Genomic DNA, 120,669 nt, shown 5'->3' with positions numbered 1-120,669 from the left:
GTAAATATCAAATGGTCATTGTCAATCATATTGGGAACAAAGGGTGGTTATAGGTAACTCGTGGGATAAACATTGTGTAGGGTGTAGGGTGTGGTCGCTACGGTCCGAATTCAAAGCCGATCCGGAGGATCTATGATTGGAGGGCCCGGACTCTTGAACTAGTTGAGGGCCTAGAAGCTTGGCCTTCACTCCTTGATCGGTAATGAATCATCAAACGTATTGGTGAGACATTATTTGGACTGAATCGATTCACACGTGTATGATCTGTTTGACCCTCACATAAATTAATAATGGCAGAAAAAGTGGTTGAAAAGTGGGAGGATGGAAAGCCGAGCATGGTGGTGTTGGCATTGCTTACCATATGGCAATCATGGAAACAGGAGTTTGAAATGAAAGATGGAGAAAAGGTTAAATTATTTTGCTCTAAACTTTGAAAACTAAAAATTAAAATGTTTGTCAATGTTTATATATATTTTAAAAGTAAAATATTTATTTACAATATTTTTTACACTGTTAAAAAACAATTAACATAGTTTAAGTTATATATTTTTAAATGTAAAAGCAATTTTTTCAAGGTTAAAAACAAACAAGCTAAATGTCTTTAAATCTTTGTTTGTATTAAATATTTTTGAAGCAATGGTTTCACTGTTAAAAAACAATTAAAATATCTTTTAAGCTGTATATTTAAAAAAAAAAATCCATTTTTGCATAGTTAAAACCAACAAGTAAAATGTATTTGTGTAAATATTTTAAAAGCATTTTTAAAAAGTGCAGGAAGTAGACACAATAAATAAATCATTAACCATTGTTTCACAGATTACAAAAGACAGAAATGTCTTTTAATGAATTTGAAATATTTCAGTAAATGTTAAATGTGCAATATTCTCTAATTTAATGTAGTGTTTGCTTACTGCAGTTCTCATGTCTGCAACTCTGTCTGCAAACTCTGTTGCTAAAGCTTCTTCATTTCCAACCGAGAGTCCATCACCCACTGATGTACTGAAACAGGTCAACAACTCTGAAAACGACAGGTCGAGAGGTTTATAACATCCTAAGTGACAACTGTCTCTGTTCTCTTCCCATTTGGTGTTCTGTTACAATATCAGAGGGCTCAAACTGGGCAGGAAAAGACTCAGGACAGGGTGAAGATCTGCCAGATAATAAGGCTGCTCTTGGCTACTGGGTCAGTGGGGGGGGGGGGGGGGGGGGGGGGGGTTGGTTAATTAGAGGGCTATGGTTTTGGCTTTAGTAGCCTACAGTGTGTGTATACATGTGTGTATGTGTGTCTGTTTTGCAGTCTGGAGGATGTCTGTTCACTCTCTGTGACAATGTGTGTGTGTGTACTGTATGTGTGCCATGGCTTTCTTTTATCGTGTGGTTCTGTTAATTTGTCAAAGTAATCATTGCCAAAACTCCCTTGGAGCCATCACCTTGTAAGGACAAGAGAAGAGGCAGCAGTGCGAGCTTCATGGTGTGGTTCACAGAATGTCAGCGGGACGACACGTTTTAATCACAGCTCCAGTTTTCATGTAACAATCTACAGCCTCTTCTCATGCAAACATGAAGACCTTCTATAGCCAGGCGAAGTGGGAAATGACTTGGGTCCTAGGTGTTTCTAGTTTCCTCTGCGTCCTAAATTAGGATCTCACCTGCTCAAAGGTGATTGGTCTATAACCAAAATGCTTCCTTTCACAAAAACTATGTCCCCCAGCTTTAAATTCAGCATTCATACGCTGAGAGATTTTTTTCTCACAGATTTGTGGTACATTACAGTAATTTCTAGGAGACCAGGTTCAATTCTTCAGCCACTTACTCTTTTTAGGCCAGGTCACTGTTTTTAGCACACTCAGCCTGCCTCAGTTGGCTCAGATGTCCTACTACCCAGCAAAGTTTTCCAGCTGATTTTGAGGGAGTCTGAAACAATCCCAAACCAGACAAGATATATAATTCTGCCGGGATGTTTTTAGTCTAACTAAGGTTCTCCAAGGTCCAGATAGAAGTGTCTGGAAAACCACCAAAGAAAGGCCACCAAGAGTGTTCTGGTCTGATGCACATACCAAACCAGGGGACTTCTATGGGTAGATGCAGTAACTGAGGATGTCTGAGCGCCTTACCCTATTTTTATCGCTGACAAAAAAATGCAATTCTTAAATGGCCAGATCTAGCACCCTGCGCCCCACAGTTGTGCCCTGCAAGCCTTTCTATGAAAATAACAAACAGAATTGGTGATAAGGGATCACGGGGGTGAGGTCAACATTTACCAAGAACACGTCAACAGCTCTCACTTTGGTTATAATAGGATTAGATGACTCACTGTGATGGCCCCTGTACCCCAAACTCGCTCAGTTACCTGCACAGGACTCCGAGGAAGATACCAACACAGGCCTGCTCTAAGTAGTCAAAATGTGTGTAGACTGGATGAGCAAACTCCCATGACCCCTTTAGCAAACCCACGTGTAAAAAGTGAGTCCACTCTTCGACAACCAGTAAAGACAATGGGAATTGTTTTCTCTGTCGAACACCTTCTGGTTGTTCTTTTTAAAACCTAAAAAATCGTTTCAGCTGTATAATGCAATAGTAGCTTGGTTTTGATTAAATTGTATAAACAAGGATCAGAAAATGTTTTTTTTCTTGCTAAAATGCAAAAGCGTCGACAAAAGCATTGATTTGTTAATTAAGATACAATCTGTCTCATTAAGTCATTTAGCTTCTGGTTAAAATATCCTGACAGCTAAATTTTTCACTTCACACCCAGAACAAATCATTTACATAAAAGCATTTATCAACCACCATTGTCCCAGCTGTTAGGGAAGCCAAAAGGGAAATTCATTTTTTTAAGAGCAAGAAGAGGAACTCTCCCAAAGCGAACAAACTCTGGACTCCATCTGTATTGTTCTGCTTATTTGATTTCCTTTCTTCCTCCAAAACTGATTTGAATCAGAGCCGCGGTCTGGATTTGGACTTCCTGAATGGCCAAGCTCGTTCCCTTCGCAGAGATGGTAGAGATTGTGGGAAGTGAGCCTGAAGATTGGCGAAGTAATTAACGTTCCTGCTGGCTGGCAGATCCAATCGTCTGCTCTCGGATAGGAAAAGGAGCTGCATGCACTCAAACACACACACACACACACACACACAACAGAATCTCAAATTCAAAGTTTAATTGCATACAATGAAATGTGTCCTCATATGCACAGACAGCTGTCACGCTCAGGATGCCGCGCTGCTTTGATGATTTAGTTAACGTGATAATAGAAGTCAAAACAAGTATAGCAGCTGTCATTTACGTCACGTTTCTGCATGTATGTCGGTGAAATAGTAATGATGTTGTCTTTTGGTTTGTGTATCTCCCTTTAATAAGGCTTTCAGTCACACATAGATGTGCCGGAGCATTACAGGCACTTGTTATTTCCCAGAGATTTTCCTGGCTTTCCCGCAGTGCAAATTATAATCCTTTTTAGTACACACACAAAAATCCATCCTGCTCTTCCTACCTGTTCTCATATCTGTCCTAATATGTTCCTGCAGCTATCTCTTCTCTTTCCCTCCTCCTTCCTTCTCTTATTCTCTTTATCTCTTCTCATCTGCATTCCTCCTCCTCTCTTGTAACTAACTCTCCTCCCTTAACGATTCTCGGCCATCTCTATCTCCTCCTCAACAATTGTCCCACATATATTTCCCTCCGCCTCTTGACTTCTCCCCCATTTTTTTTTGTCTTCTTATCACCTCCTTTGCCTTCCTCCCTCCTTCCACCCTCTCTCACCTATCAGGGAGGGCAAGCGGGCCAGCCTTTTGTCTCAAGGTGACTCAGAGCATCTGGAGCCGTTGCAGCGGTATGTGAACCAATTTATTCGCAGGCGGGAGGTGTGAGGAGACTGGACTCTGGCCCTCTGGTGACTCCAGACAATGTTGCCGGTCGATGACCCTGTGAAGGTTGTTGTTTACAAAGACATGACCAGCTTCCATGTACTCACAAACCAACTGGAGCACTAGTTTAGATTTTTTGTTTTTTTAAATCTTATTAAAAGTTGAACAGGCAGATGCACACTTTGGATAAAAGGGTTGAATACCCCTGGTGGGAAATGATAAAGGGACGTGTGTCTGAGTGAATAAATGAATAATGTTTCAGCTTGGAGGGTGGTCCTCATAGACTCCTGTGTCCTCCTGACATGAATATTAAATCCCCACGCTGCTAAAGGGGACTAATTGTTCTTCATCTCATTTGCTTTCCACCTCCTTTGTCTTTGTCTGAGTTTGAGACTTTGTTCAAGTATGCGCGTTTGAAAGAGGACCATGTTAGAGACCAATTATTTCAATGCGCTCGTTTCTCTGTGTTTATCCTGTTTGCAACCTGTCGCAGGTGCTCTGCTGACGTGCGGGACTCATTTACTTGATCATTTGACGTCAACCACAGTTTTTTTTTGATGTCACAGAGACAGTGGGTTTGCATCTCATCTGGACTTCAGGTTTTGACATCAAATGGCCATCGGGTTTTGACATCTCTTGTACGTCCAGTCTTGACAGCTATGTTGGGTTCGGACGTCAAGTAGGCATTGTGTTTTGATGTCAACTACAGCTTGGCTTGTTATCTTTTAATGTCAACTATGCACAGGATCTGTACTATGTCCAGAGGCTGTAGTCCTCGTAGCATGCGGCCTAGGTTTGGCTCCTTTCCCACATTTTATTCCCCACTCTTTCTCTCCATGATTTCCAACTCTATCCTGTGTCTCAAATAAAGCTACTAGTCATGTGTTACTGTCATCAATCAGACAAAAGTTTTGATGTCAACAAGCAGGGTCCGGTCAATGTTGTAACCTTTCATCTGCCCGTATTATTAATTAAGACATTTAAAAAAAAATAAAAGTATGGTTGAACTCCAACAACAATTGAAGTACTCTCAGCTTACAGTACAAACATGCCAAATTAAAGCCTAAAAATGTTTATTTTTAAATGATCAAATGCGATGAATTGCGATCAAAAACGTTATCTTTGGCAGCCCCCGTTTAAACTGAATCTTTAAAAAAACCCCAAAACAAACAAAGTTAAATATATATGTTACTGAAAACTCTGAATTTCAGGCCCCGACGTTACGTCGGAAAATGTTTTCTTCCAAAAATAAAATGTTATGTTCGTCTCGTAACATTAAGTGTGTCATATTTATTTGTAGCTCTCTATAAATAGGTTTAAAATCAGTTTCAATTGATTTGCCGTCAGTCTTTGTTCCCTACACTTTAAAGGGAACATAAGAAATGATGACCCAGTTCACTTTCTTAAAACAGCTTTGTGATGTAGAAGGAGAAAAAGTTCTTCCTGCCATCTTGTACATATTAAAAAGTGCTTGAAACCTTTTACTGCACAAACCAGGCTCTCTGTAAGGCCAACAAGCACGTCTTAATTACATAATTACAGAGGCATGCTGAGCCCTGTTCTGCTCTTCAGGGCTGAAAAGAAGTCGCATTACCTTGACTTCCAAAAATATGTGATCTGTAGCCGCATCGAGGATTAAATCAATATTACGGTCCAATCTAAGGTGACGCTCCAGTTACAAAGCAGAGAGTAATGGAAAAATCAAAGTGTTTGGACTCTCCAACATTACTCATCTGGCCTCCTGAATGGAGTCTTATCTGGTCATGAACACAGCACAGAGAGGGAGAGAGAAAGAGAGAGTAATTGCCATGGCAACAGGTCACCTTCAGTGAGAGTAGTTTATCGCTACCTAAAGTTGTTTCAGGCAAACACAGCAGGGAATCTAAAGACGTGTCATAACTAAAAGGCCTCTCAGAAGTTTAAGACCGTGACGGCACGTTTACAGGGGGAGAATTAAATCCCTTTCACTTGACATAGTCTCTCTTCTGCAGTGTATTTGTGTCAGTCACCAGATGACATGTGACCCAGACAGCAGAAGGATATTCCTCCAGGATGCTGCAGCAGATGACTGACCTCCATATGACAAGATCAGAGAGGGAGGTTTGATCAGGAACCAAATTGTGGTCTTCATCTCCTGTCTAAGTCTATCCCCCCTATTTCCATCAATAAAAGAAAGTGAAGTTAGTCTGAAATATGGTGTTGTTGTATCTAGTGAAGAGATTAATATCACCCTCACATGCGTGCAGAATATGAAGCTACAGCCAGCAGCTGGTTAGATCAGCTAAGCATAATGAATTAACTCAAGGCGTCTGAGCTTGCCACAATAAAAATGCACCTAACAGCCTCTTTCAAGATCAATGAGTAACAAATGTAAATCTGCAGCACACCTCTCAGAGGCTGTTTCCTATACATTTCAAATCCTGAAAAACCATAACTAAATAACTGTCTAAACTTTTGGTGTTGATAGAATTAAATAAATGCAAAGAAATGCTTGAAAAAATGAAGCAAATTGAAAGCACAAACACTGCAGTTCCTTGAGTGTCCTCTTGAGGCTGGCTCCAAAAGAAAGTTGAACTTAAATGTCACTTTCCAGTCAAACTAAACACTTATTTCAGCCTGAGGTGAGTTCACTGATTACCCTTTCTCATAATTCAATGACTCTAACTGAATTGAATAAAACACAACTAGGTCATAAAATTTGATATTTTCCCATCATCATATCGGGTAACATGTTGAAGTAAAGCCAAGGCTCAATATTGTCACCTGTGGCTTAAAAAAACAACAAAACAGCACTGGTGAAAACTCAGCTTCAAAACTTCCGCCTGCACACTGTTAGGTTGACGACATGGTTGCACTATTTTCGACTCTCTGTGGTCTAAATGTGTCTCATAAAGAGATTTGGATGTGATTGTATCTCCATGTTGAGCTCAGTCAACTTACTAACCAGCTAGCAGAAGCTACATTTTCAGCATTTCAACTCGGGCTGTCCTAAAACAATATTGTCATGTGCAAATCGCTGGAGACGTTACTGAATTGAATTGAATTGCCCAATGGTGCAATTCAATTCAATTCAATTAAAAAAAAGTTGTTTGTCCCCGGCAGGCAATTCACGAAAACACCACAGCCATACTCGAGTTCTGGGATGAAAACATAAAACAGCTGAGAACGGGCCTCCGTGTCGTGACACGTAAAGCATCCAGGGGTTGGATGAAATACCCAGCTCTAATTTCAACATGAACGCAGCATCGATTGTCTTATCAAATCTCTTAGAAATAGAAGGCAAACAGAGAATTTCTCAAAACGTTTAACTTTTCTTGTTACATCAGCATTTTCCAATCAAATAACTTTCATTGTTTCAAAGACGGTTTTCATGAACATGTTTTTTTTTCTAAAAAAAAAAAGGAGACACACATGCAGGTTCATCCAAAAAGGCTCTTTAATTGATCTAAGTGATTTATTACAGGGTGAGGGAGTTGGGTAATATAGATACTAGAATAGCTTTCAATTACCTCATTTAGTTTTGATCATTGAACAGAAAGGAATGGGGAGGGAATATAAAAGAGTGGAAAAGAGAAAGTGTTGAAAACTGTATATAGGCCATCTGAATATAGGCCAATCTTTCTGAGCTAATAGCGTAATAACACATGTTTCAGTAAATCTGCAACAGCTTAACAGAAGAAAAAAAATGTGCATGAAGTGTGATTAGAAAATGTTAAGTGACTATAAATTCTTATCATATGCAGAATACATGAATATGACACTAACCAGCCTGAAATAACACATTTTCTATATCGATATAGTATTAAGATGCAGAATTGAATGAATGTGAGGCCCTGTGTGATGTTTGTGCTGTACTGTGGCCTCATACCGAGACCCAGGGAGGAACAAGAATCCATGGATTAAGACACCTTTGTGCTGGACAGTGCTGATCCAATACTTTCATCAGTTTGCAGATTGTGTTCATATGGACTCCTTTCACAAAGTCTCTGCTTCCTCTGACTCATCACTAAATTACCAAGACTTGAAGGGTTTAGCTCCAAAACGTTGTAAATCTTTAAAAGAAGATACCTGAAATTCATAAACAGATGTCTCAAAATGATTATTTCATCCTAAAAATAAACTGCAGCTCTTCAGTATCTGTAGACAAAGGGGGGTTTTTAATGTCGAATAAGTCTCATTTTGGAATTAAACTCTTCTCCTGTACGTCACAGCTGTCTATACACATCTTGCTACAGTTGCTACTAGTTTTTGGTGGTTTTATTTTGGGACACAATCCCCCATCCCTTCACTATTTCTCCCGAGCTGTAAACGTTTCACTACTCCACAACACCCAGGACGGAATTACCGACCATCCATAATTAAATATACATAAAACACACAGCATGAAAACTGGTTTTAGTTTAACCATGCACCAACACCGTGGACTGTTGTGAATCTTAGTGCACATTAAAGCACAGCAAACAGACACGTCGTCGTCGTAGGAAAGTAGCAAGTGAGTAAAACCTGCAAACTCCAGCTTTCCACATCTTAACCGAAGATGACGGCGAAGTCATTTCATACCGTCGTGTACATCAAATAAGTCAGTAAGTTGGTCGACCCAAATGTCTCATCTTCACTGCACAAAGTCACAGAAATTCCACAATTACTTCAAGTCATAAGTTATTCCCCTTACATTAATCTAACCACTAATCCCTCTCTAAAGTCTTTTTCATGTTTACTCCACAGTAGCAGTCTTAAAGGTCCCTTTGGTTTTCTGTCAGACCTCAGACTCAAGACTGGACACCCGTCGCCAGGGGCGGAGGACACAGGGGCTCCCTGTGGGCTGTACCCCTGCTCCCTGACCTGACTGGACCTCTGATCCAGTCTGGGATCCCTGATAGACCCCGTAGCCCCCATAGACACTGTCCTGGTACAACAGAGCCCGCTGACTTCCACATCCCCCTCCACCACAAGCCAGCAGCTGGCACACTGGGTTGTTAGAAGCCTGGCTGTGATGCTGCAGGTCCAAGGGACCGTGGTAGAAAGGTAGCCCAGGGTATGAGTTCAGGTAGTGGGCATACTGTCTGCTGAGCAAGCTTGTGGCTCTACGTACCATCCCCCGTCCTAACCCTGTCCCCTGTCGCACCGCTTCCCCGTATGTAGGGAGGTAGGTGGAGTGCGAGTAACGCAGCTTCTGGCCCTTCCGTCCACTGGGCCTCCTCTGGTCCTCCCTTAAGTGGAGGTAGGCCTGGTTCCGTGGGAGGCACAGGTTGTTTCGAAGGTGGGCAGGGTTATAGGGCTTGGTAGCTGTGGTTGGTGGGATGATGCACGGGAACAGGTCTGGCAGGGTTGATGGGGACTGACTGGACAAGGATGACTGGGATTCGTCGAGCTGGCGCATGTGCTCGTTGCCCCAAGTAGCTTTAAGGAAAGAGGGACGGCGGTGCCTGCGTCTCCCTCGCATCGCAAGGTCCTCTGGAGGCCAAGAGCCATAGTTCTCTACCCGAGGACACACCCCCTCTCCGGGGTAGATGTTTTCAGTGCTCTGGGCGGAGATGTGGTTTTCTTGGAGGTGGTTTGCTTTAAGCTCACTCAAAAGGACCGGACTTCTGTCACTCATGTCCTGGTCCCGGTGTGACCTCCTTTCTGAATCCCCATCATCATACTGGAAACTCTTGGACCTCCGTTTCCGCCTGGAGAAGCCGGGATGGATGTTGTGGTTCTGAGACGAGGAGGTGTAGATGTCAGGAAGCTGTAGGTCGTTGTAAGGGATGAAGGGTGAGTGAGTGTCAACATAAAGTCTCCCGGTGGTCTGGTAGTTGTGTGGGTGCTGATGAGGAAGCGGCTCACTCACAGCGAGGTGAGGGCTGCTGAGACTGGACACAGGAAGTTGCCGATCATACAGACAGGAGGACGAATGAGTCGGCAGCGTGTAGCGCAGTGGCGTCGGCCTGGTCATCCCTCGCTGCACTTTCAGAGAGTTAACAGCAGTCAGAGGAGGAGTAAGGGAGCGCTGGGGAAGAGGGCAGTGGTTTTCTGTGATGTACGCAAATCCTCCGGGTACGGTTTCCATAGCGACTTGAGGAATACGAACAGGCAAACTCCCTCCATGACGACTCAACTGCTCTATTGTCTTGGTGGCGTGGTCCAGAGAAGTCTCCACGTTGGCTGTGGAGACCAGGTCCTTGGCAGTGCGGAGCATCTTTAGCATGTTTGCTTGAGCGTAGTTTGAGGTCAGATCCGGTTTTGCCAGACCTGATTTGTGTCCAGTTTCTTCCACTCCATTGAAACAACTGTAAATACCCTGAGAAATGGAAGAGCAGGACAGAGAACGAGAAAGACAAAGGAAGAATGAACAGAGAATTAGAGATGGCAGAAGAGGAGTCAAGTATAAAGTACTTTTAATGAAATCAGTAGTTACCCATAAACTGTTTAACCTGGAATCAACCTCAATTGGTAATTAAGGGACAATTTCAGAAATGAGATTACAACCCATTTGTAAATCTCAAGGAGACGTTTTAGCTCTGTACTAATAAAAAAAACCTACAGCCAGTTAAATAAAAAACTGATTTCTTTAATATCTCATTTTATCACTGAGGCAAGACTTAGTCACAAATTCATTATGCATTCTCCCGGGACTCAAAGAAAAACTGTTTAAGCTGAGAGGATTGCCCCAATAAATGGACACACTCATGCCTCAAGTCTGCCGCAGTCGAACCGTCTCTAACTGTTTGGACAAACACGCAGCCAAATCCCATGACTGTTCTCTCCTTACAGTTGGCTGAGAGATCCTGAAAGAGCCAAATTTAATTTGGCCCTTGGGGCCGTCCCACACGGATTAATGATTAGATAGTCATTTAGCCCCTAATCTTATAAAAACCCACATCCAGGCGCCGTAATTACCCAGCAGAAGTGCACAGAGGCTGCAGTCCAGAGACATTTCACTGGCTTCAGGTTCAATAACCACATCACCACACAACAGCAGCAACAAACTGGGTATTGATTTCGCCTAACTGTAAATGAACATTAAGCAATCAAAGTGAAACGCTGAGTAAACACCAGAATTAGTTTCTCCTGTTATCTCCCCTCTCCCGCTTAAGAAGAAGAATGCACTGCCATTAAAGTTAATGATACAAGTTAATGATGTGCAAGTACGCACCCGTTTGCATGCGCGTCTCATCACATACATCAAAGCAACGTGCTTCATGTAATACAGCATACTACACTGAAGATAAGCCAACCAATCGCTTAGAAAAAATAATCAGCCAATCCTGTAATCATTCAACCAAGAGGTAACTTAATGAATCCAGTTACAGCCAGCCAATCATCTCACTTCGCAATCAATGTAACCAGTGTAAGAACCAGTGAAGCAAAACCCACTTCTGTAAAGCAAGCAAACAAACAAATGGTCTAATGAGCGTTCCAAACATGGAGACAAATCAGATGACTTATTAGATGATCTCACCCTGCTGATGGCCAACATGAAGTCGAGTTTGCGGGACTTATTGACTGAGTGTCGTAGTTTCCAATACAGCAAATGTTCCCAGGCAAAGACCAGCAGGCTGAGGCCCATCGCCACGAGGAGCATGTAGAAGACGCCCGCCATGTTGTCGATGTCCAGCTTACTGCTCATCACTTCGTTCTTCTCGTTCTGGCAGATTCCCGACAACCAAACTGTCTCCAAGCGCTGCGTGTCTCCTGGAAGAACGGAGGGGAGGAACAGGAAATGATTTGCGGATGTGCAGACCAATGACATGGTGACATACAGTGACAGTTTTACAGAGGACCGTATTCCCACCGAAGAGCAGCACATTCACAAAACACAGAGCATAAAACAACAGACCAGAGTTCAAGGATCATCTGATATCACTTGCTGTCTACATCCAGTAATTATTTATTTTTCTGATTACAAATTGGTTGGCATGTGGAGCTGTTGTTTTACAGTCAGTGTGATACTTTGTATGAAAGGCATTTGATGGAGGTGAGCCTAACAGCATTAATCTGCGTGAGAAAGTGAGTGAGCCCCTTTTTAGAGGTCGGGCTCAGACGAAGTGATTTGTAGAAAGCCAAAGACACTGACTTCCTACTTTTCAAAGGGAAGTCATTTGCATGTTAGACTGTTAACAGACAGATCAGCAAAGAGATGTGATGTCACATTTTGTCCACAGGGGGCACCAAAATCAAACTTAAAAGTTCCTCATATGAGCTTTAAAAGAAACTATAATATTTTCAGTTTCCTCATGAACCATTTCATGAAATGCAGAGGTGAGACCATCGTTGAACGCACAAACTATTTCAAACAAGCCTCGCATATCTTGGCACAAACCTTTTACTGGCTGCTTAAAACACATTAGTGATGTTTGCTTGCTATTGAAGGAGACATGATGGCAGCTTCATGCATGATGTGTAGATGACTTCATTTTGCTCCATCTCTATTCCTAACAGCCGTCGCATGCATGCAGTTAGATGCGATGTTACGTTTCGCTGTGTGCCTCGAGAGCTTCATTTGATTGAGAATGTACAGTTTCTTAAGGACCCTCCTCGGCTATCATTACCACTCGCGCTACGCCTCCACGCCTCTGAACAGGTGGCCACCTCGTGAGCTGCGTAACCTCCAGGGAGCACGGCCTGTTTTATCACTCAGTTACCGTATGTTGCCCACAAACACATTATTTATCACATCATCATGGAAAGCCCAGAGTGTGTGTGTGTGTGTGTGTGTGCGTGTGTGTGTCTGTGTGTGTGTGTGGGTGGTGGGGGTATGCTCTTAAGCTCTCAGAGGAGAGAGGATATTAACTCCACACCAGCGGCCGTCATGGTGAGTGTGTTAGTGTGTATATAGGTAGGATGGATTTGTGAGTGGGTGATGGAGATAATCATATCCTTAACACTCCCTGCTGGCCTGCAGGATATTAACTCTTCCCTGTAATCCCACTTCCCTGCTGATGCAGCACACACTGAACGGGACTGTTGCCAGTTTCTGGTCCACATGCCATGTGCCACTCACGCAGACATATAACACAGAAGACGGTTCAACAGTGTGTGTGTTCAGGTACGGTTTGTGTGTTCTGATTGAAATCGGGTTTTGGGGGTGAATGCCCACCGTCTCCGAGGAACTGCAGCAGAGCCAAGTCTATAAGTCGTTTCCAGCGGGAGTCTTTCTGCAGAGCGATGCCGTATCCTGTGGTGGCGAACACTTTCCCACTGCCGATGGTCACCAGCTTGCAGCCTTCGTCCTTCCCGGCCATGTAATTCAAAACAGCAGCATCGTAGATGAACGCGTCCAGCTTCCTAAATGCAAATAGATTCAGATATAAAACCTTGGCTTAAATACCTTTTCTTTCTTTTTTTACAGTTTATAAAGTGCAAAAAAAACAAAACCCTTTCTTTCAACCTGTTCTGATGTGTCTTAAGGCTGCATGTGTTGTGTTTTAAAGGGAGAAGACATTTAAATATAATCTTTTGGTTAGCAGGATTCATCCTCTGGTGACCACAGAAGTCATCACCAACTTTTCCTTCACTTGATCTAATATGTTGTATTTTATTTTTGTGCCATAATGACAGAGACAGAACAGTGGATAGAGTTAGAAACCCATTCTGTAGTCTCAGAACAAAGGGCGTACAAACGAACCACAAGGCTTTTACTTGATCTAATATGTGCTCATTTATTTCAGTCTGATCCAAACGTCACCTTTAGAGCCGGGCTGCTGATTTAAATGAAGGTCATAAACATTGATGGTTTACCTGCTTTAGACAAGTCTCTGAAAGTTATTTTTAATCTGCACTGACACAACTCAGATTTAAACTAAACTCAGTTTGAAGTTTAAAAATGTGCAAAAATGAACTCAGGTATTTTGAGCTTAGTTCTTTTTTTAAAGCACAGCCGTTTGACAGCCTTTTTTCTTTACAAATTGAGCTTCTCTTAGACGCGTTTTCATCTAAAAATACTGCCGTCACGTTGGCCTAAATCACAAATAGAAACTACTGCACAAAGAGCATCAAATCTCTGCTGCATCACCCAAAATATGATCATTGTTACGATGCTGTTTCATGTCTCCACTGACAGGAGGATCTGTTCAATTCAACCGGTTACATAATCGCCTAATGAAGTCTAAATGTCAGGAAAACTGTACCCGGTTTTGAGGCTTTCTAGCGCTTCTTCCACCCCCTTCTGGTTGTATTTCATCATGTGTGTGTGCATGTCCGGGTAATTGCTGCGGATGTTCCTCTCCGTGCTCCCGTTTGGGACCGTCCCGAAGCGGAAAGGCGGGTAATGCTCGTGTGGTTTCTGGAACTGTGGGGGGAGAGAGAGAGAGAGAGAGAGAGAGAGAGAGAGGAGGAGGAGAGGGAGAGAAAGCGGGGAGAAGATATGAGAGATGAGGAGAGGAAGACAAGAGAAGCAGAGATTTGGTTTAGCAGATGCGGGGAGAGAAAAAAAAGGGAGCAAAGAACAAAAGGTAAGGAGAGGAGGTGGACTGAGAGGAGTGAAAAGAGGGGAGGGAGGGAAGGGAGAGCGACGAGGAGCAGACAGAAGAGAACGTGGAACGGACAGGGGAATGTAAAGATACAAGTGGAGGGGAGGGGAATTAAATGTAGAGAGGTGGGTAAAACAAACAATGACAAATAGAAGAAAAGTTGATGGGGATGAAGAAATGGGAGTAAAGAGAAGATGGTGAAGGAAAAAGGAAATAGAGAGAGGAACAAATAGAGTAAAGAGAAAAGAAATGTACAGTAAGGGGAAGAACAAATAATGGAGGAGAGAGAAGCAGAAGAGCAGAAATAATTGAAGTAAGGAGAAAAATGGGACCATAATGGAGAAATGAGGTTGAAACGAGTAAAGAGGATCAAGAGCTTCACAATTAAAAGAAATCCAGTTTTACAATTTTATACCTAGAAAGACTTCCTCAACACTTCGGTGCGAGTCGACCAATCATTTTAAATTGAATGTGATATTTGTGAATCATTTCCCTGCCCACGGATGATCCTAATCCAGTTGAAATCTGTGCCGATCGAAGATCACATCGCACGAGCTGACGTCGTCATGCAGAACGAAGTAAAAAAAAGAAAGAAAAAAAGCGTCCGTAAGAGCTCAATTAGACTGTAAACAGGAAAGGTCCATTCATCTTGGTTACGGCGCTGACCTTCTGAGCCCAGTGAAAATGAATGAGCCAATCGGAATGAAAGCATGTGAGTGGGAGTGTGTGTGTTTGTGCGTGTGTGTGTGTGTGTAAATAAAATCAGTCTTCAGCTGCAGCTGCGATGGATTCAGTCTGAGATGCAACACGTAGTTTCTATCAACCAGCTGTTTGAAAACAAAAGTCCACATCACTGTGGAAAAACTCCAACTGAAGGTTTGTCTAATTACTGACCTCACACTGACAGTCATGTCAGCTTCTAGATATGTTTCCACTGTACATACTGTTAAACACTATTCCAAAGCATCTCATTGTAAACTGAGCTGCAGCCTTTTGGCCTTCGTTCAGTTCATTAAATCAAATTAATTCTTGTCTTTTTATGTTGGACAGAGCATAATAATCAAAACAGACCTTTTACAATATTGATGTAAAAGTGTCAGGAGCTCCTAACCAATAACAGCCATCGGGCCAAAGACCCTAATTAATGTTTTGTACTCTGGTTGGTTGAATTTTAAAGCTTATTAGCCAACCAAAGCAGTCTATGACACACACATACAGATATATACATACACACACACACACACACACATATATAAATACACTGTATACACTGTATATACTGTATATATATATATATATATACACTGTATATACAGTAGATATATACATCTACTGTATATAATATATATATATATATACTGTATATATATACATATATACACTGTATATACATACATACATATATACACTGTATAGAGTGTGTGTGTATATATATATATATATATATATGAACACACACAGACACGTGTATATATGTATATCAGTCAAGTACTGTATAAACCAGCGAGCCTCAGTAAGTCAGGGGCAGCTGAGGTTGTGCAGGCTGATTCATACTGCTGGAACATAATGCATGTGCACAAAGTTAATATAATCAGTTAATTCAAGCATAGATCACTGGTGTGGCTCTGTTGATCCCTGTCGGGGGGGGGATTGTTTTGAGTCCCTGTTTCCAGGTTGAATAAGTGTTTGTGTGAAGTGTGCGGGTGTGATGTGTGTGAGGGAAAGCGTGGGCGCTGTTTTCTTCTGCGGCTTGGTGTTTTTTAATCATTTGACATTTGGCGATCTTGTTTTGACAGTGCCAGCGAGAGGAAAGATTGAGACGGCGCAGGAGTAATATTGATGGACGGATTGAAATACTGACAGAGCAAGTCGAGAACTCAGACAGCATCTGTAACGCCGGAGCGAAGGGATCGATCAGTCACTCATGCCACAGAGCTCCCCCGCTGATAGGAAAAGGACAAAGATGTTCACCGCAAAGTCCTTTTACTTGACTTCTCTTTAAAAGCTTTCTGCGAGTCTTTTGTCTGTCTTCTCTCCGAGGTTTAATAGTCGATGAAGAGAGCGAAGACGAGATGACGTGAGCTGGATTCAAACACAAAGACGGTTTCCTCCGTATCTCACAGCACCACAAAAACAGCCTGCTCTCTTTATGCCTTCAATGACGTTTATAATCATGTTATTTTTCAAAGTGCAAAGAGATGTTTTTGTAGTCTTTTACCTTCTTGTCAGAGAGCCCAGAAACGGTGTCGATGTATTGCTCCTGGATCATGAAGGCGGCCAGGTTGGCAGTGTAAGACGCCAGGAAGATGACGGCAAAGAAAGCCCAGATCAGGACCATGATCTTACTGGTCGTTCCTTTAGGGTTCTCAATGGGGACCGAGTTATTGAAGACGATACCCCACAGCAGCCACACCGACTTGCCGATGGTGAACGTTGGGCCACCAGGAGCTGAGGACATCATAAGCCATAGATGGACAGCACGGAGGAAAATGATTAAATTGCACCAACACATTGTCAACACTGTAGATGTTGAAAGTGAATCTAATGCTTGACCATTCTTTTCTCTTTAAAATGGGCAATGGCCTCTGCAGTCTTTTAAGTGAAATAAGTTCACCCTGTTAGTGTTCATGAGCCATTTCTTGCCATTCTGCAACCTTCCAAACAACAGTTTCAAATCTTCAGTTCCGTTTCAATCGCTCTCCGCCACCGTTGCTCATGTGCAGAAATGGAGGGTGCCACCGACATCAATCACACTTCGATTGGCGCAGCGACGACTGCTAATTAAAACAGGGAATGACCTTTCGGACCTGGCGACAAGGCACGCTCTGTCAGCACGAGAATTCTGGGATTGATTAATCCTCTCCCCAAAATTCTGTTGAGGAACTTGAAAGTGCAGACTGGGGGTTGATTTAGCAGCACGCACACAGATGGGAGCTTTATATTAAATGCTAATTAAGGATCTTTCATGGATCTTTGATTTCAAACCTTCAAGCTATTTCATTCATCAAATTAAGCCAATATTTATATATTTGTGTTGCAATGTTACACCAGCAGACACTGTCAAATATTTAGGGGTGACAAAATGTGATACTACAGAAGTATGTGTAATAAATATGAAAACTGCATTTTTAACATTACAAGCTCACTTCGCTGGGAATACAACAAAAAAATGTTGTCCGTTCTGTGCAAGCAGCAACCTCCATGTCAACATGGAAGCGCAAAACTCTGCAGTTCCTGCAAATGATCAGTAGGGGCTGGCTCCAAAAGTCAATAACTACCCATCAGGTCCCATTATAGATGACAGTGTTCACAGTCTGGTTCAACAGCTCATGTGTCTGTTGGTTAAAACAGTGGACGTGAGGTGGATTTTTGGTGAAACTCATCTGTTACGTTACAATAAGGCAAAGAGCTTTGCACATTTTGGATAATAAGGCTGATGGCTGAGTGGAGTGAACGGCGAACCGGCAAATTGTTTTCAATGTGAAAAGCGTTTGAGCACTCAAGTTGAAAATATTTGCATTTTTTTTATAAAGGCGTTGTTCACATCACTCGCTCTCTTTTCAAAATGTATGATATTCTCCGTATTTTTGACACCTATGAACCCACATCCGTCTTTGCTCCACGTCAGCAGGAGAGTAAAAACCATCTAAAAAAAACAAAAAAAAAAATCAAGCAACGGAGCAGTGACAGACTTTTCTGCCGGGGAAAAAAACTCGAGGTGGACACAGCTTTAGAGCCGAAAAAGATGGACTCTGCTGGAATTTCTCCAATTTCTGAAATGATTCTTCTTTGATCATTCACTCACTAAATAATTCACTTTACTGAAGATGGATCAGCTCTCGCAGTTTAAGTGAAACAAAGAGGTTAGTGACTCACTTTTGGCGCTGACCAGACTGCGGTTGTAGCCCACAGGACTGAAGTACTCAAACACAAACACCGTCACTGCCACCACAGTCAGGCACATCACAAACATCATGACCCACACTGCCGGGCTGTAGGGCTCTGGAGAAGAAGGAGACGAGAGGGAACAAACATGAGGGATTAAAGTTAGTCTCTTTTGTGCATTCTGCCTTTAAACCTCAGCCTGTGATGAGAGTCGCCATATGTGGCGGGAGGATAGCAGCAGGACGACGAAGAAGAAGAAAAGGCGACTGATGAGAAAATGCAAAGACAGAAAATTCACTGTTTGGGATTTTGCGCTGAATTTTCTTGTTTGGGGTTTTGGAAAAGGAGATTTAGGTGTGTGTGTGTGTGTGTGTGTGTGTGTGTGTGTGTGTGTGTGTGTGTGTGCAACGAGTGAAGGGATTTTGTTGTAGGCCACGGTTATCGACGGGATGAAAGCTTAATGGGAAGTTTCCTGAAGCGTCTGCAGAGATAGAACTTGTTTAAGTAGGCCATCCTGGGGGAAAGTGGTGAGAAAGTAGATGGAAACATGGCCGAATACTGTACATCAAACTCCAGGATAATGGATTTAGTACGACCAGATATCTAACCAAAATGAATGAAGGAAAAGCTGTTTTGTTTTCTCACCAAGAAAGGCAGATGGGGAGACCGTCCCATTGCTGCGGGCGACCATGACGCTGATGCCCGTCTCTACAAACGGCACGGAGAAGTCGATGATTTCCGAGCGCTCCTCGTTGATGGTGAGAGAGCCGATGGCCATGTCAGCTCGTCTATACACAACCTGAGAGATGAAAGACAGAGGATAGAGTTAAGTACAGCACAAGCACAGTGACGCATCGACTGTGAAGAAGTCTAAACACATCCTGTCCTGCATTTCCACCCAGATATTTTTGGGTTCTGTAGAATTCTTCAAAATACACCAGAATGGGTGTCCCAAAGAAAAGACTGAGCACAAATTCTGATTTTCACACGCAAGAGTGATGCAATGTCAGAATGTAGCAAACGCTATTGTAAGGCATGACTCTACTAATGGCTGTCTGCAGAGGTGTGGAAAATATTTTGCTCATCATTAGGAGCATCCAGTGAGAGAGAATGCTGCATCTCAGGAGTGCTCATATCCAAGCATGCCTTTCTGAGAAGCAGGAATTTTGAAGAGAGGGATGTGTTTTTGTTTTTTTTAATACACACACACACACACACACACACACTGGGCTACAGACAAGGCAAAGCGCCTGCAGGCACAGAAACACAAGCTGGAAGGCCTCTCCTGAGAAACACCTGTTGGGGTCGTTTCACTTTGAGATGCAGCTGTGTTTGATGTGGCTGCGTGTGTGGGAGGAAACTGTTTATTAGCTCCATATGTATATGCATGGCCCCACACCACTGACCTAGAAAACGACCATCAAAAAAAATCAAACTGCCATGCAATGTAAGTGCCACTTCATTAAATATATACCAAACTGTTATGAGGAGGGATGTACTGAATAGCTGGCCTTCTGTTCAGCTTTGGGATACTTAGACTACTATGTCTGTCAGTTGTTGGAATGACTTTATATTTTACATTTAAAAAGGAGATAGCTTGATAAAATGGAACTGTCAATGGATTTTTTACATATGAATTGGGAAAATGGGGAAAGTTAACATTTATTTGCAGTTAAAGAACCGAATAGGAAACAGAGCAAAACATTCTTTGACTGATCCAAAAGGTATTAACAAAAACTAGTTTTCAACACTTTCTCCTCTCTTGATCTGAAACTAATTAAAAAATTTGGAAGCTGCTCTATGTAATAATAAACTGAAGGTTCTGGTGGCGTCTGTTTTGTGTTTATTGAAGTTTCTTGTTGGACTCTTTAATTCAGCAAGCATTTGCATAAACACATTTTTTCTCTTTTTTTTTAGGTTATCAGATATCTCACATTTGTTCTGGCAGATGCTTCTGGACTCAGTCACAGTAAGACTGCTTCTACATTACGCTGTATTTCAGGTTGGAAACTATGATTATCAAATAGGTCTGTTTTGATACAAGACCACAGTTGTGGTGGTGTAGATTGCGGTGTTTTCCTAGACCTATTCAAAATTAAACTGTAAGTGGCTACCTAGCTTAACAGCTAACTGCTACATTACGTTTTGTTAGTCTGATTGCTTGAAGCATTCAGAGACACGTCAATCAGCTGTTTATAACATCTCTTTGAATTGAAAAATAAACAAAGACGGACAGGAATAACTCATATTTGGGAAGTGGTTGTCATGGTTACATCCAGAGAACAATTAGCCAACCTCCTTCGTCCTCTTAGCTACATGAAGTGCGTTAGCATCTTTCAGCTCTTTGTTTTGGTTTAATTATCTTCGTCTTGGTTCACTGGACTATACCAGCCCAGCACTGCACAACATACCAACTAACTTGCTAACAGATTTGAGCATTTGAATGCTATCAGCCATATATTTCTCAGGAGTTGGTGGAGAACAAACAAAGCAAAAAGGGAAGAAATATTGTTCTGACATTCTTGAGCTGCGATATTGTGAATCAGTTCATGACCCTAGACTTTATGGCTCTAAAGACAGGTTATGTCTTAAATGTTAATGTAATCCATCTTTAAATAAGTCTTTCCTTTCCTTTTCGCTGTTCTAAATTCATTGCTACAGTAGATTACCCGTTTTTTTAATTTCCCCCTTTTTAATTAATTCCTAACCTCGACTGGATTGTTTGATATAAATAAACTGAACAGAGAATTGACGCCACTGAATGCAGCTTGAAAAAATTAACTGAACATTAATTTCAGCTGCATGATTCACAAAAATAACCATTTATATGATTAGTGGGGTTGAAAAAGCCAAAAGGTACACTCGTTTAAGTATGATCAGTGGATGAATATTTGTCAACATCTTGTGCAAAAAAAAAAGGTCTCTAGCTGGCCAACACAGCTTCACCAGCTGCTGCAGTCAGGGACTTCTCTTTCTTTGAATAACTAAACCATCAGTCTCACCTCCCCAATCATGCCGTTCCAAGTCCCTCGGACAAGCTTGCCGTGTTTCCCGTTGGTGACCAGGTAGAGGTCGTACGAGAACTTGATGGTGCGGGAAAGCTTCTTCAGGATGTCGATGCAAAAGCCCTTGCAGCAGAGTTTGGTGTAGGACTCCGAGTGTCCGATTATGCTGCGTGAAAGAAGAGAAAAAGAAGCGACTATAAAACAGTGAACCCTCTTTACTCAATCCTCGGGGACTGTTGTTATTTTTGGATTGAAGTTTTTGTTGTTTCAGAGAGTGAGCGCTAAATAGCTGTCACGCTCACAGTGACCATCGTCTACAACAGAAGAGTGAAGGGCAGGCGATGGCTGGTTCATTAGCTAAAATCAATGTGTGTTAACAAGGCGTCTGTCAGGGAGACGGAGGAGATGACTACAAAGAGCAACACACACACACTTACATAAAGAGGCTGCGTGACAGGAGATGGTTGAGCGAACTGTGATGGCCTCTAATAAAAGGCCATTAAGGTGTGTAGCGTGTGAGGGACGATCACTTCCTCTACGTGGCCTCGCTGACTAATGGGGTGTAGAAGACGGGAGGGCAGAAAACGGTGAAGAAGATGCAGCAACAGAGGACAGTGAAGGCAAAAGCAAACAGACTTCAGAAATGAAGAACTTTTTTTTTTTTTGCTATTTCAATTTTTGCAGCTGGAGGCATAAAATCTACAGGGGCTGTGTGTCTGCATGTGAGCGTGCTTGTGGGTGTGTGATTGAGATAACTGCAGCATGTCAATGAGTCAGCATATAAGCCGACACGTGATTTAAAAAAAAAAAAGAAAAGAGAGAGAGAGCGTGTGAGTGAATAAATGAGCAGGATATTGAATGGTAAGAAGTCAAGTGAGTCATTAACATTCCAGCTCATCATTTATCTAAGACTTCATTTTAGGGAAATTTTAAGCGTTTCTGAAAGCCTCGCTTCTTTCATAGGAGTCAATAGCGCCGATAAACGCAGCGTTAATTAATTGCTGCAGGAGCTGGCCACCTGTCGTCATTATACACACTCCACTGACAATACACACACACACACTTAAATTGGGCCGTCTCCCTCCGCCACACACACATACACACATAGAGTACAGTACCCTTAGAGGATAAGCAGCAGTTGTGTGGTGTGGTGTGTTTTCTTCACAAAATGCCCAGAAACTAGTGCAGCATGGAGGGAAGCACCATAAGGGATTTAGACCAGAGAGAGCGAATTAGAGAGAGAGAGAGAGAGAGAGAGAGAGGATTCTTAGGTGAACGGCAGACAGGAAACACACGGCGAACAACAAGACAAGGCCTGACAAGGCTGCCGCTTCAGATTGGAGGGAAAGGAGGGCAGGAGAAAACGCTGAACAGATGGAGGACGAGGAAGAAAAAAGCAGAAGAGGACGAGGAGGAAAAGGAGGGGGTAACATTGTGATCACCACTGTGATCAAGAGCATTGGGATGTTAGTATCAGCTACTGAGCAACATTTGCTGTCATGGACTTTTTTAAACCGATGTACTAAAAATACCAACCCCCAAAAAACGGTGTTATACTAGTATGTGATCACTCAAAGACTGACAGTATCTCACTGGTGTACGTTATTCCAAAACAGCAGCATGAATGGGCTGCTAGAAAGCCAAAGTAAAAGCAAAACATTTGGGTTCCTTTCCAGAATTGAGGAAATGATTTATTATAGAAGCTCTGTGATTGACTGGGGAACAGTCCAGGGTGGACCACGCCTCTCGCCCAATGACAGCAGGGATCAGCTCCAGCCCCCCTGCGATAATGGATGGATTGATGGAGTTGTTATAGCAAGTACCATTGAGTTGTTTAATATTTTGGTTAAAGAATTGATGTATATGAACTCCAGTTCCCATAAGCCCTTCAACTTAGCAGGGGAGAAAACATGCTATAAACAAGTCTGCATGGGGAATGGGAGAATATCTATAAGTTGGGTTTTTTTGCGTTGATTTTTTTTGGACACAGATAAATTAAACAAGGGTGATCCACAAGCTCAGCAATCTATTACAGCCTCTGATCTCGTAGTTTCAGGCTTTAGAAGCAAGTTGTAGGTATTTCCTCCTGTTCAGCAAAAGGAGCATTAGAGCTGTCTGTCACTGATGTCGGGCGATCAAGTCTGAGTCATAGTTCAATCCTAAAGTGATAAAAAGGCTGAGGTCAGGACTCTGTGGAGTACACTCAAGAAAACTCTAAAACGCTAAAGGACATGCTTAACCCACAACCATAGCCAAAGATGCAATGAGCTTTGGTTTAAATAATACTTATGCACTGTAACTTGATATTTTACCTTAATTAGTCCAAATGGACCCACACCTTTCAAAACAGCCCTGAAGCATAAAGTGCACATAAAGAGAACCTGAACAGTATCTGCTTTAATTACCCTGATACTGGATGAATCTTCAGCACATGATCTAATGGGAATTTTGCTGGAATTTGTGGACCAGGGTGGATCAGGGTGTTGAATTTCTATGTCACTGACATGCCATCACAAGTGTGGTTTCTCCAAACCCAAACTTCAGGATTTCCAAAACGAAGCTATTCACCCTATCTTAACCCCAGTAACGGTGTGTCCAATTACATCATCACATCACATTTGGATTTTAAAGAAAACTTACCAAGGGCTTTGTAAAAATCTTCCAACATCATTATTCTGCTAATACTTTCAGGATGATAATTGTGTCCACATCCATTAGTCAAACAATGTGTAAAAGGCCTAATATTATAAAAAATATGTTTCCTTTTTACCGTGTCCTTAACTTGTCAACAAACCTCTCTAATTGTGAGAAAGTCCATCCACTCATACGTCTTTTACCTGCTCCACTTTTCAGAAAATGTGTGCTCAAACAGACCATTTGGAGAATTTCCCTCTGTGACATCACAAAGGGCAGTGACCCCTCCCCCAGGTGGGTGGCACTCCCAAACCTGGGTATCTGTTCTGCCTTCTGACTGTAAACAATAGGGCATGGTGCAAGAAATCCAGAGCCACCCAAGCCCTTCCAGAGAGAGGTGTGGTCTGACACAGCTCATTTACATTTAAAGCTACAGACACAGGAACATCCTGTTTGGAGCAGAGCTGAAAAAGGGGGGTTTATAGGCATGGATGGATGGATTCTTTGCAAGAAATTTCACAGATATGTTTTGGGGAGGTAGAAAAATCTCAGCCACACGTTCAAAAATCATAACGTTGCATTATTATAACACATTCAGTGACACAAAATAACAAGTTTGAACGTAACATATAGAGATTAGGGAGGGCCACCTTCAAGTCATTTAAGATCCTCTTAAAAACATACAATGATTGCAGCTCATTACGTTTCAGGTCTTTTTGTAATTTGTTCCACCTTTTACATCATTTACCTCAGTTCAGTACATCTGGAACGGACAGCATGTGTTCAGTGTACTGTAATACTGCTAAATCGGACAGTCAACTATTTGAATTTCGGGTTTCAGTGTGGGTTTGTTCCACATTGATAGGTTCACTTAAAAGAAGTCATCATCCATCCAAAGAACGTGTTTTTAATGAGCGACACAAGTTTTAATCATGCTAAACATCTGCTCAGCAAGCAAGCTACTCTGACCACACACCAAGATTAACTGATTTATACAGCAGCAGTCTTCTCTTCACCTCCCCCCCCCCGTTGGTCAGAGTCCAAAGAATGCGACATGCCAGCCGGAGGGAGAAATTGTTAAAGAGAAACAGAGAGAGGGTAGGACAGGATAACACTGTGCCATGCTATGACAGATGTCCCCGTGTCTCAGAGATAAATCTTCTTTACTGGCAATCAATGTGCCATCGCACCCAACAACGGCTGCTACATATCACCCTAATTAATGTGCCAGCGTTGGTCATCTCTGCAATCTGCATAACAGATACATAACTACAGACACACACCCACACACACACACACACCCACACACACACACACACACACACACCCACACACACACACACACACAGTGTTAATAGAGTGAACAAGAACATGGCATTAATTGCTGTATTGTTCGCTTTCTCTTTTGCCCATTCATGATGACTAATTAATTGAAGCACAATCTGTAATTTATAGATAATAATAAACATACAAGTAACAGTGCTGCTTGTAGACTTTGTGTTGGGCCAAACACTGGATACAGTGTGATTAATGTAGTGGTTCCACATTGTTGGAGACTTGTTTATTTGCTTTTTGGCTGAGAAATAAGTTATGATAGCTAGAAGCTATACTCAACAGAAAGTTAGCCTAGCTTAGCATCAAAACTGGAAACAAGGCGAAACAGCTTTTTAACTTGTGTGTCTTTTGTTTTTGAACAGATTCAAGATTTATATTAGATTTGGAAGATTTTTGTAGGTAGATTAGTTTTCTTTCAGGCAAAGCAAGGCAAGCTGTTTACCCTTGTTTCCAGTATGCATGCTAAGCTAAAGTGGTGTTTGCAGACTGGACAGCCGCATCAATCAACTTACTGAACTCCCTTATCCTTATTTTATTGCTAAATTCTAGGCTTAAAATATGAACATAAAACATTGTATTACCATAACATGTATCATTAAATACACCTATCTCTATCATCAGTTGTTCTGCGATGAAGTCAGGAGCATCTTACTGTGGCTCTAAAGTGTTTGTTTTACTTTTGGAGAGCTGGTCGCTGCAGGTCAATGACACAGCAATATGAATATGTCAGCCACACGATCATCAACAGGCTGAGAGAGGGAATCCTCCCGAGAGAATTTTGTTAAAAAATAACAAACCTCCTGAGTGCAGAGAGGAGCAACTGCAGGTGTAGTCTGTGGTGAACGAATCTTTTTGCCAACAGCAACAACATCAAAACTCAAACGTACAGAGCAGATGTGAACCTAAAGGACTTTAAATAAGTAACAAAGTCAGCAATGAGGGGCGGTGGGTGTGGGGAAACCAAAACTAGCTACAAGTTAATGTGATCCTTTTTCTATAGCATCTATCTTTTTCAGAGCTTTGTTTGCTGTTGGTGATCAAAACAAAATAGTCTAGAAGATGCATTACAGATGCTACGGTTCTCTTGGTGGTTCTCTGGCTTCAGGTCTGACCTGTGGCCCCTTTCCCCTGTTTTGTTCCCCACTCTCTCTCTTCAACTTCTGACTCTGTCCACTGCCCTGTCTCTCAAATAAACGCATTAAAGGCTAAACAATAGACCTCTAAAAATACATTTTACGTAGTTACTCCTTTATGATTATTCTATATGAATAAAGTAAGGTAACATTTTTGTATGGGTAGATAAACTCCGCTGTGGGAAAATGTGATACGACATTCAGTCCTGTAAACAGACATCTGCCCCCTCCCTCTCTGTTTCTCTGCCCTAGTTTAGATCCGAGTAGACTCTGCAAACCTCCACACTTCATTAAACGCACAGTAATTGTGTGTGCTCAGTGTCTAAGCACTTTAAAAACACACCTCCGGTGTCAAACACAGATCGCAGCATGGCGGCAAACAGTCATTAAACAGCTATTAACTCTGTCTACCTATAACTGGTGCTAGTCAAGAATACAGAATGTCTTCTTTAAGTTCCAACAACCTCAGACAATAAGAGACCAAAGTCTTACATAAATGTACCCACCTATGAAGCCAGTATCCCCAACTCTGTTAGCTCAGCTTCATCATCTCCACACAGGAGTGTTCAACTATTTTAGGACTACTGGGAAACGTTTTATGACCGCCCTTAAAATCACTGATATCCTGATTAATAAGTAAACACAAATTTAGATGACCTAATTTATGATGTCACTTCAATTACAAAGAGTTTGTCTTTACAGTAGGTCTGACAATAATACCATGTTTAGTCAAAAAGTGCAAGTCTTTTGAAATGAAAAAAACGAAAGTCTTTTGAAGATTTATTTTTGGGCTTTAGAGACACAGAACGTGGATGGAGCTAGAGTGACATCAAATCCAATCCTTTTTTTAGATTCCTTTTTAAGATTTCCCGGTTAATTTCGACCAGTGGTAAGTTGTTGTGGTTAGCTACATATGACACCAGCAAAACAGAAACATAGCGGAAATGTGATAGGCTGAGCCATGTTTTTTACTTTATATCTGTAATGTGGTTTTCTGTGAAAATTACAACAGAAGTTGACAAGTGTGCAAATTAAGCATTGAGTTTTGTTCTTCAGCTGTCGACCTATATTGTTGTTGTTCGCTTAACATCACATTGATTTAGTTCAGACTCTTAAACGGACAATTGAAATCCTTTTGACGGTTGATATTTGTATTATCTGACAGTTCCTGCTTGCTTTGGGTCCTTGACTGTTTTAAATGGTTGATGTTACAGCTTCTTCTTCTGATGTCACAACCACTTCTATGTGTGCAGGTTAGTTAATCGTTTTTTTGTTACCTCTCTGTTTGATTGGACTGGCGCCTGCAGGGAACCGTGTTGCGGACACATGTGCCTGTGCCAGGGTCCACGTTCTCCACTATGACGAAGGGACGCTCCTCCAGCGTGGCCACAGTCAGGTGGCGGTCATCTGACACCTGTTCCAGGAAGTTGCCATAACGAGGCCAGACTGGGTAACGAACCTGAAGGATCCCTCGGGCAAAGGTTCCCACCTGAAGAGAAGGCGTAAGAAATAATGCTAAGTAAGTAACTCATTAAGTTTTTAAGTTTTATGCCACTTTAGACGTTAACTGAACAAAAGCAGAGAGAACTCCCATGATTCCCCACCAACCTTGATCTCAGCTTTTCATATTTTTGGATTGTGAGCCCCTTGTGGCTTTTTTATACTGTGCATTTAACAACTTAGTTAACTCAATAATTAGTATAAATAATTACAAATGATCTTGGGTTAAGCTACTCATGTTGGATTAAAGGTCCCATATTATGCAAAATACACTTTTGCTTATACTAATGTGTGTCCCTAGCTTGTCTAGAAAGATTTTCCCTTCATGACATCACAAAGGGCAGTAACCCCTCCCCCTGGTGTTGACACTTCCCCAGCTAGGTGTTTACTCTGCCCTCAACTCTGCCTTATCACCGTAAACAACATCGTATTGTGCAAGAAAGCCAAAGCCACATCCCCTTCCAGAGGGGGGCGTGGTCAGACACAGCTCATTTGAATTTAAAGCTACAGACACAGAAACAGCTGTTTTGACAGGATACAGGATCCGAGTGGATTTAGATCAATAAACTTCACAGAGATGTTTTGTTGAGCACTGACAATTATTTAAACTTTTTTGTAGGAGGACAAAATGTGACCTTTAAGCTATTTCAGCAGGGATACTATCAGTTACAAACAGATTAAAGCAACATTTGAACTTCTCCTACTGTGAGGTTTTTAATGCAACACTTTCCCCTCTACATTATCACTGATGTTTGCACACAGCTTTCACTTCAAGAGCAAATCTAAACATTTCCTCCACAATGGCATGGCAGTGTTAAGCTCTCAGCTTTGATATCCTCTGCATGTCAACCCTTTTCTCTCTTCACCTGTCTCGTGCGTACACTTTACAGGAAGAGGTTTTTTTTTTTTTTTTAACATGACGAAAGAATTAGCATGTGCTGACCTGGATGAAGAGGATTAGAAGATCAAAGAGGAGCAGAGTTGATTTATGCATATTCAGGAGACTGAAAAGTCTTTGAGTCCGACAAAAAAAAAAGCTATGAACTAAATGAAGAGGGAAACTGACAGCATTGATTTAATTATACATCCAAGCATGTGTTGTTGATTATTCAATTATTCATTTTCTTTTTTCAACTGATTTGACAAATTGAAATGTCACTGTTCATAAATAGAAACTGCTCGTCATAAATGCTACCATGTTTTCCTTGTGTGTGTGTATTAGAAATATATCCCGCTTTACAATGTTGGTTAGTAATTAGTGTCTTCATTTTTTTTTATGTCACAATTAGCAACTTCGGACCAGAAGTGCTGAGTAATGTCACTCCACACGAGGAGTAATCCCCTCAATGTTGCCAACGAGCTCAGGGAAACTCTGTTTGCGAGCAAGCACTGTTCGTCACGTCCCCTCACAGCTTCATGAGATCTCTTTTATCATATTGACGAGCGATTTGTTCTGCTGCTCACTTACACTAGCGCTCTGACTTTGTCATACTTGGACAATTCAGAAAACAGCATGAAGATACAGTCTGAAGTGTGAGGCGATGATTTGTTTCTGTGACAGACTGAAGGACAGGGATGCCAGTTGTGAATCATCATGTATTTCAGCCTTTAATGGGATTTTCTTTTCTCTCACAGAGCATGTTGAGCAGACACTGTCATCTACCGGATTTGTCAAACATCGTTAGCAGGTGTCAAATTGTTAAACATTTTTGAAAAATTGGTTGGAAATACAGTGTACAACTTAACGTATGGCTCTAGAAACAGGCAAAGAAGTAAAGTTGTGGTGGGCCTTAAACCTGGCAAACAGCTTCGACGCATAATTCTGTGAACAGCTCCAACACGAAGCTGCTTGTAGTCATGAAGACACCAAATCAACATCCAATCAACTCAGGAAGGGGAGGTAACCTGTTGTTTTCACATTGTTGTCTTTATTCCTGCTTGTTCTTTTCCTTCTCCTGTGAACATATCAATCCAGCTGGTCACGGCTGCTCTCCTCTGCTTACACTTCAGAAGGGGTAGGGAGCGCGGCGTCGGATGGAGCCACACCACGGCGAAGACGGAACGTGGCACGCGGGGAATCAATTGGAATCTGCCCGTAAAGAGACTGAAGACAGGTTCCGACCACTCTCGTTGGACTCTCGCTAAACTCTCAAAATAAACTGTCAAATACGTCTCCCTTAAAGATCAGAGCATGTGCATAATTAAATGTTGTAAGGTATTAGCTAAGAGTTGACAGTTCTTACAACGCAGCCAAACTCAAAATATTATGTGGAACTTCTCTCCATTATTCACGCTGGTACCTTGATGTTTCTTACATTTTCTGTGGCTGGCCTATAGGACACCATGAGTGAGCTGCCTTCTACCTCCAAGGTATAATTAAACCCTCTATACCACAGCTACCACCACTGAGTTCTTCTGCCTTCAGACATTTAGCTGTCAAATTACTCAGACGGCCCTGCGGTTGCTCCTCTCGGTCAATGCTTCTTCTCTGTTCTGGCATCAGATTGGAGAAATTGGCTCCAAGTTGAAATCATTTCAGCAAAATTATCACCACAAGCTACAGTCCAGAAACACCTGCTCAGACGACGTCTCAACGCGACGATGCAACGATGACATCATGCTCCTGCTCCTTTATGTTTCAAAGGCAGTCTCTGTCGGACACAAATGAATATAGAGTAACATGTTAAACCTCCTGATGACAAGCCAGTGGAATTGAACAATGGGAGCAGAGAATAGCAGTGATTTAAAAGACACATTATTCAGTCATTCCTCTCGATAAATGTAGCAATGATAGCAAATCAGGCGGCACTGAGACCAAGAAACAACGGCTGTCGAGCAAATAACTGAACCTGACTCAACATTTAATGTAGAGGCAGAGCGAGAGCAAACTGTTGGTGGATAACAGTGATTTGATCAAATTGGCCCTCAGTGTCTCCTTTGGGAGAAACTCGTCTTGAGTGTCGGAGAGGACGCAGTTGATGCAGCAGCACACGTAGCACAATCAAAGTCCACTTCTGGATTCTAACACAAATCAATGAAAACCAGAACAAACACAAAAAGGATACTGCAAAGAAACCTTCACAGAGATATACGACAACCTAACAATGATAGAGCCGTTTGTCTGTTTCCATAAACGAATATGAAAGATAAAATCCTGTTCATCTTATTAATGCATGGTCCTATCACAGTTCGGTTTGTGGAATCACATTTATTTGTGACAACGTAAAATACATTTACAGTGATTTTTGTGTCCACAAGAAGATTTTAAATCGGACCCTCTTTTAGCTCCGCCTTTGGTCTCCACCAAATCAGCAGGTAAATACCTGGCTCTCCAGCTCTTAAATGCTCCACCGTGTTCACAGACAAGTCGTTCATTTTGTCTGTCTGCTGTTGAGTGCTGGGAAATCAGCATGCAGACACTCTTTCAGAGTCTGTTTTTTTTTTTTTTTGCTTGGAAAACTGCTGTGAGCTCCGGCTGGAAATGAGGTTAATCAGAGTAGTGAAAGCTACACGTAAACACCAAAGCAGCAGAAAACCAAAACAACCAAATACTTGATCATTGGTTGCTTTGATGCTCTGGCAGAAGAGTTTTAAAGAAGTCTCCTGCAAATGATGCCGTCGAACTGAACTCAATTAAGAAGGACAGAGAGGCAGAGACAGGTGGTGCATCTTTGTGGCTTTCTCATGACAGGCACGTAGTACACCATCATCTGATTCAAAGATGCTCTCAACATACTTGATTGCATGTTTAAAGCACTCACCTTCACATTCACACTCTGATGGCTGAGGTTGCAATGTAAAGTGTCCATCAGGAACTGAGCAGCGGGAGCACCTTGGGGTGAAGTGTCTCGCCCAAGGACACATTGGACATGTAGCTGGAGAAGCTTGGAATAAACACCCAACCTTTTGGTCGGCCAATCCATTTAAGCATCCGTTCTTTGTCTAATGTACAGGTGGAAGAGCTGAGGTATACTTAAGTAAAAAAGGAGAAAAGACTCAAGTGGCTAAGTCGAGAAAAAAAAAAGGAGAAAAAAAGGGACCTTTACCTCCCAAACTGTCACCCAAAAGCCCCTTCAGACAGTGATGAGAAACAACAGCATGTTAAACTGTCAGTGTCGCAGTGGAGACCAGAGAGACACTTGAAAAGAGCAGATACCAGTTCCTGTCTTCACTATGAGGAGACACCTCTCCAAAAAAAAGGAGGAGAGCAACGATAACCGAGCAGATTGTAACGACTGAAAAGGAGCGAGCGAAGTTTGGGAGGTTGATCTCTTTAAGTGGTGTCTTAGGCCCTGATTTTTACTGAGCGTTTTCCGTTTTCTAAACGCCGGCGTCTTTTTTCAAGTGAAGTTAAGAAGCATTTGCAGCAGTAGTCGACCACCGGACAACAACAACAACAAAAAAAAGGTGCAGGGCCCAACATCTGTTTTCAGAGCTCTCTGCCTTATTGTGCGACCAACCTGAGTGTTTCAAGTTAAAAAAAAAAAAAAAAAAATCATGAAAGTCTTTATAAAGGCGCTGTTGACCTCACCGGCTTTCTCCTCAGAATATAAATGATTCCCATATTTTCGCCTCTTACAGAGCGTGTCTTGTACCCCCATCCTCTGTGCTGCACGTCTGATCGAGACAATAAAGGTCTCAAATATAAATCTTGCATTAATAAGCAACAGAGCTGTGTCGGTCATGCAACAGCTGTTGTCAACAGACTGTTGCCATGGAGACACAACGGTTGCCCCGCCCTTTCATTCTCAGGGTTTAAACGCTTCATACAAGAGCTCCCGAACGCACAACCAGCACTTTTCGTCCCGGAAAGAACACAAGGTGGACAGGGGCCTTATTGCTTTTTTAAAAAAATGAACAGGATTTGCTCCCTTGCTGCTGAACCTCTTGGTCAGGACACTCGTGTAAATGACATTTTTAATCTCAATAAGGTTTCAAATAAATTCTAAATAGAAAAAAGTCTGGTAGCCATAAATTCATAGTGTATGGATGAGGTGCACGTGAGTGCGCCTGTAAGATCAACATACACATCCAACCTGAACCCTACTTCAGCACAATTACACGTCCACATTTATACACACGTTTATACGCACACAGCAGCCAGGAGGCGACATTGATGAAGTAGGTTGATCTTTGCAGGGTAGAAATAAATGAGTTCAACTGTAGCTGTGAGATTACATTCAGGTCCTTCTGTTTAGCCCTTTTTTCAATACAGCCTCAGGCTTTGAAAAGTGTGTGTGTGTGTGTGTGTGTAGGACTGAGACTGAAAATGCTGAGGAAAAATTGCACGGCATCCTGATGATGAAACGGGAGGAAGAGGAAGCTGTGGCCTCAACAGAAACACAGACGCAAAATATTATTGATTTGCAATGACGTCTACACTGTTCAGAGCACGATCGGATTTGTTTCCTGATCAGTTGTTACATCTTTAATCCACTTTGTTTCTTGCCTTTTTTTTTTGTTTCTTCCATTTTAATGCATCTTGCAGCCTTCAATGCAACAGGCGTAAGCTCAGTGCAAACAGAGCGGAGGTGAGAGACAGACATGATTTGTGAGGTAAGAGAGTCGGCGAAGGGCATGCCGGTGATTTGAAAACAACAGGAAGTTAGTTATTGTAGTTTGTCCTGCTGATTTCGGACATTCACCAACACAGACTGCACAGCTGGTGCTACAACAAATGATGTGACTCACAGCTAAGTGAATCAGTTAAGGCACTTTAAAGCCTTAGTGCAGGCTTGTAGTAGTATTTATCAAAATAACAGACACTTCTGAGTCGATATCTGAAAACATAAACAAGACACACACACGTTCCGACAATGTCCAAAGAAACATTCAGAGCTGATAGAGAAAGTGAACAGCTGAAGGTGAATCGGGTTTGACTGGAGTACAAAGCAGTGCATTGATAGTTGTTTGTACATTGGGGAGTAGTTTGTAAATGGAGACTGCCCTTTTATTACTCATTAGGCATGTTTTGCTCAAAGCTGCGGTCTCTGAGGGTGAAGCATGTGTGGAAGGGCCAGAATCTGCAGTTCCTCTTTAGTCCACTTGAGCCTCGTCACATAAAGCCCATACACCATCAGTGATTGAGCACGAGTTGTCCGCTTCACCCGCTGGTACACTCCCAACAGATGAATGAACCTCTGCTTCCTCTTAAAAGTATCTCACAGTGACACCACACTTCATCAATTTGACGTGATCGTCATGCACCTTTAGGTGGTGTCATAACATCCCCAGAGTCACGAGTTAATCACAAATATGACACACTGATCCAAAAGGCAGACATTTTGTTGTCTTGTATTTTATATATTGCATATTGAAATGTTCAAATCATCACATTCATTCCTGTGTCCCTTTTTTATTTTGCGCCATGTTTCCCCTGATGATTACACTACAGGCTGGAGCCTCTATCATAGTTAGTCTCTCAGCCTCAGTTATCTGGGAGTCCGTAATGAATTTCATGCGTTTGATTTTTGTCAGAGTTATTATGCTGTTGTTGATCACCTCAGTCCTCTGTACATTTGTTACTACTCTGTACTCTGTGTCATGCAGTAAGCCCGCATATACAGGATCAAACATCTCTTTGTCCTGTGCCAACAGTGAGTTGTTGTTTCAGGTGCTCATTACCTTGTCCCAGAGTCGCTCCCGGTCTAAAGCGACGATGATCATGGCCGGGTTGGACAGGAAGCCTTGGTTGTTGAATGACAGATCTCTTCTCTCCCACGTCACGTTCAGCATGTGCCTGATTCCCATAGAAACATAAAGTCATACCAAAGTATGCAACCGGGGACAGGAGAATTTGCATATTCATTTACACAGATAAACACACACACAATGATCACCTCCTAATTAAGCCTAAAGCTCCCCTGGGGGGGGGGATAACGTGGGAGACAAGAAGAAGCTCATTAGGGAATGATTGAGGCTGCTGATTGGTGGAGGGCACTGTGTTCCTGCTCAGTGATTTTCTGGCTGTTACGATATACATCCATGACAGATTTGGCTATACATAATTAATCTGAGTTCATTTGCTCTCAGATCACGTTTGCCTGAAACGTTGAAACTTAAACTGGATACTTTGTGCTTTGTGAGATGGCATGAAAGTGCTCTTCCTTCCATGCATCAGTAAAAATAACTAGAAAAGAAGCTGTCGGGAACAAGTTGTGTTGACGCTGACAAAGCAAAACCCTCACCTGAACAGGGTAATGTTGTCAGAGTGTTTGGATGGTTTGTTGCAGTCTCCGTGTCCCTCAGGAATATATCCGTACTGCTTCTTGAAGCTCTCCGCTCCTTTCGCTACAATGGCAACACCCTCCCTCACCCTCTGCCGCAAGCTCTTCCTCCACTGGTCCGTAATGACGCCGATGACTCCGATAGGGAAGCTGGGAGGTGGAGGGCTGTCGGGGTTGCCGACGGCCGGGCTGGGGAGGATCCAGATGTAGCCCGGTCCCAGCAGGCCCACCTCACCCGCTTGACGGAACAAGTACTGCGCCTCCTCATAGGAGCAGTAAGCCAAGAGTACCTGAGAGTCCACCTGCAGACAGGAAAGTTTGTCAGTGGTGACTCACAGAAAAGAAAGACAGAAACTCAACACAAACGTGAACAGGAATTGTAGATTATCAGGAGCAGGATCATTAGACATTTACTCTTAGGACTAGTTTATGACGTTTTTGCTAACACCAGATTTAAAATTAAACAACTTAAACACTGAATTGAATACTTTTTTCCCACACACACCAGTGCTGACCTCGACCTAAGTCATTAAAAAAATGAATGTTAAGTAACTGCTAGCTTAACTGTTCTGTACATGTTTCTTTTTCTGGGCAAACTGACGTAGCTAACGTTAGCTTTGCTTGTCTAGATAAAACAGTAAAATAGGAATTTGATTTTCATGGACATGCGTGTCATTACGTTTACAACTCCGTTTTAACGTTAAAGCATTTAAAGCAAGATGATTTTAAATAAAAAATTCATGCCATGAAAATGACTTTGAGTGTGCTAGCATAATGTTTGTCAGAAGGCTACTAAAGAGGAAAAGGATACAAACATCAGAGTCAAACATTTATTTTAAAGATTATTGTTGATCATTACATGTGAAATATGTTTAGGGCCTGACACAGTTATAAAGTGCACTAACTACATAGCTTCGGTCATAATCTGTTTTTTAAAAGCTTTTCTTGTGAAACAAAAACCGGGATTCTTCCATGTCTTATTGCACCTGCTGAAGCATGCGCCTGGTCCTCACGTCATTTGCCCCGACCGACATTTCCAGAGACATGACATCCTGGAAATTCCACAGGAAATAAGAGGTGTCCGTGTAGGACTCGACGATGTCCACAAAGGTGTCATAGCCTGGCAGCAAGCTGGTGATCACCGCAAACTCGCCCCAGTCGTACTCCTCCATGAGCTGAAACAGGAAGAAAGAAGTCAACAATAAAAGTAATCAAGGTAGTTTGGTTACAAAAGGTGTTCACGTAAAAAAAAAAAGATTTATTTTTTAAGGACTGTTGATGATAAGACATAACATCCAGCTCCGTTGTCACTTAGCTTTTAGCTTAGCATTAAGAGAAATACATCTTTAAACATTGCTCTTGTTAGGAGACTTTATATTGTCTATGCTTTTAGGGGGGAAGAGAGAGAGAGAGAGAGAGAGAGAGAGAGAGAGAGAGAGAGAGAGAGAGAGAGTGGGGAATGACAGGCAGGAATGGAGCCAAGGGTCTGAGAGGAACCCGGTGCACCCACTTCAAGGACTGCCGCCCTCCGTACTGTACACCGGCTGCACGAACTCTGCCTTTTTTAAGAGGGAATCATGTTTTAAAGGAGGTGTTCGCACATCCAACTTTTGTATGAAGTAGGTGAGTAGGACACGAAACTATCAGACTGAAAAAAATCCTGCACACTACTTTAGCTTGGCATCACCAACATACTGTACCAGAAAAACAATCTTCACAATGTTTCAGTCCCTTTGAACCTCTTCCAAGTTTGTTAAGAGGAATCAATAAAAAAAAATCCACTACATAATGAAGTACAAGAGATTCAACTGAGATTCTCTTATTGACTCCCAAAGGATCAGTAACTCAAAATCCTCTGTTCTCATAAATGGCACACAATCAGATTATTTTTTCTTTGTGTGAATCTGGTCGTAACCTCAGATCAGGTTGGACGTCCATAATGTCAAAGTAACAAGGTAACGTCCTGCTTGAGGAGTCCCAACTGTTTGGATTGACCTGAAACATTGTTTAAGCGAGGTTTATTACCGTGACACTTTAAACATGTCACGTTTCTTTACCTTGAACATACAAATAACCTGCTGCTCCAGAGACGCTCCCATCTGCAAGAAGGACGACCCCTCCGACTGTGGAAAGAGAAAAAGACAGACATAGTCAGGGATTCAAGAGTGGGAAAGTCTTTTCATGGGGTGAAAGGTGAATAACAAGAAAAAAAAAAACTCCAGCCAAGATCCACATTTGAATAAAACTTTTCCACAACAAGGACAGTAAACCTGAATAATAATTTGTCCACTTGTTCAATAAGCGTACTTGTACTTCTTAAAAAAAAAACATTTCTTTTAAAAGTCATGAAGCAACGCAGCGGAACCGCCACCAATTAAGTTGATGAGAAGTGACAAATGGAAAAAGCAAAGGAATACATTTTCCCTGAGCTACGCTGGGACAACTTCCCCTAAATTGGCTTTGTGCGATGTTTAAAAATCCTCATGAATATCTGCTTTGTCCTTTAAAGCATTGAGAGTGGAAACATCGGCGAAATGCACAATATTACCTTTGATTGAGAGGAAACTCTCTTGCTCCCTCCAACATGACATGGAAATGCAGAGTGATGTGTCCCACAAGGAAATGTGCTCATGAATATTTATATCCCAGTTATCACCTTTACTGTCTCTCACATTTCACAATGGAGCTCCGGTTGTCCACGTTCATCCTCGATCTGGTGCAAGAGTCTTAAAACTGCAAAGACTCAGTCCTGCTGGCTCTTTCTGTCAAGAAGGGGAGGACCAATGTTGTACAGTGTGCGTGTGTGTGTGTGAAGGCATATATTTGCATTTGGTGTCTTCTTGTGGGCTGACAGATAAGATGGAAGTTACAGCCTGCTGAACCTGTGTCCTTCATATAGCATTAAAAAAAAAGTAGACTACAAGGATGGGGGTGGAGGACCAGAGGACCAGATACAGACACTGTGAGAAAATTATTAGAGAAAGAAAAATCTTAACTTGGTTGGTTAGCTGTAACCATCAACCATCATCAACTAGGAAGTCAGCTTGCATTGTCAGCAACACAATACATTTGTATCAACGAGTGAAAGATACACAGAGTAAGCTTTATATTATAATAATATAAACTCCCAGTACAGGTCATACAGTCAAACAAATGAGTCATAGCAACACACCCTTTAAAAGGTTTAACATTTTTATTTCTGCTGTGAAAATGGGAATCTGAACACAGGACATTATGCGGATTCCTTGAATTTTGAAGCCAGCCTCAAGTGGACACTTAAGGAAGTGCAGGTTTCTTATTGGGCAGAGCATGTCCGTATGTGTGGGGGTATGGTTTTGACAAGTCTACAAGTGGATGCTTTGAAAAATCTGGTTTACATTTGCAGGTTTTGTTGTTGTTGTTTTGTTGTTCTTTTAGAATGCCTAGCCAAGCATTAATCTAGTTTACAACCACAATGTGGGGCCTTTAAATGGCCAAAAGCTTTCATTACACACAGAAACACCAGTAGCACAGAGAGCACACAAGCTGCACTCAGAAGCAAAACTAGAAAACTATTCAACAGTTAAGCAGTCACGATTTCCTGGTCATGCCTTTTTTAAGGTGGAACTGTGTAAAAAATGGATGCATTAAAGAAAAATGTAAAGGGCCTGTATTTCTGAATAAGTGATGTAAGCAGGAGCAAGACCATGCAGGTCTTCACCAGATGTAGAAATATTTTAATTGCATTAAATAATGGACATGGAGCTGGTGCAAGAGGGTGATGATCGGGGTAATATGTCCGCAGCATCCTTCACCAAGTGGGTAGAGGAAATCTGTGAACTCTCAATAGTCACACATATGTATGAAGATGGAAAAGTCATGCATGATAAATGAGAGCGAGAGAGAGAGAGAGGAGGAGCTAGTGCTAAACTGTCAAGAGCCACTTGGGACAAGGTCTCGGATCCTCTAGCCTCTAAAGGTGACTGACTGTCATCCCTCCTTCCTGTTGCTGCTGAGTCCCCTCAGAGCCCCAGAGAGACGTTCAGCCCGAGGAGTACTACAGGAATATCACAGCCGCTTCTCTCCCTCACTCACTTGAAGCGGTTTTATCTCCGTCTGAACCCGTTTGAGAGAGAGACTCACCTCCGCAGGCTGAAACTCTCAGAGACCACTGACTGGGCTGCGCACGAGAGCAGCGATAAAAATAGCAGTACAAAAGCATGTCAGGCTGACAATGAATAAATAAAATATGTCTCTGGATTGGCAGTACTGGTTGGGGATATAGTTGCTCTTTGTCTGCTACTCGTTCTGTCAAAGCTGAAGCTGAAATCTGCCTTACTCTACATCATGATGCCGATTTGTAAAAAAGTTCAATCCACGTTTCATCATCCATTAGCGTTAGCTTAAAATGGGTCATTGATTGAAGACCTTCATTTACTTTCCGACTTTTTTCAATGAAACTAAACAAGAACAGATACACCTGAGACAGAGTTAGCCCCTCCCCCTCCGTTCTTGTCCTCTCCTTCCTAGCCTCCTTGTTCGCACCACCTTGGCAGTGCGGCTGTCACACACACACACACACACACACACACACACACACACGTAATTAGCAGTCCTGCTGCAGGAGCGTATGGTAATGTGACAGGAAGACGACGGACACGGTTGTTGCTCGCACACTCCTCGAGTCCCATGGGGGGGGGGGGGGGGGGAGCAAACCCCTCCCCCTCCATGCTGAGAGACAGAAGTGTGGGTCAAGCAGGAAGCAGGTCGCACACACAGATACTCGCTCACAAATAGAATAAGATATATCTGTGTGTGTGGAGTGTGTCGCTTTACATTTGCGTGTAAACCGACAAGAAGAGAAGCTGGAAAATCGGGTCAGTCAGGCAGAGAAAAAAAAAAAGCAAGCACTGGCTCATTGCATCATAACTGTCTAATTTTACAAAGTCTGAGTCGAGACTATAACTCGTGAAACATCATCTTAATCTTCTAATCATCTAATGACAGCGTCAAATCCTGATAAATGATGTGAGCTGGAATATTCCAAATAATCATTTTCTATGCTTCAAAAATCCATCATCTGCACATTTAAAAGACACTCAGGTGCTCCCGTTTACTGGTAAACACGTACATCTGTCAGCTTTGTTTACTCCAGACTTTATCATCATCTATAACCACAAACACTCGTCATTTCATCTCGGTAACCTTTAAAGATTAAAAGCTGTCTCGTGAGTGATCAAACATTCAGCCTATAAAGAATCAAAGTGACAAGATCCAAACACTCGCGTCATATCTTGAAGCTTTTGGTTGTGTGTGTGTTTTTTTTTTTAAGATCGTCCAGCCGTGTTTTCAGTCAGTCCGTAAAGTCTCTGCTGCCTGTATAAATGATCGTCACCACTTCAAGTCAGACTAACACAGAAAGTTCAACTTACTTTAGGTCTCCAAGCAGCCTCTATACAGTGATTTACATTTTTAAAGGTTTTACCGCCTGAGAAAAAGGCACTAAAGCCCCGTTTCCCCTCGCGGTCCAGTTCGGTTTGTCTCGATACGGAACGCATTTTGTGTCGTTTCCATAGACTAAAGACGGAAGGATTTCCAAATGTACTGACCCCTACCGTCCTACTTTTTTGGGAGCCTTCTGTTGGGGTGCCAAGTACATCGACCCGACCCTAAAAGGAGGAGCCTTTTAGGGTCGGGTCCATTGATGGGTCGAAAGAATCGTCACTTCCCGTGCGACAGCTGCAAACCCCGCCGTGTTTAAAAACACAGCCGATTGTTGTATTTCCTTCTCTGAAATAAAGCTCGATTGTGTTTTGTAACAAAGAACCACATGGCAGTGATGAAGTAGATGAGTTGCTGGATGTCTTCCATTGTTGGCTTTGTTTACTGTGTTGTGCTTTCCTTCTTTGTTGAATTTATTAGCGGGGTACACTGTGTCGCGCAGCTATGATGTCACGCCATTATGTAGCTGGTGTTTCTTCGCTCCATGCGGCGTACGAAACCCCCCCGTCGGCCTCCGCTGCATTCACAGCCCTCCCCGCTGAAAACAGCTCAACTTTTGGAAAACCTGTGAACGACAATGTGTCTTCTCACTCACCGACCGATCTAAATCCAGAAGGGGCGGAGCTTCCGCTATCACACAGTGGTATTCTTGACGAGAGTGTGCTTCGGTGTGAACAGATCGGAGGAGGTTGGTGACGTTAGCATCAGACAACTCTGAGACTCACGGGCTGACGTCCTTACAAGACCTCACGAGCAGAAGGAAAGCCCCGCAACACAACTTCCTCCGACGACTTCCTCAAAGTACGCAAAAGAACAATTCCAGCGCTCGTAGGACACTCGTAGGACACTTTTTATCGTCGAGGTATGGTCATGATAACGAGCTGAAAAGAAGTTAAAAAGAGAAGAAAAAAAACACAGATATGCTGGGAGCCCATACATTTTAGTCCATGTAGAGTTTCTGCAAATGTTAAGAATGATTCCACTCTAATTGTTTCCTGTTATCATAACAGGAAAACTCGTCTATCAGATAGTAAAACAGAGAATCATTTAAAGTTCAGTTCTCACTGAAGCGCTTGTTGTTTCCGAAGAGAGGAGAGGAGAGCTTCCCCCCTTCCCCATCCTCTTCCCTCCTCCTCCTCCTCCTCCTGCTCTTCTTCTCCCATGACTCAACATCTGGATGCAGCACCCTCTAATGATCACCCAGCACACTGCAGTGACTCACAACCAGCCAGCCAAGAACACACACACACACACACACACACACACACACACACACACACACACACATACATTAAGACAAAACACACTGAACCTCTGATTTCAAAACTCCTCTGAGAGACACGTTGCAATATTTTTCCTGTTTCCCTTGCAGGCCCTATTCAACAGTCTTTACGCCTTTTTGTCTCTCTCTCTCTCTCTCTCTCTCTCTCTCTCTCTCCCTCCCTCTCTCATTTCCTCCTCTTCGCCTTCGCTTGATGTGTGTTCTGTCTGACAAAAGGCACACTTCCTCTCTTCCCTTCGGTCTTTTCATCTTTGTCTCGTTCCCTCCTTCCTCGTTTGTTTGCCATAGAGAGATCACTGAGACAGGAACCAGAAATAGGCAGCCCGGGCGGTTGCTGCTTCTTTTTAAAAAACCGCCATCAAAGATTCTCATCATCATCATCATCATCATCAGGCTATTGATAATCAAGCACTATTGAGCTCTTTTATCACCTAAGAGAATCACGTCTTTTTTTTTTACAATCCAATCCACCTGTCCCATTGTGCCAGACACCTCTGACAAGCTTCTTTTTTTTTTTTCTCCTCGCTGACAACAAAAAAGAACATAAGAGAGAGAAAGAGGCCGAGGGGGAGAGTGGAGATGAGGGCTGAGTGAGGCCTTCGACAGGCAGACCTCGGAGGAGAGTGCTTTGCTCTTTGTGTTATACAGAGAACTGTCACTCAATGCTTTTTGCTTGGGAAAAACAAACGGTCGCTTAGTTGGATGGATAACCTTTGATCTGTGCATTCCGCTGTCAAGCCGAGAGGTTAGATAACGTTAAACCGTCGCTGATCCGATCTGCAAGTTCAAAAACCAGAGAGTGTTGAGAAGTCATGAAGACCTCGGGCGAGCAGGCTTTCAAGCCCCCCCCCCCCTCAAAAAAAAAAAAAAAAAGCCTCCCAAAGATCTAACTCTCACTCTTTGTCATGAAAATATGAAACTGGAGAAAATGTTTGAAGCGGCATAAAATTTAATACTTGTTGCATCAAGATTGTTTAAGCGCATGCCATGAACTATTCAGCCCTCCGTATCGCTCCCCCCCCCCCCATATCACAACTGACAAATAATAATGATCAAAAAGCCAAATCTGCACAAAATCTGAACTTCTTCTTTATCAATTTGGGGTGAAAAAGCAACTGGAAGAAAAGAAGGTTTACGAAAGGTACAGAGAGCAGAATAGAAGGATAAGAAGAGTGAGGAGGTTTGGATTTGGGGATGAAAGATAAGAGCTGTGGGGGGGTGTCAGACTCCTGAAGGATCTAATTAACAGTTTAATGGGGTCCCGGAGCTCTGGGAGAGCAGAAAGGAGTGCAGGCCTCTCGCTTCAAGCCACAACCTTAATGGATTCAGCTGGAGCACAACAGAGCTCCAAAAGAGATGGATTCAAAAGTGTCAAAGAATAACTGTGATGGAGGGAGACGATGGAAAGAAGGGGGAATGAAGACAAGACGAGAAGATGAGGGGAAGTCAAAAAAAAAAGAAAAAAAAAAGTAGCAGAATTGAAATGGAAATGAAAAGGAAGAAGTATGAAAACAAGAATAACTATCCGACTTTAAAGGGAAGGAATGGAAACAGTAAAACATCGCCTTGAGGCAGCTGTCAGCCGAGCCTCATCGAAGCATCTTTCCTCCTCTCTCTGTCTCTCGCTAACTCACTCTTCCCTTTTTTACGCTCTGCCATGAAAACACAGCGAATCAATCACCCTGCTTCAGCTACAACTCCTCCTGTTTAAAAAAAAATAAAAAAACTCCTCTATGACGAAGGAACTGCAGATACCTTTTGATTAGCAGGAGCTGATAAATACAACATGCTGTGTTTAAAAAAAAAAAAAAAAAAAAACATGGCTTGAAGGTGAAACCTACAACTCTCAGAGTTACTTTGCGTCGTGTTTGGATGCTGCCTGTAGTGGAAAAGTGTAGGAATGCACCCTATTACGCTGCGTATGTGTGCAATGTAACGTGTGAGCGTGTTCATTTGCATGTGTGTTTCTATGTGTGAGAGACGCGTCTATAAATACGAGGTGTTGATGATGGCAGATAAGCTATTAAAAGAAAGAGGTGGGGAAGGCGAGCACGGAGCGTGAGGGGAAGAAGGGATGGAGCCGTTTTGCAGCTAAGTACAGAAAAATTATAGATTAAGAATCCTCCTGCTGTCATCAATCTCTTTACAATCTAACTGCACAGCTCGCTTCTCTTCATCTCTATTCATCAATGAGATAAATGCTAAATCATAGCAGGAAAAAAAAAAAAAAAAAAAAAAAGCTGCTGCTCCTGAAGTGCTGCTGGGGGATGATTGATTGAGATGCAGATCGCCCTCAGCAGAGTTTTTCCTCTGCATGTCTCGGACTTTTCCCCAGCCCGGGATTAGAGGAGCTGATGAGGGTCGATGGCTGATAATTCACCCATCTGTATGGCTCGTTTCCAAATATTTGCATGCAGAGAGTCGCTCGCCGGAGTAGGTTTCACCGCTCTGACCTACTTAAGTTGTTTTAAGCTGAATGACGCCAGTGAGGAAGACTTCTGACTAAGACGGGAGGCTAAGAAGAGGAGCTGCTGCTGCTGCTGCTGGTGACAGGGTTTACATTACAGGTTCATCTTCTTGCTACAGTCTATCTCCACCACATCTGCGATTTGGTGCCGTGACCATGGCGAAGCAAGAAAGCACACTACTCCAGTGTCAGTGAGGGGCCTGTGCTCAGTGTTTTGACAGTACCTTGAATGGTATGACGACTGCAGAGCCGCCGCTGATGCCTACGATGGGCAGAGCTGTCTGAGTGGAGAGGAAGTCCAGGATCTGTGCCACTTCTGCCACCTGAAGACCAAACAGACAAATTCAGCCACTTTGTACGCGTTTGCAGAGCGTCCGTTTTGATCAGGTTGAACAGTTCAGCTCGTCAGGAAATGAATGTAAAACCACGATGATATCAGACATGATACCAAAGTTTGTTTGCACAAAGAAAAAAAGAGTTTGGGAGTGAAAATTCAATACTTTACATGAAGTTATTGAGTTGAACTGCTGACCGAGCTCAGCACACTTTCAGCTTTTTGATTTTTATAACTTTAAAGGCTTTTGACATCTTAATTGCTGTCTGTATGTTGTGAGTGTAACTTCTATAGGACTCCCTTGAAAAAGAGGTTTTTAACCTCAATGAGACTTGTCCTGGACAAATAAAGGTTGAATACGCTTGGCAGTAAAAATGTATGTACGCTGTAATTTTCTCTTATTTTTTATCCCCTTGCGAGCCTAAGCTACACGTCAGTTGTCCGACAGCAATGACATAATTGTTAGCTAGCTAGCTAGCGAGCTCGCTGAAGAGAGTTGCCCAAAATGTTTCCATTATTACGCAGAATGAGTGCACTATACAGGGCACTACAGAAAAAGTACCTTAGAAGAAAGGAGGCGATTAGTGTGTCATGTCAGATACACATCGGACTATGTTAAATCTAAATTAATAGCCTGGTTTCATTTGTATGGATTTTGATTCTATGTGTAATTCTCCATCATAAACTATAATGTTTTTTCAAATTCTCCTCCACAGGTTTTGGTGCCTCAAGCAAACCGAACTGCCACGACAGCACCAACATGGTGCGACATGAGGATGGATTAAATATGGTCATTAAATATGTATTTGTGAGAGGTGACAATCTGGCTCAGCTGGCCGGACAGGTGCTCCATATCCCCCGCAACATGTGAGGAACGTCTACCCCGCCCTCTGCTCCACACATTTCCTCAATCTTATCAGCTGCCCCATCAATCAAAGCAAAAAAAAGTGATGCGATGGAAAGAGTTGATGACAGATGATTGTGTTCCTTTTGGCCCAGTCGTGGTGGGAGTGGTTGATCACAACTGCAGAATGCTAAAGGAAGTGAAACAGCTGATGTGTGTCTTTGAATAGATACTTCTGCCAATGGTGTTATTCAGTCCTTTAAACCTTTTCTTAAGGACAAATTCAGGATATGTTTGGAATCCTGATCAGCGACCGAACACTTACGACTGTTCCCCCAATTTTTCTCCTTCCAAGTAAAATTAAGTATATTTTGCACGTCAGTGAATTCTTCCCTCGTGCTGACTTTGAGTAACTTTTGGCTCAATAAACTCTGCCAGGGAAAATGTGATCAAAGGCTCGTCTGGTCTGCATGCAAGAAATAGCTCAATCACAATGAGAACAAATGAAAGGGATGACATTTAAACACTTTCACAGGGATAATTATTGATCCTGTGACAGTTTGGTTTGCTCGAGTAGGTCGTAAAGAGGCTTGAGTTGAGACCAGTAAAACAAACTTCTCATTGTAGCTTTCAGTAAACAGAGGAGGATTATTGCACAAACTCCTTCCCCTGGTAGAGGAAATGTTTATGCTTTCACTATTCATGATTTGATGCATCTTCTTCTCCCTTAAAAAAGAACATTTGAATTGAAGCAAAGACAGTACATGATTTGCTGAGTATTAGGTTTTTTGCTATTTCACGACCCTCGTTGATGTAAGCTGACAGAACAAGTGATTTTTTTTTTTTTCAACAAAGTCGCACTTTGCAGCTTTTAGGAATGAAGGTTGTGGGTGACTGAGCACCATGACACCCCGCAAAATGCATGATTCAGTTTCTCCATTCACCTGAGCACCGGTGCCTGAGCCCACATCGTCCTCAAACACCACGCCGTGGAGCTTCTCTGTTGCCATGGTATCGCAGAGGTGTGTCAGCAGGTCGCGGGGATTGGTGTCGTTGACCAGCACGGTCACCGGGCTGACCACTATGGGCAGGTCGACAAAGTTCTCCCCGCTTAAACGGCCTCTGACTTCGTTCTGGTAGCTGGAGCCGCTGAACACCACCGCCACGTTGATGGACGAGTGGAGGAGGAGCGGCCGGGCCTGCAGGGGGAGTGGTGTGGAGATGAGGAGGAGGAGGAAGAGGAGGAGGAGGAAGAGAGGAGGCCAAGGGGAGGGAGGAGGATGTCCCCTACGAACGGCCATGTTGGCAACCTACTGCCTAAAAAAGGATGGATAGAAAGAGGGAGAGAGAAAAAAACCCCAGAAACAATCAAACCTTCTTTTCTTTCATGGTGTTAATGATAATCTGTTTTTTATACTCATCTCATCAATGACTTTTTCTCTCTGACCCTTTTTGTTTGAAAGTATTAGCCCCGCTTTTGTCATGAGGAAAACTGTGTGTATGTGTGTGTGTGAGTGTGTGTGTGTGTGTGTGTGTGTGTGTGTGTGTGTGTGTGTGTGTGTGTAAGCGTGCATGCATGTAATCCTCCGTAATCCAACTCCACCCCAGTGTGATGACTGTAATCACCTCTCCATCTCTACACATCTCTGATTCAAAACACACACACACACACACACACACACACACAGGGTGAAGAACACCGAAACTGTCACACAGGTCCATCAGTCTTGTAACAGTGATTATATATCAGAACATAAGACTCCTTCCTCCTTAGATCCCCCAAGAAATAAGAAGTTAATAAGCTACAACATTCTTTTACCTCACTGAACAAAACTCCCCAGGCATCCGCAAAGTGTTCGTGATAATGAAAGGATTTGTAATTCGCCATGGTAAAGTGCACGTGCAATAGTGACATGGCAGGATGTGCAACGTCAAGAATATGACGTGAAAGGAATCAAGGTGCTTCTTCTTCTTTTCTTTTTTTTTACTGTTTTGTCAAACGGAAAAAAAAAAAAAGTGCCAGCTTTCCGGTTTCCATGACTTATCAACCAGAGAAAGTCTGTCTGTCCTTCACGAGAGTAAAGAGTGGACTCACCGCTTTGCATGACAAATCTCAACAGACTATCCATTGCACAGGATCAGTTGCACAAGGCGGACTTCGAGTGTTTTTAATCACCAACACGTTGTCCCCGTGCAGGTTAAAAGCTGGCGTAAAAAGCCATACGTATATGCAGAGAGTTTTTCTCCTGGCTACACCTTCAGCACATACATGTTGCCGTGTCAGATTTTTATTTTTTTCCCATTGCTGTTTCTATTGCAAAGAAAAAAATTGATCACAATGACAGCTTCTTGGAACTGCATGATGATGTGAGTAGTTGTTCGTCACATCCTCCTTGCTTTGATTGTTGGGTCCAGTAGTAACCATGTCTAATTCACAGATGTAAAAGAAGACCTGTAACGCCTGCAGCCAGAGACGGGAGAGAACAGGCCACTTCACACTCAAGAGGGTTAAAAAGAAAATCTGTTGGACGAGTTCCTCTCTGTCTCTAAAGGTGAACAGCGACGTCTTGGTGGTCATTAGTTTTTCACAGGCGCAACAGTCTTGGTTTTATCACTGACGATGTCAGAATGAGTTCACGTTCGTCCACTGAACAGACTTCAATGTCAAAGAAGCCAAATTCCTCTCGTTAAAGAATCTTATTAATCTAATATTTTGAATTACAAGTATTGATGGTATAAAACTTACAGCACTCTAATGTTCCATCTTTTAAAGTTAGAGTTTAACTTTTAATTATTTAATCTTCAGCTGGATTGGCTGTTAAATTCCAAATGGGGATCAATATTCAATCAATAGTAAACCTTAATCACACAAAATGCATCAGAATGTTATTGATTTTATGATGTATTCTGAATCTGCAGGCTAAATGTATCAGGATGTGGGTTGTAATCTCTGCCAGGCGGCGAAGAACAGGGCTTCAAAAATCTCACAAAACGTGCCTTTTCGAACTGGAAATGTACTCCTCCTGAACATTTACAATCATGCTGGAAAAAAAAAACCGTTATGTGAAAGTTAAAAAAAAAAAAAACAACAGGTGTGTCCTGTGTGAAAAGTTGGATTTGTTGTTGAACCATCCAAGCATCCACACAACCTTCTTGTTTCTTTGACGCGTTTTAGACCTTAAAGTCTCATCATCAGTTTGGAGAGTCATGTCTTTCCGTGAACTCTATTCTTGCTGCGATACTCCATGATACATCTACATACAGCCGTCTCTCTTTTTTTTAATGTTTTTTTGACATGCTTATTACGGCTCACCTGTTTAATGTAAATGTCAATGAGCTCCATTTGATGTGGTCTCGTGAATTCACACTCCAGCACGACAAGCTGGCTCAGAGCTTCTTTTCGGGGTTTTTTTTGTTTGTTTGTTTTCTTTTTTATGACAGTTAGACTTAAAGTCGAAGAGGGAGGGGCTTCACGTGAAAAAAGAAACAGGAAATGACAAGTTTGAGCCTGTCAGTAAAACGTAACCAAGCTGATGGAAGCACCGTCCTGTCAGTGTGAACACAGAGCTCAAACCAACGAGCCCAGAGGGAGTTTGACTTCACTCTGCGCTACACAACAAACATACAGTGAGTTAGATTGCATCTGCTTCCTGCTATACTGTATCTATGTTTAAATGTTGCATATCATACCTTTAAACTGTTTGTTTTCTTAACAAAGAGGTACGAGGGCCAATTTAAAGGAAAAAAAACCTACAATTACAAGATCAAACTTGTATAGCTTCACCATTTCCATCAGGCTCAGCCTCTTTCATCAAACGGCTGCTGTTTGAAGAAATCCACTTAATACAATCAATACCTTTGAACCTTTTGATGAAGCCATGTGCGCTTTTTTTTTTTTTTTTTTTTACTGCAAATAAAGATCTCATCTATGGGCATCAGAGACGACCGGATAATTAACAGCACCTCCACGCTTTTGATTCAAAGCTCCTTTTAAAAGAAAACGCTGGGTTAAATGAGTCCTGCGTCTCGCCCCTGTTAATGCAGCGGGCATATCAATCATTCATCTTAATAAAGTTTTACACTCCTGGGCTTTACATGCCCACAGCAATATACACACTCTACACCTTTTAACCACAATATATCCCTGTTATTAGATGCTGATGATCCAACTTCAATCAATACAGACTCAAGCTGGAATGATGGACATCTGGTACTTTACAGATCTGTGTTTTATATAAAGTTGGTGATGTTTTATGGGTTTATATACATTAAAAAAATACAAATCATTTTACAAGTTTCCCCTTTTAATAGATGAATTATGTATAGTGCAGTGTCATCTGCATAAAGTGACATTTTAGACATCTGGCTCTTTACTTTAAGTATCAGATCCTTATATTAAAAAAAGGCTTTATTAGATATCACATAAATAGTAATACCACATCTTAACATCTGATCTGATCCCTTAGACACTATGGGAACTGTTTTGACACACTGATACTATCTCTCTCGAATGTATCATTATATCTGGACCTAAGCACAGAATAGCTGTTACCTCAGCACTCACTTGTGCTACATGGAGATTAAAAACACACAAACCCCCTCACAGATCAACTTTAATAGCGTATTAGTGGCCGATGTGAGACATGCATCAACTGATGGTTGTTTTTTAAATGATGTGGAGCTAAAGACAAATAAGATTCAACGATATCATACCTAGATTGTTTTTTTTGTTTGGGCTTCTTCTTGAAGGAACATCACTTTTTTTTGTCCTCCTTGACTGCATTTGGAAAGTTTATGAAATCAATGTCGGAAAAAAATGTGTTGTATTGAAACACAACGTGGCTCATCTAACTTATAGGTGGTTGTAATGATAGAGGAAGATAACTGCAAAAGACAGAAACAGTAAGAGAGAGAGAGGATGAATGCTGACTTGTTCAAGCATGGTCAAGTGTTCATTTAACTGTGTAATCACAGGGGGGGATTATTAGGGCTTCAGATTAGCAGTGTGTGTGTGTGTGTGTGTGTGTGTGTGTGTGTGTTGTTGGGGTGGAAATTGAGAGTGTGGGTGTGTCTCCTCCAGATTAGCAGCAATATAACCATGTGCAATTATATTGCTGTGTGATGATGACAGCGAAGGGACGACAACACGAGGGTTTGACAACAATGTGAAACATCTGAATTTCAATCACACACAAACACGAGGCAGCAAAGAACTACAAATAGCTGTGACTGTGTTCCTCTTATCTATTACTAAACAGAAACAGACAATTGTTGCTGACATAAAGACATTAATAGAAAACTTCTGCCTTTAACATCCTTAAATCCTGTTCAGTTCGCGCTCTTATGTCTCCCTAATTAAAATAAAGTGAATGCAGCCCTCTTTTCTGATTGAGATTGTTTGGTGGACACAGGGACAAACATAATTGCATCAAATTCACCATATCTGTTTAAATGAATCCAATCCTGTGTCATATTTATGAAGGCTAACTGTACACGGAGAGATGATGAAATAAAAGAACAGGAAAACTATGAGCGAGCACCGGCAACAAGAAGAAAACCATGCAGGGAAAACTTTTTCATCAAAATAACGTTTGCAAATGCAGATGGGCCAAAGATTTAAATTCCTCAAATGGCCACTTGAGACTGGCTTCAAAAGTGACAGGTAAAAGTAACAGGTGGCTGCCACTAGCTTCGTGCTACATGTCACCTCAACTAATCCAATCCATCCATCCAATATCTATACACAGCTTAACCAGTTTGAAGTCTGGACAATTCCAGTTGTCATTTGGGAAGAGGCGGGGTACAACCCAGAGGACAGGGTATCAGTCAACCACAGGGCTGACAGACAGAGCTACAATGCAGCAAGTATTTTTGTTCGGCCAAAAAAAAAAAAAAAAAAAGGCTTAATATCAGAAAAAAAAAGTTTCTCCATGCCATGACGTTTATTCTGTTAAGGCTGCTGTGCACTGGTTTTGGAGCATATTTGTCCATAACAGCACATGGCAGATACTGCCAACAGTGCTCTATTCTCTCTGAACAGAATAAACAATCGTGTTTTTTACATTAGATGAAAACTTGTTGGAACACATGTTCAGCTGATGCTCAAACAAGTCCCCTGGTGAAGTTCCTCATGTCTCCTGGGAAAAATAGAAGTGGGGAACTTTCAGTCATTTAGCTGCTTAGCTTGGATATGACGGAGTCGCTACACCGAGTCCCCAGGGGGGTGGAGAGGAAATGAGCGGAGAGGATCTAGTTGATGGGATGAGCATCATCACCAGAGAATTATCAACATGTCTGCCTCGAACCTTTTTTTTTTTTTTTTTACCCCCACTGCACCTTTGAAACTGATTTGATTGCATTAATTAGTGGGCCAGTATTAATGTAGGAGACGGCCTTCCTCTCATCAACATACTGCAGGCACGGCGCTCTGACAGCTGTATAAAACATCAGGATCCTCTAGAGCCTCATTTATGCAGACTTGAGATCACGCCAAGAAATTACAGTATGAAAATTTATTCTGCAGCAATTACTTTATATCAGTATACTGGTATTTTAACTATTTCTAACTGATACTGGAAACGCTTGATTTGAGGCCTTTGAAGCGCACAAATAACTTCGCCAAGCAAAGCTTTGATGGCTTGGAGATAAAGTGAGTTATGTAAGAAGTATTCAGAGATATCTTTATTAGCCATAAAACACTGTGACACCAATACTCTGTTTACAAACCCATACCAACAATAAATGACACTCCTTTCACAGGATGGCCTTTTTCACAACCACGTATATCAATTTAAAAATGTCGTCATTATTAACTAAACGCTAACACCTACTACCCATCATGTGGAGTAATTTGGATTACTTTATATTTGACCATTTACCCTGAGAAATGACATCTATTACCACCCTAACCCTTGAGTCTCCAGGTCGCCTCACACTCCCCTCTTCCCATTTAGCTGGAGAGGGTCAGCTACAGTATTAACTTCCACCATTCAGCTTATTATATTCAGTAAGCCGCAAGGGAAAAGACAATGATCACTATAATTAAAATGGACTTGTCTTGTAAATGTGATAACATGAATATGCTTTGTGTTTGTGGATGTCGTTTTTATACACCATGCACACCTCGATATGTCTATGTGGATAATTATGTTGTGTTTGCACACCCACATGGATGCACGTTACCTGGTTTAGTGTTTATTGTGATGATTGGTCATGTGACCGTTTGTGCTTAACGCCCTGTGATCGTGCCGGGCGAACCTGAGGAAGCGGCAGAACAAACACGTTGTTCGCTCACACCGACTCTATGTGAAAAATGAATCAAGGCGCCGGCAAGAATATTTCTGCAAGTTTGAGTTTGGCTGTTTGCCACTAAGCTGCACGTGTGAACGCAACGTAATACTTTACTTCATTACAGCCACTGTTGGAGTGAAATGTTTCTGATCAGCACGACACCGTATGATGGGGTACGAAACGAGAATGAGCACACAGCAGATATCCCTGGTGTCCAAAAATAACTACTGATGATTCAAAATGTGCTAAAAATGAAATGTGTGTGTCAGAGAAACGTAAGTAACAATAACAACAATAAACATTTGGCTAAGTGATCTTTTCTCGTCTTTATAGTGCATCACCTGACTTCAACACCACTTTATAAACTAAAAGCTAACAGACGACATCCACAAGTGAAGCTGGAAAGCTTTCAGTGGCACATTGGCCAGTGGCAAAGTGAGAATGGGCTGGATTAATAACTACACCCTCGCATTGGTGAGTTTTGAAATAGCGCCGCCAATAAGAAACCAGTGCAAGCTTTCATGACGGGGGACATTTTCATGTGCTTGATGAATAAAAATAGAATCGATTGATCAGAACTAGGAAAAAAAAACTCTGGACTCAACGAAGCACTTCCATCAAACGTTCCTGAAGGCATCAACAATACTCAACAGTGATGTTCATGACAGCGGAGCCTGAGCCAGGAGAATTGTGAAAGACGAGTTCATTTGTGAGCTTTCAGAAGCTCACGCATGCCCCTAATAAACACACAAATTAAACTCTCCATATGAATAAATGAGTGTGTCATGCTTATTGTGAAACATAGCACATCACGCCTGCCTCATAAATGTATGATAATTAGGGCTTAAACCCCCCAACTGCTGCCTTGCTGTCTCTCTGTGGGCTCCGGCACTCACACATTTAAGATTTGACAGCTTTACAGGAAATCGTTGCTGGTCGGACGTACCAGCCGAGATGAGTGACGTTGACGGGACGGGGTCATTTCTACACCAGCTTGGCCCGCTGCCAATCAAACGTAAAGCAATCAAAAAGTCAGTGACACCCAATCTGCTGCCACACCTGCTTAAAACAGATACGTCCTTTGGGAGGACCCTGTACCCCATGGTGGGAACGACAAGAAGCAAAAAAGGGGCAATCCATATAAAGATATCTTAACATGGTCAACAGTTTGGTTAACTTGAGAGGGTTGCATAGCGCACAATTCCTTATTGAGTAATTTTTGGTAAGAAAGCTTTTTTTTGTTGTCCCGTCAGCTTTGTCACTGGACCCCTTCAGGCCCCTCAAACCGCACATTGAGAACCACTGAACATTGATGATGCAGATTACAAAATGTGCAACATATACTGAAGATTATAGGGAGCATTTTTTTACGACAAAAAAAGGTAAATACCTGTTTTCCTCAAATATCAAAAAAACAACACTAAGATCAGAATTTAAAAAAACAAAACAAAACATTGATCTTTAATTCTCTGAATGTTCTCATCGCTCTGTGGATTGCTCTATATGTGAATGGTGCTTTTTGAATAAACTGGCCTAGCCGTTAGACCTCTTACTTTCATCTCTATGACCCACTTTGGGGCCACAGAGTCCATGTTGGGAGCCAGCTGATCATCTGTGAGCTGTGAAGCGATGTGTAAAGAAACTGGAGTAGACGATGCTACAACCTGATACACGTTCACAGCAGCAGTCTGAAGCTCACAATAAGAATTTTAAACAGTTCAACCATCTGTATCTAAAAAGACAAAATCAGCTGTCGAATACTTCATGTGTTGACACAAATTGAACTGCTTTGTAATTTTAGCAAATTTCAAAATGAGGAAACAAAAAGAAAAATCGTAAAAACTTTTTTTCCCCGCAAAAACGCAGATTTAAACAAAAATCCAAGAACCAGAAAAAAAGTCAGCTCACGATAAGTGTTTTCTCCTCTTATTTCACGAATCAGCTTGAGACCTCCTATGTTTATCTTGGGACCCCTTGGAGGGCCACAAACCTTATATTGAGAACCCTTAGGTCAGTGTAACTAAAATTGTACCACTAAAAGAATATGTGGTTCATCATGCTAGTAGCTGAAGTGTGTGAGGTGAAGAAGAAAGCTTTTGTCCCTAATCAAGAAAAATGAGAGCCGCTCCACTCAGCATAAGGAGCAAATCGAAGCGCATTACCAGAGAACTGATATGACAGTAAAACACCGCCAGTGTAACATCCATAATCTCTAAGTGAATGTGTCAAGTTGTCATGGCGTGCATGCACAGATGCACACACACACACTCTGAACAGGTAGCTAAACCTCAGAGTGACAATGCTCACATGTCCTGTTCCAGCGGTTCCAGTTTTAGAAACAACTGGCTGCTCCGTTTGTGACAGCAGCAGCAGATGGGATCTTTCTCTCGAGGAAACTCTTCACTTGTGAAAACTGAAGGAATGACTGCTCTCATACCGTGTGTCTTCACTCACATTCCCCCCTGAGCTTCTTAGTCTAGTATCTGTTCCGTCTCCATTTCTCCAAATCTGTCGCACTCACTTTTACATAATTCCTGACAGATTAAGTGACGGGAAAAAAAAAGAAAAAAGGAGTGTGAGGGAGTGCGTGCGCGATTGTGCGCCTGCTTTTGACGTACCTGTACTTTCTGCCGTCGTCCAACTTGAACTCCTGCTGCTCCATCCTTCCTCCAAATGTCTCTCTTTCGATTTTTTTTTTTTTCCCCCCTTGTGTTTTTTACCTGGCGTTCACTTGCATCTCTCTCCTCGACGCACCTGTAAGAGTACGCATTTAGACCGGGTCTCTGTGTGAGAGCAAGTGGACGCGAGTTATCAGTGACTCTGTGTGTGTTTGGCAGCTTTTTGGGTATCTGCACACTCCCCTGGAGGACTTCACAACGTGACAGCGAGCGTGTGTGATCTCTCCCCGAAAAAAAGAAGAGGAAGAAGAAAAAAGAAAAAAATCCAACTCCTCACTTTCTCCTTTTTTCTGCGCTTGTCAAGGTGAACATTTTTACAAGTGGTCCAGAAGGTGAAGACAGGTCATCAAGAGGGGAGCGGAGAGGAAAGTGAGGCGGGTGACAGGAGATGAGCATCCAGCCGGTGTATAAATGCGTGTGTGTTAGTGTGTGTGTGTGTTTAGCTCCCTGCTGCTCAGATGAGGAGAGGAGTGAAAGAACGAGGAGAGGAGAGGAGGGGGGGGAGAGAGAGAGAGAGAGAGAGAGAGAGAGAGAAGAGTGATAAAATGCCTCTTCAGCGGAGGAGCACAAACACCGGTAACACTTCAGCAGCGGCGGTGGCAGGGTTGGTGACGGCAGCGGCTGTGACGCTTCCCCGCCGTCTCCTCCTTTCTCCCCCTCTCCACCTCCTCTGCCTCCGTTTCCCTGCTCCTTCTTGCGGGTGAGAGACAAAACAGATCCATGGAAAGTTGGAAAATCTCACAGGCGTTTTTGCATGTTTGGAGCAAAAGTTTTACGGACCCCCCCCCTCTCTCTCTTGGTCCTGTTGAAAGTGATGAAGGTACTCCGTAGGAAGGGATCCCCCCCTGTGATGAAGATGATGATACGTTCTCAGCTCCTGTGTGAAGAAAAAAGGATGAAATGAGAGGAAGGTTCGGTTTTTCTCGCCCCCCCCCTCTTGCTCCCTTTTCCCGTATGGATGCAATTGATCCAGATGTTTGCAGACGACGGGAGCGTCGGGAAACACAGCAGGACAGATGGAAGGTTCGGCGGGGTCGTGCAGGCTGTGCACTAGCAGGTCCTCATCCTGTTGCACTGATTTTCTCACCTACCAGACTTTCTCTCTCTCTCTCTCTCCCTCACCGCTCTGTCACACCAGTAATCCTGCTTTCCATTTCCTCTTTAACTCCATTTTTTCTTTATCTCTTTCTATCTCCTCTCACTCCATCACAGGAGGGGCTGCATGTGCGTCCTGATAATAATGGTGTGAGGATTTAGTCTGACTCCCCTCCTCTCCCTCTCCTACCTCTCACTCACTTTAGTGCGACCCCTCCTCCTCCTCCTCCTCCTCCTCCTCCTCCTCCTCTTCCTATTCCTCCTTCTCCCAGCCCACTTTTGCTCCTGTTTTCACGGTATTATTCACCTTCATCCTGTCTCATATCCTACTTTTCCTTAAATCACCTCACTGTAATGCTCCTGTGTTTAACTCTCTCTCTCTCTGCCTTTTCCCTCTCTCTTCTCAAAAATGAATTCCATTAATATTATTGCTTTTCCAGTCTGGGTCCCCCCGGCTCTGTCCGCTGTTTATCAGTGTGAATACATTTCTGCAAAGTCAATAACTCGACAAACATCACGTTTACCTTGGAATACTGACAGGAAACACGCAAGGCAGCAGCATAACCAACAAGACAAAGCAAATATTGCAATGAAGTGGATAATGCTGAAACAAATTTGTTAATTAAAGGGGAATTCTGCCAGTTTTACACATTAACCCCAGCCTCATGATCATGAAATCACTTCAATATTTATTTTTTATTTTTTTGTATAGCTTTTAAAGAGGTGAGGAAAATAACCGTTTTGGTATCTTAGGAGTTATCAAAACTTTGAAACAGAACCAGACATGCCTGCTGTTGCCATGGTGATTTCGGACACTGTCGGTCAGTTAAATAGCAGCCTGGGATCGTAGCAAGCAAAATCATTCTACTTCCCCGTCATTAGTCGGAACAATATTATATCAAATAGTTATTTTTAACACAAAAAATAAATACACAGTTAACACTCCTATCAAATAAACTTTTATAGTAATGTGTGTTTTTGGTAGGTCTACCCCACACACATCAGTAAGTGAATTCAGTGATACAAACCGGATCAATCAATTAGCAAACTGGTACAGTCATCCTCACCCACCTAACTAGAACATCATTTAGACAGATGAAACATTTAATATTTAAATATTGACTTTTACTAGCCTACTACTGTTTGCTACCCTCCTTTTACATTCATTTATTGTTCACATAAAACTACAACAGGTGAGAGAGCGACGCTTACCTGTTTATCATTCACCATGTCGTTGTTTCAGTTAGCTGTGGCTACCTCGCACTGTGCGTTTGTTTGTGTGGCAGCTACGCCTTGTGTCGTAGCTGTGTTTTTTTGTTTTTTTTATATTTGCAATAAACATTTCTTTACTTAAGTGAAACACGGTCTCGTTTGTTTACATCTTGCTACTTACTTCAACTGCCAGAGGAATGTTTCAGGTTCTGTCTGAACACATCATCACAAGTTATGTCTCTAAGCATCATGGGAAATGTAGGATTCAAAATACAGAAACTAGTAGGCAAATAAGTCATGATGAACCTGTTGCATATCATTGCAAAAAATATCATAACTATAATATGAACTAAACTTTTTTGGTTGAAAACATCTCTTTTTGTTTTTTTTAACGAAGCACTTATTTAATTTAAAAAAAAAGCAGATTCACTCATGTACTGGGATATGTATGACCTTTATTCAAACAAATAAACTGTTTAGTTAACAGTAAAGTTTCAAGTTTCATAACACAAAGTCCAGGAACAATTAAAAAAAAAAACAGAATATAAAGGATGTCTAATGATATATAGTCCCGGAAATTCATTTTAGCTTACTGTGCACTTTGGATTTAGTTAATACATCTAAAGAGCTTGTAATATCTGTGAGATTTAAATTGTCGGTGGCAGTAGTTTAGTCCGTAGATACTTGGGGTGGGTTTGGTTGGGAGCCAGTTCAATTCACAGAACGGACCAAAGTATGAAACTTGGTCTGACTGCTGGAGAAGCGCTAGTTCTACGAACTACCAAACTACCATTGAGCAAGGCATTGAACCTCCAATAGTGCAGGGACGTCCCCTATGTGTAGCCCTTTCACTCTGACATCTGTCCACGGATGCATTTCCTGTGCATATGTGATTTCCCTGCTGGTATTCCAGCTTCCTCCCACAGTCCAAAGACTTGTTCAACAGGATGCTCGGCCCATAGGTATGAATGTGAGTGTGGCTGCTTGTTTGTCTCTCTCTATATAAGCCCTGTAAATTGACTGCCGACCTGTCCAGGGTGTATCCTGCCTCTCGCGCAATGACAGCCCCGTCCCCATGAACCCCAACGATATAAGCGGTAAAGATTATGGATTGTTTTTCTGATTGTATTATTTGGATATAAAAGGGGATAATGGATTTAAATGTTGCAAGCATGTGTAGGAGTATCTTTGAAATATTCCCAAGCATGTTCATCGATTTTATTTGTGCTCTATTTATATTGGATTAACAACAAGGTACACACACCAGCTGGTTAAATCAAAGAGACAAAGCAAATATGACAATGAACCAGCAAGTGCTGCATACAAATGTGTCTGTCAGTATTGTGTTCTGTCCATCTCCTTTATAGTTTTAATTGATCTCTATAAAGGCCTGAGAGAGTACCAAAAATGTACTACTCTCACTATTCAGGCTACAGGAAGACAGTGAGTTTCTTCAGGTAATGTTGACTGTATACAGAAAATGTGTGTTTGTGTGCTGAGTGGAGGAGAAATGCTGAGTATGTGTAAGAGAGGAAAAATATGTGATTACCTCACACGTTGTTTCATCTCTTCATGGCTTACGTGTGACAGTTATTTCGCAGAGAAGAAACAAACAATTTTGCTTTCACTCTTATTGGGGGACAGGCGTTTGATCGCTTCAAAGAGGCGTCTTTTGCAGGTTACCGTCACTCCTAATGAAAGCAGTTTTCTTCTCTTTTCTCGGTCAGGTGACAGGCCTTTTAACACAGGCTATAAATACAGACAGGTGTTAAAATAGAGTGTTTGAGATGTGCAACGTCTGACTGGGGCGTCTATATCTGTACGGCGTGCTTGTAGTAGATACACTAATACCTCTGAAGAATGGAGGCAGACAATAGAGGACATATGCTTCAAAGGAAAGTATCTCTCTCTCAGCAGCTGGACAGCCTGCAGAGAACACATGTTGTCCGGCTTGCAGCTTGATCAGATCCACCGATTAACTCTGATTGATTCAGTGAGAAACAAAATACTAGGATTATATTCTCTCTTCTTTGCCACTGTGTACACTTCAGCAATGGTCACAGGTTTGAAAGGCATCCAATCGCTGAATTGTATCAACTCCCAAACTCACCTGCTTGTTGTCATTGGCTGGGGGAAACAAATCCACTCTCTGCAAAGAACTTGTCTTTAAATTTGGAGGAAATGTTAATCCTGTTTTGTCAAATAAACAATGAGATAATTAAATAAAAGTATATATAAAATACTAACTGCTGTGGCAGCTCTCATCTTTTACAAAATATTGAGCAAAGGCTTCAGCACCATGGACAGCACTCCACACTTCCACCAAGACTTCAGAATGAAAATATTCATCAGGGCCTTTCAGGTTTGTTAAATCATTCCTCATTAAAGGAGGATGTCAAATATAAGACTGTCCAATATAATCTGACTGCTGTTCTCACTACAATAATCCTTTCTCAATGAGCTAAATCAGAAATCAATTAGAAATCAACTAATGTATTGTATTTATCCTCATACATAGATGGTCAATTGATGGTACACCAAAAGAAAGAACTGAGAAGAAACAGTCAAAGTCAAAAAAGGACAAAATAAGAGAACAAAAAGATGAGAGAAACATAATCCTTTATATTATATAAAAGATACGCTTTTCCATTGATATTTTAAGGAAGGTGCACTTTATCTCCTTACCATCATACGCTGACTGTTAAAGTACAACACCTCTCAGGTGTTAAAACCCAGAAGCTCAGAAAATGACAGTCAAAAAGCATTATAGAAAAAATGGTCCATCTATGAGTAAGATAAGTGAAGAGTGCTGAGAGTTAGAATAGTGTAGGATTAAAGATAAAACAAAGTTATGACATTGAAAGTGCAGCCAAAGAGTTTTACTGATGTTCAAATACAAAAAAAATCATCAACTACTGAGACAATCACAAACAAAATTTTTTGCAGTTATCGTCATGACGATAGGAGAAGATTCCAAGCACAATGTTTTAGAAACAACGAGCCAAACGTGTGGCTGAGGTTTACAGCTCCACTGCGTTTTTAGCCAGACACAGAGTTGTGTCATCTGCATAGCAATTAAAAACAATTTTATGCTTACAAGTTACGTGCCCTAAAGGGGGAATACAAATTAAAAACAATGCGGCAAGATTTAAGCCCTGGGGTACAGAGACGCGTAAAGAGAGACAGAGATGAGCCAGCAATTCCAAAAGTGAGTTATTAAAAGCACATATTCTCCAGAAGTAAGAATCTGTCAACAGGCTTTTTTCTTTTCTTTTTTCAGGCAGTTAATCAGGCTTTCAACACAAACCAAGGCCAAACTGTTCAAAAAGATTAGAATCTGGATCAAAATGATCTGGATTTAGAACCAACTTTTTTGTTATCAAGGCTCAGCATCTAACCTGACCCGCACCGTTACACATTATATTCTTAGAAGCATAATGGATATTGAACATCGAACGAGAAAAACGTAAGTTCCTTTGTGATTAGGAATACAGCTAATTCATATTTGAGTCAGGATAAAATGCAACATGAAAACAGCCTTCCATTGGACTATTAGAGGGTTCATTTTAAATTTGAATCAGCAGATCATCCTGGTTTCTCAAACTGAGGTAGACAGTGATGATTTTGGCTGTCTGGCATGTTATCAGACACAGAGCTGTGTGTGTGTATGTTAGTGTGTATACTGGTGTGGACAGATGTTTAAACAGGCAATCATCACTCAGTGAGTAAACAGCCCTGTTGATTGGACCGTGTGTGTGTGTGTGTGTGTTTGTGGGTGTGTGTGTTTGTGCGTGTGTGTGTGTGTGTGTGTGTGTGTGTGTGTGTGTGTGTGTGTGTGTGTGTGTGTGTGTGTGTGGATGAATACTGAGAGAGGACGACAGATTGAAAATGAAAAGACAAAAGCAGCAGACTGGAGGAAAAGTAAATAAATTCTGTCTGCTTATATTAGAGTGCAGCCATCAGGGCTGAATGCAGATTTGTGATTAGCCCACATCTGTGATATTTTTATCTCCCGATGCAACTCTTTGATCACGGCCATGTGTCAGACACTGAAGAATAATCCTGAGGGATATTTTATCCCAACTGTGGGTTAAAAAAAACACTCCTCTGCACCTAAGAGGCTGATCTCTGCAGCTGCTGGCACACACACACCTTCTCCCAGCACTCGGTCAGTCTGTCATCTGCATCTCAAGTCCTCGGTTCCTCCTCTTCCTCCTCCTCCTTCTTCTTGTCCTTCTTAAGATAAACTTTGAAAGCAAAAATAGCTCAAGAGCAGGAAGACATGAAAAGTGTCAGATCCATAAATAAATTGGCTCTTTGGGCACATTGTTTGAGACTCGCTGACATTTTAAAGCCGGCAAGGTATTTATACCATTTCTCATGAGACAAAGATTGTATGTGTGGGTGTGCATAAATTTGTGTGTGTGTGTTTAATGAAAGTTCTTGAGTGTGTGTGTATACATGCACAATACATGTGCGCGTCGGTGCATATTTTGACATGCATGGTGTGTGGGTTTGGCAGCTGGAGAAGGAGATTCCTTTGTTATGGTGAAGAAATGTATTCTCTTGAGCAAAACTGACGTCGATGTTTAATTTTAATTCCGCCTGAAATTCTGCTGACTTTCTGAAATGGTAAAAATACGGAAAAACATACTGGCATAACTGTTCTTGGAAAAAGAAATGCTTATAAATCATGCTGTAATCATGATATTTACCACGCCACATGGATCCAGACCTTAGACTGTATAAAAAGATGGACAACATGACAGCTACCCCAAAGTGAAGCCAAGCATCTCAACCCACGGTGACTGGCTTAAGTATTGTTTATAAGCTCCGCCTCTTCTGTGTTAACAGATGGGATATCAGTCAAGCTAAGAAATCAAAAAAACATGTCATATCGATTCCTCCAAAATATGGCTTATAGTTACCATGGTAACTCATGCCCAAATGTGTTGCTTCCATTACTTATTTGATAAGGTGTAACCTTGATATTGACAAATGCATTAATTAATGTTGTGCCCGGGGTTATCAGGGTAAAGCAAAGGAGGTAGTCTTGTTTGCAAAATGTGAAAAAGTCTGACAGTTTTTTTTTTTCTTGTTATTCATTGTGACTAAAGGTACTCACAAGTGAGATACTGGGACTCTACTCTGACCTGGACTTTAAGTTGTTCCCACTTTTACAACATCCTAAGTCTTATGAGGATCACACTTTATTGTTTCAGGTCTTTAGACCGGTTGTAAATAAATCATCAAGTGGATTTTAGTTGCTCACGGGATTCTTAGAATCATTTAGCGTCACAGTCATAATAGCCCTGTATAAAAACTGCAATTCTACAACTGCTGGTAACAATTTTCTGTTGCTGTTACGTCTTTGTGCTAACACCTTACATCCCCAACAATGTAATATCGGTGCCCTGTGCGTGGGTTCACATTACATTATAGCGTGGTTGAAGTGTGAGAGACGCAACGCATAAATACACAGCGGGAGCTTGAACAGACTCACACACACAGAGCACTGTTCTCCGCTGCTGGCCTCCCCCTATTACACCTCAGTTACCCCCCTCCATCCCCGACATTCTGCCCTGCATGCGTTACACATTGCAGATGAGGGTAAGTATGTCAGCGCCAAATGACTGCAGGTGAAAATGTTTTATCAGGGGACTGTGTGAAAGATTTATGCTATTAAATAATTCAAAGATATGAAATTGGTAAGAAGAATATTATTATCTTCTGTCTAACTGAATGTTAAATATTTGGTTCAAAAGGTTAAAATGGGACTTAATGTATTTAAAGTAAAACACAAACTTTAATAATATCTCATTATTCTTTTGGTCTTTAAAATATTAATATCTGTCTTGTAACTTATTTCTAGATTTATGTTAATCACTGACCTCTTCTCAGGTGTTTTGTTGCTATAACAACAACATAGCAATTCTCTTTACTTTGCATGAGAGGGGCTATAAAGTATTTCAACAATGACAACATGGCTAATGTTAAAAATCTAGAAGGCTGCTTGATCAGTATAGACTCAGCCTTGTGTATTAGGTTGTGAACTCTCATTGGAAATACATTTGGTGGTAAGTAGGTGGTATTTTTCCATCCCTATAATGAATACAGTTAGAATCCATTAAATGTATTCCCACCTTATTACTTGATACTTTATTGACTTACCCTCAGAACTGTCCCTTGGGTGAATCCACTCAGCTACGACACGTCACTCCACTTCTATTTCTTCTCCAAGTAAACTACCTGAGTGCTGAGTGTGTAAGGTAATGATGTATAAATGTAAATGTAATAAAGAAATACAGAAACAATGCAAAAGCTTCAGCTCTAGTCATCACAACCTGAGTGTTTCAGTCTTACGTCACACGTGATATGAGCAAAGAGGAAGTGAAACTACAGATGAAACTCAGCTTCAGGAAATGATCCCATGTGCTGAGGTAAAGAGCAGGAGAAGAAGACTTAAAATAGGTCAAAATGGTGTGTGGAGTTGAAAGGCCAACATGGACGGAGATAAGAAAAGAGGTGTAAAAAAGAAGGCCAGAAAGGGTGACCTGAATGTAGTTTCAGCTTCAAGGTTATTCCTCGTCTTCCTCTTCATCACCTCTTGCTTCCTCACCTTGCCTGATTTTACGATGTGGGGGGTCACAGGTAATTATCTGCTTGTGTCAAACCTAGGAGGCTCAGCAGGACACCGGGTCGCCTGTGATTCTGATTGAGGTCCTGGGCATTTACACTCAAACACACACACACTTGCATACATGGCGCAGCAGCAGCAGCCGTATGCGCGCCGTTTCATTACGCTTCTGATTTGGTCATTCATCACAAGGAGATGAGGTCACACATGGCAGCCGACACATGTTTATGTCTGGAGAGACTATGTGTGTGCCTGTAGGTTTGCGCTCGTCTGTTCGTATGTGTGTGACTGTGTTTTCCTTTTTTTGAATGAGAATGGGCTCAGGGAACAAAATGATTTTTTTATTTTTATTTTATTTTTTTACAGATTACACATTTAAATGTAGATGTCTTTATTGGTAAATTGGCAAAGTGATTGTATGTCTGAATCCTTTGCTTTAATGGTGTATTATAGGTCCGATAGAATTGTACTGTTCCTTTAATGGACAATAGTGTGATTTTGAAACTGTGTGGATGTTTCAAAAGTGTCTAAGAAGCGATCAGGGTAGAAAAATTGAAATGTTTAAGTTCTGACTGCAATTTCCTGCTTAAAATGCTAATGTATGTCTTTCTCCTAACTTACAGTCCAATAACTCCAGCCACAGATAACTGAGGAATCAAAGAGTTGAAGGCAGACAAACAGATAAAGACTGAAATACACACTCAAACTGAAGCCATGTGACAGAAAAACCCTGATTTCTACAAAAGTATTAAAGTGGTGAAGAGGATTTGTTTTTGAGAAACAGGCTCAGGTGTTTCACAGAAATACAGAGGCCTTCATTAGAAGATGCCTCCTCAAATGCATTTTAATATATGCACACCTCAGATGAATGTGAAGCATGGTGCATAAATTGCGTCCTCCTCGCTAAGCTAATGTATGAATGGACTTTGTGTGGACGTCCCTGTGTGGGTGTTGTGAGACAGCGTTCGCCTGCTTCTGTTCAGAGACACAAACACACAGATCAAAGCTCTGCTCTGGCCTCAGTTCACTAACCTTGGAGATGTTTGTGTGTGTGGTGGCAAAAATGACGAGGACTGCAAGCACACAAGCTCTATTTTTATGCTTTCAAACTCTGCAGTGATCTGAAAGGATTTCACACAATAGTTTTCATTCTGATAATGGTTGCAGAAAAATGAAAATAAGGTATCAGGGAAGGGGGGGAGGGGGGGGACATGAAACCTTATCAGTGTATTTTAATGATTTTCACCTATTCAAAAAAGAGATATTGATTACACATGTATGAAACTGTTACAAATGGAAAATGTTGTTTGTTTTCTTAAAAAACAAATCTGATCCAAGTGAACTAAAACATCTGGATCTCTGTTTTCCACCAGCTTCATCGTTGGCAACTTGATCTCTTTGCTTTTGTTATGTTGCCACCTAGTGGTCAACCCCAGACAATACCAAATTTGAGACACGATCGATGTATTTGCACATTTGGAAAAATGTTTCAGTTGAAAAAGGAAATCTTTTTAAAGGGGTAGCCCGCACTAATTGCATTAGCTGATTATAAATCATCAAAGCAATTTGAGATTTTATTTGTTTTCGGATAGATTAAGGAAAAAATGTTAAATTATTTCTCTCAATTTCTATACATATTAATAGATTCTGAGCATGTGTTAGTAAGTCCACCCAAAAGTACAAAAATGTTACATCAAAGTCTGTGGCTGTTGCAGGCCTCATAAGTCAACTAAATAAACATCACTTTAAGGAGGCAAACGTTTTTATTAAGACAGTTATTTATTGAGGCACTTGACACAAGCCATGAAATGTACAAATCAAACACAACAAACTCAAGGTCGTTTTCACATTCTTGCATCTGTAAACATGATAAAGGTAATACATTCTGACAGTTAATTCACACATTACTGCCTCCTCCCCCCCTCCCCCAAAAAACTCCTCGCTCAGGATTGTGTACAGTTAACAACCGCTACACTAATACAGTAGTACAAAAACAGCAGTGAGGCCAAATACAAAACTACCACCTGACCCTCATTACAGCACCTCCTCATTCACGAAAAGTGTATAAGAGGTAAACTGTGGATGAGGCATCTAAGTCTATAAAGCAGCACAAAAACACGTCTTTACTTTAGAAAACAGGAAATTATTCAGTGAATATATAAATACATGGCATGTGCACAGGCAGATTCTAAATATATCTCTGCGCTTTGGCTTATCTTTAAAAAGAGGCTGTAAACATGGACTTCTTCATGATGACAAGGGATGTTCCCAGTGGCTAAATTCAAATTAAACATATTTAAATTCAGCGTTGTCGACTTTTCAAGTGTTAGGAAAACACTCCGAAAACAGTAAAAATTGAGAACAACATATTTAACATTGCTAAACAAGGGACCGCAGGATCAGCGGGTTAACAATGTCAAATTGGTTAGCAGAGAGTGGCTAACGTTAGCTGTGCAGGCGTCCCCAACCTTCAGTACTCCTTACTCTGGAGCTTCATCTCTTTGACAAAGTTAGGGCCTTATATATTGTATATATATTTATGTGTACTGTAGTTCAAGTCCATGCACATTTGTTTTTGCTGTTGTTCTAAATTCACCTCTTTTGTACTTTTGTAGTCTATAAGCTATTTTGTCTTTATTTGTAGAGCAATATCGCAGTAGCATTATGGGAGCACCGGTGTCGACCGGCGAGGGGGCGAATTGATCTGTCCCATGCAAATCACATTTAATTGTAATCTTTTGGCAACAACAAAAAAACAATGTCTGTGCACATGTCTGCTTTATAGAAACATCTGAGGCCAAAAAACATTATTTCAGGTGTGTGAAGGTGGATAAGGCTGCTGCTGCGCTACTGTTTTCACATAATGAGGTTTGAATGTAAAAAGCTACGGCTCAAGTTTCAAAGCGTTTGGACATTCGAACACCCTGATGTCCATGAGCCAAGGCCCGTCTGAAGAAACATCCAGAGTCAACATCTGGCTCAGCGAGTGCTCACATCTGTACAGGGGTTATGTATCAGTAAGGCTGATTATAAGGCCGGCCATTTGTTCTTAGTCACTAACATTTATTTCAGTTCCTGACATCAAATATGAGAACAAATATTTTGGAAAACAACTTCTGTCTGTCAGCATAGGTCATGTCTTCAGTCATTTTTTTTTTTGGTAATTATTTCAATTCATTAAAATTTGTTTTAGAATTTATAGCTTTAACCACCTGAGAGGAAGTCTTTATTATAAAATTATATATAAAACACTCATCATGGGATTCCTTTTTCCATTATTCAAGTCCCGGCTGAGTGAAGGAGGGTTTCATTGAGGGAAAATATTATCAATTTGTAAATTCAGAAGTAATAAAATGCAACCAAAAATTCTGATTTGTAACTTTAACCTTGTATTTTGTTTAGTTTGTCAAACACTGATTGGCACAGAGGGAGTGCAGTGTAGAAAAAAGAAATGTGACGTCAGTATTTTTAAACTGGCACATATCCCGTTAAAAACACATCACACACTGTGTTTTAGCTTTTAGAGAAGCTGTGACTGTTAAAGTACAGTAGTGTTTTTACTGCTGCACGTTAAACCCTTCAGGCCTTCAGGCAGTCTGTGTTTGATGCTAAATAACATGAAGAAGTTCAAGTGAAGTTGATGCTCAGCCTGCTGCCATCTCTCATCTGACCTTGTGGTGACAACATTGCCACATTTTCACATTAAATCCCTTGCATGCTCTGTATCAGGAATCTTTTTCATCCCATTGAGAACATGCGACCAATCGGACAGCTCACACTGACACAGATTTTAAAACACCATCCCACCTTTCTTTTTACACCTGTGCAAACGTATCCTGTTAGCCTTGTTAGCCTTGTTAGCCTGTCCCGTTCTGCGGGGTGAGGCTCTCCCAGGGGCAGATGATCTCTTTGGCTCCCACCCCTCCTCCCCGAGAGGCAGCTCTGTTCTCCTCCTCCTCATCCTCAGACTCTATGGGGTATATCCGGCACTCTGGAGGAATGTCCACTTTGATCTGGAAGAAACTGTGAGAAACAAATTCTTTTAAAAGACCAGTGAGCAGGGGTGTGTCCAGAATTCTTGAATGGGGGCTATTTTTAGTATCTGCTATAACATTTCTGTCTACAATACCAATGTCAAGGTTGGAATTTATAAAAACTAATAATTATTATTAAATTCTGCTTAAAGACGCTGGAAAAAATAGAACTGAGTTGAGCTTCAGAATTGATTTGATCGTCTCAGAACTGTGAACTTGATAGTTAGAAAGTGTGTTGCAGATATTTCATGCACAACTTTTTTGGTGAGCAGTTTTTTCTTCTCCGTTCACTAACTTGCCAATCCGTCTGGGCGGAGCCTGGCTCGGCTGATCCGGGCTGATTGGCTGAATCCGGCTACTCGTCCCGGCAGCTGAGTGGCATTTTGGCGACAGGCTGGCAAACATGTTCGAGGGTGTGCAACCTCGCTTCAGCAGTCTTCGCAGTGACAAGGCCATGCGGGATTTGGACACATTTCCAACCACAGTGGCTCGAGTCCCAGAGTTCCCCTCACTGTCGCCTTCACTGGGCTCCGCTCTCCGCTCGGACGCAGACGTGCTGTCCAAGGCCAGGCTTATGGGGGACGGACAGACCGGGGTGTTGGCCATGAAAGGTAGGGAGGGTGAGGCGTTGAAGGAGGGGAAGTCAGAGATGCCGGAGTAGACGGCAAGGTGAGGGACGGGAGTGGTGAAGCGACAGAGCTGTGAGGTCAAAGGGCAACAGAAACAGGTTCAATAAAATGTTAAATATAAAACATGTTGGAACATTTTCTCAATTAATCAAAATGTTTTATCAAAATGAGTCATGAGCATAGACTGTAAATCTATATAGACGAAGCCTATGTGACATCAGCCAGCTTTTACTGCAGAGAGCAATCTGGCAGCAGCCGCCATGTTGGACGTCCTGTCTCAGTTTAATTTACAGTTAACCTAACGACAGGATTTGAGCTGGAGCGGAGGTGATTTTAAGCCTCATGACCAACCATTAGATCACATTCACCTGTCAATCATGTCAGCTACACGCCTGACTATAGATAACGCGTATCGTTCATAAAATCTGAAGGGAGCAGTTTACAAAAAAATAACCCTCGTACAGGGTGTGCCAATGATGACAATGACTCATCACTTGTTTTTTTTTTTTATCTACCAGGCTGTAAACATGTTTATTTCTGCTGTAAACACTGGCGGTTTTGGCTGGGGTATGCATGGGATTTCCTGTGTTTGTGAAGCCAGCCTCAAGCGACAACTTAACGATCTGCAGGATTTGAAACTTCCGCATTGGCTTCATTTTCAATGCTGCAGGTTGGTCATGAGGCTTCGTATGCCCAAAATGACGGTCTGTCATCCCTTTAAATAAGTAATGATTTTCAAATGGTAGAAGAAGGTTAAAAAAAAGTGATAAAGTGTAAAGTAAGTTAAAATGATCTAATATTCAATTTTTTTTTCTGTCAGGCCAAAACATACATAAACACTTTAATACATAATAACATGAGTTATTGTGATCAAAGATGGCATCACATTTTTGGAGATGTAGATGTACAAAGGCTACAAAGATGAAAGAAATAAATACACAAATTAAGAGAATCACAGATAACTGAGAAAACAAAGAATGAGCAGTGAAAAAAAAATGACAACTCAAGGCGAAGAGATGGACATGAGATGATTTCTGGGTGTTTTATTAGCTCATCACTGATGACATACAGACAAAAACAAACAGTACAGACACTGTGAGTGAAGATGGTCAGTTCAACACATGATGAACAACAGACAGGTTGAATGAACTGAAATGTAATAAAGGGAACAGACGGTAACGACGTAGGTGTTTTATGTGCCTGCTGGATCGTCTTAAGTTGATTTCAAGCCATTGCTTCTATTTTTGACATCAATCAAATATAGAGAAACATTAGCATTCATTTAGACTCCTGTTTGTGATCACGTGGTCAGTCTACGTTGTTTAATCACTTCTGGCTAGTTAGCTGTAAAATACACCCCTTTGCTCCAGCTAGGTGCCTAATTAGTCTGTCTCCCACTTGTTGTTGATCAGGAAGGGTGCAGAGGAAACGGCCGTCTGCAGCAGCTCAGCGTAACACTCTGAGAGCTGCATTAAAACTATAATGTCCGGTTATTCAGAAATCCTCCGGTCAAACAGCTAAAAGACGCTAAAAGTCTCTGTAGATTAAAAGGAAACTTCAGTGTGTTTAAAACTATTGTGGTTCATCAATGAAGGCAATCCACTGTGGATTTAACATCCACCATTGTTAATGAAAAGCTGTAAACAGGGCGCTGGTGGCTGAGTGGGTGGTGCGCATGCCCAGTGAGGCTGTAGTCCTCCAAGTAGGCAGCCCAGGTCCCTTTCCTGAATGTCCCTCCCCACTCTCTAGCAACATGGTTTCTGACTCTAAACAAAAACTACAGCTTCTATTTTAAAGACTACAGTAAATATTCCATTGAATGGTTTTTAGGTAGAACGTTTTGTTTATTTCTTAGCAGGAGGACGAGGAGGCGGAGGGACCTCCTTGCCCTGCTTGCTGAGTTTGCTCATGACCTGTGTGATGTCAACACTGGCGGCCATCTTGGCCTTCTGCTCCTGCTCCTGCTGGCGGAGCACGATGGGGCTGAGACTGGGCCGCCTGTTCCTCGCATTGTGCTCCAGCTGGGAGTCACTGAGAGATTAAAATAAAACAGAAGAGAAACAGGGATTAGAAACGTTAAAAAACCAACGAGGGAAAGTAGATGGAATAGAGAAATAGCAGATAAAGATAAAAGGAGGAAGAAGAATGAAGAAGAAGAGGACGGAGGTAAGAACTTAACCAGCGTCAACCCATATGGCATCTTTTTTGTTCTTTTTACCTAAACTTGTGTTCTTCAGGACATATTGCCTTCTTCAGAGTGTCTTTGAACACTGGAGATTTCAAATACCGTCCATATGAGTCCTGCAACACCACACACGCACGCACACACACACACACGCACACGCACACACACAAACACACAGTATGAATCAGAGGTGTTTGGTGATGCTGAGTAGAAGCATGTGAGAAAACAGGGCAACGTCATCAATCTTGTTTTTGAAGCCACCTGCTGGTGAGTTCACCGACCTTCTTCATGAGCATGTAGATGTGAGTCTGGGCCGCGTCCAGCACGTATCTGTGTGGGTGTTTCAGGCCTTTCACCGTGACTTCCATCGTCTTTCCGTCGATGTTTATCCACCGAGGAGCCCCACGAGCCAGGAATGTCCTGGGATCAGGCGAATCATGATGAAGGCGTCAAAACACTTCAATGTCACTACATACATTATCTCAAATTGGATCCTTGTGCTTCTCTTGATTATCATCTTTCATGCCACTTTATATTGTACATTTTACAGCACTACAAGTCCAAAGAGTCACACAGCTTCAGTTTTAATCATGTAAAAGAATAAGGAGTAGTCAGAGGAAACTCACATAAAACCTGTGAATGAAAATGTTACCAAAGAATTTTGTTTGTTTCTGCCCTTTATTTTTCATTGACAATCCCCTGGTACTTAATAAAAACCTGATATTGTATGTTTAATTCATGGCTGATTGATTTGACTATTTCTCCAACCTCTTAATGTCTTTTAACATGTGCCACCGACGGCTTAAATGTTGGACATGCAGTGCGAATTAAAACATTACTTGTAGATCTGCTCTGCCTTCTCTCTCATCGTCGCAGCGGTGCCCCACTTCAGGTCTTCACAGCCCTCCCAGAAAGCCAAGTTCTCTCCTGAAATGGATCCGAATAGAAAAGAAAATGATGAGAGAATAGCTCTGGTTAATCCCAGCCAATGGAAAAAAAAACTGTATAAAAAAACTGTATAAAAACGATACAGTATGAGGAGCGAGTGTGGACAAGCGACCTCGGTTGATTTCAGGGAGAGTGTGCCTAAAATTCTCTAATATCGTGTAGGCATGCATACTGTATGTACAAAATCAATCAACAAGAAGTCATTTTTTTGAATTAAAAGAGAAAAACTGTACCGCTGAATTCTTTCTTCAAGAAGAGTCTGAAATCATTTCGTCCTCGGGGGTCTGACAGCAGCTCTCCGAAGCTGAAAGTCCACCTCTCCACACGCATTTTAGTCGGGATTTCAACACTGACACACACACACACACACACACACACACACACACACACACACACACACACACACACACACACACACACACACACACACACACACACACACACACACACACACACACACACACACACACACACACACACACACACACACACACACACACACACACACACACACAGAGAGAAAGAAATTCACCAACTCGACATTTATCCTTCGCTTGATTGTCAATTAATGAAAGGTGAATAACGGCTCCGCCTCAGCTGACTCACTTGGGCATGTTCAAGGTCCAGAAGGTGGCATCATCCGTGAGCCAGGGGTTGCTGGGGAAACACTTGGACAGAAAAGGGTCGTGGCTGTTGTAGGTGGCACAGTACTTCACCAACCTACCAGAAAAGAGCAAAAGCATTTCAAGACCGAAGATAATAACGATTAAAGCAGGGATAATGATACAGAGAAGACACAGCTCTGCTCCATATTACTCTGTTATAATGAGGTCACCTCCTCACCACTATACTCAGGTTTGAAGTCAATTACAAAAAAAAAAACTATGGAGGCTATTTGAAGAGCAAGTGGAGGTTTTTACTTTCAAAAAGTAACCCCCCCACCCCCCCCCCCAGTTATATATTATATTAGATACTTTTTCTATAAGAGTAATTTTAGTCCTTTTAATCTGGAATTGCTAACTTCAATAACAATCAATCACATGACTTTTGGACAGTCTGCAGAGATGAAGTGCAGGGTTTGTGACGGATTCCAGCACGCTGTGAATATGAAGGACTAGCTTACGCGCCAATGGACACGGAGGACTTGACTCTGGGCCTCATGATGGACTGCTGCGTAAAGATCATCTGCAGGAAGCAGAAGACAGATGACAGCTGTTGAACGTCTCTATGGATTCATGCTAACGGCTAACACAACTTCTGACTCAAGAGGAAAAATGTCACCAGAACATCACACTCACAATTCTCTCGTAATAGTCGGGAGTTTTTACCTGGGGGAAGAAAGTGTTTCAAATGTTAAATTACAGATAGCCTCAAAGAGTCACATTATAATCAACAATCATCTACCGTACTTAGACAAAGAATTGGTATTTGGCTTTATGTTTGAACGAGCACTCACTAAATGTAACGCTGATAATTATAAAGAAGAAGATGGTTAAACATAAACAGGATTAACACTAAACACAGACATTATTTTGATGTCATTTACATTTGTCTAAATCTGATGCCTACAATACCCACAATGCAACTAGACTATTTATGTATGGTGTTATTTCTGCAAAGATTTGATCTGTTTATTACACTGAAGTAAGCCAGACTGCAGCCTCTGTGTGACTTACTGCATGTTTTCTTTTCCTCTTTGAAATGAAATAAATAAAGACTGGACAGAAATGTTTTTTGCCCACATGTCTAAAGGGGAGAATTGGTCGTCACTTTTGATCTGAGCTCACTTGAATGATACCATCAAACTGGTTCCATTTTTGTAGCCTAGCGCCAGCGCTTCCAGATTTTTCAAGCTTGTGATTTAGCCCCAATTTGACTTTAATAATGTCGCTTGAAGACATTATCACACAGAAAACAGCGCCATCTGGTGTCAATAAAGGTGTATACAACTTCCTTTACAAAGAGTAGTGCTGAGGAAGCTGTGTTGTTAAAATCGCCGGATTTCCACTTGAGGGTTGGATTGAAGTTTCTGTGTGATTTATATTGAAGGTTAAAGACGTAGTTTTTGGTAGTCATGGTTACGGTTAGGACTAAGGGAATGTATTTTGTCATGTAAAAGGAGGTGGAAAGGTTTGTTTGCAGGTGTTGTGAATACTAAAAGAAGGCCAGGAGAAATGCCTGCAGAAGAGAAGAAAAGAGAAAAGAAAGAGAGAACTCATGTTAGTAAAAGATGAGTTAGATAACGAAACAGCAGACAGGAGAAGAAAAGAGAAGATATGTAGACTATAGTGCACCTGGATATACTGTACTGTATGTATTCAATCCTCTTATTGAATGTAAGCTGATCGGCAAGATTATTGTTCATAAAGGTCATGCAGAGACTCACCTGTTACCTCATCCGCATTAGGATCTACTTTGCGATCAATTCCATAGTCCATCCCACTCACTGTCCCTGGCTACACACACACACACACACACACACACACACACGTCATTAACACAAACGTCACAATGTGTGAATATTGTACCAACCGGCTCATTAATGAAAGCAGGTGGCTGTTTGAAAATGCTAATCCTCGGCTGCTAATGTGTCACACTTTTCACGACCATCTGAAACAACGAGAGAAGTCATTTATGTGTCCAACTCCTGATTATGATCATCTATTAGATAGAAATCGGACTTTGTCTGTCTGAACACATGAGCTCTACATTCCTGCTGATCACAAAGTTAGATAACAGGTCAGTGAAAAAAGTCCTCTAAGCCATGCTTGCTTATTTATACAGAAGAATAACAGTAAAAAGTATCATTTCAAAAAGCACTATGTTGATTGGTCTAAAGAGGTGTTTGACGCAGCTACAGCTTTTTTCAGGCTTGGTAAATTGCAATGCGTGTACTGAATTAACTTCTTTGAATTCTCTCCTCCCAGTATTTTGCACACTAGGGCAGAAATGCCCCATAGTGCATATTCACCGAGGCAAATGTGCTAAACGGACAATGCATGGGTTTATTTTGCACATTTGAAAGACACAAGCCGCACTGAGCGTCGTCAGTAGATCAGTTTGCACAGTTATTTGCGGTGGATGTCAAGTTTATACACATTTTAAGACACGCAAACCTTTAGTAAATCTGACCTTTTTAATTCCATAACACATCTTCCCCATACAGACAGGTTAATGTTGATGTTAAAGAATGGATATCAAAGCGAGGCACCGGTATGTACAATGTAGATATGTGGAGAAAGAAAGCATTAGTGGTTCACATATAATGTGTTTATTGCAAATGCTCAAAGTTGCAAAAAACATGAAATTGCGATTTCTTTGTGTAGTCCTGATGCTGATGTAATGACACAGGACGCGTTAACGTGTCAGTGGATTGTAGGGTTAGAAAAACCAACACCAACTTGAAATGATTAAAATTCCCACAAACAAAATGCCTCACGGTGAACTGGACTCCTTCAGGGACTGAAGGTCTTTCAGTAATCCCTCAGGAAACTCAGACTCACACTGTCGCTAGTACAAGGTGCAAATCTCTGCACTTCTTTCTCCTACGCGGTTTGAAATATTAATCAGACGTGCCCTTTTCCCCTGACTGGACATGTAATTGTAATGAGGCATCATGGGTGGAGATAATTAGATAACCTGGGGACGTAAACAGGTGGAGTGCAATTCACTTGCAGACTTCTCTGTTTGCTGTAAATCCACTGATATCTACATGAAGCTACATCCTGTTTGTGTGTGTGTGTGTGTGTGTGTGTGTGTGTGTGTGTGTGTGTGTGTGTGTGTGTGTGTGTGTGTGTGTGTGTGTGTGTGTGCGTGCGCACATGTAATAACTATCTGTGTGTGTTTGTGTGTATTTCTTCTCACCGGAGGTCTGTGAACCACCCAGTACGCTCTCTCCTGGCACTCAAACACAACACGGTCTGGTTTCTTCCTCTCCTTTGCAGCTCTAAAAAAAAAAACCACACACAGCATTGTAACGCCTTCCAGTTCTTTAAAGAGAGTGATGCCTCTGTGTTTCATTTCACACACACCTGTACTGTTCTTTTGCCTGCATCACTATGAAATCCCATTTATGATTCATCCACTTGTGAAGACGATTATACTGCTCCTGGGGACACAAAGAAACCTCGGAGGAAGTGCCAGCAAAGCCAAAACATCTTAGTCACAGCTCTTTCTGTTTCATCCTCACCTGTTCGTGCAGCTCCAGGAGGCCTTTCTTACGTATGTTTCTTTTCGCCAGATAAATTGCTTCAATAACAGAACAGAAAGGAGGAGTGTTAACTGAGGAATAAAGGTGAGAAAAATATGTTTTTCCTCACTGTTTTGCTCACCATAATCTGTATCCTCAACAGGCCACTGCTGTGTTGGCCAGAAGTACGGTGTCTGCAAAGGACAAAAGAAACAAAACACAAAGACAAAATGTTGGATTTTATTTTTGGGAGATGCAGGAACAACATTTTTTTCTATCATTGTTAAGGAAACCAAAGCAAGACTCAACTAACCCTAACCCTAAAAATCAAAAAATGAAAAGTGATGATGCTTCCTTTTTGAAAAACTAACTTTTCTGTTGAATCAACGACTTTTAACTCATTTTGCAAAAACATGTTTGATAAACTCTGCCGCTCGTATTACTGCATGTGTATCTCTTCATCTGCTATGAAAGTTGCAAACCACACGTTTTCTTGGGAGCTCCCAAGCTTTCATAGGTTTCACTGGATCATAGGTGGGGGCGGCCCCCCCCCCCCCCCCACCCATCTGTTTGTCCCTATCCTTCTTCCTTCATCTCCCTCTGGCCCATTTTTCAAGCCCAGCACAGTTTCAGTAGACGGCTGTTCAACATGAGTCTGGTTCAGCTCGATGTTTCTGCCTCTCTCAGGAATTCCTCCTCTTCTTCATATGACAGAAAAAATCTATTTATCAAAAAAATGTTAACCAAAGATTCAACTAATTCCAGCCATCAGTTTGTCATACTGTATGAAGCTGCTGTCCTTTAGTGAAGACAGGCAGCGCTGTGAACTGCACGCAGAGATGGTCTTTGTTTTTTCAAGAGTATCACAGTGGAGCCGTGGTTACTCACTGACAAGCTTCATTAAGTAAGTCAATACAACTAAAGAGCTTTCAAAGCTAATTACATTACATCAAGCTTCAATCGACTCTGAAGAAACCACACTGCATGAAAACTTGCATCACCTCGTCTTCCCATAATAAAACCTAAGAAACCTCAAATGTGTTTGAAAAGTTTGTGATGTTCCACCAGGATTACGAGATCTCCAGATCTGCTACTTTAATTAAAGTCAGTGTGCTTAAATTCCTGTAACATACTTTTTAAAAATATTGTTGCAGTCTTAAAAGCCTAAGGATACTTTAGTCTTCCTGATAGGCAGCTGATTTGCTTAATTGTTGTTTACTAGTAGAAGTCTTTCAACTGTTTTTGGTTGGGATAAAACATAAACAGTAAAAGTACTATATATATATATATATATATATATATATATATATATATATATATATATATACATATATATATATATATATACATATATATACACATATATATACACATATATATACATACACATATATATATACATATATATACATACATATACATATATATATACATACATACATACATACATACATACATACACACATATATATATATATATATATATATATATATATATATATATATATATATATATATATATATGTATGGCCCATTACTGCTACTAGTGGCTAAAGATGGAACATGGCTCCTTTAACATTTCCTATCAAATGTGCAACAAGAGGAAACAAGTGTAGAAATAGGTTTGGAAGAAAGCTGTAAGTATCTGATGTTTTTGCAAAGGTTTTGGAAATGTGGTGTTTTTACCTGGAAGCGATAAAGTGATGCATCTGCTTTGATCACTAAGCGCTTATGGTCTTGAATGGGGTAGATGTATCCTAACGCCACGAGCGTGGTGCCAAAATTCTTTGCCTCTGAAAATCAACAGAGATAGAGAGGAGTGAGATTGAAACAGCCTGCGAGGCGTTTATGCTGAAATTCACCAGAGAGAAAAGTTCAGGACCGACGCTAATGACTGAAAAGGACATGGAGTTAGACTTTACATGACAAACGGGATATTTAATTTATTTATCTGATATATTCTGTGTACCTCATGAAGACATTGGCCGACTCATCTCTTACCTTGGGCATCGACTTGAAATCTGTCCCCTAACCATGCAATTATGTCTTCACCTGAGGAAAAAGATGGAAATGATGAGGCAGAGGTGACAAAATACGCAGCTCTGAAGACGGCCATAAAGTGTGTTATTATGTAGGTGGTTGGTTACATGCATCCAAATGTAAGACCCCTTTAAATACACCATGAACGCCTGCGCCAGCCGTCTGTGACGGCTAATTTAATATTTCATGTTTGCAGATATAACTACATTTTGATTATTTATTATTTATATTGTTCATGTCTAAATAAAAATGTGTCTTTCCATACATTGTTGTTATTCTGGCCAATAAGTTTTTTTGTTGAACAGAAAAAAATAAATCTTGACTTCATTGTAATATTTTACAATGTTCTGGTAAGTACATTAGATTTATAAATATAATAAATGTGTGTATATCTATATTCATCGATCTCTAAAGATCGAATATAGATCCAAGAAAGATGTCGACCTACAAATTAGTCAGAATTTTGTCTCTCCCTAATATCTGTATCAGCCCAAAAAAATTGAAAAGCAACAAAAAGGGGGTAAGAAAAGAGACGGGTGAAAAAAAGAAAGACAAGAGGAAAGTTAGAGGACAGGAAAAGAAAGAAAGAAAGAAAGAAAGAAAGAAAGAAAGAAAGAAAGAAAGAAAGAAGATGAGAGATAAGGACTTGAGTGCGCATGTTTTCTTGGTTCATTCAGCTGTTCTAACCTGCCTGAATTCTGTGCTTGCAAATGACGCAACAGTCTGGGTTTCCTTCCTTTCTTGTTGTCTCTCTTGTTTTTTTCCTCCTGTTTCTATCGTTATTTCTTGCTCTTTCCCTCCTCTCTCCCACTCAATCATCCTCTTCCTCCTCCTCCATCACCCCCTACTTTTCTCTCTCCATGACTCCGAGACCGCGGGGGTTGTCATGGAGATTAAATCTGTAGCTCTCTAGTTTGAGGATACCACAGATTTGGTATCTTACACTGAGACTATGCGGGCACAGTCACTCAACTGGCAGCTGAATTAAATTAAGAGTGTACTGCGAGGTATGTGTATTTGTGTGTCTTTACCCGTAATAGCATGTGGTATCGTTGTGATAACCAGTCTCTGAGGCTGTGACTTCACTCCTGTTTTGGGGTCCTGCATCTCCAGCACCACCTTCTCTGCCTGCGAAATGAATATAGTAAGGGTGGTAAAGAGGTTACCATCGCAACTGACTATAAGTAGAAGTGGGGGCAGAGGTTCAACATGCAGAGAGAATGCTTCGACAACAGGTTTTTTGTAAGCAGCACCTGATATATATGCATGTATGTATGTATTTATACACACACACAGTATATTTATATACATACATACATACATACATACATACACTGACAGTGTAATCGTTATTCTCGAGACATGCTTCTCACTGTCTCACATACACAAACACGACAAGCAATAATGGAAAGACGTTAGAGTGCTGAGCCAGCCCACAGGAGTTGATGGGGGTTCCGTGCCTTGCTCAAGCACGTCATCAGGGCTCTGGAAGTGGTCTGGCATCTCTCCAGCTACCAGACAGACTTCCATATTTTGGTCTGCATTGGGACTTTAAACCTTTCCGGTTCCCAACCCAAGTCCATACGGACTGAGCGACTGATAGACCCTAATAGTCAACATCATGTCAGCCCTTCTCAATAAATGAGTGACAAGAAAGGCAGATAATAATGAAAATCTCAGGGAGAATCTGGCCTTATTTCTTGTGTGAACAAAACATTTTTCATAGCAATTTTTTTTGGCATTTTTCAGGGACTTGACTTGAGCTTCCTGTGCTGAGCATGAATTCAGGGGAAAATGGCTGAATATGGCCAATTGATTCTCCAAGATTTGAAAGTTGGAGGCAAATTGTCCTCATGGGAAATTAAGTCTCTCTGTCATACATTGTAATAAATACTTCCTGTAGACAGTGTTGGGTACTTAAGAGTTATGCTTTTAAGTCCCAAAACTACATTGCAATTGAGCTGTAAATTTGAATTTAAACAAGGCATGAGGTGAATAATCGTTTGCTTCATGCCCTGATCTCTTGCCTTTGTTCTGCTTGTGTGGGAGGTTTGCTGTGAGTGACTCACTGCCCTGTAAACTGTTTCTTTAGTTATCCTATCGGCTGATCCCACAGCTGTCACAGCAGATCCCATGCAAAGCTCAGGTGTGTACTGGAAAGCAAGAGGACATTAATTCAGTTTGTTTGCACAAAAGAGAAAGAAGTGTGTGTGTGTGTGTGTGTGTGTGTGTGTGTGTGTGTGTGTGTGTGTGTGTACAGATGAATCCTTGGCCTGTTTAAAGTGGCTCTGTGCTTTGAAGTCATCCCAAAGAGACAATTAGCTCAATTGCAGAGGTGGACCAAAGTTGGCTTTCATGGACTGACACACAAGGTTCTCTGAATTGACATGAGCTGTCTGTGAGCATGGAGAGTGGGATAATATTACATTGGGGATTAATGGAATTTGTTAAAAAAAAAAAAAAAATGGTGAAGCTGTTGACCTAATTATGTCCTGCATAACATTTCCAAAAGATACTTCTCTGAGAATAATATCATATTCCTGAAGAAAATTAATAAAATACAAGATGCCAATTGTGCCCCACTTCGTTTTTTGCAACACTCAGTGTCTGGCTTAACTTCTCTCCAGTGACTGGTTAGTGTGGATGGACACACTGATACTGATCCAGGCTTAATGCTTATTATACAGAACAACCTTACTGTGATAAGGTTGCAATGTCTAACAATCTAGTTTGAAAGAAAGATGCATATAATGAAATTATACCTGAGTTGCATTTCAATGGCTTTTGGTGTTGCATATATTTATAAATACTTGGTTAATTTAAAATTGTGTTATCTTACAAAATCTTGCAACCAAATAAAGATGTTAACTGTTTTTTGTATAAATATTTGTTATCTGTTCTGTGGCTTTCCCCGAAATCATCCTGCTGTCCAAATTGCACTTGTAAGCTTTGTTGTTATGCAAAATTGTTGAACTAAAATCCTGTAATACAAACCCCAGGAAAGCAGGACCTGAAAGAAAAAACAGCAATACGCTGTTTTTAAATGCAAGTGCCACTAGAAGAGGTATTGTGAGTGAGCTTGTGGAGAGCCAGAGCATTGTGTTGGAGAATCAGTGTAACTGACCTATCAACAGATGCGTGTGCAGGTATCGTCTACAAATCCGAGCAGGACAACGAGCAGCCTCTCTGATGTAAAATGAATACCCTACCTTCTTGAGACAAGCCATCCGTGGACGATATCTCTGTCCATGATCATGAAGAGCGTTTCTTATGGTCATGATGTCTGCTGTTTTTCACTCTCTCACATACATTCAAACACTGTCGCCTCTCTGAGCCCTGTGTCGTGTGGAGATGCTTGACGAGAAGTGCAATGCTCGATACTGATGCTGCGTTCAAGGATTCAAAATAACTGCCATTTGTAGTGTAGGAAATCGTGAAAACGCTGTTAAACACGCCTTATAATCTACTTCATAATATCTTTAACTTTATACCAAAGTGTATGTATTTTTTTGTATCTTTAACATACATTTTTCAAACAACCAAGTCTGTGTAAATGTATCTATATGTATTCTAAAAAATGATATACAACTATAAAGAAAAGCCGAGGAAACACTTTCTTAAACAATTATGCAATATAAATTATTCTGGAATATGAACAAAAAATCGTGAAAAGGTTGAAGCACAGAAAACCTGAAGTTCCTCATCCGAACTGCTATTATGATAATATTTTATTTATCTTTTGCAGAGCGTAGAAAGTAGAAATGCTTGTATTCCCATTTGCCTCTGAATGCACCATATCTATAGCGAAAAGGGGACTCGACCAATCACAGTGCAGTGTTTTTTATCAGGCAAAAACGTGTTACGCAATTAACAAACTGAACCAGCAGAGGGCGACATGATAACATCTTTTAAGTGTGGTGTCATGATTTTCTGGCCTTAAATTCCAACATTATATTTATTATAACGTAAGTTTCAAACGGAGCAGCTTCTACATTACGTTTTTCATTTACTGAGCTTTAGTTTTGTCACGTGATGCGTCGTTGTGACGGTTGCTATGGTTGCAACTTATTATATTCACAGTCCTGAAAGGCATATCTGTAGAAAGCTGTAGTGATTGTATTTTTATGTGGCCGAGGAAAGACTTAACTAATTGCAAAAAAAACGTACGGATGTTTTTTGTGAGCCTTAAAAGACAGAAGAGTTTAGAAAAGAAGGTCACTAAAGATTGATGGTAAACAGTCATGAGCGCTACTTCCTGAGTTTAGGGAAGGGGCTTGGTCGCGTGCCTGCGCCCCGCGAACGCGCATCAAAATTAGCATCGATGAAGTTTGTGCAAACATGGCGGATTTCCTGCCGACCAGGTCCGTGTTAAAAGTTTTTCTACCCGTCTGCTTGTTGAATAACGGCGAGGTCGAACAGCTGCGAAAGTCCAGGGATATCGACAGATGTCTCTCCCGGGAGAAGACGTACGTTAAGCGGCTGGTGAAGATCCTGCTGCTCGGCGCTGGCGAGAGCGGCAAGTCGACTTTCCTCAAACAAATGCGGATCATCCACGGCCAGGACTTCGACCAGCAAGCCCGAGAGGACTTCAGAGCCACCATATACAGCAATGTTATCAAAGGTAACCTCGCTGGAAACTTGAGGTATTTCAGGAGATCACATAATGGTGTTTTGAAATGTAAAGGGGGAAAGTTTCCACATCTGTGTAAACACACTACATCTGCTCTCGGCACACCCATATCAACCATGTTTCTACTTCAATCTCCTTTTTTTAAAGTCCTAAAAAACTGTAAACTCATTTTATAATGTGTGTGGTAGCTATTGAAAGCAAGCCAGCACACTCAAATAGCCATTGGCAAGTTTCTTGTTGCTCAATATCTGAGCTAGTTAATGGAGGGTGAACCCACTGTGGTGCATTGTGTTGTTAGGTGTTCCTGTTTGACCATTCTGTGTGCGCTTCATTAAAACAGATCATTCTTACAAACACACTGTCAACTACAACAACAACTCGAACAAGTCACATTTCAATTTAAGCATAAAATGTCAGATTATGTTCAAAGCCTCCCCTCGTGTTTTATCGCGAGGTCAGGTGTTTCCGTCCCCCTGTATTGATTTATGACGTCACTATTTAATTAAGCTGTATCCATTTTTTTAATATACAATTAGTTTTTTCCTTTATTATGGTGAAAGAGTATTTTTTTTAGTTTTCAAATCATCTTATAATTATAATAATTTCTAAATACTCAAAGACGCTTTGACAAAAAAAACCCCATCAACAACAATCAATAAACAAAACCTAAACTATCAATGTAAGGGGGAAGGATGGGACTCAGTGAAAGTAAGCAATGTTGAAGAGGTGAGTTTTTAAACATTGATAGTCTCTCATATGAAACGAGTTGTATTTTATTTGGATTAAAATTTTAATTATTTTTTCGTATGTGTGAAAAGCAGACTTGAGGCTTGATCTGGCTGACATTGATATTTAAGAAATTTAACTTTTTCAGCTTTTTTAAACACTAAGAAGTTTTGAAGTTTTAATCATGTTCCTTATTTTCAGTCAGTTAATGCAAAACACAAGAGTGGGACGCGCAGATTACTTTTCACCTAAAAAAAAAAAGGGTCTTTTAAAAAACAAAATGTTGTTGGAAGATACAGGCTTAAAACAGTTATTTCATTTCAGGTTGAAATGGAGTTCATGTGCTCTTCTCTGGTCTCTCTTCCACTCTGGGTTTCATCTTCTCATTTTCCTGACTACTCTTAACTTTGATTTTTATTTCATTTTTTTCCCACCCACTTCCTCTTCAGGTATACGGGTGTTGGTGGACGCCCGGGAGAAGTTGCACATCCCGTGGGGCGACCCGGACAACCAGCAGCACGGAGACAGCCTGATGGCGTTCGACACAAGGTCGGCTAAAATGGCGATCGGGCAGCTGGAGACGCCCGTCTTCCTGCGGTATTTGCCGGCTATCAAAGCTCTGTGGGCGGACTCGAGTATACAGAACGCATACGATCGTCGCAGAGAGTTTCAGCTGGTAGGTGAACACACAAAACCACACACATAGAAAAACGGCATTATTAAAGCATGACCTCACAACTGACTCTGGTACACAAATTTTAAGGTAGATTTTTTCTTCTGCTTTTTTAAAGTGTGAGAGAATTAAAATTCGAGGGAACTGCTGTAAAATAGAAAGTGAAACTTTCCAAATTCATCCTCCCTTTCCTCTCTCCATGTATCTTTTGCTCTCTCTCTTTCTCTCTCTTACTGTCGAGCAGTCAGACATGTGATTGAGTCAGCTTCCTGTTTATACCTCTCCCGCTCCTTCTGTCTTGGCTGTCAGCTCGCACGTTTTACACTCTGACGTTTACCCCAGAACAACAGCTGTGGCGTTCACACGTCCTTTCGGGGATTTTTCAGTGCTCTTATTTTCAGTGTTACTCTCACTGCCGGCTGAGATTTTCAAAGTTAGTATATGTGCTATCCTGTATTAATTAATGCAGAGTGTTCAGGTCATGTGTTGAAACGTTGTTGAAGAGTTAAGGAGCTAAACCTGCTGAATAGAACGTTATGGGCACACTTCTGCAAGTTGCTTTCAGTTATGAGACAAAAGCAAAAAAACAGTTTTTTCCTGTGAGTTGCATAAGGCCGGACTGTTCTCAATGGCGTTTTGTTAGCCTCTCACACATTTTGCTGGTGTGAGCAGGTTATGCAGACAGAAAAGGGGAATAAAGGGTGATCAGAGCTGGAATGTTGATCTGTAGTTAAACAGCTTTATACTTACAAACAGAGCTCCGACTGCCCCGACTCAAACACTCACACCTCAAGTTACACAAGTACAGGGACGCATGGACATAACCTGTTAGTATGTAGGATTACAGCTTCTCATTATTTTAATGTAGTGTTGTATGAAAGTGACTCAACATGAGCCCTGATTGGTCGGACGGAACAACGAGACGACACCTCCGAAGGCTCCAAAAATGACTGTGAGAGGACCCAGCAGGGAGTAGAGCTGGGTATTTCCCATAAGCCCACAATGCGTATCACGATACAGAGGCCATGATGGGATGCATATCATGACATTGACTTTGAATGAGAATCAAGTCCTACACAGAATTCACCTCCAATGTTCTTTATTGAGATTAACAGCAGGCGATTAATAAGGACACTTCAACTTAAAACGTTTCAATTCAGGTCCTCAGAGATCCTCGAAATACTTTAAAAATATTTGAAAGAAGTATCGGATGAAGTAATAGATCTCAGCTGCACGGTGCAATAACGAGAATATTTGGCTATTTTTCCCCATTTGGTTCAGTGTCAGAAAAAGAGCGGGGAAGAACTTAACACAGCCGTTTCATTCATTTTCTGCGGGTGTGAAAGCCGTATTTAAGAGGATGAAACCTCGAGCAAAAGCAGACTAAATCGACCTGGAAAAGTCATTTCGAGGGAGATGCAGGAAGAAGGACAGAGACGACGACGATGATTAGGATTTAAAGCTGCAATGTTAATAATCATAGAAGCCCGTCACAGGATATGAAAGCTTGATATTAAGTTAAAAACCTGAGGGCATCAACAGCCTAAGACGTTTATACACACACGCGCGAAAGTGGACTTTGTTTTCCCCGTGCTCTCGTCAGCTCGTACTCGTTCGTCTTTCTTTGACGACGCAGTGCACCGTCATGCTTCCAAGAAAAACACATGTACAGATGAAACCACAAGGTTTCTTTTCTCAGCGTCCAAAGTTCAGCTGACAGTAAACCATAAACACTTTATCAATGCAGCCACCGGTGATCTCTGAATGACAACTCAGTCCCACTGCGGTGCTGCCATGACATAACGCTGTCTTTCAGTTTTGCTTTAATTTGTGCTGCACGCTCATTAAACCCCCCTAACCCCCCCCCCCCCCACCACATTCTCAATTTCAAACTGTCTGCTCCTTCACATTCAAGCGAGCCAAGCCAAATAAAAAGGAGCGTCACAGACAGGTAGCTCCTCTCTTTGCCACGCCATTCTACCCTTCCCTTCTGTAATCTTAGCCCCACACACACACACACACACACACACACACACACACACACACACACACGCACACACACACAGGTTTTTCAGGTCAGGTTAGTTTTACAGAAAGATCAAAAGGTTTGTCTGGAAGCGTTCAGTGGAGGGACGTGGCGCTTGCATTCAGAGTACGACCTGAACAGTCACTACTACAAATGTTAATTTTATAGAAAGGGTGTGTCTTAACTACGCTGTGAATGTAAAATACATGCAAAGCAGTGACTCATAAAGGTGCAGTGTGACACAATAGACTCACTGTGGGCTGCAGAAATCAAACGCAAAATCAATTGTAGCATTTTGGTTTAAGTCAAATACAGGACACACACACACACACACACACACACACACACACACACACACACACAGAGGAAAAGGAATGTTTCTCAGTCCGGGCAGCCTCATGTCTGGGCTTGCACTAAAAGCTCATGAACATCGAAAGGTGAAGAAAAACAGCACACATACGTAACCACACTTTTGTGTACATCAAACCCACACACACACCACACACACACAAACACGTGTCTCCTGTAATAATGAGTCGTTTGCATCCTGCTTCAGCTGCTCAGAGCACACGCACACACACACACACACACACACACACACACACTCTTTTTGGAGGAGAAAACAAGCAGATTACATCTGTTAAGCTAAAGACCGATTTTGTCCCTTGGCAACTCCAGGCCTCAACAACAACAACAACAAATGTTTTCAACTGAATGCATCTAAATGAATCAATGTGTACTGCTTGCAAACGTTCCTGTGTATTTTTAAAAAATGGCTGGATGTGATGAACGCTGCAGAATTAACAGAAATTCCTCCTCTGTCCTGTCGCAGGGTGAGTCAGTGAAGTATTTCATGGATAATCTGGATAAGCTCGGCGAGCTGGTAAGTTGTTTCAGCCTGTTCTGGTTGTTATAAACAGATGTGGACACGTCGTAGTTAACGCTGCGACGTGTCCGGACAATAAAGGTTAACCGACGACGAGTAACCGCGGTTACTGTTCACTGACGATCAGGCTGCCGCCTCGGTGCGGGATCTCCTGTCAGCCGGCACTCAGACTCATGAAGATGTACAGAAGACGTCTGAACAGCCCGTCCCTCACAGCGTGACCTGTTACCCCATTGGACGGGAAGGGAGGGGGGGAGGGGGGTTGTCTATGGAGGAAACGCACATTAAAAAAAAATAAGTTTCAGACATGCAAGATGGTGGACAAAGTGACACAGTCCACGAGTATAATATCAGGCAGTAATCCCACACAGCCTGGAAAACCTTGAAAAAAGGGTTGAACAATTTTACATTCATCATTTCTAAACCTTTAGGAGTTCACAGTTAAAGACTTAGGACTGACTCAGAAGAGTCTGAACTCTGAATATGATTTCCCTTGTATCGATCTAACGTTTAATTGGACGTGTGCAGACGATCTATGAATGAGTGGAGAAGAATGAAGCCGCTACATGACATGCACGGAGATAGCACCGGTCACATGATCTTAATGAAACCTGTCTTTATACGTGTACATCTTTCTGTAACTTGCACACTCTTTCCTCCTCCTGCAGGATTATCTTCCGACCCAGCAGGACATTCTTCTGGCCCGGAAACCCACGAAGGGCATCCACGAGTACGACTTTGAGATCAAGAACGTTCCCTTCAAGATGGTGGACGTGGGAGGGCAGCGGTCGGAGCGGCGGCGCTGGTTCGAGTGTTTCGACTCGGTCACCTCCATCCTCTTCCTCGTCTCTTCCTCTGAATACGACCAGGTGAGAGAACGACTGCAAACAGGCTGAGGTGTCTCACTTCCTCTCTGGCATGCACGCATGCATGCTTGCACGCACGCAAGCACACACACACACACACACACACACACACACACACACACACACACACACACACGGGCAGATAATGTGACTCTCGTGTCTGTATGTTCACTCTGGCTCTGTGGAGCTGTTGTGGTTTATCAAGTAGCAAGTTCCAGAGAGAGACTCGCTTCGTCAGTGCGCTCTGAGTCGCATTGCAAAAGTTTGATATGATCACACAAGTCTTTCATGTCTCTCGGCATAAAAGCAGCGAGGCCATAAATAACTTTTTGATGTCATCTTCACAGTAGTAGAATGAGAAAGGCCGATTCATAACTTAATTTTTTGAAGTCCTGATTTCGGGATCGTTCTCGACAACACTATGAAAACGTTGTGGTTGTAATTTGAAAAATCTTCACTAAGAATTGATACACTTATACAGTGTTTTTGAACATTTGGGTAACCTGAGTGTTTATCGACCCGCAAAATTTAAAATAAATCCGTCCAGTCCTTTGTTTGTGGTCTGTATAAGACAAAATGCTCCATTTCAAATTTTTTCAGTTTGTGACATCACAAGTTGGATTCTGGTAAAACAAATCCCCTCCCCTCTCCTGGTATCTCCACCCATGGACTCCACCTCCAGCCCAGAGTAAAACTTTTGCACAGGTCCGCCATTTTTATTGTCTCTACAGAGGAGTGATGTCTACCAGGAAAACTCAGGAGGGTCTCGTTGAATTTAAAGAGATACACACACCAAAACAAAGTGTTCTGAGAGAGCTGGTTTCTACAGGGTCACAAACCTCCTCTGCTGCTTGATTCATGTTATAGTTTGACCAAAGCTCAGCACAGATGTTTCATTTAGACCACAGGGGACTTTTTCCTTTTCCTTCAGGGAGACACTGCGGGGGCTAATCCACGATGGGCCTAAAGGGGGGAAATAGCAAGAGATAAATCTCAATTTAAAGAAATAATCGCGATTATGACGTGAATGCCGACAGCGCAGATTGAAAAACATCCCCCTCAGTGTGGGCCGGCGGGACAAAGCAGCATGGAAATGACGAGCTGGTCTGGTTCAGCCGGTGACACCACATTGTTTAGCTGTGGGACTAGCATAGCTATGCTAATGAAGGGGGGTCTTCAGGCTGGGTTTGGCTGCATCAGGAGGGTTGCAGCTTCTATGTTAAGGCTGTGCACGAAGCGCTGCCTCTTGAAATGGATTTTTTTTTTTTTTTTTTTTTTTTTTTTTAAAGGGCTTTTCAACAGAGTTCAGTTTGTCTGAAAACAATGAATGATGTGACTTCTCTTCTGTTTTAGATCACAACAGCTGCCATTTTATTATGTCATATTTTTTGTCAGTATAGCTTTGAAGTTGGTATACATTTTCTTCTCAAGGACTTGTGTAAGACTCCAGTCAGATGACAGATCTGGAGACGCACACAAGCCCGTCTTAAAGAAACATCCCTATAGTTAGGCATGGGCAGACAAACTCCTGCTGACATTCACCGAACAGCTGTTGCTCTGTGCTCTGTGCAGTGACACGCACACATTACAAAACACGCAGAATAACCGTTGAAACTTTTCGAGGTCACACCACTAATGGCTGCTCACAATTTGATTTACTCTCCATGACCGGAAACAGATTTTGTTGGGGTTGTGGACCAAACAATTTATACCTAATTGATAATTGGATTCATAATTGACAGATTGATCGACAGTGTTCTTCAGTTGAAGCTTATCTTCTCTAGATCAGAGGAGTTCAATCTGATGATCTTCTACCAGATTGAAAACAGAGTGGACAGATTGTTGTTTTCAAGTGTTCCGTTAAGTTCGTCACTCTTTCTAACGTTGAGGAAGACAATCGTAGCAGCACACGTTGGTTGTGTCCTTAACGGCTGCGTTGTGTTTGTCAGGTGCTGATGGAGGACCGGCAGACCAACCGGCTGCATGAATCGCTCAACATCTTCGAGACCATCGTCAACAACCGCGTCTTCGCCAACGTCTCCATCATCCTCTTCCTCAACAAGACGGACCTGCTGGAGGAGAAGGTGAAGAACGTTGCGCTCAGTGACTACTTTCCCGAATACACCGGGCCCGAGCACAGCCTGCCAGAAATCCAAGCGTTCATGGTGGAGTGTTTCCGGGCGAAGAGACGCGACGCCACCCAGAAGCCCCTGTACCACCACTTCACCACGGCCATCAACACGGAGAACATCCGGCTGGTGTTCCGGGACGTCAAAGACACCATCCTGCACGACAACCTCAAACAGCTCATGCTCCAATGACCCCTGTGTCCACCTGTGAACGTAGAGGACCAGAACGGGGACAAACCACCCCCCTCGCTCCTGACGAGGACAGGGGAGAGACCAGCCTTAGAAGAATCCGATAGAGATCAGCGTTCTTCTCCAGCCGTTTTTATATTAGTTTTTACTCTCTTGGAAGAGTTGGCCTTCTTGTAAGTCGAGGGTTTGGTTCGGGACGGGTTACAAAGAAAGACGAGCAGGCGGTGTGGGTGTGTGAAAACATCTGATCTCTGCTGCCTCTTCTTAAGACTCTCTCCTCTGGCCTGAGCGCTGATACCCACCGGGGCATTTCGACTCACAAGGTGCCGGTGCTGATGTCAACGTCGGCGCCTGGCCGTGGAAACCAGCAGAACATTTCACAACGGGGCATACAGTTTCTAAACCACATCGACAACAAATACAGGAATACTGAAACGAGTACTTTTGTTCAAGCATGTCAGCAAAACGACAGAGTTCGACGGTCGAAACGACTCAAAGATGCCAGTCTGTCCGAGCACTGAAGTCATTTAATCCCAAATCACTCCATTATTTCTGCACGCTCCTGTGCTGCTTTGTGAGTCCCTCCCCCCCCACACACACTTTGTAGAAGGGTTCTGCCACTTCATGCTAATCCAGAGACTGCAAATGTTCGTTTTTTTTTTGTTTTTTTTTCTCGCACAGGTCCTTCCTCTTCCCTACATTAAAAGGCGACATTTTTTCGTTTCCAGACCAGCCGGATGTAAGTATCCGCTCAGAAAAGGTTTCAGTTCATGATGCTGATTCTGCTCACAACGTCTAAAAAAAATGTGGCTTTGAGAACGGCTCCAGCACTGGCACCTTGTCTGTGGAATTTTTCTTTTTTTTTTTTTTTTCTTTTTTAGAAATAAGGGCATAACAGCCAGACTGAACCCTCAATAATGTCAGCAATAATGTCTTAAGGAGACCTAATCACTGGTCCTATCCTGCTTTTGTGCCTGTGTCAATCCTAGATGCCTTTCACAGTAAATTAATATGCAACTTGTCCTGTATTTTATTTTTTGGTTGTTTAGAGGAAATACTTCCCTTCGTTGGCACATTGGGCAGGTGTGCTCGCACGTGAACTTGCAGTCCACTGTTTTCTCAGGGTTGAGTCCAAACCAGCTTTGCCGCTGGTGTCATGTCGGTGAAATAATCGGATCTTTCTCTGGGTGTCAGAGGGGTCAGACTCAGTCAGGCCTGAGTACAGTTCACGGGGCGGTGTTTGGTACTGTGTCCTCCTGGCTTTGACCCTGAACGTGGACCCAGACCGCCCCAGCATTTGTCTTTGTTTTCATCTCTGATTGGATGCCTCGTAAAGGGACGCACCTCCCCAGTTTGCCTGAATAATGAATGTCTGTTAATAAATGTACAGAGATTTTCTCTAGATTGTCTGAATATACTGTAACCAACATTGTTAAGGTGACCTGTGACCTGTCCTGTGAAACTGAGGACTAACTCCTCTTTGAAAATGCAATCAAGTGCTGTTTGGAATTCCCTTCAAAATAAAACACATTTTTTCAAAAAAGAAGAAGAAAAAAAAAAGATTACAAAAAAACCACTGCAGTTGAATACGTTAGTGTATTCTGTATGGGGGGCCAATTGTTTCAGGCCAACTTCCAGGCACTGTTCAAATCTGTGTTTCTCTGCCAGGTCACCCCATGCTTTCTTGGATCTGTTCACATCGAGTGTGTGTAGTTTTTGCTCCATATATAAAGCTTCTGTGAGCGGCGTTTTGCTTCCAGCCCTGGCTTTGTACATACTTTAAGCTGTTGCCATGTAAATAATATTCAGGTTGAACTCCATATATGTAAATGGTTGAAGAAATTGCCTTTCCCCCCCCCCTACTTTGAATGTTTCAAATCAGTGCTTTTCCAATGAAGATGACTTTTTGATGTAGATGTGTTTTTGTGTAATTTTTTTCCATCACCTTGTTGAAATTCAGCCTTGTGCCAAGTCTTATGCCACTCTAACCCTATCAATAAAATACACTTTTCTAAAGAAAAGAGGCTCTTCTTTCTTTGTCGCCATTACTATTATTAGACTACATCATCTGAGCATGGAAAAATACACTGTTGTTGAACATGCAGCAAACACATAGTCTGAAATACTATATTAACCATTGTTCCTACCCGAATCATAAATACACCACAATGTTTGACAGCAAATCTGTTGCTAGGAGACTATCAAAGCTTGAGAAACATTAAGTACGTTTGACCTTCCTTTTTTCCGTTTTTTTTCTTCATATATTTTCTAAATGTCCTCATTATTTAATAGTTTTTACTGGCCAACAAAAAACGTCTGTAAATAGCTATGTGGATGAATAAAATACAATTCTTACAAATTTTCAAAAGCGTACGCGAATACACATTTTGTGCGTGTGTTTTGCGATACCGGCGAAAGCGGAAGTACTCAGTAGTGAATGATCTTAACCTCAGTCAAAGAGCCACACCCACTCGACGGATTAATTTATTATCATGGCAGGTTTATGATGAACTCTTTGTATCAGATAGAACCTAGTCTATAATCATGCTACTAATTTAATCAACGGCGATTTATCCAGCTAAAACTAGCTAGCCAGGGGATTAGCAATTTATGTTCAGGCTTCCAACGCTCTACCTAAATACAGGGGCTTTCCTTTACTGTAACAGTTGGTTTGTTTCGACCCTGACTGTGAAAAACGTGCTTCGCTCAAAGTATGATAAAGTTAGATCATGTGCATTAACACGGCATGAAAGTTGATGTCACTCCTTTGACTTCCCTGTTTTGACTTTGGGAAACATGATTCTCTCTGATTGGCTGCTTCATAGTCGCGTGCAAAATGAGTTCTGGTAAGTGTCGCAATATTGTTTGGGATTCAAACAAGCTAAGACAGCACGTGACTTAATGACAGCCAGTATAATAAGAGTGTGTTTTTGTTTTTGTGTTCGGAAACTGAATTATCTCATGATAAAATACAGCTGACAGGCTTCTTCAAGTTTCCCCTTTACAGCTTTTTTCTCTCAGTGACAAGGTCAACCTAAAGAGTACATGGCATACTTAATAAAGTCCACTTTATTTGAATCAGATATTGGAAGATATGTTTTTACACTAATGTGAATTTATACAAATATAATTACAGCAAAAAATATCTGACGTGAATTAATAAGAAACTTTTTTTAAATTTTAATTTAGTTTTAATAAAGTTAAAAGTTTATTAGTCGAGCTTCTGAAATCCTCTTGGGGGGGGGGATTTAAGATTTATTTTGGGGCTTTTTCTGCATCTGCTTTAGAGATAGGGGAGCAACAGGTCAGATACAAATCCTGGGCCGCTTGGAGGACCACAGCCTCTGTACATGAGGTGTGTGAACTAACCACTACGCCACCGGCGCTCCAGGAATCCGATGTTTTGATGCTTTTCTTTACAAACTATGTAATTAATGATATTATATGTTACTGACTGTATTTGAGTTTTATATTGTTTTACAGACAACATGAAGCGCAATTTTCTCCTGTTTATGTGATGTCCAATCATTCCTTCTATTAAAACTATATAAGTGGATCTCACCTTGCCACCTTCCTTCCCTTTAACTATTGTTTCTCTGTTTTTTTTTCGACAGAGGTCTGCCCTTTCTGTGGGAAAACATACAAAAGGCTGAAAAGTCATCTGCCACACTGCAAGGCAGCAGGGAGCTCCAAAACACCTCCAACCAAACACGATGCCGCAGCAAATCAGACTTTATCCTCCTCACAGCTGGCTGCAGCCTCGTCTGAACCAAAAGTTAAGGAGAAAAAGTCAACACGGACACTGCCAGTAACAGCAAGTCTGCAATCAAAGAAGAGTACAAAGATTCCTTCGGTATCATCCGTCCCATCATCTCTATCACAGCCAACAGATCCAAGTTCTGTTTCATCTTCATCATTAACTAAGAAGAAGAAGAAAGAAAAGCTGTCGGAACAAATCAAGATGGCTAAAATCATCTCCTCTACCTCACTCAGCTCCTCCCCGCCGCTGTCGTCTTTGAACATTTCTGAGCCCAAAAGAACGAGTCTCCGTGCTTTGATCGAAGATGCAAAGTCCAAACAGGTTCTTGTAGGCTCAGGAGAGGGGACCAGATCTGCATCGGGGGACCTGCCTTCAGCCTCAGCTCCACTTGGGACAGAGTCTGTAAACTCTAGGACCAAAATACAGAAAGAAACCAAAACGACAGAAACAGCTTTAGTAAAAGACACGTCCCATCCTGTATTTTTATCCAAGGGTTCCAAACCCAAAGGTGCATCTAAAATGAAGGCAACCAGGACAAAGAAATCCATACCATCTCTTCTTACAATCAATGAAACCTCTCTGGACTCTAAAGTAAATGAGGGTACTGCGAAATCACGTTTCAGAGACTGGGGAGAGAAGGATGAGGAAGGAACAGATTTATCTGTGAGTAAGACGTTCTCAAAATCAGAAAGTAGTCAGCCAGTTAGGATTACGCTCCAGGATGTTAAAACCATTCTTGGCCGAGCTAACAACCATCCACACAACAAGTCGAGCGTCCTGAGCCAGCTTCAAACTGATGATCTAAGCAGAAAAATCAGACCTGCGTTTCCATCGCGACATCAAGAAAGCAACTTGGCATTAACTCAAGCTCTTTCAGACGAGCCTTCGAGCAACAGTTCTCAAAATACAGAGCTACAATCAGCTGAAAGGAAAAGTTCAAAACAAGCAACTTTAACCCCTCTACAACACCCTCAACCTGGACTTAACTCCCCTGGAGCTTCTGTTCTTTCTGGCTATCTCTCATCGCAGGTGAACAAAGCCACGCCCACTCTGCCTAAAGTCAGGGTGATTGAGGAGTCCAAGGCAGGCCGACGCCACACAGGACTCCTCTCCACGTCGCCCTCACTCGCCCAGTTTTCCAGCCCTCACACTTTACGTCTTTCGCCACAAACTCTACCAGCGAGGGAGGAGATGTTAAGAGTTGATGATGGGTCACAGCAGGAGGTCAGGAGGCAACATGGGGCAGAAGGTCAGTATGTAACAATCAAACCGGCAAAAAAAAAAAAAAACACTATAAAACTAAGTAAAAGAAAGCTCCACAGATGACGTCGGTTTCTTTCAGAGAAGGATCCTAGGCGTTAAAAATCTGACTCAATGGACTCCTCCACACAGCAAGAGTCCAACAAATATACTGGAGCATACAAATCACTTCAGGGCCTCTATTAAGGTGACATAGTGCATGTCAAAATGTCCTTTGTAACTTAATAAACCACCTGAAGTGATTTGTGTGCTCCTGTATTTTCTTGTGATTCAACAGACTGGACGTCGCGTCGGAGAGGAATAATAGCATGTACTGAGTTTAACAGGATGACTGCTTTGACTGTTGCTCTGTGTCTTTCCCTGTAGGTGCTCTGACGGAGCGAAGTCTTGGACAGGTGAGACTGAGAGAGCTGCCTGAGTGGCTGGCCTGCAAATCTCCCAGCCATCCAAGAGATGTGGTGCACATGGTGCAAAGAGGTGAAATCTCACACACGCACACGCACACACACACGCACACGTTTGTATTAGTAACTAAAAAGTACACCCATTCACCGTGTATTTTTGTGTGATAATACATATTCGGAGAGTTTGATGCAAAGACGGCTACCATTTTTGTCTGCATGCTAAATTTGAAGGTAAAATAAGAGGCGCTTAGCTTAGCTTAGCTTAGCATAAAGGATGGGAGCAGGGGAAGTAGCTTTTCTGGCTTGGTCTGAAGTCAACATGACTACTGTCAATAATGTGATTACTGTTGTACCTTTACTGCTCTTATCATGCTCTGTTGCTGAACTTTTACCTCTACTTCTCTATTTATTATACTTAATATGTAAATACTTTATTGTTTTATGTATTTAGCGTGTGTATGTTTTCTCTCCTCTGTTTTTCTCTCAGGCTGGCAGTGGTATTACAGGAGGTACATTGATGTGAAGAAAGGTGGTATAGGTGGAGTGGGCATGCTGTTAGCAGGATACTGTGTGCTCAGCTACATCTGGAGTTACCCTCACATAAGTAAGTGTGTGGATTTTTCTCAGTGTTGCTTTATGTACGATGAAGTACTTAGACATGGAGATAACAAGTCTGTTGATGTTTATTTTACCAGAATGTGATCGCTGGAGGAAACACCACTGAAGCCAGGAGAAGATGAGTGTACAAGAGAGACTGTGAATGAGTCACAGTTTCCTCACTTCAAGGTTAATTACATGTCATTTATTCAGATCTAAACTATTACCAGAGGTTTGACTGTTAATAGTTTCTCAACAGAGTAGCACTTACTTTTCAATCTAACCTGTCAAAGAAGAAAAATCACAACAGTTCTGATGAGATACAAACTGCAGTCGCACGAGATGAAGTTTTATATCAGGCTGCTACTTCCAGCAGCTGGTTGGCTTAGCTTAGCATGAGGTTGAAACTGGATGGCTCTGAAAAGCTCACCTGGCTGAGTCAGACCAATCCTGCAACCAAATGCTTCAAATGTTCTGTTACGTATTATTTATTAAAATAGGGAAAAACTTCAGGTGTTATTGTGATCATTTATTATTATTTACCTTTTGAAAAAGACAAAGCTAAATCAAATTACAAGAGAAATAGCATGCAAATTAGTACATTTAACAGAAGCAGATGTTGTCAGAGAAAGGCTAGCTCTTCTTTTTTCTGTGTTTTCACACACTAAACACCAGACCATTTCCTGAAGTCTTTTGGCGAGAGCTTCATGTGCACACACAAACAGCTACATTTTTCAACCCAACTTTACCTGGATTTTGTTTCTCCTTTGAGCACATGTGTGACACAGTGATCATCCAATGTTACTCTTCTTTAGAAAAAGAACTAGTCATTTCCCACGGAGTCGAGCTATTCCTTTACAGCCAGAGGAGCTGAGCTTACAATAACTGCAGTTTAACACTGAAGTGATTTGCACATTTTAGGGCATTTAAAATGACAGGCTGTAGTCATTGGATTGCATCTTGTGTATTACTTTTTAATTCCAAATGATTTACTCATATCTGTTTATTTCATTTTATTTTTCCTCTAACATAAGGACTTAAAAATGCTAACAAGGGAATCAGTAAAAAGGCTTCATTTGGTCATTGTGTGTATGATAGTCCCGCTGTGTTTCACAGGAGCTCCACTAGGTGTCACTGTTTTCTTTTGTTACTAAAATCAAAGGGGCCGAGCGGTCTGACGCTTGCTATGCAGAGTTTGCTTTGCTGCTTTGTGCAGTCTCTGGAGGCCAAGTCCACGAGGGGATTAAAGGGAAACCAAGAGATTTTAAACTTGATAAGAATCTTAGTCTGGCAGCATGAATGTAAAGAAAGTTAAAAAAAAAGTTTGAAAAAGTGCTAACATTAGAATCAGTGAAAAACATTTGATTTGCATAGCCAAGGGTTAAAAATCCTGTTTTCTTTTGCAAATGCTTCCTCTGGCACATGATGTCATTATGCAAGCTTAGTCTGCCAGCGTGAGTATGTGAGCACTCACAGAATAGTAATGCAGGGACACTGAAGGAGGTTTTTCAGCCGGACTGGAGCAGTGTGTGATTGTATTCAAAATGAATTTATTGTTGACTCTCCTTGCTGCTGTAGTGAACACACATTAGCTACAAATGAAGAAATGACAGTATTTTTTTGTAACAACTTTTTTTCCTGATGCCGCTCCTCAGCCAACACAATAAAAAATAATTTGCATTTTCTCGTTTTTTTTTCTTTTACATTCTTCGTTTTTTTTTTTTCTCCATACAAAAATTATAAATATTTTGTGTTTCACTTTTCATTTTTATACAAAAACAACAAACTATACAAATCAAGTGAGACAAAACAACAGTGAAAATGTAGGCAGAAAGAACACATCTCTGCAGTGAGAACAGGAGAGAGAAAAGCACAGTTTGTTCCTATCAGGCCCTCAAAGAAGCCGATATGCTTCAAGATAACAATGTTTCACCGACGCTGCACATGTCCCTACGTTGTGCAAGTCTAAAACTATCTTTCTCGTGAATATAAGTGCTAAAGAGGCACAAAGTCTTGCAGCAACGACTTAAAAATAAAACCATATCTCCCTTGGCCTTTTACATGTCATTAGAGATTTGTAATCAAAGCAGAGAGCCCAGTTCTCTCAGTGTGCACTGGTACATAGAAGAGGTCTATAGGCAGAGATGCAGGCGGGCTGCAATGGCCACTGGCAGTCAAACACAGAACTTATCATCTTATATAAAAGGCCTTCAGTCTGCCCTGTAGCCTATTGGCAAGCATGTTTCACAGACACATTTATAGGAGAAAGGCGACACTGTCCAGAATCATGTTTTAACACAATTAACCTAAGCTTTGGTCCTGTGTTGAATTTGGAAGAAATCTCCCATTCTCACTCAAACTATAGTGCAGATTTCAGTGACTTTATATTACAGACGTCATTCCTCAACCAGACATACATGGCTAATATTCAGCGTTCATGAACAAGCCTGACAAACGTCCCAGTAAGTCAAGTGCAGGCTCTTAAAAACCGAAGCTGGAACTTGAAAACTCTACAAACTAAGACCGGTGTGGAGTCATTTCAGTTGACACAGTCGCAGAGAACGCTTCTTAACGTCTGTTGTTGAACAAAAGACAGAAAGATATGAGGAGATTCTGGACACGATCACACCCTCTCCTATTTTGAAATTTGGTTGCGCTGCTCGGAGATGAAATGTGAGGAACACTTGAAGATAAACGCTGCAAAATGAACATTTGGGAACATAGTCAAGAGTATGGCAATCAAACAACCAAAGTACAGGAAACCATAGACCTAAAATCAGTGTATGAGTGTGGTAGATTAACACACACACACACTGACGGACACGTCAAAGTTATAAAGCATAGATAGATTGATAGATATGTTCATAATATAATTATATGCAGAAGGCAGACAGACATACAATCAATGTCCCCAAAGACATAGTCATGTTCACAGAGCTGGGGGACACGTCACAACCAACAAAAACAGTCATATTTTCTCCTATTACTTTAAATTGAAGAAATAAAAAAAAAAAAACAAGATACTGTAAAATATGTTCCTCAATCTGAGGACTGAGCGCCCGTGACACAAGCTCACTGTGAAATGACAAAAGAGCGGCTGGGATCGAGATTTGTCCGGTGTCTGCGTCGGGGCTTGCCGTACCTTTAAGGTACAAAAAGAACAAATGCGAAAGAAACGTGACTTAAGCACGAGAAAACAGAGGCGTTACCGTTTATAGTAGAACTACTATGAATGTCTATGTGACAGGTTTCTAGTGTGAGGAAGAGGTTATCCTGTTGCAGGCAGCTGAAAGCAGGCGAATAGATTTTGGTTCACATTCTGTTAAGCCACGGGTACACTCTCTATCGAACATGTAGTTCCTGAACTGAGCGACAGTACGATTAGTGCAATTTGTCCACGATATATCTCACCTTAAAGAAAATCACCTCTGAACCATTCGTCTAGCTAACATGTAAAAGCACGTTGTGTGCACGGTGCGTGTTCGTAAAGCAGGAGAAAGAAGATCTGAGCGAAAGGACTTTGTTTTTGAATAGAGCTTCTTTATGTAAACACTAAAAATAAAAACCTAGAACTAGGCACCGAGTCGTCGTTTTGTTCCTCCTTGTCATCCTTGTTTTTCAGCATAGGTAGTGAGGTTAATCAACTGGCACAAAATATTAAAGAGTGTGTGTGTGTGTGTGTGTGTGTGTGTGTGAGAAGAGAGGGGCCCTCATAGGGGCTACTGGACTGAAACCCCAGACCGAACCCCTTAAACAACAGCAACAAAACTGAAATAAACAAAACTTCTTCCATCTGTTAAACTGTTTCATTGCACACATTCCCGGATCTTCATAGGTCTTTTTAAGTGCACATTGAACTTCTACTCCCCCCCCCCCTCCAAATGATAAAGAAATAAAAGACCTAAAGACACTCTACATGGCCGGAGATGGTAACACAAAGAAAATATGGACCTGAAAAAAGAGTTAGCCTCTCTTCACACTGGGTTCATATAAAACAACTGGAGAGTTTGACCTAAAAATAAAAAATAAAAATGTACACACATTTAAGAAGTGTTTGTCGTTCATTCATGAGAGAATCAGTCTTAACATTCCAGGATGCTGTTGACTGCCGCCTCTAAAGCAGAGTCCGTGTCAGGAGGAGCGGGTGAGCTGAGCTGAGGCGGGTACTGCGGTTGGATGGGGTGTTGGGAAACCGGGTAGTGCGTCTGTCCACCTGTCGTTGCTGTGAAAGGCGGGGGGTTACCTTGGTGGGAGCTGTTAGCTGTGAGGCTGCCGTTGTTGTTGTTGTTGCCGCTGCTGCTCGGCACGTAGTGTTGCTGGGATCGCTTCAGTTCCAGGACTCTCTTGTTGTCTAAGGGCGAGGGGTGGACTCTGTCTGCTGTACATGTACCTGCAGCACCGCCCCCGCCCGGGTCTCCATATGCGGGCTGGGAGTCTGTCCTGTATGGTGGCTCTGTGGAGCCTCTGTCTGGCTGATTTTTACTACAGCTGGACGACGACTGAGAGGGGGCGGGATCTTGTAAAAGTTTGGATTTCATCCCACAGCAGAAATCCTCTAAGAAACCGTCTTTAAAACAGAGAAAAACAGACATCAAGGGTTAAATAAAACCTATAAATACGCTCCCAAATCCCTTTAAACATGTTTTTTTTTTTTTTACCTGGATCCACTAGTACCATGCGTTTGTCTTGGGTAAGGTTGCCGCGCTCCTCTTGGTTGAAGGTCCTGTCAATCATCACCATTTCTGATGACGGGCTGTAACGCTGCAGGGCAGGGAGAGGCAACCTGTTAGTCCTGTGCATGCTGTAACATGAAACACATGCATGTACGTATGTACTGTATGCAAAACTTTACACCAGTCTCACTACCTCAGCTTCCACCATGAGCAGCCGTCTGTATTTGTTCACCATGGAATGAGTCCTCATCAACACCTGAGTTGCAACAACCTCAAACTCCTCGTCCACTGTAGACATAATGACACACATTTCTGTATTATTCTCTCAAAAAGGCATAAACCTGCTGTACAACAGGACTGGGGTGTCGAGTAGATTTCGCGTTACCCTGCGTGAACTCATCGTGGCTGGGTGGAGTCCCCTGGAAAACATGGTACGGGAGGAGTCTTTGCAGTGCATCGTCCACTGACGTGAATCGCCGCCGATCTGAAGTCTGAACTCCCTCATGATCCTTCCTCAGCTGTTGTAAAATACTGCAAAGGGGACAGGGAAAGAGGCAATTACCTTCAATGGCTGAATGATACTTTACACAAAAACAAGACATAGGAAGTATATTAATGATACAGAAAAGGATCAAGGTTACTCACATCCCTCCTCTTGTCAGTGGTGGGAGGGCAGGTCTCTTCTGAGCACTGATCTATAAAGACAAGAGTGCACATACCAAACTTGTAATAACCATTGTGCTGTAATCCCTATCACACCAATCCATCTTTACGAGACAACATCAGGAGTGCAAAATAAACGAGGTGAGGAAGGAGTGAAATACCTGAGAGCTTAGCGTTGAATCTTGGGTCATGGTTGTAATGCCTAAGAGAGATTGTAACAATAACAAAGCATGTTCGTTAAATCAGACTAGACTGAAATGATTCAAGATTAAAATAATTCATGCTGTTGTTACCTTGAAGGTTGTTGAGCGGTGCCTGTTTGAGGGCAGGGGATGAAGAATTCTGAAATTGAATGAAAGTGGTGCCAGTCAGATTTACACCAAAAACACAAAGTTGAAGCTAAATTCAAAAGCATCAGTTACCTGCCCGCATACCTGTCTGTAGTCCTGTTGTTCAGCAGTTCCAGGTATAGGCGACAGAGAAGTGCAATTCTGAGTCTGGGTCACTAGTAGGCGCTGAACAGGGCTAGCCGTCACTTGGCTTTGACAGCCGACCCCCGCCGTCGGCGTACCCACCAAAGTCAGCCGCCCGGGAGCGCATGACGTCTGCACAGGGGTGGAGCTAGCACCTGTCCATGTTTGGGTTACACCCCCTCCGACCTGACCCCCACCGACTACACCCTGATTCAAAATGAGCTGGCCTCCTGGTTGTGCAGTGAAGTTCTGCCCAGCAATAATCTGTACCGTGTTTTGACTGGAAATGAGGGTGTTTGAGTTGGGGTCCAGAGGGCCGTTGTGGATGGTACTGGCTGGAGTGAGCGCCAAAGAGTTGGGCAGCAGGAACTGACCGGGTGTTATGTTTGTCTGGGCCTGTGTTTGTTGCTGCTCAACGGGCGGCTGCATCACTATGGAGCCATTAGCCGTGTAATGTCCTCCAGGTGCAGCAGTGTTAGCGTTAACTATGTTAGCCATGGTGGTGGAACCGAGGCTGTAGACCGTCTGAGCCCCCGCTTGGAGGGGTTTGGGCTGGATGGGTCTGACAAGAGTCTGGGTCCCTCCAGGGCCTCTCTGGATGATGATGTTTTGAAGGGGGATGTTTTTGAACGGCAAGCCCATTTGTCCTACCTGCCCTTGGGTTGGAGCAAACACCTGCCCCCCTGTTGTGGTCCCTGTTGCACCTACAGGCGCCCCCTGCCTCAAAACAATCTGAGGAGTCCTCTCCAAGCTGCTCAAAGTCATCACACCACCACCTGCCCCGAACGAGCCCAACACTTGGATGTGCTGGGCGGAGCCATTGGGCAGTTGGGACACCCCTTGCAGGAACTGGCCTGCAGGAAACGTAGCTGTTGTCGTGGTTACAACACCTACTCCCCCTCCGTAACTCCCAGGAACCAGCTGGGACTGGAAGGGAACGGGGGCCTGCACTAGAGTGGGAGCTGGCTGGGAGTCCAATAAGGCCTCCTGGGCCAAAGTCTGCTCTGTAATGTCAGCCTCCATGAGAGACTTTTGTAGGATGTCAAAGGGCTGGTCCTCGCCCCCGAGGTCCACCCCTCCAGGAGATGTCTCCGGCCCCAATTCATCCTCGATAAATGAAAGGCTGCTGGAAAGCTGGAGGCCTGCCCCTGCTGAATCCTCTCCAAACTCGCCCATTGAAGAGGAGCCATCTTTGAGACCAGAGTTGGAGCCAGCCTGAATGAAGCATTTAGAGAAAATGCGTAGAAAGCAGTGAGCTGCTTGCATGTGAGGTGCATACAAGACAGCCTTCCCTGTAGGTCTCATAAATCTGTGATCCTTTTCACCACCAGTGCTAAAAACTACACTATAACAAAAACTCTTTAGTGTGCAAAATAGATCATCTCTCTGAAAAACAACTACTAAAATATCACCAAAAGCCACAGTAAATTCTCTCTTTTTAGGCCCTGATAAGTTGTTGGCAAAAATTTATCGACAACTTCACTCACCGTGTCACTCGTAAAGAAGGATCCATCCGAGCCGTAAGCTGCGTTCGTTACATCATCCTCGCCAATCTGCAGCAACCAAAGACGAGTGTGACACCGAATGAGTGAACTTTATTTATGCATTAAAGGAGCAAGAGAACTCTTAAGGCAAAACTTTGTAAGGAAGGACTGTGAATGCATTCTTGAAGAGTCACTCACAGACTTGCTGTTGCTGCCATGGAGATAGTCATTCAATGCATCCACATCTCTAAAAGGGGCAACCAAGACATTGTTAGGTTCTTATAACACACCCAAATCAGATACTTAAGACATATATATATATACTGTATATATGCATGCCCATTGTAAAAATAGCCTAACATGTTTATAACAGAGGCAGAAAATGAAAAAAAAAAGATGTATATGTTTGGACCATTATAATATTGGGAAATGAATCAAGACGCACTCTGCATTGCTAGTTTCATAAAGAGTGTTTTACCCTAAAATATCCAGAAGACGGCGATCGTCCTCATCATCCATGACACCTGAGAGAATATGCAGAGATAAAAGGAAATAGGACGTCTGTTGTGAATTAGAGATTTTGTAATTCATGTCTTAAATTACATGGATTCATAGCTAAATAAATAGCTTAATTTATCATGGTAACAGGGCTTCATTAATCACTTGCTTTAGTTGTATTTAGAGGTACTGTAGTGTGTGCAATAAAATGGTTTTGCATGTACTTTTTGTCATTGTTCATAGTAAGGACATCTCACTCACAGATCTCCAGCAGGAAGCATTGATTCCGTCATTTAACACCTTTGTTTCCTAGACTGCAGGGTGAGAAGCTGCTTTTAGTAAGATTACATGATTACACATGAGATACAGGCTGTGGGAGTGCTGGATGGGGAAGTGGTGACAAAAAATACAGTGTCAGAGATGGGTGTGTGAAATGTGCATTGGAGAGGAAGGGGGGCAGGCATTCAGTACTATGGGAGATCTGTATGGAGGCAGTAAGCAGGATGGCCCTCATCCCCTCCTACAGATGTTTGTCTCTGACATACTAACTCCCACCCATTACCCTCCTCTGCTGTCCCACATTGGCTGTCTTCCAGAGTAAAAATGGGCATTTGAGTGTAAATAACTCCACCCTGCTCCATTTTATACCTTGAATGGTTGTTTGAGTTTCTACATTCAAAGAGGTGTTGGCTTTATGTTGTGTCAGCCAGCTAAAGTATGCAGCTATGTTGGTGCTACATAATGGAGGAGGAACATAAAATGAGCATGTGAGAAGTAAATACAGCTAAGTAATGAGATATGAATGTTAAGGTGGCTTGTAATTCTAGTTACCAGTACTTTTGTCTTTCTTTAATGTAATAGTGCTTAGGTACTAATAATACATGTAAGGTATGTAAAAAAAAAATGCCACAAATTCAGCATTTGAATGATGATGTCCTGACATGAAAATATGAGGTTATACTGTTTTGAAGTCATACAAAAATGTAGGCTGTGTTCTGTAATGTTGAACGTTACAACTGCAATGCTACAAAATGGCTGTTACCAGGACATGGGCTGTCTTTTCAACTGAGCCACGTTTAGCCTCCATCTTTGGTGAGGGGAGAACAAAGGATGGCAGGACTTTTTCAGAAAAAAATGTGATTTTTTTTTTTTTTTTAAACTTGCTTAACTGTGACGAATATGTCGAGAAAAATGCCAACGCTGAATGCGTTTACAAAATCGAGTGCTTTTATTTAAATAGCCATAACAAATGAAGCGCATTTTGTCATTAGGAGGGGACAGGAACCAAAGACAGCGAGGCTCATTTGTCCTTCAAATGTCCCAAAAATACAAAACAGTTTCAATAAACTGTGTCCACCTTTAAATAGGAAAACGAAGGCAATAAGATTAACTACGTGCCAATTAATTTTATTATTTCCCCTCCAAATGTGTACCGTCTGAATGTAAATATATAAAACTACCATTGAGCTCGATGTAAATGTTCCAACCATTAAATCTCAGAAATATTAAGTTTATTCTAACATGAAGTTTAATACTCGATGTGAAAGCCCAGCATTAAAAAAACAACAAAATAAGACAGAGCTAAATAGCTTATATGCAGGTAAAACGACTCTCGATATAAGCTTAAAAAACAAACATTAGCAAATGCATCAGTAATATCAGTCGGAGTTGTTTTAATAAAATCATTTTGTCCGAAAAGGTGAATGTTTCTTTAATTTGAGGCTAAAATTCATCGACAGAAAAGCCTTCCTAGCATGAATGCTTCTTCTCGAGCTCCCCTCCCCCTCCTCCTCCACCCTTTGCTCCTGGTTTGCTTTAGTAAGTCAGCTAATGTACAGCTTTGTAAGTTTATTTCCAAAAATAGACTGAATCGACAGAATGATAATCGCATTCAAGCAGCAACAAAAAAAAAACCCGCCCGTCGTCCAGCCTCTGACGTGATCTTTCTTGTCTCTGTTGGAGGGTAGGCTTTCATTTGTCCTCTATATGTGGCTCATCTGCCAGCATTAAAAAAAACGTCACATTCGTCTCGATATGTCGAACCAACGCGTTTTCAAATCCGGGTTTTTTTTTTACCCCGTACCCTGGAGGGCACGAGACCCGACGCTCTCCGCAACATTATTACCGAGAAAGAAACACCGGCCTGTGTCTGATCGAGCCGCGGTGGAGACGACGACGCCTGTTTTTTTTTAAAAGAAAAAAACTAAAGGACCGTGTCGAGGCATACATATTAATCCCGATTAGGAAAACATAAAGACGACTCTTAGAGGCAAACCCTTTACTCCTGTCTCACTCCTCTTGAAACCCAATATCTCCATTTGGCAACTTTTAATTTGCTCCCCCCTCCTCTCCTTCTCCTCCTCCTCCTCCTTCTTCTTCTTCTTCTCCCTCTCCCACTCATATATTTCTCTCACTGTCCCTGTTCTGCCTCGGATAGATTTTTCTCTCTCCGCTCAAACTCTCTTCCCTCCCTGAAGGAAGGGAGGAAGGAGGTTGTGTGTGGTTTTTTCCTTGAAATTTTTATCACAAAATTATAATACACTCAAAGGGGAAACTCACCGTCATGAAAAAGCAGTGCCTTGTCTACGGGGTTTCCTCGCCATCACCGCACGGGTTGTTGTGGGGTAGTGCACACACACAGAACGAGGCAAAAAACCCAAATCATCATTCCTCCACGACAAGATGCGACTTTCAGATTTTTAATTTAAAAAAAAAGTTAAAACAATTTAAATATAATAATCACGTTTTCCAGATTGATTTTTATTATAATAGCGTGATTAACCGACCTCACGAGTGCAGATGTTATTACAAGAATTAATCATTGCCAACAGTAGAGGGCGGGCCTCTATTGTGACCTGCTACACCTTGGTGTTTCACAGGTATCGCCATAGTTACACAATATGAACGTGATACCTATACGCCTCATTTAAAGTGATTCTTGTTGTATTTGAAACACGTGGCTTAAGAAGTGCATATGAGTTTTAAGGATAATATCATAATTTACCAGCGCAATAATAATGGTTAATTCTCAATATTATTATTAATAATAATATTATTATTATTATCATCTATAGATTTGTATGTCTCATTATTAAATAAATATATGTAATGTGACTTGAGGCTATACTATAATGAAACAGTGAAAGAAAGAGAGAGTAAAGAAAAAGAAAAAGAAGCTTTATATTTCACCTTTGGGTCGAGTGTTATATTTTTAAGAGGACATGGGTAAGGTTTTTCTTCACATATATTTTTATATAAATAAATTTGAAAAAAAACCCAGTTCATCTTACTTTCTTATTTCTTCATTTTTTGTTTTTTACACACGAAAATATTGGTGAGATGGTTTCCTATATTGCATAATGTTTTTGTATTATATTTTATGTGAAAATGAGAAATGTACGATCCTTAATAAAACATTTTGACTACAGTTACAGGATGAACAATATGTCACTCCTATACATGCTGTCATCAATTAAACAAGTTATCGAAATCAAGGTTGATAGCCAAACAAAAAATGAGACTTTTCGGGTTTTGTTTCATTTTGTAGTATTTGTCAGGCTTGTTTGTTTAGTTCACCCTCCCGGACAGCAGGGCGGCGCTCTGAATCCTTAACGTTGCCTTGAAAAAAAAGACCACGTGACGTCACTACTTCCGCAAATACGGAGACAGTTTGACAACATGGATGTGGTAAGCCTGGAAAGCGGTGCCCCAAAGATACAGGAGCGTCTGCAGAAGCGACACCAGGAGAGGAGAGACGATGTCGAGCGGAGGAAGGAGGCGAAGGAGAGCCGGTCTGTCGCAGAGGAAAAGGGCGACTACTTCGTCAGCACTTTCAACAAAGAGAGGGAGTCCATCGAGGAGCTGCTGGCTTCCTGCTCGGGAGCTGACCGGGCTGCTCTGATCCAAAAGCTGGAGGAGGCGACGGTCAAAACGCTCCAGCTGCAGAAGTTCCTGAGCGACAGCACTTTGTTTTTGAAGCCGTACGATCTGAGGCAAGCCCAGGCTGCTCTGCAGAAGCTCCAATCCTCCATCACAGAGACCAGAGAGGAGGGTCTGCCCAAAAAGAAGTTTGCATTTCGAGCTCGCACTAAAGCCACTGACAAAGCCTCCGCCCCAGTGTTAGACCCCCCTGCACCTGAGCCTGCAGAGTCTGGCAGCACTCAGGTGGATGCATCTGCACCCATAGAGAAGTGTGGCTTCTCCCACATGGAGAATGTGTGCATCACAAAAACAGCAGAGGAGATCAGTAAACAGGATGTCCTGCTAGCTGACCTGACTAACTGCAAGGTCCGTCTGTTCGGTTCCCCCAGCACACTGCACCTGAAAAATATCGACAGCTGCGAGATCTTGTGTGGGCCTGTTTCCAGCTCTGTGTTCATCGATCAGTGTAAAAGCAGTGTTCTGGCCTTCCCATGTCAGCAGCTGAGGACCCACAACACCACAGACACACAGGTGTATCTGCACGTCACCAGCAGGGCGATCGTAGAGGACTGTCGTGGAGTGAGCTTTGCCCCATTCTCCTGGTCATATCCGACCATGGACGAGGACTTCTCTGTGTCGGGATTAGACCAGGACCGGAACAACTGGAGCCAGGTGGATGACTTCAACTGGCTCGCTGCAGGAACACCTTCCCCTAACTGGACTGTCATTCCAGAGGCAGACAGGAAGACCAGTTGGGACACTCTAGAGATGTAAAGTGATCAAATGAAATGTTTTCAGCCCAAGCACTGACATGAAGTTTTGTCCATGTAATCCAACAAAAATCAAACAGTTTGACTGATTGACTGTTGTGTTTTCATGCTGCCAAGTACATTTACGAGTAATTTATTGTTAGGTATGTTATGAACACAAATATGTAAGCACCTAAAAAACCCAGCTTGGCTGTAAACTTAATGACATTTTTGGTTAAATGTTTACTTTCTTGAGCAACAAAGTGTCAGAAAAATGAGCTTCTTAAGAATCTAGAGCTCATGGTGACATATTCAGAATTGTTTACCTCATAAACTTAAACCTAAATACTGTCAAAGAGAAAAAAGAGAATGTTCTTTATTTTTGATGCAATCTTAAAACTGACTCTAAAGTTGCAGATTTCAAAAGATCTGTATTTGCAAAGTTGTGAATTCTAAAATGTCCCGCTTTGTGCTATTAAAAGTTGTAAAACACTCTCAGATCAATTCTTAAACAGTTCGATCAGACGCAGGATTTACCTACTTTAAAATAATCAAATGTTTAGAATATGTTTTATTGGGGACTGCTGCCTTAAAGGACAACTCATTGTGCTAGCCTGCTATTGTTGAATAAACTAACATTTAGATCCCTGGGAAATAAAACAATAAAGTTATCGCAATTTTACATTTCCTAGTGTTTTCCAGCACTGCGCTTATGATTGTAAAATGTTTAGTTATAATTTGAAATGACAGTAAATAATGTTAAACAATAACTAGCCATCTGGGTTCTTTTAATTTCAGTCAGGAGCAAAAATCAACCTTTAAATTTGAAATAAATAATGATCTGATATTTATTGCAGTAATTATCATTATTGACTGGGTACTCAAAAGCAGAAATTTCAAGGACATTTACAGGACAGACAAACTCCTAATACCAGTTGAATTACCCTTTTCAAATTTTTATTTAATTAAATGTCTGTAACAGACATTTAATTAAACAAAATCAAAAATGTTGTATTGGAGAATGTGTTTCTTTTAACGGATCCAATATACCAGTTTATTTCAATTTATGTTTGCTTTGCACACCTTAAAGCTTTTTTCATCTTTCATCGTTAAAATGGTTAACTGCATTTCGTTGTTCAGCACTTGTACTTGTGAATGTCAATAAAGTTGAATCTAATCTAATCTTGCCTTCTTTACTAAGCTTCTAAGACAATAGGTGAACAATGTAGCACTTTAACTCCACCTGTCGAGCATTTATAAACAGCAAATCAACATTTATAAACCGACGATAACATTCTATTATGCAGTCACTTGTAATAATTGTCAACACATAAATATAGGGCATCGTAAGTGCAGGACATATATACACATAAAAGATAACATTAAAGTTGAGTAGTTACAACATTGGATTTTAGCAACATTTCAAAGTCTAAAAGGACCAAAGGAATTGACTAGGTATGTTGTTTGTTTGAAACAAACTAGGAAGTTGTAAAGTTTAAGGTGCACTATGAAGGTTTGGTAGAGAGGTTAGAAAGAAAGAGAAAGAAATTCTGAGGTATAAGTTCATAACTTTATATACAAGCTGTGAAAGGAAAATGTGATCCCTGGAGCACTGTTTGAAGATAAAATGCTACTCGAGAAGTTGCAGTGAGAGGCAGTGAAACCGTAACTCTCCTGGTAGCCTTTTAGCTCCAATGTTCCAGGGACAAATTTTCCCCTTTGAATAAAGTTTGTGTATTTAGTTTAGAAAGTATAGCATAGAATTGTTTCACTTCTACAACTTTTAAATCTCACCACCAAATCTAGTAGTGCACCTTTAAGAAAACCATATTTTCCTACACATAACAAAAAACAGAAAAAGGAACTTTTGGACCGACATGAACATGTGACTTTGATTTTAGACATACAGTGTAAATGCAGGTTCAACTATCATAGGACAAAATGTAGCTGTTGGTGTCACTGCTGCTCTCAGTTCTGATATAAAAGTCAAAGGAATCAGAATAAGCCATTTAGGGGTTAATCTTGTGCTGGTCAGTAAGACTATCCAGGTTATGCTAGTGTGAGGAAAAAAAGTTTATTTAAACTTCCAGAGAAGAACATGACTATAAGAGAATGAGGTAATTAAGACAGTTTAATTGCATTGATAAGCATGCAAGAAAAAGTTGTACATATCTTCCAAACGTTTTATAAATCAAGTTTGATTCCATTTTGTGCTTTTTGTCGAGTGATAAATCCAATTTTCAGTCAGTGAAGGGTTTGTAATGTGCATCTGAAAGCTTCTTTGTATCTGTGAATGGGTCACTAGAGCTTGATTAGCACCGAGTATTTGCACCACTGGTAGGACATCCTGTTTGTGGTGAACCTGTGGACCCCTACCCTTGAATGAGTATGCACCATTATTAGCTCTACTTTCGTTTGCATGGTATGGTCTTTGTCAGCCTTCAGCTGATTTCCTCAGACCTTCTGGTTCGTTTGATCAAGGCAACCATGACCACGTGAACGCTCAAACCAATTATGGTCCCTGGCAAAGGCTTACGATCAGGCTCATCTTGTGTAGAGGGATTTCTGCAAATTGGATCAGGCTTCTTACAGGGGCTTACCATGACGTACTGCAACTTTGAGTTTAATCATGAGGATCCTCGGCAATCCTCCACCTTTCAAGGAGAGCGAAACGTCGCAATTAGCCTCACCTGTGTGTTAAGGAAGGAAAACCAGTAAACAATAGGGAAACAAGCCTTTTGAATTTGTATGTCTTTGTCACCATGGGAAAGGAAAAATCTTTGGAGAAATAGCTCTACAGGGTGCTCCTGTGTTCTTCTTTGCTCTTTCGCCGTGGGATGGATTACAGGTTAAACTGATTCTCCTGTCCTGTTGGACCAGTCCAAGGAGACCGGAACAGCAAACAGACAGGAAACTGCACATTGGAGAACTCAAGAACACCTGAACGAAAGGGATAGCTGGACATCTTGGATCTCCAGCTCTGCTAAATTGTAATTTTCCTTTTCTTTACAGGTAGGGACACACTTCCGGTTGAACCATGGCTTTGATGTTGGTAAAGTTCGATTTGAAAAAGCGGGTAAAGCTCGCTCAGACTGTATGGTTCATGTACTGGTTTGCTGTAATGGCAGGCGTGCTTGTCTTCAGCATGGGCCTTTTCTTTAAGATTGAGCTGCGAAAGCGGTCAGAACTCATGGACAACAACGAGAGCCACTTCTTACCAAATCTGCTTATTTTCATGGGTCTAATAGCCTGCGGAATCAACGCCTTTGGAGGCAAAGTCTGCTATGACTCATTGGACCCCACGAAGTTTTCCAAGTGGAAGCCCATGTTAAAGAACTTCTTGGTGTTCTGCGTGGTGTTCAATGCCCTGCTATTTGTGACAGCCTTGCTGTGTTTCTTGATGAGGATCCCTTTGCAGTTCACCTTGGCTGAAGGGCTGAGGAGCGGCATGAAGTTCTACAAAGACACAGACACACCAGGACGTTGTTACATGAAGAGAACCCTGGACCAGATGCAGATGGAGTTTCGTTGCTGTGGAAATGACAACTTCAGAGATTGGTTTGAGATACAGTGGGTTAGCAACCGCTACCTGGACTTCAGCGCAAAAGAAGTGAAAGAGTAAGTGACAAAGATTAATAATTCATTTCTCATAACAAGTATCAATGGTTAAAGATCATAAATCGGCCTGGTGAATGGGAATTAGATTTTTTTTGGTTTAAGGATTATCATTGAACCTGAGAGTGTCAAGGTGGGAGTCTAAGTGGATTTAAGGTGAAGGTAGGTCAGAGCAGGTGTATTATTCACTTTCGTTCAATGAAGATTAGCGTCACAGGAATGGTGGCATTTGGGGATGCCAGAATGGAAGAGGTTACTAGGCAGTTTTATGGCTAAGGTAAGGAGGAGGGGCTTGAGTGATTAGGTACAGAAAAAGATACGAGGTCAAAAGGGCACAAGTGGGATTAAAAGAACATCGTTCAAGCCCTGTCAAATGTGACAACCATATCTAGTCCCACCAATCAAATTTACCCAGACTTGATCTGTTATAGGCAACAAGTGTAGTTTAGCTCTGTGAGGAATATTGCTAATAAATGTGAGCGTTGGCACCTAATTAGTGTTTAATCTCAGGGATTACACAGTCCTTAAAGACTCTGTGCCTTTTCCAATCAGTGGGGTACCTGGAAACACTTCAGGAACAGTATCAGCATCCTCAACTAAAACTTTTTGTCTGGGATTTTATGTTAAAAACACTGGGTGTCTGATTACGATAGTGAACTGGAACTCAGGATTTAGCCTGAGGAACATAAATCATAGAAGACATTTGCTCAGGTTCTGCGTCATCCAGGTTGTTATAGTTAATTAAAAAACACAACTACACTTGGGTCAACCAAGTCTTTGAAATAGTCCTGAGACATTTTTCATGTCCCAAATCTTAAGATATCAAAAGCCATCGTTATATTTATTAATGCCTAATTAAAAAATTACTAATTCATAACAATGTATAGTTTTTGTGCCCATACATTCTATACTTTAGACTAGGGACTAGTTTTCTGGGACATTGGTTGGACATGATCAGATGTTAAAATCACTTGTCCATATTTGACCTTCTCTAGTGTCACTGATCCAATTACAAGGTCTTTCCATTGGCCTACAACTATCAATCACAGTTGTTCTCTGATATAGTCATTGTCATGCACACTTTCATGCCATTTAAATGTAACCATCTATCCACTTTAAAAGGTTTCAAATAAGAAGATATGTGACCAATATGGAGAAGTAGTATTTAACGTTTTTTTTCTTCTTGGGTAAATAGTATTGTACATCAGGTACTGTCTTTTTCAAGTTTAGCACATGGATCTAAAGTTGGTTCACTACTTCTTTTATTGAAAAGTGGTGGAAACATGGTAATGTATTAACACAGTCATCCAAACCACTCAAACAGCTCACACAGATGTTCATTTATACTTCATATCTTGTTGGGTGAATTTAATTCAACACTGGTTATTGTTGAAAGAAGGAATTACATTGTACATAATATAATCAAGTACAACACAACTAACAAGTTGTAACTAGTTTTAACAATGTTTGTCTGAGCAGAATTTAATTGATTTGATTATAACAAGTAGCAGTTAAGTTGAAATACACAATATTGTGCTTAATGAATAGTTATTTTGGTAGAAGACATGTCTTGCGTAGCTAATTTTAGCCCACACACTAGAAATATACTCTGTCTAGTTCCTCTTCTTTAATCTGACCTTCAACTCTTCATAAAGTGAAACTGACATTCTGCCTCATCCACTTAGCCGCATTGGGAGCAACGTGGATGGACAGTACCTGATGGATGGAGTACCATTCAGCTGCTGTAACCCCAGCTCCCCAAGACCCTGCATCCAGTTTCAGATGACCAACAACACAGCCCATTACAGCTACGACCACTACACAGAGGAGCTCAATGTGTGGAACCGTGGCTGTCGTGAAGCTCTGCTTTCATACTACGGAGGCTTGCTGAATACTATTGGAGCATTGGTGCTGCTTGTCACTATGCTGGAGGTCAGAGCATGAACACAAATACACAAACATTTATGAAAATATGTAGCAAGATGTCACCAGTCATATGCATAAAATTAGTTAGAAATGTTTAATTAATTAATAATTAGAAATTTCTCAGTTTCTTTATTCGTGTTCATGTAGCCTTATCAACAGGCCAAGACCAAAATATGTCTGGCAACCAAACCAATAAAAGCTTGACACGTGTAGTAATAAAAGGTAGTCGTAGACTGCTAGGCAAGGATGCTTATTTCAACCTTCAACACTGTATGTAAATGTACAGTAAATGTAAACATGCCTTTTTAGTGACATTATTTAGAAACCAACACTTACCATTGGTATTTAAACTGACCTGCAGTCCAGTCAATACTGACTTGAGATCATGCAATGTTTAGTTTAACTTTAATGTTTACAAAAAATCCTCAATAGCATTCATCTGTACAGTCAGTTACAAAATCAACTCTGCCAGAGACAAATTGTCAGACAAAGTTAAATTGTCATTTTTATTTGGGCTATGATGTTGTGTTCTTGGCTTTAGGTTTCGCACCTCAGCATTGGCTTCATTTCTTAACACCAGAGGTTGCTGCTTTACTGGAACATTCATTGTAGTTATTTTAGCGCAGTCCACAGGAGGGGCAACAATGAGCTTGTTTGATTTGATAAGACGAAGAGGTCAAAAAGCTCCAGCAACACTTGTAGTATGAAGATTAACTTTATTAACTTTATTAGGCTGATGCTATTTTGCTTGTCTCCATAGATGGGCTAGCCATCACTTTATTATCAAGTTTGGCAATTCAGTGGAATATGTTAAGATATAGGAGATCAATAAAAATACTGAGATTTCAATATTTTTCAAATATTTTTTGAAAATAAAAAGTTAAATTATTTAAAAATGAAGTGAGATAACAGCTTATCAGTTCCAAAGGTTTTTATAATCCTCATTACTCATGTCTAGGTTATGTATTGATGCCTGTTTTTACGAACAATGATTGCCTTTCACATGATGTGATACGAGAAACTTGGAGCCTGCTCATGTCAAACTCTGCACAAACATCGTTCGAACGGTTCAAGCTTCTAGAGTGTTCTCGAGTCAGGTGAGGATATTTATGGCCAGCTAGCATTAAGTGAAAAGAAGAGCATGTGTATAAACATAAAGGATAAAGCCTTGACTCAGTTGGCACGTCTTTACACACTTCACCTTTATCCTCATCTGTATTCTGCCAAACTTCCAGGAATCACTGCACCACCTTTGCCATGTCTGTCTCACCTTCTACTTTATACCTAAATGTTAATCCGAGCAGCCAAATGGCACCTTGCCTCAACCTCAACTCACTCAAATCTGTTGTTGTTGTTGTTGTTGTTGAGGTCCAAGAATCTGCGATCCATTTCCAAGAGCCGGGTGATATACGGATACATAGATGTCAAGGACCTTAGGTGATGAGTGGTTCATATATAACTTCGAGCAGAAACTAAATATTTTATTTATCCAAATGAAATTCCCAAATTTCTGAAATCCAACAGAGAAACCCTTCCTCTGAATACTTGGATTGAAAAGGTACCCTGAATGCTTTTGAGACACACAGTCTCCGCAGGAAGATTAAAGAGAAGTTATGCAAGCTCCTCTGACACAGATAGTGAGTAATGGGTTAATAAGGCAGGTGATGAGGACAGACCCACTTCCTGGATCTTGAGCTCTAAATCTGATCTGGGATCAGTGTTCACATTCTTACATTACCTCCTCACATGACAAAAAAAAAACAACAAAACAAAAATATTCTCAAAAAAACCTTATTTTGAGAATTTTGAGATGTTTTTATCATAACATTGAATGAATTTTGTATTCTCGTATAAATCGTCTCTTTGATCATTTCTATTTCACTAACCCAATACAGAAAAAGAAAGAACATCCAGGATATTTAAAGCATACTCATAAGAGAACAACATGCAGTAACATCCATTACTGATATATATATAATATGCATTTATCTTTAATTGCTTGATCTACAAAGTATGGAAAAACACCAGGCTAATTATTTCTTCAATTTTCACATGTTTTTTCCAACTCATATTCACTTTGATGCGGGCTTATTACAATCAGGAAATTCTATTAATCAACATTTAACCAGGCTAGTGCTATGGAGATTAAGTGACAAAGATACAAAGGCAGACAACAATTTACAAAATCCTATTTACAGTCAAACACAACCACCTGGGAGTAAAATCTGGGAGTTAGCAGTGCAAACAGATTACAGTAGATTTAAAAACATGTAGGGACACCAGCTCCTCGAGGATCAACTTATTCTGCAACAGATTCCAGGCTGAGGGTTCAGAACACCTGAAATCCTGTTTCCCAATTTCTGTTTGAGCATTTGGGGGACATTAGGACAAAGCATGAACAGCTCCCAAGAACGCAAAGAATACACTGCGGTACTTATCTGCATGATAAAAACACATTTTGCTCATATTTACGAGGAAAGTGGCTGAAAAATAACTTTAAAGAAATTATCTTAAGCCTAACAACATTTTGTGAATTTCAGTAACCTTATTTTTCAATCTGTATGTGTTGTTGATGGAGTATTTGTTCCTCTTCTTTTGAGGTAAAAAAGGCCCTGGAACATGTTTTTAGTGACTCTTTAGAAGATGATTCTCTCAATCAGCGTGCCCAGGTCGAGGTTTACACATATACGCTCCTCTCCTTTTCAGATGGGCGTGACCATCGGCCTGCAGTACGTAGATTCCTCCCTGTCCACCCTGGTTAACCCGGACGATCCTGAGAGCGAAAGCGAGGGCTGGATGCTGGAGAAGACAGTGAAGGAGACGTTCACTGACATCATGGACAAAATGAAGGCTATGGGCAAAGGAGGCAAGGTGGAGGAGGGGGACGAGGCGGCGGTTGCAACAGTGAGCTGAGCGAACCCTCATCCTGTAACAAAAAAAAAAAAAACTGACACCACTCCCACCTGATGAGGAGAGGAAGGGGATGTGTGAGAATGCTACATTTTTCTACCAACATTTCTTATGTAGACACCACACACACACACACACACACACACACACACACAAGCACACATAACCTGCTATATGAAGCCCTTTTTAAATGGGCTCCTTCACTACAATGGACTCTTTGCATTGATAATTATAAACTGTGTACATAGAGAGAGATTATAGGATGAGTTAAGTCATGGTTTTTCCTTTTGGTTTTCCCCAACCAAGAAACTCCATCCAGCAATTTTAAAGAAATGTACTGCTTTCATTTCCATTACTGTTGGGTTTTAGTCTTTCTTAATTCCAAAGACAAATCAAATTAAATCTGATATATGTTGAAAAAGCCACAGCTGCATATGAAAGACCACCCATTCTGTGTTTTAATTTAGTTAGTTTCTGATTCTTTATTAATTTGAACAAACCGATAAATCCTCCTGAATTCAGCTGTTTTTCATACTCCTGTCAACTCCGCCCACAGATGATGGCTGGCTAAGCTCCTGAGATGGAGTAAAAATATGAAAAATATGAACCGATTGAGTTAATGGGATCCATGATTGAATGTATCCGCACATGGTTGAAAAGTTAGGCATTTGAAACCAGATGTGAAAACTGCAAAGATGACTGAAATTGGCAGCTAAATATCAGCTACTGACCGCTTAACCATGACGCCAGATCATATTTAAAGTTTCCCTTTTGCATTTATTAACTGTAAATTGACGCACATGTATGTATATTCTAACAACCGGGTTGCTGTCTTTGTACATAGTGTAGAAACGGCAAAAAATATTTTTTAAAAATACTGTAATTAAGGTCAATCTTTTATCTAAATCCATGTAAAGTTTGTTTTCCATTTGTTTCATTGGCTTTGTGCTTCTGTATAGAGAAGGAAATAATTTCCTGACTGTATAAAAAACAAATAAAGGATTTTAGGAGACGTGGTCCAACAGTGAAATGAAGCTGTGGTTTTGCCTCGACCTTGAGTCACACGAACCTGAGATCAAGAAGTGAAGGCATGCTGCGAGTGCCACAGGGTTCCTGATTAAGTCAATAGGATAAGGGCTATTACGGTATTACTGCTTTCACATGGACATGGGATGACTTTTCACATGTCCACATTAGTGTGTGTGTTTGTGTGTGTGTGTGTGTGTGTGTGTGTGTATGTATGTCTCTCTGTGTGTGTGTGTGTGTGTGTGTGTGTGTGTGTGTTGCATTAAACCAGTCTAGGTACACCTTTTCTTAATAATCTTCAACTTCAGGTAACAAATGAATTGATCCCTTCAGCCCTTGTAGCAATACATAGAAAACAGGACAGTTCTGTTTATCCATCCTCTTGAGACACAGTCCAGTATAAAAAAAACCCTGAAATCATATATTAAAAGGCTTCTTTGTTTTTTAAGGGCCAGTGTATCATGGTTAATGCAGATGAATCTTCCGGAGCATTGAAGAGTAAGCATGAACATTAAAGAGGCCAACGCTGTGTGGTATTTTGGTTGGACCAAAGCATATAACCTGCGCTGAGCAGATAAGAAGTCTAAGCGGCTTTAGATTAGCATGAGCCCCTCAACCAGGTGAGCAGGTGATGTCCTGCTGCTGCGATGACGTCACAGGTGCAGAGAGAGAAAGACAGACAGACACAATGAAGACAAACAAGAGAAAGTAAAGATCTGGGTGATGTTGTTTTGAAACAGAAGACAGGTTGGTTTAATGCAGAGATGTTTCAAAGGTAAACAGCAGTGGGAGCTAAAGTGTGAGTGTATATATTGTTTCAATTGTATTTCAAGTCAAAACATTTTATTTGAAATCTCACATAAAACAACTTTTCAGTTAAAAATGCTAAAAGTTTCAGAGGTATAATCTCTTACCCAGCAAAATCAAACCTATCTATAACAGTGCATCAACCTAGAAGTTTGCATATTTATTATCTTCCATCTAAGAGTTGAAGATAATAGATTATCTTCAATCTAAGAACAAATGAAATGATACACAAAAGACAATTTAATAGAAGATGTATTGAAAAAAAAAAGGTTTAAAAAATGACTTTAATGTCCATTCATTCATCTATTATCTCTACGCTGTCATAGCAGTCGTGGCATGAGAGGTGGGGTACACCCTGAACAGCCCACCACCCAATCCCAGTGCGGACATATGAACTTACACGCACACCTACTGGCAATTTATGGTCACCAATTAACCTAACAAGCATCACCTTGAACTTGGGAAGAAAGCTGGAGTACCTGGAGAGAACACAGGTGGGAGAACATGCACAGACAACCCCGGTCCCACCTGGAATTTGAACAAGGAACTTTTCTGCTGTGTGGGGACAGTGCTTCGAGATTTAATATAAAAATAAAAAAGTGTCATCGAGTGTTAAAAGAATTGATGTCAAAGTAAGTCAGCTGAGAAACACAGAAGAGCTATTTTAAAGATATAAAAAGTACCAAAGTACCACATGTAAAATAACTCACATCATTGGTGTATTGATATGGAAGTGACAATTTTATGTTGTAGAAGATGCTACTGATTTCTACTGCTTCATATACTGTTTGTCTGTTATGAACTTATTGTGTTCTGATTGGCTATCTGAAAAGTCAGCTGTCTTGGAAATGTTCTGTTTTTAACTATTAGCACTATTAAAACTGACCAAACAACTATCACATTCATTGGATAAAAGTTACTGTAAAATGCACAAGGGAAACCTTTTATCTGGTGTACCTCACAGAGACACAAAAAGCATCCTCTGTGTTTTCTGTATCCTGCTGCCCTCTGTTTGTGATGACAGGTAAACAAATCATGCTGCCGGAGTTTTAATCCATTAAGGTCTCTCGTGTAGTTTGGGGTTCTCATGCTGTCACGTCTACAGTTTCACCATCTGTCACACTGTTTTTACTTGATGATTACAGCCAACCGATGAAAGTCGATCATTTAGACTTCACTTGTAATCAAGACTCCCTCTCTGTGATTGGCACATTTACCAGCATGTGTCAACACTTTGGTACCCTCTTGGTTCAGTTCCCCTAAACGTCCACAAGAGGGTGTCTTTTCACCAATGATCGTGTAACTGCAGGAACTCCATTAAGAAAATGAATCCTTCCAACCTGATGCTAATCAAAGGTAACATAAAGAACAATTTAAATCAAGTTATAACATATTTT

General features: G+C 41.5%; 7 protein-coding genes across 12 annotated transcripts; 4 read left to right on the top strand and 3 right to left on the bottom strand.

Annotated features, from left to right (window-relative positions):
* Positions 1 to 7,282: 7,282 nt before the first annotated feature.
* LOC306817245 (glutamate receptor ionotropic, NMDA 2C-like) lies at positions 7,283 to 57,980 on the bottom strand. 5 transcript variants are annotated; one of them, XM_079333979.1, is made up of 18 exons: positions 57,720 to 57,763; positions 55,962 to 56,289; positions 55,353 to 55,488; positions 46,389 to 46,761; positions 44,491 to 44,589; positions 37,094 to 37,159; positions 36,023 to 36,211; positions 34,998 to 35,338; positions 34,435 to 34,549; positions 27,588 to 27,799; positions 21,206 to 21,374; positions 18,849 to 19,002; positions 18,195 to 18,320; positions 16,537 to 16,766; positions 13,977 to 14,137; positions 12,947 to 13,134; positions 11,309 to 11,541; positions 7,283 to 10,147 (listed from the first exon to the last, which is right to left on the bottom strand). In XM_079333979.1, exons 4-18 carry the CDS (start codon positions 46,743 to 46,745, stop codon positions 8,621 to 8,623), a joined length of 4,167 nt encoding a protein of 1,388 aa, XP_079190105.1. In that variant the 5' UTR covers positions 46,746 to 46,761; positions 55,353 to 55,488; positions 55,962 to 56,289; positions 57,720 to 57,763; the 3' UTR covers positions 7,283 to 8,620. The 5 variants fall into 5 exon arrangements, with proteins under 5 accessions (XP_079190105.1, XP_079190106.1, XP_079190108.1 ...); XM_079333980.1 differs by having other exon boundaries at positions 55,987 to 56,289; XM_079333982.1 differs by having other exon boundaries at positions 56,155 to 56,289.
* Positions 57,981 to 66,412: 8,432 nt separating this feature from the next.
* rgs9b (regulator of G protein signaling 9b) lies at positions 66,413 to 81,897 on the bottom strand. The gene is made up of 19 exons (XM_079333985.1): positions 81,591 to 81,897; positions 79,413 to 79,509; positions 78,343 to 78,393; positions 78,028 to 78,134; positions 76,484 to 76,535; positions 76,342 to 76,400; positions 76,184 to 76,260; positions 76,017 to 76,098; positions 74,546 to 74,608; positions 73,451 to 73,480; positions 73,276 to 73,337; positions 72,759 to 72,872; positions 72,386 to 72,501; positions 72,044 to 72,131; positions 71,486 to 71,624; positions 71,238 to 71,320; positions 70,933 to 71,050; positions 68,686 to 69,089; positions 66,413 to 68,379 (listed from the first exon to the last, which is right to left on the bottom strand). The coding sequence occupies exons 1-19, from the start codon at positions 81,657 to 81,659 to the stop codon at positions 68,214 to 68,216; spliced, it is 1,977 nt and encodes a 658-aa protein (XP_079190111.1). The 5' UTR covers positions 81,660 to 81,897; the 3' UTR covers positions 66,413 to 68,213.
* A 327-nt stretch (positions 81,898 to 82,224) lies between these two features.
* Positions 82,225 to 91,375, top strand: LOC306817251 (guanine nucleotide-binding protein subunit alpha-13-like). Its single transcript, XM_079333992.1, has 5 exons — positions 82,225 to 83,002; positions 84,187 to 84,413; positions 87,269 to 87,319; positions 87,991 to 88,191; positions 90,138 to 91,375. The coding sequence occupies exons 1-5, from the start codon at positions 82,720 to 82,722 to the stop codon at positions 90,507 to 90,509; spliced, it is 1,134 nt and encodes a 377-aa protein (XP_079190118.1). The 5' UTR covers positions 82,225 to 82,719; the 3' UTR covers positions 90,510 to 91,375.
* Positions 91,376 to 92,895: 1,520 nt separating this feature from the next.
* LOC306817248 (uncharacterized protein) lies at positions 92,896 to 98,207 on the top strand. Its single transcript, XM_079333986.1, has 5 exons — positions 92,896 to 93,352; positions 94,121 to 95,515; positions 95,893 to 96,003; positions 96,418 to 96,534; positions 96,626 to 98,207. The coding sequence occupies exons 1-5, from the start codon at positions 93,343 to 93,345 to the stop codon at positions 96,652 to 96,654; spliced, it is 1,662 nt and encodes a 553-aa protein (XP_079190112.1). The 5' UTR covers positions 92,896 to 93,342; the 3' UTR covers positions 96,655 to 98,207.
* Positions 98,058 to 107,335, bottom strand: bicral (BICRA like chromatin remodeling complex associated protein). 2 transcript variants are annotated; one of them, XM_079333983.1, is made up of 13 exons: positions 106,878 to 107,335; positions 104,580 to 104,632; positions 104,299 to 104,344; positions 104,019 to 104,067; positions 103,824 to 103,889; positions 102,298 to 103,551; positions 102,157 to 102,205; positions 102,025 to 102,065; positions 101,846 to 101,895; positions 101,586 to 101,731; positions 101,394 to 101,488; positions 101,186 to 101,288; positions 98,058 to 101,094 (listed from the first exon to the last, which is right to left on the bottom strand). In XM_079333983.1, the coding sequence occupies exons 3-13, from the start codon at positions 104,337 to 104,339 to the stop codon at positions 100,610 to 100,612; spliced, it is 2,379 nt and encodes a 792-aa protein (XP_079190109.1). In that variant the 5' UTR covers positions 104,340 to 104,344; positions 104,580 to 104,632; positions 106,878 to 107,335; the 3' UTR covers positions 98,058 to 100,609. The 2 variants fall into 2 exon arrangements, with proteins under 2 accessions (XP_079190109.1, XP_079190110.1); XM_079333984.1 differs by lacking the exon at positions 106,878 to 107,335 and adding an exon at positions 105,361 to 106,870.
* Positions 107,336 to 107,819: 484 nt separating this feature from the next.
* Positions 107,820 to 110,170, top strand: tbcc (tubulin folding cofactor C). The gene has a single exon (XM_079333993.1). It carries the CDS (start codon positions 107,997 to 107,999, stop codon positions 109,011 to 109,013), a length of 1,017 nt encoding a protein of 338 aa, XP_079190119.1. The 5' UTR covers positions 107,820 to 107,996; the 3' UTR covers positions 109,014 to 110,170.
* Positions 110,171 to 111,568: 1,398 nt separating this feature from the next.
* On the top strand, positions 111,569 to 118,449 carry prph2a (peripherin 2a (retinal degeneration, slow)). Its single transcript, XM_079334229.1, has 3 exons — positions 111,569 to 112,606; positions 114,289 to 114,535; positions 117,236 to 118,449. The coding sequence occupies exons 1-3, from the start codon at positions 112,026 to 112,028 to the stop codon at positions 117,440 to 117,442; spliced, it is 1,035 nt and encodes a 344-aa protein (XP_079190355.1). The 5' UTR covers positions 111,569 to 112,025; the 3' UTR covers positions 117,443 to 118,449.
* Positions 118,450 to 120,669: the final 2,220 nt, after the last annotated feature.

The sequence above is a fragment of the Symphodus melops genome (genome assembly GCF_947650265.1).
Source record: "Symphodus melops genome assembly, chromosome: 21".
NCBI classification, from domain to species: Eukaryota; Metazoa; Chordata; class Actinopteri; order Labriformes; family Labridae; genus Symphodus; species Symphodus melops.
This window is presented reverse-complemented; position numbering and strand designations above follow the sequence as displayed.

Bases quoted from the DNA above. Each gene is read 5' to 3' on its own strand.
- LOC306817251 (XM_079333992.1), top strand. From the start codon at position 82,720: ATGGCGGATTTCCTGCCGACCAGGTCCGTGTTAAAAGTTTTTCTACCC. The intron at 83,003-84,186 runs GTAACCTCGCTG...CTTCCTCTTCAG, and splicing joins ATACAGCAATGTTATCAAAG to GTATACGGGTGTTGGTGGAC. The intron at 84,414-87,268 runs GTAGGTGAACAC...GTCCTGTCGCAG, and splicing joins GTCGCAGAGAGTTTCAGCTG to GGTGAGTCAGTGAAGTATTT.
- bicral (XM_079333983.1), bottom strand. From the start codon at position 104,339: ATGGATGATGAGGACGATCGCCGTCTTCTGGATATTTTAGG. The intron at 103,890-104,018 runs GTGAGTGACTCT...TGGTTGCTGCAG, and splicing joins ATGGCAGCAACAGCAAGTCT to ATTGGCGAGGATGATGTAAC. The intron at 101,732-101,845 runs GTGAGTAACCTT...TCCCCTTTGCAG, and splicing joins CCACTGACAAGAGGAGGGAT to TATTTTACAACAGCTGAGGA.
- prph2a (XM_079334229.1), top strand. From the start codon at position 112,026: ATGGCTTTGATGTTGGTAAAGTTCGATTTGAAAAAGCGGGTAAAGCTC. The intron at 112,607-114,288 runs GTAAGTGACAAA...TCATCCACTTAG, and splicing joins AGCGCAAAAGAAGTGAAAGA to CCGCATTGGGAGCAACGTGG. The intron at 114,536-117,235 runs GTCAGAGCATGA...TCTCCTTTTCAG, and splicing joins TGCTTGTCACTATGCTGGAG to ATGGGCGTGACCATCGGCCT.
- rgs9b (XM_079333985.1), bottom strand. From the start codon at position 81,659: ATGACCATAAGAAACGCTCTTCATGATCATGGACAGAGATATCGTCCA. The intron at 76,536-78,027 runs GTAAAAACACCA...TGTCCTTTGCAG, and splicing joins CATCACTTTATCGCTTCCAG to ACACCGTACTTCTGGCCAAC. The intron at 68,380-68,685 runs GTTAGTGAACGG...TGTTTCTCACAG, and splicing joins CCGCCCAGACGGATTGGCAA to TTTCTTCCAGATCAAAGTGG.
- tbcc (XM_079333993.1), top strand. From the start codon at position 107,997: ATGGATGTGGTAAGCCTGGAAAGCGGTGCCCCAAAGATACAGGAGCGT.
- LOC306817245 (XM_079333978.1), bottom strand. From the start codon at position 46,745: ATGGCCGTTCGTAGGGGACATCCTCCTCCCTCCCCTTGGCCTCCTCTC. The intron at 44,590-46,388 runs GTGAATGGAGAA...TTTGGTCTTCAG, and splicing joins GCTCAGGCACCGGTGCTCAG to GTGGCAGAAGTGGCACAGAT. The intron at 13,135-13,976 runs GTACAGTTTTCC...ATTTGCATTTAG, and splicing joins CTAGAAAGCCTCAAAACCGG to GAAGCTGGACGCGTTCATCT.
- LOC306817248 (XM_079333986.1), top strand. The intron at 96,004-96,417 runs GTGAAATCTCAC...TTTTTCTCTCAG, and splicing joins GGTGCACATGGTGCAAAGAG to GCTGGCAGTGGTATTACAGG. The intron at 96,535-96,625 runs GTAAGTGTGTGG...TTATTTTACCAG, and splicing joins CTGGAGTTACCCTCACATAA to AATGTGATCGCTGGAGGAAA.